Source organism: Nothobranchius furzeri, chromosome 19 (genome assembly GCF_043380555.1).
Source record: "Nothobranchius furzeri strain GRZ-AD chromosome 19, NfurGRZ-RIMD1, whole genome shotgun sequence".
Taxonomy (NCBI): domain Eukaryota; kingdom Metazoa; phylum Chordata; class Actinopteri; order Cyprinodontiformes; family Nothobranchiidae; genus Nothobranchius; species Nothobranchius furzeri.
The window spans coordinates 6,876,277-7,015,227 of NC_091759.1; the positions used below are offsets into that span (position 1 = coordinate 6,876,277).

The 138,951-nt window shown below is 42.8% G+C and overlaps 9 protein-coding genes across 19 annotated transcripts; 5 read left to right on the forward strand and 4 right to left on the reverse strand.

Moving 5' to 3' along the window:
* The first annotated feature begins 366 nt into the window (after positions 1–366).
* ash1l (ash1 (absent, small, or homeotic)-like (Drosophila)) lies at positions 367–27,106 on the forward strand. Of its 4 annotated transcripts, none has more exons than XM_015973554.3 (27): positions 367–502; positions 1,357–1,469; positions 3,901–4,705; positions 5,398–9,763; positions 12,473–13,142; positions 13,242–13,421; positions 13,495–13,589; positions 13,848–13,921; positions 14,011–14,056; positions 14,136–14,244; positions 14,366–14,572; positions 14,662–14,808; positions 16,993–17,101; positions 17,365–17,514; positions 17,703–17,770; positions 17,904–18,070; positions 18,140–18,292; positions 18,490–18,544; positions 18,839–18,971; positions 23,186–23,455; positions 23,723–23,809; positions 23,894–23,984; positions 24,197–24,335; positions 24,437–24,609; positions 24,735–24,910; positions 25,227–25,692; positions 26,790–27,106. In XM_015973554.3, the coding sequence occupies exons 3-27, from the start codon at positions 4,109–4,111 to the stop codon at positions 26,879–26,881; spliced, it is 8,820 nt and encodes a 2,939-aa protein (XP_015829040.3). In that variant the 5' UTR covers positions 367–502; positions 1,357–1,469; positions 3,901–4,108; the 3' UTR covers positions 26,882–27,106. The 4 variants fall into 4 exon arrangements, with proteins under 4 accessions (XP_015829040.3, XP_054601067.2, XP_015829041.3 ...); XM_054745092.2 differs by having other exon boundaries at positions 385–559; XM_015973555.3 differs by having other exon boundaries at positions 385–559; positions 24,735–24,901.
* Positions 27,107–30,160: 3,054 nt separating this feature from the next.
* lrrc71 (leucine rich repeat containing 71) lies at positions 30,161–35,370 on the forward strand. 2 transcript variants are annotated; one of them, XM_054745093.2, is made up of 17 exons: positions 30,161–30,295; positions 30,613–30,645; positions 30,741–30,869; positions 31,234–31,329; positions 31,421–31,496; positions 31,591–31,665; positions 31,832–31,900; positions 31,983–32,142; positions 32,229–32,312; positions 32,679–32,753; positions 32,894–32,971; positions 33,091–33,157; positions 33,231–33,283; positions 33,362–33,385; positions 33,461–33,569; positions 33,919–34,013; positions 34,803–35,370. In XM_054745093.2, the coding sequence occupies exons 1-17, from the start codon at positions 30,286–30,288 to the stop codon at positions 34,878–34,880; spliced, it is 1,311 nt and encodes a 436-aa protein (XP_054601068.1). In that variant the 5' UTR covers positions 30,161–30,285; the 3' UTR covers positions 34,881–35,370. The 2 variants fall into 2 exon arrangements, with proteins under 2 accessions (XP_054601068.1, XP_015829035.1); XM_015973549.3 differs by having other exon boundaries at positions 33,097–33,157.
* Positions 35,371–42,673: 7,303 nt separating this feature from the next.
* On the forward strand, positions 42,674–48,804 carry LOC107394559 (histone-lysine N-methyltransferase SETDB1-A). Its single transcript, XM_015973548.3, has 11 exons — positions 42,674–42,697; positions 43,414–43,516; positions 44,142–44,319; positions 44,706–44,812; positions 44,913–45,842; positions 46,389–46,538; positions 46,912–47,107; positions 47,227–47,300; positions 48,032–48,222; positions 48,311–48,412; positions 48,490–48,804. Exons 2-11 carry the CDS (start codon positions 43,432–43,434, stop codon positions 48,511–48,513), a joined length of 2,037 nt encoding a protein of 678 aa, XP_015829034.3. The 5' UTR covers positions 42,674–42,697; positions 43,414–43,431; the 3' UTR covers positions 48,514–48,804.
* A 3,480-nt stretch (positions 48,805–52,284) lies between these two features.
* clk2a (CDC-like kinase 2a) lies at positions 52,285–61,496 on the forward strand. Of its 2 annotated transcripts, XM_015973544.3 has the most exons (13): positions 52,285–52,424; positions 53,604–53,791; positions 53,868–54,147; positions 55,102–55,192; positions 57,220–57,286; positions 58,744–58,860; positions 58,972–59,138; positions 59,348–59,442; positions 60,484–60,613; positions 60,733–60,815; positions 60,895–60,974; positions 61,053–61,143; positions 61,221–61,496. In XM_015973544.3, the coding sequence occupies exons 2-13, from the start codon at positions 53,604–53,606 to the stop codon at positions 61,407–61,409; spliced, it is 1,578 nt and encodes a 525-aa protein (XP_015829030.1). In that variant the 5' UTR covers positions 52,285–52,424; the 3' UTR covers positions 61,410–61,496. The 2 variants fall into 2 exon arrangements, with proteins under 2 accessions (XP_015829030.1, XP_015829031.1); XM_015973545.3 differs by lacking the exons at positions 52,285–52,424; positions 53,604–53,791; positions 55,102–55,192 and having other exon boundaries at positions 53,967–54,147.
* Positions 61,497–61,668: 172 nt separating this feature from the next.
* On the forward strand, positions 61,669–64,737 carry LOC129164579 (uncharacterized). Of its 2 annotated transcripts, XM_070547359.1 has the most exons (7): positions 61,669–61,807; positions 62,464–62,534; positions 63,484–63,530; positions 63,650–63,693; positions 63,769–64,073; positions 64,239–64,323; positions 64,394–64,737. In XM_070547359.1, the coding sequence occupies exons 5-7, from the start codon at positions 63,862–63,864 to the stop codon at positions 64,547–64,549; spliced, it is 453 nt and encodes a 150-aa protein (XP_070403460.1). In that variant the 5' UTR covers positions 61,669–61,807; positions 62,464–62,534; positions 63,484–63,530; positions 63,650–63,693; positions 63,769–63,861; the 3' UTR covers positions 64,550–64,737. The 2 variants fall into 2 exon arrangements, with proteins under 2 accessions (XP_070403460.1, XP_070403459.1); XM_070547358.1 differs by lacking the exon at positions 63,484–63,530 and having other exon boundaries at positions 63,531–63,693.
* A 390-nt stretch (positions 64,738–65,127) lies between these two features.
* On the reverse strand, positions 65,128–68,298 carry dnajc8 (DnaJ (Hsp40) homolog, subfamily C, member 8). Of its 2 annotated transcripts, XM_054745087.2 has the most exons (10): positions 68,160–68,298; positions 68,017–68,077; positions 66,817–66,918; positions 66,641–66,697; positions 66,495–66,561; positions 66,233–66,327; positions 66,047–66,118; positions 65,781–65,872; positions 65,628–65,703; positions 65,128–65,557 (listed from the first exon to the last, which is right to left on the reverse strand). In XM_054745087.2, coding segments are annotated over exons 1-10 (744 nt in total). In that variant the 5' UTR covers positions 68,162–68,298; the 3' UTR covers positions 65,128–65,437. The 2 variants fall into 2 exon arrangements, with proteins under 2 accessions (XP_054601062.1, XP_015829032.1); XM_015973546.3 differs by lacking the exons at positions 68,017–68,077; positions 68,160–68,298 and adding an exon at positions 67,324–67,636.
* On the reverse strand, positions 68,167–79,308 carry LOC107394555 (heterogeneous nuclear ribonucleoprotein R). 3 transcript variants are annotated; one of them, XR_011517319.1, is made up of 14 exons: positions 79,158–79,308; positions 78,403–78,563; positions 78,156–78,274; positions 77,949–78,056; positions 77,741–77,854; positions 76,202–76,378; positions 75,397–75,532; positions 75,112–75,317; positions 74,466–74,615; positions 74,260–74,381; positions 73,649–74,187; positions 71,518–71,578; positions 68,544–68,600; positions 68,167–68,303 (listed from the first exon to the last, which is right to left on the reverse strand). XR_011517319.1 is itself a non-coding variant. In XM_054745083.2 (13 exons), exons 2-12 carry the CDS (start codon positions 78,557–78,559, stop codon positions 71,544–71,546), a joined length of 1,863 nt encoding a protein of 620 aa, XP_054601058.1. In that variant the 5' UTR covers positions 78,560–78,563; positions 79,158–79,308; the 3' UTR covers positions 68,374–68,600; positions 71,518–71,543. The 3 variants fall into 3 exon arrangements, 2 of the variants coding, with proteins under 2 accessions (XP_054601058.1, XP_015829027.1); XM_054745083.2 differs by lacking the exon at positions 68,167–68,303 and having other exon boundaries at positions 68,374–68,600; XM_015973541.3 differs by lacking the exons at positions 68,167–68,303; positions 68,544–68,600; positions 71,518–71,578 and having other exon boundaries at positions 72,782–74,187.
* A 580-nt stretch (positions 79,309–79,888) lies between these two features.
* On the reverse strand, positions 79,889–82,872 carry atp5if1a (ATP synthase inhibitory factor subunit 1a). The gene is made up of 3 exons (XM_015973547.3): positions 82,479–82,872; positions 80,259–80,371; positions 79,889–80,169 (listed from the first exon to the last, which is right to left on the reverse strand). The coding sequence occupies exons 1-3, from the start codon at positions 82,683–82,685 to the stop codon at positions 80,028–80,030; spliced, it is 462 nt and encodes a 153-aa protein (XP_015829033.2). The 5' UTR covers positions 82,686–82,872; the 3' UTR covers positions 79,889–80,027.
* Positions 82,873–109,618: 26,746 nt separating this feature from the next.
* Positions 109,619–128,518, reverse strand: LOC107394554 (adhesion G protein-coupled receptor B1a). Of its 2 annotated transcripts, XM_015973539.3 has the most exons (32): positions 127,997–128,518; positions 124,766–125,604; positions 124,081–124,230; positions 123,883–123,981; positions 123,642–123,803; positions 122,712–122,876; positions 121,917–122,081; positions 121,650–121,814; positions 121,443–121,544; positions 121,244–121,350; positions 120,968–121,162; positions 120,793–120,861; positions 119,868–119,976; positions 119,344–119,487; positions 119,163–119,232; positions 118,961–119,063; positions 118,549–118,592; positions 117,446–117,572; positions 114,679–114,782; positions 114,453–114,555; positions 114,197–114,347; positions 114,037–114,106; positions 113,873–113,939; positions 113,689–113,774; positions 113,375–113,546; positions 113,186–113,281; positions 113,029–113,065; positions 112,243–112,859; positions 112,103–112,138; positions 111,894–111,998; positions 111,628–111,678; positions 109,619–111,442 (listed from the first exon to the last, which is right to left on the reverse strand). In XM_015973539.3, exons 2-32 carry the CDS (start codon positions 125,466–125,468, stop codon positions 111,245–111,247), a joined length of 4,572 nt encoding a protein of 1,523 aa, XP_015829025.3. In that variant the 5' UTR covers positions 125,469–125,604; positions 127,997–128,518; the 3' UTR covers positions 109,619–111,244. The 2 variants fall into 2 exon arrangements, with proteins under 2 accessions (XP_015829025.3, XP_015829026.3); XM_015973540.3 differs by lacking the exon at positions 111,628–111,678.
* Positions 128,519–138,951: the final 10,433 nt, after the last annotated feature.

Here is a 138,951-nt window from a genome sequence, read left to right on the forward strand (position 1 = left end):
CGCTTTGGATAAAAGCGTCTGCTAAATGAATAAACATAAATTAAAATAATGTTGTTTTTCATATTTTATTAATTCAATAATGTATTTAAACCCCCTGACACTCTTTAGTTATTGTATCGCAGTTCCCTCTTTACATTTGTTCATTCCTGTTTGTTAAAAAATAAAAAAAAGCCAGCTGGATATGAAATATGTTTCAGTATGACCTTCTTTCCAAGGAGTGACCAAACATTAGACTCTTTTAGGATTTTCTCACTTTAAAATCCTCACTATATATTTTACATGCTGCACCTTTAACGTTAAAATTGAACACATGTAACAACGGCTTTCCGTACAGCCCTCCTCTGTGGGACCGAGAATGCCCGAGCTGCACAGACACAGTAGCTGAGCAGACATGGAGGCCCGATTACCGAGAGAGGCCCGTGCTGACACATCCAGGCCTAGCTAACGGCGAGTCGCTGTGGATTTCAGAGCATCTCTGGAGATATTACGGATACCAGTTGCTGTAAGGAAGAACGATTTAAGCCGCAAGGAAGAAGAAATAGAGGGAGATCCATTTCAGGTCTCTGTTGATTCAACGCAGCCGCCATTTTGTTGACAGTTTGTGTTATTTTAATAACCTACACGGCGCTGCGTCTGCTATTTTCTATCACGGGCGTATAAAGGGGCTCTTTTTTTCTGAAATCTGTGTCCGTGTGGATGCGGTTGTGGTTTTGCGTTTGAAACCGCGTTAGAACCTTTTTTTTCCCTGTTTTAGCTCACTTGCATCGCTAGCCGTCGTAGCTGAGACGTAGTAACACGAGTGCCTACGAGAATGTGACGGTGGATATGTACATCACTTTTCTGAATTGTGACAAATGTTTTCGTTTAACACAAATTTCCCTAAAGTTGTAGACATTTGCGAGATATTTCTTGCTGTAAGAAAGTTTAATTTCCTGTTCTGTTTGTCGAAATTAGCTTAAATCGTCTGCCAGAGCCATTAAATGCACGAGCTCTTATTGGAAGGTTGGTAGCAGCCAGTTAGCTAATAACCAAACCTTTCATATTGTTGTAGTTATTTTTAATAGAAAGTGAACATTTTTTTGCCTCTTAAGTATATTTAAAATCCTCGCTTCGGAGGGATGCTTTGCCCCATTTGGCGCTCCTCCTCCATCACGGCAACTTTGTTTTGTAGGCAGGCAATCAGTTTCAAATGTTGCTAGCTAGATTTATTGTCTAAACATTACAGATTTCTCGTGTGGGGCTATTTCGAAAACGTATTTCAGATGATCAGTTTCAATTGTTGCTCTTGATGTTCGGCAGCTCAGTCAAACAGAACATGACCCAGATCTGACCGCCTCGTGTGTTTTGGTATTTCAGCAGTTGGGACGATTTCAATATAAATGACAAATAATGTGGCCACAACGTTGATAAACATGAAGACAGGACACAGCCGAATAATGTGAACACCGTTTCTGGACATATTTTCAGAGGTGAGTCTAAATAATTTGTATTTAAATTTGATTGCTTGCTTTTGTTTTGTTTGCCAGTGAAGCAGATCCTCGGGCATGCTACTGTTTACGCAAAAGGAAATCTCCAAAAATTATTTGGATGAAACGGAGGAGTGCGAGTTTGTGTTTCTGGTTATGACTAAACGATGTTTTGAAATGAATTAAGGACGATCGGTTGGTCTCCCGAGAGGCAGTGTTGACTGTACAGGACACCAAATGCAGATTAAACTAATTTGGCTCAGTCGGTTAATTGCTGCGTCTCTTTTTGTGTTCTTTGCATAAGATACCGGAAATCGTGATAAATGAAACCTGAAGACACGCGCGTTGTTATTAATAAGCAATGATCAACGCCAGTGCGCAGCTGCAGAATATGCATGCAGTGCGTCTGACTGACACCTGTCACATCGTTGTTTTGTTTATCCTAGCTTGATTTTCATCATCTCACGATCCGTTGGTTTTAAATAGCAATTTAAAAAGGAGGTGGTTCAAAACAGTCGGTGGTCGGGAAGGAATTAGGGTGGTTTTTGCTTCTGGTTTGTTTAGTAAAAACCCTGGAAATGACAGGGAGCTCAATGGGGCTGACGCCAGCCCTCGTGTGGGTGCAGAGGGGGGTGGCTAGGTGGGATCGTATGGCTGTGGCCAAAGGGGAAATCAGCATTTCTCAACAACGTGTGCAAAAAGCTAGCAGGGAGGGTGGGAGCTAGAGTAGAAAAGAAATGGGAGGGGGCGCGGGAAGTTGTTTACTACGTTCAACCATGCTCTGCCTCTTTTTTTATGGTTGATCCGATCTGATTTTCCTGGTGTGCATAGGACTCTTTCATGCATCGTTCTGCTTTAATTCCTGGTTGTGAAAGAGCCACAGTAGTCACCAGGTTGACTAATCTCAGTCCTATAAACTAGCAGTGTTGTTATTGCTTAGTATTGCAGTGTGACTAGTTACGAACGTTTCGGTTGTTTTATTCTAACGGCTTTTGTAAATACGAAAGTACTTCAGCGCCAGACTGGGCAAGCCACTGATGCGAAGGAGCGATTCAGCTGGTGGCGCTTTATTCATACCAGTAAAACCAGCAGCAACTGACATGGTTTAGAAATGTTTGACAAGCTCTTTTTAAAGACTTGTGCCAGTTGGCTTTCAAAGAGTCCGGCCACTACTGGGGCATATTTTTACCGTCAGTCAGCTCATATCGCAGCAAGTGTTCTGAATGAAAGAACGAGAGCATTTGTCATCGTGTAAGCAGGATGCAGGGAATGTATTAAGTCGGGTGGGTGATGGGTGAAATGTGTTTTTGATTAAAGTTAGAGCACAGCAAATTCAGTTTGTGTGCCTTTACTGGTGGCTTCCAAGTTTGCGAAATAAGGGAGAAGGAGTACAAAAAATACACAGAAGAGAGCACAGAGATTGATGGAGTGTTAAAGAAAAGGGGGAGGCGTGATCTAAGTGTGGTATGTGTAGAAAGGGGGAGTCTTGACATTTTGAGGGGGAAAAGGAGTAATTAAAGTAAACTCTGAAAGGTGGGAGTCAGAACTTCCCTCTGTGGTTCAGCAGAATGTGTACATACCTGCAGAAGACCTTAGACATGAAATATACATTATGTTTCTCCTGCTGTGATGATTTACTAATGTGATCTGACTTTCCTGAGGCTCATTTAGATACACACTTGGTGATCTCCACTAATGTAGACTGCAAGAAAACCATTGGCACGTTGATGCTTAATCACGCACTCTCAGCTGCTGCTGTTTGAAGCTGGGAAAGGCGGACCGATGGTCTGGGTAGTCCCAGAGGACCTGATGTGCTGAGGTCACAGTTCTGAATTGCCTCCAAATGACTTCACAAAGAGAAAGCACCTGCTTGGGGGCGAATCGGCATTAAATCACTCAGTGGCTATGGGGAGCTGTAGACAGCTTCATTGAACTGGGCCGTCCTCTACGGAGCACAATTAGGAAGCTTTCTGCTGTCTGTTGCTTTGCTAAGGCAGGGTAGGAGCAGTTAGCCTCCGTCACAACCACCAGTGTGCTTGAGTGGCTGCTCATTTGGTATCCTTCCCTGTAACACCTCTAAAGAAGTGCTGTGGGATTAAGCATTGACTCAGGTCCACGTGGGGTTTGTAAATGGCAGGTGGTCGAATCCGAGGCTCTGTGTCTAATGATGCGTTTCTCAGGTAGCAGAGCCTTAGCTGTGCAAGTGGGTCGTGTATTAATGTAGGCTGTGGGAAAGGCTCGCTGTAAAAAGTAACAGAGACGAGACAAAGGTCAGTCTCTAACCGACTTGATGATTGAAGGATTTTCCCTGTTTCAGCTTTACACCAATTTATTTTAATGATTCTCAAAACGTTATAATCTGTGTTGGTTTGACTAATGTGGAATTTGTTTCTACCCTCCCTTTTCTGCTTTCTTCGTGTCTCCACACGTATAGCTGAAGGACGGAGAAAGAGGGCTGGACAGCTGAGAACAGAGAGGAGCTGCTTCAGAACAAGGAGGGCTTCACTTTCCCCGTTATCCCCTCTCCCTTTTCCTCCCCCTTCATCCCTATCCCACCCCTAAACATAAAAAACTCTACCTGAAATCCACTTCCTCCTTCCCCCCCCCCCCAAAAAAACGCTCCAGAATCCCCTAAAGTTTTGATGGATCCGAAGGTTCAGGGGAGAGTTGCAACTCCACCCCCACTTCTCTCTTGTGCGCCCACCGGGGAGCGAGAGAAGGAGGGAGGGGGTGGAAAGAAGGAAGAAGAGGATGAAAAGAACCGGGACAGAGAAAAGGAGGGAGCTGCTGCCGCCCCTGCTAGCGGAGGTGGGCCAGGAGGTGCCGGAGGTGACCAATTTCAGTTTTCCATCAACGAAAGCAGTTTGTCTGAAGGCAACGTCAAGCTGAAGATCGGCCTTCAAGCAAAACGCATGAAGAAACCCCCAAAGATCTTGGAGAATTATGTGTGCCGACCAGCCTTTAAAGCCACTGTGAGGCACACCGCTCGTGGAGGAGGGGCTAATGCTCGTGGAAACCGTGCAGGGGCTACGGTTGACGGTCCACGCGGTCCGAACCAGGCTCCTTCACAAGGCCGGGAAAAGGAGAGGGAGAAGAGTCCGAGTGTGAACAAACCACCAGCCACATCTTCATCTGCTAATTCCGCTAAAACTCCTTCACCTCCTTGTGCTGCTCCATCACCTAGCATAGCTAAAACCCCTCCCCCCTCCCAGGTAAATGGGACTGCCCCAGCAAAAAGGGTAAGGACGAAGAGCTTTCTCCGTGTTTTAATTTTAAAGTTTGTTTATTTTGTTTAGATTCCCGTTTTCACAGAAGCTAACCATCAGTTTTGACCAGCAGCATGTTGGCTAAATTGTCATTTTTGCCTGCAAACCTCCATTCATCTTTCGTTCTCCAGTTAAATATATTCAGTCATCGGCGAGGGAGGGGTCCACTACAAAGCTGCCCCAGTAATTACTGTGTTAGTGCACAAATAAAGGGCAGGCATAAATTGTTCTTTAGCTTTCTTTGTTTTCTCTTTTGGCCTGCCTCTATTTATCACGCATGGCCCTCTCCAGTCTCCTCTGTCTGTGTCGTCTATCCTCTGCCTGGCCATGTCCTCTCCACCCCCCCATCCCTGCATGACCCCTCTTACTAGCTCTCCCTCTCTGTCCCCAATCTGACCTCGTCTAAAACTCCTCTCCCCCTTCCTGTGATTGCTCGTGCAGCAGTGGCAGCAGGTTGAAAGTTTTATCAATGAACTGAAATTCACGTGAAAGTACAAACCTTGGCTTTTGATTTGTTGTTCGGTTTTATTTGTATGTTTAATCGATGCAGAATTTCTTTATTTTTCTTTGACAAATAGCTTGTTTCAGTCATTACCTTCCATAAGAGCTAAAAAAATCAAATCCTTTTTATTTGTTAATCACTTCATTATTATTTTCTTCCACAGGGCCAACCAAAGATGGATTGCAAGCCTGATTCAAAGTCTGATTCAAAATCAGCAACTACCGCATCTGAGAGACCCCTTAACCTTCACCGCCCCCCACCAGACAGCAAGACTCATTCCTCTGGGAAGAAAACACCAACTCCCCAAACCAACCCACGGATATCTTCCCCATCTTCTTCGCCACTACCTGCGTCAAAAGAACCAATTTTCGATGGCGCTAAACCTCCTCAGTACTCTTTAAGCACAGAAGGTCAGAAAGACCAGGACAAGAGTGTCCAGAGTTGGGGGGCGCCCACGGTAACTGAGAAATTAGCACAGCTTATAGCAACTTGCCCTCCATCGAAGACCCCTAAGCCAACGAAACCCATGAAAACGGATCCTGTTCCTCCTCCTGCGAGCTCGGGCTTCATGGCTCCTACAGCCAAGCAACGCGACCGAGCTATGGCCAACAGGAACACATATTCAAGAATGTTGCACCTTTCTCCTCCACCTCCTGTGTCAAGACCACCTGGTCGTCCTTACGGTTCTAGGAACAAAGAGAGCGTTTGCGAAAATGTGTCCGCCCTGATGCAAGTAAGGAAGGAGGACTCGGATTGTGTTGGAAAGGCTATTATTAGCAGCAGCCCTGCATTCACTTACAACTGTCTGGCAGCGTTGTCAAAGGAGAGCAACGCTGAGAACAGCGGTGGTGTTCTTTCTAAGACACAGTCATGTCCTGCTCACGGCTCGCCACACACCACATCTTCATCGTCTTGCCCCGTTTCGTCGTCCTCCACCGTCTCGGCTGATCAGAGGACGGTTGGTGCAGGGAGTCACCGGGGCTCTCCCGTTCCCTCACAAGGACACCACGCTCCAGACCCCCAAGCTCTGGCTGAGGAAAGTGGTGCCGGTAAGAAGGTGCAAGACGAAAACCCCAGAGATTTAAGCAAGTGCCCTCCTTCAGCAGGAACAGGAAAATCAGAGGGGAGAGACAAGGGAGCAAGTCATCAATCGCAGCGCCTCGAGAGGGTGGGGGGCTCTAGTCCCAGTAAACCCAGCCCCAGCAGAGATGGCAGTAAACCCAGTCGAAGCAGCAGTCCTCCTGCGCCTGTTAGACAGCGGGCCCCTTCTTCGTGTGAGCCAGATGATGATGATGACGACGATGACGACGATGAAGAAGACCCACACACACCTCTAAGAGATGATTCTCCTGATTCATCCCTAGACTCACCTGATGAGCAGGACAGTAAACCCCTTAAAAAGCGTCGAGGAAAGAAACCACGCTGGTCCCATGTTATGAGCACAACGCAGAGTCAACGATTTCATCAGGACAGCCTCTTCAATGAAAGCAAAACCAGCCCGGCTTCACCAGCAGGATTACAGATGCCATTGCCACCTGTTAAAAGACCTGTAGGTAGGCCACCAAATCCTAATAAGGTTAGACCAAATCCTCTGCCTCAAAGCTCTGTGTCGCAGCTTTTCCCTCTTCAGCCTAGGAAAAGAGGGAGGCCAAAGTCTAAAATGCCCAGACTCGATGCCCCAGCTCCTGGGAACTCCTCTAATAAGCTGGTCTCCTCTAAGGTCTTTTCATCTTTGTTGAAGTCCAAGGAAGAGCAGGACCCACCTGTTCTTCACCCAGAGGTGGACTTGGACCCTCCTAAGCCCATGCCTCGAAAACGTGGCCGCCCCAAGCGCCTTCCTCCCACTCTACCGCAGGAAGGTCAGCCTCCTACACTAGCTCCCGAAGAAGAAGACATGGGAGACAAACACTTTCACAGCAAAGGAAATGGACAGCTTATCATGAAAACTATTATTGGCAAGCTCAATAAGATGAAAAGTGTGAAGCGTAAGCGAATTTTGAGTCAAATCCTCTTGGGTCCAAGAACCGAAGAAACTCCTAAAAGCAGCGCCAGTGGAGTGGCGAGTTCTGTGGAGTCCACAACTCGGTCTTTATCCTCTCTAGCTGCTTCCTTTGGGGGGAAATTAGGGCCACAAATTAATGTCAGTAAAAAGGGAACGATATACATGGGTAAGAGAAGAGGCCGTAAACCAAAAGCCACAGCCAGTTTCTTGGGTACATCATCATCACCAGAGCCCTTTCTGTCTCCAAACACCACCTCTCCTCTTCATCACTATCAGTCCCAGCAGCATCAGCTTTCGTCTGAGGTCTTTCCTTCTCCCTCCCTCTCCCAGTCCAGTGGGGGCCACAGTCCGATCAGTGATGCCAGCTTTGTGGAGCCTGGCTCTGTGCACTTTTCAGGGCTCTCTCACTATTCTAGTTCTCATCACAGGCACAACGCCTTCTCCTTCCCTCCCCCGACCTTTTCCGCCCCTAATAAAGTCCTAGGCTCTGCTTCGTTGTCTATGGCCAGGGCAGCATCCCAGAAAAAGTCGTCTTACCGTGGGTACCCGCTCCATCACCATCATTACCGGCAGCACTATCATTATCATAAGCTCTCGCCTCCCAGGCCGCGCCATCCCACCTCCCCTGCTCCTCTCAGTGAGCTGAAAGAAGCCACTCCATCACCGGTCAGTGAGTCGCACAGTGAGGAGACGGTTCCCAGCGACAGTGGCATAGGAACGGACAATAACAGCACATCTGACCGTGGAGAGAAAGCTGGAGGCACTGGTGGCTTAGGTGGAATGGGGATGCCAACTGGAATGGGCAGTGGATTGCTAATGCCAGGTGTCATGAGTTCTGCAATGGCTCCAGGAATGGGCCTTAATTCCAGAGGCAGACGTCGGCATGCTCCTCTGCTCATGGAACATCCCTCTGCTTCTCCGTCACCCCATCGGACAAGGGTGTCGCCTGACCCCCGGAGACCTCACCCGGCGGCTCCAGCTTCGTCCTTATTGGGCCACAAGGAGAAACACAAGCACAAGTGTAAACGCCGCGGCCATGGATGCCCCAGCTACGACAAGTTAAAGAGACAGAAGAGGAAACGAAAGAAGAAGTACTTGCAGATGCGGTCTAGACGGCTTGACCCCGACTTTCTGGCCGAACTTGATGAAATAATAGTGATGCTGAGTGAAATACGAATATCGCACCACGCCACGGGGCATCGGCTTGGTGGTGGAATAGCGATAGCACCGGGAACAAGTAGAATGCCAGGGCTTGGGAACAGAGCTAGCAGTGGAATGGGGGGTTCGAGTGGTCCTCCTCCTCATCACTATGTTCACAGGGACCTCCTGCCTACAATTTTCAGGGTTAATTTTGGCAGGTTTTACTCTCATCCCGCATATTCCTGCGACCCATTGCACTATGTTCGTAAACCAGACATAAAGAAGAAACGTGGACGGCCTCCTAAACTGAGAGAGTCCATGTCTGAGGTCCCTTTTGTACCTGGACTTGGATTCCCACTCTCGAGTGGAGGATTCTACCACCCATCCTATGGAGTTCCTTACTCGTCTGGGCCTCTGGGATTGGGATACTACAGAGGCTATCCTCCAGCAAGCGCCCTGTATCCTCACCCACACCATCAGTCCCCTCACTCAGCCCCATCTCACCACTCTCACCACTCACCGTCTTTCCCTCCACCTCCTCCCGCGTCGTACATGCATCACCACCATCCCTCACATCTTCTGCTAAATCCCTCAAAATTTCACAAGAAAAAGCATAAGCTACTCAGGCAGGAGTACCTAGGAGGAGGAAGGTCCCCCGTCCTGTTCCCACCAATGTCCTCTGAGCTTTCTTTCAACTGGCACCATAAACACAAGCACAGGCACAAGCACAGAGACCGCTGCTCTGAGGAAGACAGGGAGGAAGCAGCAAGGAGTGGATCAGGAAGCCGGGCTGGTGGAGGAGTTTCTGACAAAGGAGCTTCAAGTAAAGGAGTCGGTTTGGGAATGGCGGAGTCGTTACAGAGGTGCCGCTTTGGAAGAGACGCCCCCAGCACTGCTGCCAGCAAGCAAACTGCTACCACCTCTGCCAACTCGCCGTCTTCTTCCTCATCCTCATCTGCAGAAAGATACAAGCGCAAAGAGAGCTCTCTGTCCTGCCTAGGGCCTTCTAGGCTTACACTGGACAGCAGCTCAAAGGGCCATCATCCAGTTGCATCCTGGTTCAGGATGAGTGGTTCTGAAGCTGACTACTCTCAGCTTTCACGGAGTCATGTGGCCCCTGGCCAGAGCTCGTTCTCAGATGGAAGAGCGGGAGATCCGAGAGGCTGTTCAGACAGCGAGGACGAGGAACCTCTCACTCCTACGGAGGAAGTGGAAACTCACAAATCTCCAAATCTTACAAATCTCTTCGCCTCGGCGCTCACCCGTACATCACTGAAGGGCGGCAGAGGCAGAAAAGGCGCGGCGGTCCCAGAGAGCTCTAACTTCACTCACATGGATCAGCCAACGAGGAAGGACCGCTCTGCATCAGCAGAGAGGAGAGAGTTGGGTAAGTTCTACCAGAGTGCCGTCTGAACGTCGAACACTTTTAGATCAGTAAATGTTACTGAACCAGTTGTGTATCGTACGTTTTCCTCCGTAAACGTTATGATGCAGCTGTGTTATGAATTCTTTGTTTGGCTAATATTTAAGCTAACTGTGGCCAAGGTATCTGCGGGTCCTTAAAAAGTCTTAAAAAGTCCTAAATTTACTTTTCCAAATTTAAGGCCTTGAAAATCCTTAAAAATGACAAATAATCCTTAAATACAGTTTCCAAATGTCTTAAATTACCAAAGACCCAATAAACTAGATTAGTATATTTCTGACATTTTCGTGAATTTCTAGTTAGTGTTCAGCATTTTTTGTGTGTGATGTTGGCAAAAGCGGAACCGTACACATTCAGTTGGTTGTGAGAGGGGGCCATTTTTAGATGAGCACATTAGCTGGTTAAGCTAGTGGGAGCTTGCGCCATGGAGAAGTGCAAGTTTAATGGTAACTGGATGGCTAATCCCACGTTCGCGTGGTTAATGTTCACGTGGTTAGCACCGGTTCCAGGCAATAGCTGGAAATTATAGCTTAAATAAAATTTAAAAAAATTGCTTAAATTTGGTCAAAGTGGTCTTAAAAAAGGTCTTAAAAAGTCTTAAATTTGGCTCCCTTAAACCTGCAGATACCCTGTGTGGTACAGATTGAGCATGAACTCCTAGCTTGTGAATTTAGCTGCGTTTTTTTCTCCTAACACTGCCATACGGCGCAGCAAGTGGGCTCTAAAGCGTCGTTTGATCTCCACACATGGACACACGTGTGTTGGGAGATGGTGCTGTGGTTAGCACTGGAACCATTCATACCTCAGTTGTGGCTACAACAAACAATGCTGATGATTAACAAGTTCCGCCTCCGTTTAGTTTGTCCTCCATCTGAAAATAAAACCGATAGCAAAAGCAGGAAAAAAAGGAAAGATGCAGCAACATATTCTCTTCCTGTACGCTCAGACATTTGGGAACTCTTACTAACGTTTCCCGTCTTGGCAGAGAGGCTTGTGTGATTACTTTAAGTGACTTTTCTCTGAGGTTAGAGGGCCACAGTTGATGCAGCATTTTTGCCGTGTCTCATCTTACCAGAGGGGTGGAATGTTTTTGTTAGTGTGGTATATTTAGGTCTTCTCCTTCAAAAGCCCACAATGTGAGGCCCAGTTTTATCCAGCAGTGTGCCGCCCAGCACCTGGACCCAGTTAATGTTGCTGATGTAAGACTCTGCAGCAGTCTGGCTTCATCTGCGCGACTCTGTTAGGGAATAAGTGATGCTTTGTACGTGAGCAATCGTAAAATGGGCATTAATGAGAATAGTCAAACATTTGTGTCGATTGGTTGTAAAAAGGTCTCGTTAAAGCAATGTGCTGCAGTTCAAATCAGGCAAAGTAATCCTGGATTACAGCACAAGACTCGGGGTCGAGCGGCGGCCACGGGCGGCAAGGTGACGGCGGAGAGTGAGGAAATGCTGGCACATGAGCCCAGCAGGAAGTGACAGAAACGGATACGTTGACGCTGACAGAGGAGAAAGTCGATCCTGACGTGGGGGAAAGAGAAGTGTTGTTGCCTTGTTGTTTGCAACATATCGGAAGGGAATAAAAATCTGTTGCACAGTTTGAATTTTGAGACGTAGCTGTCATCTTTGAGCCACTGCTTTGGAGCCACCGTTTAAAACAAAGCCTTGTTGAGCGTGCCATTGAACACATTTGGTTTTTATCGTAAAATGTTGTTTTGTTCTCATTTACATGTTGCATTGTGTAGAAACAAAGCAGTAAAATATTTATGTAGGCGGAGACTAAACCTGTTACTGCAGCTCTGTTATCGCTAGACTGTAATCGGCTCTATTTGGCTGAGAGGTTTTACTTCTTATATTAGCAGGTAAAATCATGGAAGAGGGTTTTTTTTTTACCAGTATTGTTATTTATTATTATGTATTCTGTCAGATTATGATAAAACGGTTTATTTTTTAAATAACCCACCCAGAGTCGGAACCTTTTAAACATTTTGGTAAATTTCACCCGCCTCACCACCTAAATTCTGAAAGCCGCTGAATTTTTACCTTCAGTTGTGATTTCTTTTCTTTTTAAGGAGTTCTCTGACCTGAATGCAGTTTGAAGCTTAACCTGCATCAGTAATTGTCTGAATTGCTTAAGGCATCACTTTATTTTGTTACTCATCAGCCCGGCGGTGCGTTTCCTTTTTGTTCCGATGCATGTGGAGCACTGAAGTGATTGCAGGAGGGTTGGGCTAAGTTTACGGTGCATATTTGTCACCTCGTCAGATTTCCGTCACTACCAAAGCAACAGGTGATAATTGGCACAAGGCACATGATTAATCAGTTAATGACGTGTTGCGTCTGTAAAAGGAGCTTTTGACCCCATTGTGGATATCTAATGATCCCTTTGCAATTTCCTGTTGGCTTAGGAAATGGTGTTCCGACTTTTTATTAACTTAAAATTCGTTTAAATGTGGGGCTTTAGTTTAAAAGTGCTGCGTACGTGTAAACTTTGGATTGAAAATGTACCAAATGATGACATTTTCAGGATAAAGAGGCACTAGATGAAGCACAAGATTTAAAGAAAGATTATTTATCATCGAGTATAAATGATAAAAGAGGGATAAAGCATTTTTCTAGAATGTTCTGCCCTTTTTTAATATTTAGATCTAATTTGATTGTTTCGTTCCTTCAGGGTCATCAGGTATTCAGACGAGAGGTGTCACCCTCCCGATGTCCGACGGATTCGAAGGATCTTTGCACCGTCGGCAGCTGCACCACCACCCACCGTCTCTGTTTCACTCCCACGGCTCTCCTTCTTCCTCCTGCCTCACTCCCTCTCAGGACTTTTGCCTGGACTCCTTGTCCCACCACTCCCATCGGGGACAGCCATCCAAACACCGTCTGCATCACGTCAACAAAATCCTGCGTGCCAAAAAGCTGCAGAGGCAGGCTCGCACAGGAAACAACATGGTGAAGAAGAGGGGCCCAGGACGTCCCAGGAAATACCCCCTCCCATCGCCGCCGCCCTCCCCGCCCCCTGCTGTTGAGCTGAATCAGATCCGGCACAGGGATGACGGCGGAGAGCGGCTAGTGGGACGAAGAGGGTTAGGTGGCGACACGGTCAAGGCTGCTATTGAGACGGTAGTCCAGTGCCAGCGTCGAAAAGGTCAAAAGAGGAAGCTCTGTGAGGATGAAGAAGAGGAGGAGGAGAAGGAGGTCGAGGAGGAGGAGGAGGAGGAGGAGGGAGACACTGAGGAGCAGTTGTCTGACAGAGAGGAGAACCAGGGTAACCCGGCAGCGAGGTCCAGAACGGGGACAATCCGAAGCTGGCCTACAGAGGAAGAACATCAGCACTTTCAGAGGTCAGCAACACTTTTACTTTACTTTAGCTCTTCTAGTCCTTTCCCAGCTTGCCCCTGAGTCCAGCTGATACATAAAACCTACCTGTGGTTTTATTTTAGCTCAGTGGAAAGCAAGCCAGTCGGTCCAGGTTCTCCAGAACCCCCAAGGCCCGACACCAAGGAACAAGCTGCAGCTGCGCCCATGCCCATAACCAACCAGCGGGAGAAGAGAGCAGCCAGGCCTCCTAAGAAGAAGTTTCAGAAAGCAGGACTTTACTCTGATGTGTACAAGACTGCAGAGTGAGTCCTACAGACACATAAATACCATCCGGGTTTCTAGAACTGTTCTAACGCTCCTTCTCCTGCTCTGCAGCCCCCGCAGCCAGCTTCTGCAGCTAAAGAAGGAGAAGCTGGAGTACATACCAGGGGAGCATGAATACGGGCTGTTTCCTGCTCCCATACATGTTGGTGAGTGTGAATGTTAAAGATCTGTAGTTTTTTTTTTTAATAGTTTTAGACGTTTATGAATTGTAAAGTTTTTATTTAAGTCAGCCATTTTTCTTTATGTTGAGGTGAGACATGCCGGTGCGCAGAAAGATTAAACACAATCCAGATGTAGGAAAGTTCTCTACATGTAGATGTAGTTGTGATTTTCATGTTTTTTTAATGTATTTATTTTTAAATCATTTAAACTTATAAAAAGTTTGATCTGCTGTGTTTTTACAGGGAAGTACCTGAGACAGAAACGCATAGATTTCCAGTTGCCTTACGACATCTTATGGTTGTGGAAACACGATCAGGTAGTCAAGATTATCGAACCTTTCTTTTAATTTTAACGTTGTCGTTTTGGTTGATTTATTAAAGTTAGTATTTATTTTTCCCCTCTTAGCTTCACAAGAGACCTGACGTCCCTCTTTATAAAAAGATCCGATCAAGTGAGTACCTAACGGGTCTTCATTTGCAGAAACGGAAATGAAGGTGTGAAAACAGTATTTTCCTGTTTGTGCGTCACAGATGTGTACGTAGACGTGAAGCCGCTCTCCGGTTATGAAACGACTACCTGCAGCTGTAGACGTCCCGAGAGCGTGGCTGAGAAAGGCTGCCTGGACGACTGTCTGAACAGGTAACTAACCCTTTGTGCTGGTCTGTTATTAGCAGATGTATTTTGATCATCAGCAGCCTTGGTTTAGTCGTCGATGTTAAAAATATCAGTCTGATGTGACCTTTTTATGTAAATGTCCCAGGATGAGCTTTGCTGAGTGCTCTCCCAGTACCTGCCCGTGCGTTGATAAGTGTGACAACCAGCACATCCAGAGGCACGAGTGGGTCCAGTGTCTGGAGCGATTTCGAGCTGAAGGAAAGGGCTGGGGCATCCGCACCAAGGAGTCTCTCCGCTCTGGACAGTTCATCATCGAATACCTGGGAGAAGTGGTCAGCGAGCAGGAGTTCAGGTGATTTTCTTTCCCCCGTATTGTGTTTATTTTAGAATTGAAAGCTTGTGGTTTTAATCTCCCTCTGCTTTGTATCGGTTCTGTTTCAGGAACCGAATGATGCAGCAGTACTTCTCCCACAGCGGCCACTACTGTCTGAACCTGGACAGCGGGATGGTGATCGACAGCTACCGAATGGGCAACGAGGCACGCTTCATAAACCACAGCTGCGAGCCCAACTGTGAGATGCAGAAGTGGTGGGTGTCATGCTAGCTTGTGGTTTAAGGTGGTTTGGGCTTGCAATCACTGAAGAAACATTCCCAGTTGTGGACAAAAACAGGAGCCGTGGCCTCAGGATGTTACGGATAACCAGTTCTGCCACATCTGTTTTTATCTACAGAGCGGTTTTCTTAGCATCACAGTTTAATCGCCAGTTTGTGTTTAAAAGCTAGTTAGCCTGATTAGTTACCAGGGTGCTTCCAAAGTAGTTCCAGCTTCATATTTGAACTTTTATGTTTTCTAAATTACTTCAATCCCGGCTTTCCACCAGATGCGTAATTTAAGCATCACAAACGTCCATAAAGCACAAACCGCATCTAATAGTCACCGTTCTAGTCGATGGGTGTGTTTTCTCCAGCTGCGAAGCGGTGCTTCTTGGATGTGTCGCTCCACTGAAAAACAGAACAGAAGCCACAGACCTTTTGGATGCATGTTTCTCCTTGCTAGTTATTGCGTGAACTGCCAAATTCACTTGTGATCTTGCTGAAACATCTTGTCTGAAACGCTCCAGGTGGAAAGCCCGAGTAACACCTAACATTATCAAACTGGACCACTTTACCCATTGTTCTGTTTTCTCGCACGACTGATGAGTCGGTTAAACCTTTTTGCTGTTTGTTTTTTCTCTTCTGCAAGAAACAGATAAGTTACTTTTAACACCTCCAAAAGTCCCTCTGTGCCATTTTCACAAGTTACAGAATTTTATTTAGGATGCCAATTCTGAGCAAATATTTATGCTTTTATGCAAATCAGTAAGATCTCATGAGATTAGCTAAAGCTGAAAGCTAAAGTTATTTAAGTAGCTACACTGTAAACGAGCTTTATTTCCTCCCCTAGTTTGGATAGCGCTCCAGATGGCTTTCCAGGGAAATGAGACGTCTCTACCTGGAAACCCCAGCCCTCCTAATGTGTTAGTGTTGTGGTAATCTGATGAGGTTACCTCGGATCTCGCCTCTGCTCCCTGAGCTAAATGGCTTTAAGTTGCTTGCGCCCTGTCAAAACAGCTCATTGGATTTCCAAGAGTGTTGTTCACAGCGCGCCTGAATTACCCGCATTTGGAGATTCGTCCGGGCAGACCTCGCTTTCTGGATTTGATTGTGACCTCCAGCAGTTCTCTGCTCCAACAAGGACCAATACATAATCTAGGGCAGCAGGCTGTGTGTGTGTGTGTGTGTTGTAGTAATTTTGAATGGCTCAGCCGAGAAAGAATAAAAAAAATCCTCCCACAAAGACTGATGAGTCATTCATCTTGTCACAGAAGAGAGATTGTGTGCACCATGGCCTTAGATACAGGGAAAGTGCTTGAAAACAAAGTGCTGAACCAGCGTTTTGCCCCTGTAGAAGGAATAAATTATCAAATAGAACGGAGAGCTTTCTTCTTAGAAGAATAGTGAAAAGCTGAGATGCTGTTTTATTTGTGAAGAAGGGAAAACATGAAGAAATACTTTTGGTTTCCGTTAACTCATTCACTGCCAGCGTTTTTCACCGTTTTTACTGTTTTTTTTAAGAGTCACAGAATGTTGTGCGCTAGCATGATGTTGACGCCAAAACAGCCAAAACAAAGAGGAGACTCGCCTCTTACATCAGGAAGAATCCGTGTGTTTCGAGCGTTATCCGTTCTTTCATAATCCGTTGTCGAATTGTGATCGGCAGACGCTTTTCCGGTTCGTGCCTCACTTTTTTTTACAGGAACGGTCCAAAACGATCTCCAAACACATGGATGTGTTGCTTCCTGATCATGTGATCTGTGATGTATACGGATGAAGATCGGCTTCAGGGCTGAGATGTTTGTTCTCTCAGCGCGGGGGCTCGTTCCGACGCTCAAACAGTAAAAAATGCAAATGACGACTTCAGTCGTCATTGGCAGTGAATGAGTTAATAATTGAAATTAGAGACCTGGACTTGACTTACATACACTCTCAATTATTACAACATAATAAAGCAAATAAGAAATGAGGAAAAATTGAATAATTTTCAACATTCTTAGTTTAAGTTTGAATACTGATCAGAATGTTTTTCTTACAAAAGGGCCAGAAGTTCTGTTCTTCGTAAATCTTTATATAGGAAATGCTTAAACCAATCAGCCAAACCTCTAACAACAAAACAACAGGTCCAAAGTTATTTGTGATTTTCTTTTAAAACCTCCTTTTGCTTCTGTTTTGCAGGTCGGTGAACGGGGTGTACCGGATCGGCCTCTTTGCTCTGAAGGACATCAGCAGCGGCACTGAGCTCACCTACGATTACAACTTTCATTCCTTCAACACGGAGGAGCAGGTGAGGACCAAACCTGTTTCTGTCACACAGAAGGTGCTGCTGTGCTCCACTTTCTGTTGATCAACACTTAAAATACTTTTTTATTTATTTATTATTTTTAATTTAAAAAGGATCCCAGTAGACTTTTAATGAAATAGCGTGAAGCACAACGGCACCAAATAATTCCAATCAACTTCCTCTGAATGTCAACACTTGTAATTTCTGGACCTAAACACTGATCATCTGAGTTCTGTTGGTTTGGTCTTGTTTCCTTTACTCTGCAGCAAGTGTGCAAGTGCGGCTCAGAGAGCTGCCGGGGCATCATCGGAGGGAAGAGTCAGCGCATTAACGGTCTGCCTGGAAAGACGGGAGGGACTCGGCGGTTGGGTCGGCTCAAGGAAAAAAGGAAGTCAAAACACCAGCTTAAAAAGAGAGTGAGTCATTCGTGTAAATAAAGGCAGCGAGAGGTTCGAGTCACCTGTTACAGCTGGATTAGACGATGGTTTATAGTCAAGTTTAAAGAGAAAATCAGGATATTACTTGATTGATGTTTCTGATTTTTTTAGAGGATTTTTTTGGGGGGGGGGTAACTTGATTTTAATGCAAATTATTTCAAATTTAGGAGGAGGAGTCAAGTGACAGCAGCAAGTTTTATCCACATCTCATGAAGCCCATGTCCAACAGAGAGAGGTAAATACACACGAGAGGAAAGAAATCTGTTTAATGCTCATGGTAATGACTCCTGTCATCAAATCCAGCTAAGCCTTTCGAGCAAAAAGTGGTGAAACATCTTTAAAAGATCAAAATTTTCTGCCGTCATCAGAAACTTTGTGCTAAAGCACCGAGTTTTCCTTCTACGGAACTGGGAGAAGATGAGGGAGAAGCAGGAGCTGCAGAAGAGAGAGGGCGAACGAGAGCGCGACGCCGGCAGCCTCTCCATGTATGCCCGCTGGGGAGGAGTCATCAGAGATGATGGCAACATCAAGTCAGGTGAGTCTGCAGGTAACGAGTCATAAAAAACACTTTTTTCTAGTGTCTTAACTCTCTCTCTTTCACCAGACGTGTTCCTGACACAGTTTTCAGCTCTGCAGACGTCACGCTCGGTACGCACACGGAGACTCGCAGCCGCCGAGGAAAACACGGAAGTCACACGCACTGCACGCCTCGCGCACATCTTCAAGGAGATTTGTGACATGATCACCAGCTACAAGGGTTAGTGGCGTGACTCACCGGTTCCTCGGAGAGTAAATAGTCCATCTTTGAGGTTTGATGGGTTAGAACCATGAAAAAAAGGGATTTAATCGACTCTGACAAGAAGAAAAGTACTTTTTCATTGAAACGATCTTTATTCTGATCTATTTTAGCTTTTAAAACAGATGTGTGAGTGTCAGCGTGTCATCTTGTTTCAGACTCATCTGGTCAGATCCTGGCTGCTCCGTTGGTGAACCTCCCATCCAGGAAGAGGTTAGAGCACAACTCCTCATTTTTTGTTTCTGTTTCCCAAACAGCAGTGCTACTTTATCTAGTGTTTGTGTACAACACCCACACAGAGTAACAGTTTTATCTTCCACCACACATTTGAGCCGTGACGGCCCGCATTTATGTTAATCAGCTTGAATCAAAACAAAAACAGCTCTCTGTGTTCTTCTAAAAACACAGATTTGGTTCATCGTTGCTTTTGCTTTAATCTCATAATAACTCTTGCGTTAATAGACCACACCGAAGCTGAATAATGCTGTTGTGTTGGTGCATCAACAGGAATAGTCAGTACTACGAGAAGGTGTCCGACCCTTTAGACCTGAGCACCATCGAGAAGCAGATCCTCACCGGACATTACAAGACCGTGGAAGCGTTCGACACCGATATGCTCAAAGTGTTTCGCAACGCAGAGGTAAGGGATGCACTCAGTTGCTGCTAGTAGTATTCTTTTGTTGTTGTTTTTTTGTTTATTGTTACATGCTGCTTTTGCAAGTTTCATTCATAAAATAAAAATATGAATCTCTTTAAGCTTGGTTTATGCTTGACACATTCACTTTCCGCGCGGTGATGCGGCTCGCGGCTGGAACGCGCTTCACAACTCGCAGCGTTTATGGTTCACGCGGCTCGTCTCTGCGGTGAGCCAATATTCTCCCAAACTGTAGGGGGCAGCATGGAGCTCTACGGCATGCATCCAACACTACACCATAGTAGAAGTAGAAATGACTGTTTACAACATGGTATTTCAGCATTTTTAACAGCGTCCTCGTCTTTTCCGACAGTGCGAGCTATTTCTCTCCAAGAATTATTAACAACATGTTGATCACGGTGATCTCTGAGAGCTGAATCATATAAATGTCTGCATTTACGAACCTCTGCCATACTAGTTCTTGCCGGTCCGCCATGTTTTTCCGCATCCGACCGTCCGCGTGGTTAGAAATTTTCCTAGGTGCACGTTGCGGAAATTTTGGGCCGTGCGGAGACGCGGTGGAGGGGCGTGGTTGTTAAAATGACGCAATTTTGCCGTGCGGACCTCGCGGACGCGTCAAGCATAAACCAACCTTAACTAATGATCATTTTGATAATTGACTAGTCACCAGTCAATCTGGCGTTTAGTCTAGTAATCAGATCATGTGTAAACTCTTGCTAATCGTGCTAGCATGTAGCTGCTCTAATATAAGCAGAGATGTGGCATCAACGAGTCATCTCCATGTCGTGTTTTTGTTCTGCTCAGCAACAAAACCAGGTGATTTCAATCAGCACAGTGAACGAACTTGGTTCAGTTGCTGAGCAGAACCAAAACGACATGGAGATGACTTGTTGGTGCCACAATTTCCCGTCCCTGAATATAAGCAGTCTGGACGTTTGCTTGCTGGGGTGTGCATGCTGTTGCCTCGGTAAAAAACAATGGCACACCCAGAAGATTTAAAACCTAATGAAATGAAAGGTTAGGGCGTCACTAGGGCTGAACGATTTTAGGAAAAGATTCAACTGGGATTCTTCTAGAAGAAATTGGGATTTCAGTTCAGTTGACGATTTTTTTCAAATGAAGGTTAAACAGATTATTCACATTATGATATATAATAATATAGTTATACCATAAAACATTCAAAGCTATCATTATTTTATCTCCTGTTATCTTTTTAATCTTTGTTTTATTTTTAATGTGCAGCAACTTGTGATTTTTATCTAGGTAGGCGTTTTATATAAACATGTTCTTCTGCTTGTTCTTTAATGTAGCAAGGAGGAAAACTGAAGGTAAAAACGGCTTTCAAATATATTTAATAACAAAAATGCACCCAGAGGTTTCCCTGCATTATTTACCAAGGCGGGATGCCTGGAGGTTTTTCTGTGCTGTCTGTTTTCTCGTTAAACACCGCTCACACCAAACTCTGACATGTTGCTTGTTTAAAAAAAATCATGCGTCATCAGAAAGATTCAAACCATTTTTTAAAAAACAAGAAGTGCGCGACTGCACACTTAAGCTGACGGAGAAGTACAAATCAGCCTCTAGTGTTATTGTGGCGAGTCCCGTTCCGCTGCTGGAGAGGTCTCTGTTCCTCATTCACTCACGGTGCTGAGAGGCACAAACGGCCACAGCCATTATTATTATAATTAGAGTTACGTAAGGAAATAAAAAACGGGGAAAATAACCAAAATGTGCTTCTCAACAATTGGGCTCAGCTCTGGTACCCCCCTCCCCTCCTCGGCGCTTGCTGCTGCCACCTCAACACACAAGGAAACCCAGAATGTCTACAAGTTGATGCAACAGATCCTGGGTCAGTCAGGAGCACTACAAATAAACCGCAGCTTTGACGATCACGTTATCGCCTCGTCTGAAGTCGCACTTTCGGTCCACAAACGATAGATCCTTCAGCCCTAGGCGACCCACTAAATTGGTCCACGTGGGAACTCGAGAAGCGTTTAGCCTTAAAAAAAAAATAAAACCAGTGCCAAACATGTCTAGAGACGGAAACGGAGCAGACTGAACGTCTCGCTGAAAAGGTCTGACGATATAAAACGTTAATACACCTGTGACTGAGGAAATTACAGGAAACATGAGTTTAGAGGTGGTGACTGCACGGAGAAGTGGAGGGCAAATTTGTCTCTACGTCTCTGCTGTCCTGGTGGAAGATTGCTTCATAACGCTAACACGCCGGCAGAGAAATATAAAAGGAAAACACCTCTGTCTAGTGTTGTCAAAAAAATTGATACCTAGATATAAATCGATGCTAAAAGTGGTATCTAAATTAGATATTCCATCCCTGTGGTATCGGTATGATGGACTATTATACACAGCCTTCTTCAAGTACACCGACACGCACGACAGCCAGATGCCGTAAAGCAGCCTCCGCCTCCCAGACAAACAGAAGAAGAAGACGCCGCATGGCTACATTGCAATTTCCCACGCGAGTTGTCTCCGATCCAAGTTTTGTCTGCCAAATAAATAAACAAAAACATAAACAGCGAATTTGGGAGGCGCTTCACAGCCCAACTTAATTAACATACCAAGTCCGACACGTAGTTGTATATTCACGCTTATGTGCTTAAAGGAAACTCCCGTTTATTGCAACCCGGACTTAATTTCTAGCATGCAGTACGTTTGTTTACTCACGCTGACAACTTTGGTGCTACTTGGATTCCCCGGGGTATTTAGATCCATCGGCGAATCGCCATCAGTGTTTATCCATATAACGGGTACGGACGGGCACCCATGGTGCAGCCTCGAAATAAGACATTATCTGCACCAAAACATCTTCATGTCGAAAGGTTTTCTTAGGAATCATTAACGTGATTCCCCTGTTCGTTTGGAGCGGGTCTGGGATTTCTAGGCGTGAACAGACTAGCCGCGGCTAATCTAACCGGCGCTTTTAATGACGTCACTGCCGTGCGCCAATCTGTTTTTATTAAGATTACCGGTAGATGTACCTTTGTCCTACTGTGGAGAAATTTGTTTTCTCCCTTTATTGACCAACAGAGTTGTTCAAAAGTACAGAACAAAACATATGGCATTACATCTTATGACAAAAATGCACCTTAAGCAGAGTTTAAGCAGCAAAACATCACTCTGCAAATAGTGTATATATAGTGAGACAATTCATGATTTAAAGTGTTAACTTTCGCCAGTTTTTGTATGCACGTTTTAAAAAATGCCGATACTTGAAAGGTTTAAGCACTTTACACACTTAATTCTTAACATTTAATTTTTGCAATATAAACTGAGAAATGTTATTTTTTGAATAAACTTGTTTAATAAATTGGTGTTTTCAAATAGTATCAAAATCGAGTATCGAGTTTTTTCCCCCAGTATCGAATCGAGTTTGAAATGTTAGTATCGTGACAACTCTAATACTGTCAGTACAGAGGTACCTGTTTTCTGGTACCATCAATACGTGTGTGAGCTCAAACTTGCTGACGGAGAAGTATAAACTAGACTTAAGGAGTGTGATCCCCCTGTAGTTCCCCCTGGCATCCTCCCCCACCATCAAAGCCAACTTACCACTAGGTAGTCGTCAGCTGACCGCTCCGCCCCCGTCTTCGTCCCAGTGTCCAAGACATGGATCAGATGAGAGGACCATGGAGATTAGTAATATTAGAAATATAAAAATAAACAACGGTGGGTCAGAATCTGTCAATCCCTTCTGCATAATTTCAGATTTTCAGCGCCCGCTTACCGTAAACACTAATCACAATGACTGTTGGGGGTAGCGCCGTTCCTCCTGCCTGACACAAATGCTCCTCCCAAATGGATTTATCTTCTCGCCTGCTCATCCTCCTCTACACACACTCCATAGGTCCCTTATGATTTACATCTGCATAGCCTTTCTGGTTAAACAAGTGCCACTTGAAAAGCCTTTGGGGTGATTTATTCTTCCACTCAAAGGATGTTGAAGTGGATAAAATTGAATCACTTTTTCTCAACAAGTCTCTTTTTGTTCGTTTGAAAAAGAAAAGTGAGAAGGATGTGAGTTATTATCAACCGATGGGAGCCTTGACAGCTTTTTCAGGAATATTCGGTCAGTTTTTGATACATTTCTCTGTCGCTGACCTTTGTCTTGCAAGAGCACGCGTCACTAACTTTTTTTTATAAATTAATTTTTTAAAGCATAATTTCTGCTCTCTCAACAGAAATATTACGGTAAGAAGTCGTCTGTGGGCAGGGACGTCTGCCGGCTGCGTAAAGCTTACTACAGCGCTCGCCACGAAGCTGCGGTCCAGATCGATGAGATTGTGGGTGAGACGGTCAGCGAAGCGGACAGCTCTGACTCGCAGGAGCGCGACCTTCACCACCACCACGGAGGGGGGCCGGGCTCTCACGACAAGGACGACGACGTCATCCGTTGCATCTGTGGAATGTACAAAGACGAAGGCCTGATGATCCAGTGTGAAAAGTGCTTGGTGTGTAGCTGCTGTGGTAGCTTCAGTAAAAATAATCGGAAAAAATATTTATGATGCTTTATTCTGGTGGGTTTTACCGGCTTTAGTGGTCATTTTTCCTGCCCCCTTACCTAGAAGTTTCTTAATTAGATTTTCCAAGGAGACTGAGACGTTGGTTCTTTGTGATTGTTTCTAATTTTTAGATATTAAGAAGATTTGTAATGTTGGAGCAGATGATCCCACTGGCCTGTAACCTGTCATGAATATTAATAATTGTTTTGATTGTAGGTGTGGCAGCACTGTGACTGCATGCGGCTGGAGACCGAAGTGGAGCACTATCTGTGTGAGCAGTGTGACCCTCGGCCTGTAGACAGGGTAGGTGTATTCTTTTGAAAAATGACTGTTGTGTAGATCCAGTTTACCACTTTCTTCTCATTTTCCATGTTGTCGCCACTGCAGGAAGTTCCCATGATACCCCAGCCCAGCTATGCACAGGCAGGCTCCATCTACTACATCTGTCTACTTAGAGACGACCTGCTGCTACACCAAGGTATGCAAAAAAAAACAAGTATGAGGTCATAGCACCTTAAAACGTCCAGTTTCTGTTAAGACACTCAGCTTCCTGACCATCTTTATGTTGGTTTAACTGCTGTCTTAGTGGTTTAAGTCGGTCTTAACTCACCTTTCTGTTAAGGTTGGTTTATCCTGGTCAGGCTAGGTTCTTGCAGAAGTAACCTGTGTGTGTGTGTGTGGGGCTCACAGGTGCTTGTGTGTATCTGATGAGAGACAGCAGACGCTCACCTGAAGGCCAGCCCGTTAGGCAGTCTTACCGCCTGCTTCCTCACGTCAACAGAGACAAACTCGACATCTTCCGAATTGAGAAACTTTGGAAGAATGAGAAGTAAGTTTGAACGTTGTAACGTCCCTCATGAAGGAGACCTATTTGGGGGACGAATCCATCTGATTTTTATCTTTTCTTCTTCTTTTTTTTTTTTTTTAAAGGGGTGAGCGGTTTGTTTTTGGTCATCACTACTTCCGTCCTCATGAGACGCACCACTCTCCATCCCGGCGTTTCTACCAGAACGAGTTGTTCCGCATGCCCCTGTATGAGATCATCCCTCTGGAGGCGGTGGTGGCAACGTGCTGCGTCCTCGATCTTTACACTTACTGCAAAGGTGAAAGGAAGCTGCTGCTTGTTTGATTCTCTCCTCAAAGCGGAGAATGCTTGTAACGACGTACCTGCAGCAGGAGTGCTGTCGGAGTTAAGATTCCATCGTTTAAACGCGTATTCTTCCTGCAGGCCGGCCGAAGGGTGTGAAGGAGCAGGACGTGTACATCTGTGATTACCGCTTGGACAAGTCAGCCCACCTGTTCTACAAGATCCACCGGAACCGCTACCCAGTCTGCACCAAGCCATATGCCTTCAACCACTTCCCAAAGCGCCTGACGCCGAAAAGAGACTTCTCGGTGAGAAAAGTGGGTTCCAGACGGAGCGGGCTGATCTCCTGGTGTCTGCTTCTCCTTTAACACAAACAGAAACAACCAAACAACAGCTCTTGATCATTTTCACGCCGTTTATGTAGCCTGAAACAAATGAGAAGAACCGCACATCCTCATTTATTGGTTTCTTTTTACCTGAAGGGACAATACAATGAAAAACCTGGTTTGTAAAAAGTTTTATTTTTGACAGATTAAAGCTAGGCTTCAGGGTGTTTATGTGATTATCCGTTAGCTAAAGGCCCGTTAAGCCTGTCAGAAACGTAATCTGCGTGTGTTTTTGACGTTCTCACAGCCTCATTACGTTCCCGACAACTACAAGCGGAACGGCGGCCGATCAGCCTGGAAGAGCGAACGGTCCAAAGATGCATCCGGCTGCGAGGACGACGGCTCTTCCTGCGAGCGGGGCGAGGACTTCCCACCTGACGAAGAAGATGGAAGAGGAGCAGAGGAGGACTTAGACATGGAGGATCCTGAGCTTCTGTCGGCCAAACCCAAACGGGGCAGAAGAGGAGGAGACGACGAGGATGAAGATGAGGAGGAAGGACTTGTGGCAGAGGTGCGCAAGGGACTTGAGGAAAGCTCCACAGAGAGGATGGGAGAGATGCTTGAAATTCCATCATCTTCAGCCTCCTCCCCTCTACATCACCCAGCTCTGAGCAGGAGAGAGGTCCAGAGGGAACGGCTCAACAAGATCCTCCTGGATCTGCTGCACAGAACTCCCAACAAGAATGGAGAGGGAGTCGGAATGAAGCAGGGGGGTAGGTCCTAGAAGTTTCTACTGCTTTTCTGCATGAAATGGTTGGATTTATGCTGTTTGATATGTGAGTGTTAATTAAAAAGCATCGGGTTTGAGGAAAACCTTTAGAGCAGCGGCAGAAACGTGTTTGAGGCGGTTTTTGTTGATGATTCCTAAAGAGCACACGCATCAGGAAACGTGAAATCATTTTAAGTAAAAACACAAACTTGTGGAATTTGTTGAGTAGTTTGTTCCAAATCAGGGTATCCGCAGGTCCTTAAAAAGTCTTAAATTTGCTTTTCCAAATTTAAGGCCTTAAAAATCCCTAAAAACGACAAATAATCGTTAAATACAGTTTCCAAAGGTTTTAAATGACCAAAGACCCAATAAGCAAGATATTTTTATTTCTATAAAAATTTTGTGAATTTCTAGTTGGTGTTCAGCATTTTTTGTGTACGATGTTGGCGTAAGCGGAACCGTACACATTCAGTTGGTTGTGAAAGGGGGCTATTTTTAGATGAGCACATTAGCTGGTTAAGCTAGTGGGAGCTTGCGCCATGGGGAAGTGCAAGTGTAATGGTAACTGGATGGCTAATCCCACGTTCGCGACGTGGTTAGCACCGGTTCCAGGCAATAGCTGGAAATTATAGCTTAAATGAAATTTTAAAAAATTGCTTAAATTTGGTCAAAGTGGTCTTAAAAAAGTTCTTAAAAAGTCTTAAATTTGGCTCCCTTAAACCTGCAGATACCCTGAAAATAAACAGTGATGGCACTTGATTCAGATGTTTCTCTTCTTGATTTGAATTCACATTTAAAAGCACACCTACGCTGCAAAGATTGTGCAGAGAGTTGCTTTCATGTGGTTTATTTTACTACAGTCTACCCAGCGTTACAAATTATATTATTTGGTTTTCTGCATCAGAGAGCCACGTCTCTGTTTTTGTTGTTAACAGCTGGCAGTGCTGGGAAATCTCTCCCTTTTATTAAGTGTTGGCAGGATTTTCACGGACTGATTCCAGCCTCTATAAACTCCAGCTCCCCCACAATCCTGCACAACCTCGCAATTGTACTTTTACGTAAAATGACTGTGCGTTAACTTTGTGCTCTCTCTCCTTCCAGCTGTTGATGTCTCCTATCTCCTAGAGGAGGGGGCAGGGCGACGGTTACGACGAAGGACGCTTGGATTTGGAGAGTTTGTTGGCAGAAAATAAACGTTCCGACGCTCATTTCCACCACACCGCCTTTCACTGTTTTCTAAAATGAAGGGAGACGAGCATTGTTGTTCATCCTGCCGTTATGCAATGCTTCCCTGGAGGGACGGCCTATTCTAGCTGACCTCTTGAGAAGGTGGAAGGAGGTTTAGAAATGCTGCCGAGTCCCAGAAAGTTTCAGCTCTTCAGGAGTTCTGCGGGAGAGAGCTGACCCAGTCTTCTTGTTTATTTAAGCTTCATGCAACAACCATATAGGAGATGAAAGAAAAAACAACCCAGAACCCATGCACTTAAATGCATCGAACACTGCAAACATGGGTATTCCACTAGAAGGCACCAGAACTGAAACAAGCGGTACTAAATAGGGAACGGTTGCTTCTCTTGTTTGTTTAGTTTCAGTGTAAATGCAGAAACACTTGTTCTCCTTACTGGGATTTAGCTGCAATGACTTAATGTAACAGACGATGGGAGCTGGTGGAAAACGTCATAGGAGAGATGTTAGCATTTGATCAGTGATGCTGCGCTTTAGAGAGAGAGAGAGAGAGAACAACTGCACTTTTGGTACCATGGATGTTGTGAAGCTCTGTAAAGTATCTAATGAAACACACTACCACTCTCACAGTATTGGCTGCAGTCCGAAAAAAACAAGTTTAAAAAGTTCATTATTGATATTTTTCCTGTTATACTGTAGTAACTCATTTAGGAACAAAGACCTGTGGGAGGGGGTTGGTTTCCGCTTTTGTTAAGTGTCTTGTTATTATTTTTACTCACCCGTGAGGCCGACCTCTTCTCCCCTCTTTTAGACGCAACACGATTCACCAGCTAAACTAAATCAGGCCAGGATGAGGCGAGCGGCTTTAACTGTAGCGCCTTACTCAGCCTCGCGTACGTGTGTGTGAGTGTGTATGCATGTACACTTCTAGTGTGTCTGCCAGATTTTGTGAAAATATACCTTTTAAAAAAAAAATTAAGGGCTCGATGGCAATTAACAGTTTTAAGAAAACTATGGAAAACAATACCTAACATGAAATGTATCGTGACGGTCATATTTTCTTATATTCTGTGGGCTGGGCGGGGCAGCATATACTGTATATTTGATCCCTTCTTTAATTTGTGGGTGGGTTGGTTGGACTATGTCCCTGGTTGCCATGGAGAATGTTTATTATTTTTGTTTTGTTTTGTTTTATGGTGGTGTTTGATGAGATTTTGATGGTTCCCTAAATGGCTCTGCTAAAACGGGACAGGATGCAATGTCCCATTGTGATTAACTGACAGATGTGATGAGAACGAGAAAATGGGAAGCTGTACAGTGCCAAGTTATGTAAATATACACACTTTACATTGAGGAGTGTCTTCAAAAGCAATATCTTAAAATGGACTTTGTTTATTATTATTGTACTGTACAGATCTCAGTCCTAAATGTATTATTATAATAGTATGATTTCTTCCGTTTGTATTACTATAATGAAGACACTTAAGCTCCGATGGGAAATAATTTTTGTAATGTCGGAAAAGAAAAATTTCACCGTAATTGTCCTGATGACATGAAATTTAGGTTTTTGTTGCGTTTTAAGTTAATTTCAGCTTCATGTGCAAGAAGAATGTCAGACAGACACAGAAGGAAGGCATTTGGATACGACATTGGCTCAGCAACAACTTTGTCACAGAATTTTGTTAATACTTTTAGGGAGAAACGCACTCCTTGTTTTTTTTTTTTTTTTTTGTTTTTTTTTGCTGCAAAGTGTTGAACACTAAAAAAAATCAAACATGAAAATGTTGAAATATTTTTAAATGCTGACATAAACGAAAGTAAAACGGTCAGCCCAATATCATCCAATATATATAAATATATATATTTTTTGTTTATTTGTTTGTTTTATTTTTAAATAGGATTCCGTTTTGTGATAGCAGTCATTGTATGATCCTTGTACTTGTATTTGAGTGTTTTGTGTGAGCCGTTTAGTTATTTTTTTAGACAATCACAAAATAAGATGCAAGCATTGTAAAAGGCGACTGGCAGACATTTTGTGATGTGTAGTTTGTAAAAAAAAAACAACCTTCTTCCACTGGTGAAAAGTTTGTAATTATAATTCTTAAAAGTCATGAAAAATGCTGTTGGTTTTTACTTTTTGTTTTATATTTGTTTTTGTTTGTTTTTTAATAAAAAGCACTACATTCTTGTCAGAAATGAGTGTCATGTGTTGTTATTATTTATGTATATTTGCATTTTTATACATGTGCATGGATGTGCATGTGTTATTAATATACATTTGCAGAAAAGTAAGAAGAAATTACACTGTGGAAGTTTTTATAAAATGATTTTGTCTGTTTTCTTTACCACAAAGAAAGCTGCCCCCTTTGTTTGTTTGTGCCTCCTATTTGCATCCTCATGCTAAGTATTTCATCATCATAGATTTTTTATGATAGTTTTATGATTTATTTAAAAAGAAAAATGTGCCAATTAAACCATCCTTTAGTCAATGTTTTTGTTCTGTCAATTTCTTAATTTTTGTTTGACCATCAGTGTTTTTCTTGATCATTTTAAGAAGCTGATTCAGGTAGTAAGTTTTTCTTTTGAAGCGATTTTTTTCCTCTCAATGTCTTAATATTTGTTTGATCTCCAAAGTGTTTTTCTTGATCCTATTGGCACAATATCTTAATTCCATATATGACCATTAGGGTCAAAAATCCCTGCAAAATGATAAGCACATCAGACTTTCATCACTGAAGAGTGATGAGGTAAAAATGCAAAGCCAAGCTTATGAATGGCAAACGTTTTGTAACCACTTGTTACAAACCAATCAGTAAAAGCATTTTGTCCTAATGGGCTCCCGTAGAAGAAAAGATGGTGACGCTTAACTACCGGAGTCCAGGGTCTGCATCCTACGTCGGCCGAGTAGATCCTTCAAAGGATGCAGACCCTGAATTGAGACACAGCCACAGACGTTCCCGATTTTTATAAATGCAAACCCGCCAATAGTTTTCAACAACTGGGCATCATTTAATTTATTTTCAACAGCATTTCGATGGATATTTCCAAACTACACATTTTCTCATTAACATAAATGTTGAGCAAACAAAAACGTTTGAAATGAAACCCGGCTTCTTCACTTGAATAATTTTCACAAATTTAAAGACAAATTTCATAAAGTAACTGTTTTTATTAACATAATTACCGCCAACCCAAGTAACTAGTTGTAAACACCATCAAGTTTTAATTTGTAAAGGTGTTTTTGAACAGCTAAAATATCGCGATAGCTTACAAGACTGCTTAGAGCTGGTTGCCGCGGTAACGAGTTTCGCCTGGGTCACGGTGAACTAGCAAAAACAGATGTTTTTGCATACTCAAATTCGGTATTGGATTATTAACCGAATAAAATTAGTTTCATTTAAAATATACAACAATGTTTAAAGGTAAGCTTGATAAACTCCGGTTAGCAGTCGGGAACAGACAAATTAGCAGCAATTTAAACAATAACGCCAGCTACTGTCAAGATTTCATTAAATTTAAATTAGTCATTGTAGATTTGATCACATGAAATGTATTGTACTTTAGCCAAAACTTTACTCACTTAGAAACATAACTACCAACAATATACAAATTATTTATTAATTATTCTAATAAAAACAAGTAACACATTCATTTTTTAATGGTAAACTGGAAAACATAGCTACATCTGGGTTAGATGTATCTCTTGCAAACCAGACCACCGGTTTCTGTTCTTCTACAGGAGCAGCGTCAACGGACTCTGCACTGACTTTTGGTAAGCTAAACTCTAAGGCTGATTATGGTGCTTTTGTTTGTTTGTTTGTTTTTGTGACATGATTGGTTAATTCCCTAATCCCCACCATCCTTCAGATGAATATCAGTGCACAGGAAACGTGGAGACTGACTTCCCTGAGCTCTGTGCTCTTCTGGGTGTGAAAAATATCCCAGAGGTCTGCACCAAATCTTCCACCATCACCAGATCTGAAGGAGTAGATGCTGGTAAGCGTTCTGTTGAATGCATGCATGTGGAACAGTCATTACTTTTTTGGGGGAAGTAGGCCGGATATGGACTGTGAACTGGCACTCAGGTTTTTGTACTGTATTTTAAAATGGATTTCTTATTGTATTTTCATAGGATTTATTACGGTATTTTACAGGGATTTCTTAGTGTATTTTAATGGATTTATTAATGTATTTTAGTGGTCATATCTCTGTCCTATTGTGTTGCATTTTATTGGTGTACAGCGCTTTGTTTGTCCATTCTGGCCATGTGAAAGCGCTCTATAAATAAAGTTGATTTGATTTGATTACTTTTTTGCATTTTAGCTGTTATTTAATAATGAATGCGTCATTTTATTTCCAGAAGACAAACAGGATTCACCCCACTGGTCAGTGGCGCAGATAAATGTTGAGCTGGAAAATAAAAATCCTCTTAGTGCCAAAAAGATCACGATTTCTGGTAAGACCAAAATGATTCTGATCTTACCCATTATTTTGCACATGTAAACAAACAACATCTTAAAACATCGTCAAATCTGTTATGAGTTCAGGATGGAAAGTGAACGAGCGGATCTTCAGAGTGTTGCAGAAGATGCTTCCTTCCTTGAGCCAGATAGCGAGCCTTCAGTGAGTAATGAGCAGGTTGATAGAAGCAAGCCAGGTTAGCGCTGTTGCTGTTTGGTTCTTGTTTGTTTCTGTTATCTTGTCCACTGTGTGGCAGGCTTTGGCATGCAGGACTGACAGATCAGATGGTAGCCTCCCTCGCAAACACACTCCCACTGTGCTCCAGTCTCAGGTAATGCAACGCAAACCCGGAGAATTTGTTTAAGAACACTTTTGCATCATGTTCATGACATCTGGGTTGGTGGTTTAGAAGGAAAACTTGAGTTTAAGTCAGGAACAACAGAAGAACTGCTGATAAACTGATTAAAAACAACTTCTTAATTTTTGTGTCATTACAGAGTCGTGTCTCTGGAGGGAAATGTTCTTCAAGACCAGAGTTTTCACCTTCTTTTCACTGAAAGCTGTGTGTGAGTCACATCTACCGACCTTCAACCCTAACCTCTTCTTTGAATACAGACATGTCCAATTCATGTCACGTCTCTTTCCAAGCCTCACCCAACTGCACTTGCGATGCAATCGGATCGGAGATGAAGGTGCTCGTCTGATTGGTTCGGCTCTCTCCACCCCCACATCTGCTAACAAGAACCTCGTGTACCTCAATTTGGCATTCAACTGGATCGGAGATGCGGGTGCTGCGCATATTGCTCAAGTATAACCCTCAGCTGATTTTATATTCTCCCTGCATGCTCCCATCAAAGCTGCTGAGATGTTTTCCTCTTGTTTGTTTTGCTTCAGGGCCTGCGGCTGAATCGAACGCTGCTTCTTCTCTCACTTGCCAACAATATGATCGGAGACTTGGGAGCTGCTCATCTGGCTGCAGTATCTATTCTTCATTCTATTTTCTGAAATGCTCTAACCTCAGCAGGGTTGCAGAGAGCTGGTGTCTATCTTCGTTGGTCGTTATGCGACGCCCTGGACAGGTCTCCAGGTCAGCTAGGGCAGTTTAGAGTCTCAGATTAACCTTACATGCATGCTTTGGTCTGTGGGAGGAAGCTGGAGAACCTGTGCATGCATGGACAGAACAAACTAACTTGCAGAAAGCTTCTCGCTGCAAGCCAATAGTGCTACCAATTGCTCCGCCCTTCTGCCCTGCTGCAGGATCTGTTTACAATAAACACTTAGACAACAATCTATGTAAAACTTTAGTAAAGATGTTCTGTTTTAAATAGCATTATCCACTTTCAGATACTTGTGGATTTTCCCCTAACTCACGAGGAGATTGTGGAGAGGAGGAAGCTAACTCTGCAAAGAATACGTGCTGTGAGTGTGACAATAATAAGCTTTCTTCTATCATTTCAAATATTTATGTTTGTAGAACAAAATGTTGATGTGACATGCCTAATCCTAAAACTAACACTACAGATTAGTGACCTGCGACCCCTGTGGTGGATTTTTTTCAGCGTCCTCAGTCCGATTCTGTGCAATCGCCTGTGAAAGTTGTCAGTGAAATGGATCACAAAGACACATCCAGAAAACAGGTGAAATATTAACATTAAACAACTTACAACGATGAAAAACAATCCGTAGAGTAACCAAAAGAATGTAATAATGAGATGTATGAGAGTTTTAAGTAATGAAGGGATTGTGGCTTCTTGAGAAACAGAAGGAATCTTCCAGAAAAAATGAGAAAACAACTGGGAAAAAAGAAACTGCCAACACAAAAAGTAATTATTCATATTATATGTTCTGCTGTTGTTTAAATGTTTTCTCATTGCTGCTTTTTTTTAAACCTCCCAGTTGCTGACATTGAGGCAGAGGTTGGAAATCCAGGAAAACAACTTGCCAAAGAGGTACGTAAAGCGCTCTCTTGAGTTTATGACTAAAAAAGAATATTTAATTAGGGTTTTTCTTCTTCTTTTTTCCTTCAGGATCCTTCAAGATCTCTGAATGAGGTTTGACCGATGTAGTGTTTAATGGTGGAAATATTTACTCACTGATGCATCATGTTTGAACATCTGAAAATGCAGGCAGAATCAGAGGAAACAGAGCACCTCCTGCTGGACAAGTCTGTGTACAGCAAGGACGGGCAGCTTTTCCTCCCTGGACACAAGTTGCTAACTTCCCTCAACCTGTCAGGTCAGCAGCTTTAAAACAGCATGCCAGCTTCAAATCTGCCAAGATAAAATCATGTTTCTGTGGAACCTGATCTTAAAGATGCATTTTATATCGTATACAATATATATCAAATACAAGCCATTTACCATTTTAACTTTTGAATTTGAAATCCATCAATAGTTTAAGGTTTTGTTTGCACAGGTCAAATGTTGGTGTTAAAATCCTCATATGTTTTTCAAACACACATCATACAAAGTTTATTTTGTGTGTGTGTGTGTGTGTGTGTGCGTGCGTGCGTGTGTGTGTGTGTGTGTGTGTGTGTGTGTGTGTGTGTGTGTGTATGTGTGTGTGTGTGTGTGTGTGTGTGTAGGAAACAGAATAACAGAGAAGTCACTTCCTCTGTTTCTGAATATGCTGGAGATGCAGGAGGAAAAGGGAAGAAGCCTGTTACGCCTGCGTTTACAGGTGCATTTCTCTTCCATTTAAAGAGCAAGTCACCCCCTACAAGAAACTTACTTCACTCCCACTTCATGTTTGAAAAATGCAACAAATGCTGTTGCCTGGCAGACCGAGAGGGCGGAGCCGCTAACAAATACACACACACACAGACTCACAATGACATTGTGACATCATAATGTATCAGCTGACATCATAGTGTACCTCTTAGCCAGTAGCGGTAGCAGATCTAAATTCAAATACAGTGCAGAATTTTTCCCTGACGAAGGCACAACACTGACGGTTTTAGGCGGAATAAATTTGAACTAAGACCCACTGAAGTGTCAAATTATTGAATACACATGTCTACAGCACAATTAGACACTCGTTTATATAGTTTGTCAGCAAAAAAAAGCTGATTTGGGGGTGACTTGCTCTTTAAGCAGCTGAAATTTTGTTTGCATGTAAAAACTACATAATTTAACATAGAACAGTTTACATTTAAGTTTCAAAATAGGATAAGTTTTTAGAAAATGTGATTAAAAATATTTAAAAAAAAATTTTAAAAAAGGAAAGAAAAATTGCAGTTTTTGAACTTTTTGTTATTTTTTAATGTAGAAATATTTGTTCATTGTTTAGTTGTGCTTTACTACTTAATTAGTTAGTAATTATATTCTTCATTAAAAGAAAAAAAACTTTTTGTCTTCTAACCTGGACACCAAAAAGCAACAAATAAACTCAAAATAATCCCATGAGAGTTAATCTTTGGTATAAAATTATTGTATTTTTTTATTTATTTATTTATTTTGTTACACACAGAGAAACCTCTTCCCTGAAGAACACCCAACATACCTGAAGATAGAGGAGATACTGGCCCTCAGAAGCCCTCAGATCTGAAACTAAAAGTTGGATTTACGTCACCAACCAAGTTATGTCTGCAAATAAAACAGTTACATAAAACAAAACACATCAAAATTTGATGCTGAATGAAATGTTTCAAAGATATAGGACTTACCGCCACCCAGAAAATAGTTAAAACAGGATGTCTTTAATGGTATTATAATAACATGCTTAAAAACTTTATTCTGAAGGGACACCTGGCTTTTTATTCCTCTATAACTTTGATAACATTTTATTAATTTCTTCTTCTGTTATTTGTCGTTTAAGTGTGTTTGTTTTTCCATTGCGGTAGAAGGTAAATCTAGTCTGCAGTTGTTAAATCTGCTGCTGGGGGCTGGCCATATAGATTTGAGTAATAAGCTATAAATGATTTTTGTATTTCTTCCAGGTTGCATTGTGTCTTATTGGTCTGCGGATTCTTTATCTTATGTATAAATCTGTCAGCCTGTTGCTTTCATGCTTTTCCAAATAAACGACCACATCATCGGTTTGCCTCTGAGAACTGCCTTGGCAGCATCCCCTAACACACTAGGTGAAACATCTCCATTGTCATTGTGGTTCATACATTTTTTAAATTCCTGTTCTACACATTTATGGAATTGAGTTTGATTAAGAAGACTGGAACTGAGTCTCCATAGAGTCTCTTCACGGTTAATTTCCAAATGTGATTTCAAATAAACCCCAGCACTTTTTATTTTGAATGGAGCAGGCTAAAATAAGGACAAACACGTAGTACCAGATTTCAGACACTAGAGGGCAGCAACTCACCAGAATGTTCTACTTTCTGCCAACAGAGGTCGCAAACTCTGCATTCTGCTTTGTCTTAGCCCTTAAAGAGCAAGTCAATCCCAAATCAACTATTTTTTTCTGATAAACTGTATAAATGCGTGTCTAATCGTGCTGCAGACACGTGTAGTCAATAGTTTGGCACTTCAGTGCATCTTAGTTAAAATTTAAAATTTCTGCCTGAAACTGTCAGTGTTGTGCCTTTGTCAGGTAAAAACTCTTCATTTTATTTTAATTTAAATCTGCCACCGCTATTGGCTAAGAGGTATGCTATGATGTAAACTGGTACATTATGATGTCACAATGTCGTGAGCATGTGTATTTTTTAGTGGCTCCACCCTCTCGGTCTGCTAGGCAACAGCATTTGTTGCATTTTTCAAACATGAAGTGGGAGTGAAGTACGCTTCTTGTAAGGGGTGACTTGCTCTTTAAGCTAGCTGCTATTGGAAGGGTGATCTCAGCATCAGCCAATCATGAAGATCTTAAATATACGCCCACCAATGGTGGGCACCCCTGTGGCTGTAAGTGGAGCGACTCCACTGTTTGCCTCCGTTATCTCTTCAAGCCAAGCTTAAGAGCTTTCATTAAAGAACAATTATCCAAGAGCATTAATCTACTCATTAGCCATGTCCAGCGACATCAGGACTTGACCGGCCTGCCAGATGGGCTGCATCTCCAGCGGCGACCTGCACGCCAAATGTGAGGTCTGTCTCGGGGCTCATCACGCTGGCCTGGCCTGGCCTTGACCCCCCAGGCCTCGTGCCCGTTTTGTGCCGCTCTGCCCATGGCTGAAAAGATCTGCCGGGTTGAGTACTTCACTGCCGCAGACTAGGAATTTCCGGTGGCTGACACGTACTCGCTGGACAAGGCCTTAAGCCTGGTTTATGCTTCTCCATCAGCTCCGCAAGGGACAGACACGCACGTTTTGACGGAAGCGTTTTGCTCTTTTACTTCTCCGTCTCCTGGAGAGTGTTGCAAAGCAATTGCCCGGCAGGACAACAGAGGGCGTAGCGCTGTTCTGTGGTATCCTGTCATGTATCGGTCCACGATAGTGTGTTTATATTGTGTTTTTTGTGTATATAAGAGACTTTTAACACGGACATATTTCTCTCTCATTCTCCCACCTCTTCATGCGCTCCCCACCTCTAAACCCACGTTTCCTGTCATTTGCGTCCACAAATAAAACGCTTGCTGCGCATCTTTTCACTCCTCCAGTCACGGGGGAATTAAACGTTCATATTTTTAGAATTTTTTCGCGAGGCATTCTTCAAGCTTCTCCGTGTCTGCCGCTAGTTAAACTCGGCTCTCTTTGCAATGGCGGCGCTGTAAACAACGGCATCCTGACCAATCACAAGCTTGCATAATCCGTCTCGTTCGACGGATGTTTAAAAAAGTGGGCTCGACTCCGTACGTACTTGCGTGCCTGCCGGAGCCCTACGCAAGGACGGATAATGGAGTTGCGTGTCTCCGCACTGAAGCAGATGGAGAAGCACAAATCAGGCTTTACAGTTTTTCAACGTTGGCCAGGCTCGCCGGCTAGCTCCAACCGACTGGACGATGACATCAAACGTGAGGAGTATGCCGAGGCTGGCTGCCATAGCCCTTCTTCCCTCCTGGACAACACGGAGGTTGACAAGCCTCCCTCAGCATGTTCCTCTGCTCCTTCTCGCTGCTCCCTGCCAGCAGTTAGAGCACTGCTCCAGGAGCTACCGCTACCAACACTATCTATAGTGGGGATGGTGTGCTGCTGACCTCTACTCAGGACGCTGTGGATCGGTGGGCAGAATACTTCGAAGACCGCCTCAATCCCACTGACACGTCTTCCAGTGAGGAAGCAGAGTCTGGGGACTTTGGGTTGGCCTCTCAAATCTCTGGTGCTGAGGTCACTGAGGTGGTTAAAAAGCTCCTCTGTGGCAAGGCTCCAGGGGTGGATGAGATCCGCCCGGAGTTCCTTAAGGCTCTGGATGTTGTGGGACTGTGTTGGCTCTGCAATATCACGTGGACATCGGGGGCAGTCCCACTGGACTGGCAGACCGGGGTGGTGGTCCCCTTATTTAAAAAGGGGGACCGCAGGGTGTGTTCCAACTACAGGGGGATCACACTCCTGAGCCTTCCTGGTAAGGTCTATTCAGGGGTTCTGGAGAGGAGGGCCCATCGGATTGTTTAACCTCAGATTCAGGAGGAGCAATGTGGTTTTTGTCCTGGCTGTGGAACACTGGACCAGCTCTATACCCTTAGGGGGATCCTGGAAGGTGCGTGGGTATTTGCCCAACCAGTCTACATGTGTTTTGTGGATTTGGAGAAGGCGTTTGACTGTGTCCCTCGGGGGGCCCTGTGGGGGGGTACTCCGGGAGTATGGGGTACCAGGCTCTCTGATACGGGCTATTAGGTCCCTGTATGAACGGTGTCAGAGCTTGGTCCGCATTGCCGGCGGTAAGTCGGGCCCGTTCCCAGTGAGAGTTGGACTCCTCCAAGGCTGCCCTTTGTCACCGATTCTGTTCTAAACCTTTATGGACAGGTTTTCTTGGTGCAGCCAAGGTGTGGAGAGCATCCATTTTGGTGGCCTGAGGATCAAGTCTCTGCTTTTTTGCAGATGATGTGGTCCTGTTGGCTTAAAGGTTTCCAACAGTATGTTAAATGCAGCACACGTCAGGGGAAGACTGGACAAATGCTCTGGCTCGGTACCAAGATGCATTTAAAGCCCTCTCCCTCCCCCTCTTGGCTCAGCAGACCACCACATCATCCTGCTAGCCCCTGCTTACACCCCAGTCATCAAGAGGATTAAAAAGGTGACCAAAAGCATCCAGCAGTGGACAGCGGAAAGTATTCTCACCCTACAAGGATGTTTTGAGGCCACTGACTAGGTCAGCCTTCTTTCTTCCTCTGATGACATCAACAATCAAGTCGACACAGTATCATCATACATCTCCTTCTGTGTAGACAGCATCATCCCCTCAAAAAAAGTCACCATCTACCCCAACAACAAACCTTGGATCACCAAGGAGCTAAAAGAAATCCTTAACAAAAAAAAAAGAGGATTTTCTTTACCGGTTCTGCACAGGATAAGAAAGAAGTCAATAGGGAGGTCAAGAGGGCCATTAAAGCTGCTAAACTGAAATATAAAAACAATGTGGAAAAAAAAAACTTCGCTCAGCCTGGCAGGGGCTCAAAACCATGGCTGCTGCGAATACTGTGGTCACTGCCTCCAGAACCATCCAGGTGGAGGGAGGCAACCCCACCTCCCTCCCTGACGACCTCAGCGCTTTCTACACCAGGTTTGAGACAGACAATATCACCCAGCTTGAGGAGTCCAGATCCTCACTCAAACCTGGCAGCTCTGCACTCACCTTCCAGACCGAGGACGTGGTGAGAGCCCTCAGGAGGACCAGGGAGAGGAGCTCACCCGGCCCTGACATCAGTAGTAGAGTTCTGAGGCACTGTGCAGAGCAGCTATGTGTTCCAGACTCTATTTCAACACTCGCTTGACAGTCACATCGTCCCCCAGCTGTGGAAACACTCCACAGTTACCCCTGTCCCAAAAAGAAGCAACCCAAAGTCTCCTAACGATCTTCGTCCTGTAGCGCTAACCTCCTTGGTGATGAAGGCCATGGAGAAGGTAATAAAAGAGCACATTGTGAGAGCAACTGAGCCCCTGATGGATCCACCCCAGTTTGCTTATCGTGCACACAGATAATGCAAAAATCTTCATTCTGGACTCCATCCACAAACATCTGGAGCTCCCTGACTCCTTCGCCAGAATTCTGTTTGTTGACTTTTCATCAGCATTCAACACTCTGCAGCCTCACACCCTGGCTACTAAACTTTCCTCCCAATTTCATTTAGATGACCAGTTAACCCTGTGGATACTGGACTTTTTAACCAACAGGACTCAGAAAGTTCGGGTCAACAACTGTCTCTCCGGTCTCCGTTCCACCTCCACCGGCTCCCCCCAGGGCTGTGTGCTCTCCCCCCTGCTCTACATCCTCTACACCGACGACTGCAGATCCACACATCCCAACTGTCACCTGGTGAAATACGCTGATGATACAGTCCTCCTATCACTGCTGTCAGGCTCCTCGCAACACCACGGACCTGCTCTTCAGGAGTTTGTAGAATGGTGTGACAGCTCCAAACTTGAACTGAATGTGAGCAAAACCAAAGACATGGTGGTGACCTTCTGCAGGAGGCAGAGGGATCCGGCTGCTTCAGTAACCACCATTATCCACGAGAACCCAGTGGAGGTAGTGGAGGAGTACAAGTATCTGGGAACCACCTTTGACAACCTCCTGAAATTCTCTGCTAACACAGAAGAGATTCTCAGAAAGTGCCATCAACGGTTGTATCTCCTTAGGAAGCTCAACTCCTTTGGAGTCAGCTCCTCAGTCATGATGACTTTTTACTGTGCCTTCCTGGAAAGCATCATGACCTTCTCCATCACTTGCTGGTTCTACTCCCTTAGCCTCCAGGAACAGACTGCAGCACACTGCATCAGTGTGTTCCAAAATCGTTGGCCTGCCTGTCGGAACTCTTGCTCAGGTTTTCTATCAACAAGCCCTGAGACAGGCAGCCAAAATCCTCCACAACCCCTCTCACATTCTTCACGCCGCATTTCAGTGGCTCCCCTCTGGGCGACACCTACGCTGCATTTCCTGCAAGACTGAGAGGAGGAGAGCCACCTTTGTCCCCAAAGCCATTCTGCTCTTTAACTCAAGCAGATAAGATAATACCATCCCCCGATAAACCCTCTCCCTGGGCTCTCCATATATTTAACTTTTATACAGATGACACTTTAGTCACTTTATTCACCTACTTAGTGTTTTTTGCATATTTTTCTGTTTTATCCATCTTCTTGCTGCTTTATTACGTCCTTATTGCCTATTTATTCAATGTTCGTATGTCCAACATCATGCTGTTCTGCTGTTATTTTTTTTTTTAATTGCCCCTCTGGGATAAATAAAGTTTTTCTGATTCTGATTCTGATTATTTGCTGTGGGGGAAGACGTCATGGACGCAAAATATTTTTATATAATTTTTAATGGGCTACATGCAAGCCTTTTGGCCAAAATAAACGTAACAATAGGCTATTTATTTGACCGTTTATGACTCCTCATCTAATAAGCAGCAAACTCACGACAGCAGTGTGGTAGACCAAAAATTGTCGCGCTCAGACGTGTAAAATTTGTTAAAACATGTAACAGAAAATTCCCTTAAAATCCATTCAGATATATTTTTACATGTCAACATTTACATGTATTATAGTTTTTTTGACAAGTAGTTGCGTGCATCCAGTAAATATTAGTCTATATATTTCCCTTTTCTGACCACCAGGGGAGCTCAACAGGCACGTGGAGGCGTGTTTTGTACGGGGCGTGGTTTGTAGGGGCTGCAGCTAGGTAATATTGATCTGATGTCTGCAGCCAGATGCTTGTGGAGAAAAGGAGTAAAGGGGAGTCCCTGCGCTGCAGCGGACTTCCGTTTACAAAGCTTTAGTTGAAATAGTTCAGATTAGGGTTTGGTTGGATTTTTTCCCCCAAATGTTTATCCCTTAAACATTAAATTAGATTACTTTGTGTTGAAATTCAGAAATGTGTTTGAGTTAATTATAATTTTCAGTGAGAACAGTTGCTTTGATTATAAGTGATTTAATAATAATAATAATAATAATAATAATACATTTTATTTCAAAGCGCCTTTCAGGACACCCAAGGTCACTTTACAGAAAACACGTAATAAAATACAATAAAACAATAATAAAACCCAAACAAGAAAAAACAAAGAGATTTAATCACTCTTCTCTTGTATGTATATGTGTAACAATTTGGAGTTTTTAAATTTGTTTTAGATAAAGACAACATTGTTTATATTTTAATTAGACTGGAGTTATTTTGTCCCTTTTTGGATTGGTAAGACTTTTTAAACGCGCGATTTAATATTTTTGATAGCCTACACAGCATTCAGCAAAATGCTCTAAAACGTGTACAGTGACTAAAAAACACTCGTCTAATGCTCACATGGAGATCTGTAATTTAAATTACCTGAAAAAGTGTTTTGCAATTACATTTTTAAATAGAGCAGTTTTTTATCCACCGAGTAAATATTTATTAATTATAAATAAATTATATTTAGGATATTGATTTGATCGAAGGTGTAGACATACTAATAAACAGAGGGGGCGCCCGCGCGCCATTCTGTGAGTGTTTGTGTACGGCGAAGAAGCCGTAGAAGAAGTAACAGAACCAGAAGGTAAGATGCGTTTATTGTCGAACAAGCCAAAATACTGTTTGAGAAATGTATTAGAAGCAGCGAGAAAGTATACATTTTAATAATAGACACACAAAATAGTTTAATTACAAAACGAAACTATAATAAGTTACACTTTTATCCAAATGTCCTATAAATGCGTAGCCTAGAAACAAACGGTTGAAGTAGCGAAAGATTCCGCTTTACAGGATGTTATAACATCTCAGACTGGTCAGGAAAGATACTACGAACACGTAAGATCGTATTTTCGCGCCATTTATGTGATCGGACGCTGCAAAACGCGTTTACGCGTGTTGTACAGCACGTTAAATAAAACGAGCCGAAGCTTCGCCATGCAGCTGCTGAAGCTGCTCACATCAGAAATCCACGGTGGAGTGGTTAGTGATACGTTTGGGCTGATTTGTGCCGTGTGTGTGTGTTCTCTGGTCTGTTGAGACCAATATAGAACCTGTTGACCTTATTTCTAAGCGGTGTGTGTGGAGAAAACCAGCTGCAAGGACACAACGAATGCGGGAATGATGAATGCGGCCATGTACAGGGATATCCTGGACATGAAGGACCTCAGACTGGGCTGAAGGTTTACAGTCCAACATGACAATGACCATAAGCACACAGCTAAAATAACAAAGGAGTGGCTTCACGGTAACTCTTTGACTGTTCTTGAATGGCCTAGTCTGACTTAAACCCAATCGAGCGTCTCTGGAGAGACCTAAAAATGGCTGTCCACCAACGTTCACCAGACAACTGGAGAGGACCCCCAAATCCAGGTGTATGAAACTCGTTGCATCTATACCAAGAAGACTCACTAAGCTCGGAAAGATGCTTTTACTAAATCCTGTGCAATGGATCTGAATACTTAGGACCATGTGATATTTCAGTTTGTCTTGTTTAATTAAACTGCAGAAATTCAGTATGTGGTGGTGTCGTGTTTACACTAATGAGGAATAAAAGGAATTTAATTGATTTTAGAAAATGGGTGCAATATAACAAAGAGTGAAAAATTGACAGGGGTCTGAATACTTTCTGCAGATACTGTATAGCCTTGCCACAACTGATTCCAGTCGTGGGGCGGAATCTACAGTTGGTTTCAAACTGTCAATGTGACATACTCACTGCTACGAATGTCAGTCAGCGTGACAGTCCGCCATAAGCTGTCAAAGAAGTCTGTTCTTGACTCACCCAAATCTAAATAGTTAAAAGTTAATGTCAAAGCTCTTCCAAATGAGCTGCCGCCGCCATCTTAGCTGTTCCGTTCCGTTGCATCATCACGTCGTCCACCAAACCAAAACAATCATTTTGTTTTTGTTACTGTTTGTCTAGATTTCGAGGCTAGAATAAATCTGTAGGACTATATAAAGATTATTTCCTGTTTATGTCAGCCATGGCTGTTATTGGGTTTTCTAGGTGGTGAAAGCAACCTAAAACACACGTTTGCTGTGAATCAGAAGTGTGTGTGAGACTTTTTTCATTACTTGTGTTTTAGAAGCAGGACGATTTGGAGATGAGAATGATGGAGCTTCAGAAGCCTGGATCAAGGACAGAAAACAATAGGAATGCTACATCGGATGAGGAAAATGGTGAAGATGGTATGGTCATGTTGGCTTCATTTTGAGATGTTTTAAGTTAAAAACAAGAAGTGCAGAAGAACAACTTTAAAACAAGCACTAATTATGATGTTAATCTTTCTTCATGGTGCTGAGTAACTCTTCCCATGAGCTTGGCTTCAGGCGGTTTCTCTTTTTTTGAGATGATTTTCCTGCTTTGGATAATATTCCCACAGATTAAGTCGGGAACTACGGCCGTACAGAATGATTTAATGCAACACTAGTTGCGATCCCTCCATTGGAAATTGAATATTTTTGGATTTTTACTTATATGATTCTGATTGGTACAATTTTTCTAAGACATTGTTAGGGGGTCCTGTTCATTGATGATGCTAAATAATTCAGTCCAGTTAGTTTATTATCCCTCTTGGGGAAATCTGGAGCACAACGACAGCAGTCAGAGTGAACAACACAGCACAGTCTACACATTCAACATCAACACCATAATGCCATTCGTAAAGTCAATCTACCTGAAATAAATCCCATAAAAATAAAAATGGTTAAGAACAGTAAAATACTACACAGAGCAAGATGAGGCCATCTCGAAGTGTGTACTGCAGATAATTCACCTCCAATGTGTCCTGTTGGGAAATCTTGGTTGTTGCAGTGACTATGGAGGAAGATGAGGTGGAGATGAGCTACAAGGAGCTCCAAATGTGGATCAGAGACCAGGTGGAGAAGTCCTGTTTGGCGTCTTTTGGGGGGAGAGAGTACTACTATAGTCAGCTACAGTCTCTGTTGAAAAGGAAGATAACACAAACAGAAAAACTTGTATCCCTCTGCAAGTAAGTGCTGTCAGTCTCTTATTGCTAGTCCTGTTTGGAATTGAGAGCTTTTTTTTTTATTATTATAACAATTTTCCCTTAGCCTTAATTATTCTCATGACAAAATATTTCCCCTGAATCCTGGAGTTCTGGTACTCGACTGTAGGAGTGGTAGTAATTAGGCCGTGTGTGTGAGTACTTCAGGGACATTTAAAATATCAGCAGCTCATGACTTTCAGTGAGGAATAGCCTCCGTATGATGCATGTATTGTTCTTCCGAAGCATCCCGTCATCTCTACAGAGACCCGCTTTCACTGGTCACTGAAACTTTGTTTGGATTGTGACTTTGTGACTTTTGTGTGTGTTCATCCTTTTAGTTTAATCTGCTTTCGTTGAAATATTTTCAGATCTGTGTCAGCGTTTGAACAATCTGTAAAGGAACTGTACTCCATGCTGGGATTGGAGTACATCGGATACGACTTTAATTCTGGCTGTAGTGATGCTCCAATTTCCAGTAATGAAAAAACTATTTCCTTTTTATTTAATCGCTCGTCTGATTGTCCCTGTTTTTCATAACTTGTAACCCATGTTTTATTTTTGTTTTTACCTTTTAGAGGATGCACTGCCAGATTGGTTCAGTTCTAAAGCCACAAGCGACCATGATGCTAAGGGATCTATTATTGTTACAATGAAAGAAGTCAAGGTGGTTTTGACTAAGCTCAGTGCAGCTGAGATCAAAGCTGACCTCCATCCAGAACCGCCTCAGATTGACGGCAATGAATGTGAATCTTTAAGCAGTGCTGAGTCTGAAATGTGTTGGGAACCAGAACCTGACTCAAGTGGCTCGGACATTTCAGATTTTACTAAATCAGCTAAAAGAAGGAAGATGGATCTAAGCAGGACATTGGTGAAATCTCGCCAAACTTCTCGAGGAACTAGAAGACAAGCTGTTATAAGTGAAACAGAAACGTCAAGTTCAGATGGGACAAGCCGCGGCGCTGAAAACGAGACAATGGAAACAGCATTGGAAGCAACTGCAGCTACTAATGCTAAATGCAACGTTTCAGAAGCCAGCAAATCAAAAACGCCGCAAGCTAACAAAACGAAAACAGCAGAGTTCAACAAAGTGAATACAACAATACAAGCTGACAAAAAATTAGGAGATGAGTCTAGGAAATCTGAAACATCACAAGCTGACAAGACAAGAGATGAGTCTAGGAAATTGAAGGTGCAACAAGCTAACAAGACAAAGATCGAGTCCACCAAATCAAAAAAATCTCAAGCTGACAAGACAACAGATGAGTCTAGGAAACCAGAAACATCACAAGCTGACAAGACAAAGATCGAGTCCACCAAATCAAAAACATCACAAGCTGACAAGACAAAGATCGAGTCCACCAAATCAAAAACATCACAAGCTGACAAGACAACAGATGAGTCTAGGAAATCGAAAACGCAACAAGCTAACAAAATAACCTCCCAAGATAAAGCCAATTCAGAAAGCCATGCAGTAAAACCTTCCACATCGTCTGCAAACATTAATGGTAAGAGTCTCGAACTTAAAGCTCTCTTTCACTGAGAAACTGTGTAATACTTGTTCTTTTTGATGCATGGTCAGTAATTCTGAATGTACGTTTGCTGAACCTGAAAAATGTCTTCAACCCCCATCCAGCCGCAGAAAGAAAACTGACAAGAAAACGATTCGGTCGGTTAATTCACCTCCATTGTGTCCTCTTGGGAAATCTTGGTTGTTGCATTTTGCACATGGAAAATGAGCTTTTATTGCCTCACACCTAGACCTGTGACCGTGGAAGGCTGTTGATTTAGTAACCAGGAGAGAGCAGAGCACGTGTTGGCTGGTAGAAGCTAACTGTTAGCAATAACAACGTAGTGGAACACGTTCAGGCATGTGTTGTGTTGTGTTGGTGGAGATGTGACATTTGTTACTCAGGAAAGAGAAGTGAATGAAGGCAGTGGAGGTGGAATGAGACATTTAAACGTTAACTACTTAGATTATTCTAATGTGTAAGACACCTAACCTTAAACAAATGTAATAATTAACATTTTTTGTGCTTTTTTTCCACTGATAGGGGGGGATTCTGTGAGCCAGAAATCTTCTACGACTACCAGCAATCCTCCAAACGTTCCTCTAGAAAAGATCACTGTAAACATGAAAGTCGTGGCGAGAAGGAAGGCATTGAGTTGGCATGCAGGAAAAGTTACCGAAATAATTACAAAAGGTAAAATGTTAAAACAGAGAACCGGACATGAGTTGCTGGCAGGATTCATCTTCAAATGTACATTTCCTGTTGCTACCAGAGCCTATCTAGAGGCCAACTGAAGGAGAATACGCCTCCTCGTGAATGTGCGTACGTCACGGCACGCACTCTCACAAGTGCAGCATGAGTTTAAAACGGGCCAAAAATAACGTTAAAATACATGAGCTCGTGCCAAAAAGTACTAGACTTAATCATATGGTTAGGAGACTAAAAAAAACTCGGTATAGATTTTAAAAAAACTTTTATTTTAACAAAAATATGACAATGCAGTTTAAGTAAAAGGCCAGGATCGTAAAATCCTTTTGGTAGAACCTTTCTTTTTGTTTATTCTTAGAAGACGGCCGCGTGAAATACAAAGTTGCTTTTGAAGAGAAGGGGAGGGCCCTCGTCTCTGGCCACCATATTGCCTTGGCCCACCAGCCAAAAGTGAGTTATCTGTCCACTGGTGCTCGAGTGGTGATCGAGACTGAAGACGGTGAGTTCATGCCTGGTATTGTAGCAGAGGTCCCCGGCAGGAAGAACCACATGAGGTTTGTTTGTGTTTCTAATTTACGATTAATGTAATTTTTTGGGTTGTTTTAGATTAACACGTTACCCAGCTTACATGGACTCAAGAGAAAGCTTCTTGTTATTTCTTCCTTTCTTCTAGATTCATGGTGTTTACTGATGATCACACACCTGTCTACATTGCCCTACCTAAAATTCGTCTGGTGTGCCAACCTTGTAAGTTTAAATGTCTTTAATTTAATCAATAATCTTCTCTGACGGGGTTGCGTGGTGCAACAGTTGGTATGTTGTAGGCTTGAATCCTGGCTGCAGCCTTTCTGCTCAGAGTGGGTATGTTCTACTATGCATGCATTGGTTTTCTCTTGGTGTTCCGGTTTCCTTCCGCAGACCAAAAACATGCATGTCAGGTTAGTTGGAGACTAAATTGTCCCTAGGTGTGTGGGAATGAGTGAGTGAGTGAATGGTTGTTTGTCTGTGTGTGTCCTCGTTATGGACTGGTGACCTGTCCGGGGTGTCCCTCGTTAGACACCAGCTCTCTGAGACCCTACTGAGGAATATGCAGTTAAAATAAGGAGGAATATTTTCTGTATAGTAAGGAATAATAATGTAAAATGTTTTTTTCTAGAATTAGTTTGAATTCTGTAAATTAAAAATACTCAAAAACAAGGATATTCAAATCTTTATTGGGTTAAAGATGTGCTGCCAAGATTAGTCGATTAGTTTTTGGTAGCTGACGACCAAAATCATTGACCACAAATTTAATAATCAAAAGTTTTAAAGAGCAAGTCACCCCCAAATTAACTTTTGACTTTTGTATATTCAAAGCGTAGCTTATTGAATGACAAGAAAAACATCTGCACCATTGAGAGAGATGTGAATAATGTTAAAAATCATTTCAAAGTGAGTGGAAGACTTTCCGGTCATCTTTCCACATTTTTCTGCGACAGTGGCGGACCCTTTGGATGACATTCCCGATAACAACCACAGGGAGTTCATGCGGGACTACCTGCGTCAGTGGCCCTTCCCAGCTCAGACCCATTACAGAGTTGGACAGAAGATGAGGGCACTATATAATGGTACTCAAGAGAAGGTTGAAGTTTTGCAAGTTGACTGCAGCTTGATTGAAGTCATTTTTGAGGTCAGTATCATGTCATTTGCTTTAGTTATTTGTTATTTTTTAGTGTTAGTTTTGTCCGGCTGAGCAGTTTCTATGTTGTTTTGCTCAGGTGGATCAACATAAGGAGTGGCTCTACCGAGGCTCAATACGCTTGGAACAGATGCTCGAAATGTATGAGGAAATGGGGGCGAAAAAGAGTGATGAGAAAAAGGTTTGAATGTTTTTCATTTAATGGTAAATAATCATTTTCTAGTGATTGCTAATGCCCAGTTTTCCTTTATTTTTCAGAACAATGGGACGGTGAAGAAATGAGCCAGTCATCTTTCTTTCTTTTTTTTAGTTCCAAGGGGAAATAAAGGTTTCCTGTTGAAAGTATTGGATTTTGTGATCAGAGGGAATATTTTTGTAACTATTTCTTAGCAGTGCCAGTTATCATTGCACCTTATTTCTTTGACCAAAAACCAACCAGAACATTCCCTTTGAACCAGCTTGGATCCAGTTAATGTGCTGTTAAATGTTTATGTTTTTACATATTTAGCAAACAAAAGCTGAAAGGTCCTCCTCATTGTGCCTGAGAAGTATTTGATTAAAATGTATTTTTTACAGGTTTTTTTTTGTTGTTGTTGTTGCGCTTTTGTGCAATTCTTAGAAAATATGTTTTTTTTTTGTGTTTGCCTTTTTGTCCAAAACCACACATTATTTTGAAAAATGAATGTGAACCATTTGAACGCCACAAGAGACTCGCATCTCATCTGTTGACGTTATATCAACAAAGTTTCAAATGTTAATTTTGGATGTATTTGGGTTTATCATTATCCTTCTAGAAGGTGAAGGTTCTCAGTCATCCAGGTCATGGTAATCTAAAGGGGTTCGAATAAAGGCAACTGGACTTCATTGGTTTGTTCAAGAGGTTCTCATCTGAAAAGCTTTGCCAATTCTGACTAGAATATGGGAGTGTCAAGCTTATTAAGTTTATCAAGTTTATAAGCTTGACCCTCCCATATTCCAGTCAGGACTGACCAAGCTTATCGAATGAGAAAGACTTGAAGAAACCAAAGAAGTCCAGTTGCCTTCATTAGGACCCTTTTGGATTCCTTTCTAGAAGTCCGTCCATCTATTGTTCTGGGGTAGGGCATGGAGCTTGTGTCTCCAGTGAGGGACACCTTGGACAGATCTTCAGTCTACAACAAGGACACACGGAGACGAAGAGCATGACAAATGGTCATGTACTCATCTTGCATTTATATGTCTGGGAGGAAGTCCACTGATGTATGGCAAGAACATGCTAACTTCACTCCAAAAGCCTTTGAATGGGATTTGGACTGGCGACCTTGCTGCTAAGTGACAGTGCTATAAACTTCACCACCATGCAGCCCTTATGTAGATCATTCTTGAAATACAAGACTGCAGCACTTGGGTCAGCTGCCATGCTGTTTTATAAGTGCTTTATAAATAAACTTGATGATGATGATGAAATACAAGACTTTAAATTTTGTACTGGTAAATAAACTTAGGCCAATAACAAGTGTTTATACTACTGATGTGAACTCTGGGCAAATGCACAGCTGGACATATTGAATACACCCAATAAATGACTGAGCTCCGCTGTTTGTTATTCCCTGTACTCTCACACTGCCTTCGTTGACCAGGTCTTTCACCTGGTGAAATAAAAGAATAACACATTACTGGTCATTTGTCGATGCTTCTAAGAAGGACTGCTAATATGAGCTTGATTGAGAATAAGGATTCTAATTTCATTAAGCCAACTTATAAAAAGAGCCTTGATTTACATTTCTATGTATCTTTGGAAAAAGTACCTTTCAAGAAAATCAGCATTCATAGAATAATTCCTGGTGGATGTACACACCATTCTAGACACACGCATTCATTCCCATGGAACCATGAAAACATAATCAATGGAATTATTTGTAATTAAACCCAAAGTAAATGTGTTTTAATCCTGCTACGAGGTCCCAAGACCCAACATTGTCTTTGCAAAGAACCATGACATTCATAAACAATCTCATCCCCCATGCTAACTTATGTTGCACTTCCGGGTATGGATGAATCCTTCCAGTTAAGGCTGAAAAACGTGAAAAGTGTGTTGCTGCATTTTGCATAACAAAGATATTTTTTGATCTGCAGTTGACATTTTACATTTTTCAAAATGGGGGTTCTGTGGAAAGGCAAATATTAAATATCTTATCGGCTGTAGAAAGTTCTTTGAACAGCCTGTTTGAATGCCTTAAAACCAGATGAAAAAAAATATTTTTGTACTTTGTATAAGCACAAATATTTTGTGGTTAAATGGAAAAATAATGACATTTTAGACAAAAGTACTACAGTATATTGCTCCACAGCAATTATAATGTGGTATATAATTTCAATAACTATCCATTTTCAGCTGCTTATCCAGAGTAGGGTCGCGGGGGTGCAGCAGCCTAAACCGAGAGGCCCAAACTTCCCTCTCCTCTGCCACTTGGGCCAGCGCCTCCTGGGGAATCCCAAGGTGTCCCTACGCCAGCTGAGAGACATATGGCTCTCTCTCACTAGCATCGGCTCCACTGCGCCTGGACTGGGTTGGAATTGTTCCCGCGTGCAACCGGATGTCTTTTCAGCCCTCTTCCCGAAGCGGTCTTCCTGGAGCCGAACAGGGCTGAATACAGCCACTGCTGACTGATTGGCCTGCTCAAAATTAAGTGTACCATTAGGGGAGCCTCCAAATGGCAGATAGAATCAGCCCGTGGGGGCTTACATGCACAATTCATTATTCTGGATGCTGTGGAGTTAACGCCGTTTTACTCATTGCTTTGAGGAGGTGCGCGCGCACACACACACACACACACACACACACACACACACACACACACACACACACACACACACACACACAAACACACACAGTGCTGCCAGACAGCAAAGCAGGATGCAAAAGTAATCAGAATATACAAAAGCAAGACTGCTCAGGCCGCCTTTGTTTAATAATGGAGACACCACAGACTTCTTCGCACTCTTTTGCCCTGCACACGTGCACAGAGACGCGCTCATGACATCACAGGACACAGACTGCCCATGTGCTCATATACATCTGCATTCCTAAGGCGGTGTGGAACGAACACAGCCAGGTTTGGGTAGGCAGAGTGGAGTGGAGCCTCTGCTAGTGTGTAAGTGGCAATAGTCCCTGAAGCGTGTCCTGGGTTTTCTCTTGGGTCTCCTCCTAGTTGGAAGTGGGAGGCGTCCAGGAGGCATCCTAACCAGATGCCGGAGCCACCTCAACTGGTTCCTCTCAACATGGAAGAGCACCGGGTCAACTCCGAGCACCTCCCAGATGACTGAGCTTCTCATCATAACTCTAAGGGAGAGCCTGCAGAGAAAACTAATTTTGGTCACTTGTATCCGCAATCCCGTTCTTTTGATCTCTTCCCAAAGCTTGTGACTATAGCTGAGGGTAGGAACGTAGATAAACCGACAAATTGAGAGCTTTGCCTTCCACCTCAGCTCTCTCTTCACCACAGACCGATACAGCGCCTGCATCACTGCAGACGCAGCACGAATCCACCCATCTATCTCATGTTCCATTTTTCTCTCGTGAATTCAGTAACTATATTTAGTGAAATTTATAGTGGTGTAAAATTTTGCAAGGACTATATTTTTTGAGATTTGAGTCATTTTTAAGTCAACATACATAAGTCAAACTAGCAAGTAGGTACTCTGTATAGTCACAGCATGTCTTTTTCTCTAGACTGAGGCTCATCAAGTTGCTTACCACTAGGAAGATGATAAATGGACTTCTGTTTTTCACAGAAAGAGACTTAGAATATCCAAACCATCCCTCAAAGTGCTAATATATATATATATATATATATATATATATATATATATATATATATATATATATATCTGAACAGAAAATGGTATTTATCAGTACAAGAAAAGGCATTTTATTTATCAGTACAAGAAAGGGCATTTTGACAAGGAGGAATTGCTTTTTTTTTTCAATTAAATGTTTCAACTGCTTGCCATACACCTTGCTCCAGGAATGGTACTGCGTTACAGCGCAAGGAGGCGTTACAGCAACACACACTAGTTTGTACCAGAACTTAGACGGTGGATGGAACCGGAGGGCTAAAGGGTCTGACGATTTAGCAACTAGATAGTAGATACACCCAACTGCCACCACGGATTTTTTATGGGATAAACGAACAGGCCTCGCTGCTAAAACGGTGACTATATTCGTTTTTGAATTTCGGGACGCTGTTTTTGCACTGGTTATGCCGCGGTTCTCACGACAGCTAGCATTAGTTGCCGCGGACCTGACGAACGTAGCTAAGATGGCGGTCAAATTATTTACATTAGCTCTCTGCTAGCGCTGTAAGCTAACCGCTGCCCGCTCGCTAAGTAGCCAGTTTTAACATAATAAAATGTATGTTTCGCGTTTTATGTGTTTCCATGTTGCAGCTGTCCAGAGTGTTATTGTTTATTTTCATGATGCTTAGTCAAATTAATTAAGTTAACAGCAATTTTAGCGAGATATTTAATCATTTTACATGGTCTTGGATTTAGCGAACGTTATTTAAGGAGTTGTCGTTTGCACTTATTGTTAACGTAGCGTCTTCGTTATGCTTTGTGTGCTTTAATTTGATTTATGTGTCGAAGCACACACATTGTAGGGATGTGACATTCCACAAAAATCTCGCTCCAACTTGACGTAGCTGCTATTTTCTCTTTCTGTACCAAGGCTAGCTGGTTTGTCTCGAAACACGAGACGATGCTCGTTATTTTCTCTTCTAGTCTTACTGATTATTTTATGTTGCTATATTTTTAGAGGTCACTCTTCACAACATTAGGTTCAGAGTGACCATTCGGTCTTGAATTTGGGATACTTTTCTTAGTGTTTGATAAACTTTCTGCTAAGTCCCATAAAAATACACATTTTCAGGCCTTTGAGTTCAAATTAATTTGGATTAAAAGGATTGTCACTTCTATGCAAAGCAATGCGAGCTAGTTATTTTTAAACAATTTTACAGATCCCTTTCTTAAAATAAAGCTCAGTTCAATAGGAACTGCCTTTTGCTAGAATAACAATGAAAACGTAACTTCTCCATTAGCCTCTATTCAAAAACAGACAGAATAAAACTGCATTTTTACACTAGTAGATCTCATCATGACAGCTAGCAGTTTGCTTGTTCGTTGGTATTCCAAACTTACAGTAATGTAGAATAATCATTTTGAAGCTTGAGGTAATTTTACGATTTCTGAAATATTTATTTGTGAGATTTTTCATGTTTTCTACCGATGTCCTCTGATAAAACAGCTGACTTTCATTACTTGGCTAAATGTATTGCCAACCTCAAGGTTTTGATTTCAACTCTGATTGATTTGCCTTTCCAACAATCCACTAGATGCCTCACAACAGACGGTACTCATCGTCTGATAGAGACAGTCGCAGCAGCTACCCAGATCGCTACAGAGACAGAGGACGAAGATATCGGCACAGACGATCACCTACGAACTCCTCCAGTAGTGACAGAGACCGCGACAGAAGGGGGCGAGGGCACAGACAGGAACAAAGCTACATGCGCTCAAGGAGGTACGTCTGCATGTGATGTTACATTTATAATGAGATTAACACAGTTTACTGTTTAACATGAATTCCTTGTGTTTAGTCGCAGCTATGACAATCGCTCAACAGAACATCGACCTTTTGATCGACGGTACTACGAGGGATACAGACGGTTGGATCAGAGCCAAGATCGCGACAGAGACAGGGAGCCACATGGAGCAGCCGAGAGCTACTGCCCACGAGACTTCTCCCCGAACATGTACGACTACAGGCGTGGCCGCGAGAGGGAGCGCGAACGGGACGATTCATATCGGCGGAAAGGCAGCAGGCGTAAGCACAAACGAAGGCGGCGTAGAACCAGGTCCTATAGCGCTTCCTCCTCGGTGAGTAGAGCCAGGTCCAATATTGTTCTGTACCTCTTTTTTTTTCTATTTCCGCCTCTAGTTTCCACCTCTACCTCTTTCAGTCTGTCTTTCACTAACCGTTTTCCCTTGCAGCCCGTGGACTCGGTAAGTAGTGAATTCTTTATGATTTGTTTTATTTCTCTCAGTATGTTTTTATTTGTTTTGCTAAACACTGTTATTGTTTTTGGTAGAACATTTTTATTTTTTTAAAACCCTTTTTGTATATTAGTGAAGGAAAATGAAAATTTGAACTTTGTTCACGTCCACGGTGAAATCCCTGATGTAACGTTAAAAATGTTAAATTAGATCCCAGTTTTGAGTTTAAATGAAGTTTGCATTAGAAAAATAAAAATGTTCTCCCCAACTCCATACAAAATGTAGGTTTAATTAGAATTTGGATGATTTACCATGTAAAAGGGCTGGTTTTATAGGTGTTTGTTTAAATGTGGAGTGTGATTATGCACACCTGTAAATTACTCTAATCATGATTTAGTCTTGAGTTTTATCTGGCATAGATTATTTAGAAATATTTCCTGCTGGAGCTGCTATGATCCAGTCATTTTTTATTTTGTTTAATCTGAAATTAGCCTGATGCATTAGTTTTACCACTGGTTTAACTGGTTTTTGCGTTGATTAATGGAAAAGCCAGTTGCCTCTTTGTTTTTGAGCAGCTGTGGTTATAAATTGAAGGGGGGAAAGAAGATGTGATCTTTGACTTGTTCCCTTGCACTATATCCCTATCGTTATATATTTCCTTCACGTGGTGTCATGCGTGAATCGCCACGTGACCACGAAACCCACCTACAACCACAACACCACCCTCCTCCTCCCTCCTCATCTACCTGTGCCACCTGATGCCGTGGCTGCTACTGAAACCCCTGTCCCCTCTGGTCGTGTTCTGACCTGCTGATGGCGGTTTGGGTGTGAATACAGCGGAGCACCAGCCGGACGCGGGCACTGAGTGTGAGGGACGACGAGGAAGGGCACCTGATCTGTCGGAGTGGGGACGTCCTGCAAGAGAGATGTACTCACTGCCACTACTCTATCGTAACCCTTCTCCATATGAGTATAATCATAGAGCATTTACATGACATGGGATTGTCTGATGATGATGATGATGATGCCTTGCTAGAATGCTCTTCGCTCTAGCTGAAGTAGCTGGGTGGATTGCAAAAGGAGTGTTGATGAATTTGAGAGAAACTTTAGATAAATTCTGCCTTTTTGTTCTACGATTTTAACTCTGTGGAGCATTTCTTTTGTGTTTCACAGGTTTATTTGACTTCACAAAACGTAGAATCCAGTTTTTAGCTGTTTGTTTTCTTGTGCTGTAGCCTAAAAGTCAGTTACAGTTTATATAGCTGTAACTCAAGTTAGCTGTTTCCCACAACCAATGTTTTAGGGATTCTAGTTAACTTACACACACTTAAGTAGTCAATTCTGAATTGTACAATTATAACATGTACATTTTTAACTTAAATTTAAAGGCCAAGTTCACTTTTTTAACTTATTTTAGGAATTGATCTGTCACTTTAAAACAAACACGCAGGTTAATCATGAAAAGATCCGTTTCCTGCATCAGCCACTAATAGGAATGGGAAAACTCAGATTAGCAAAGGCAGTCAGCTCTACACACTGAAAATTAGCATTCATGAACTTGCCCAATTTAGCTCGTGACGGGGAAGGCTGTTGTTGATTTATTGTTCTGAAGAGACCAGAGCACATCTCGGCTGGTAGAAGCTAACTGTTAGCATTAGCAGCTCCACCACACAGAACTCCTCCAGGCTTGTGTTATTTGTGGAGATAAATCATCAGCGAGATGTCCGACTTTTAGGAAATACGACTCTTAAGTCTTGCCATTTCTTCTGCTCGCCTTTAATCTGGTTGACATCTGCTTCCTGAAACTAAACTGCAACATTTTTTTTCCACAGAGGTCGACTCACGAGACATTAGTTTATAGCCTGGCCAGCCAGACTCGTCCTGTTTAATTCTGCACAGAGAAAGGGTCTGGGAACGCTCCTATACAAATAACCTCACCCCGTGAGAATTCTAACCGAGCCAATCAGTGCTGAGTATCGTACGTCACACACCACAACGCCGAGTTTGTCGAACATGGCGACTGAACCGGAATTTGCTGCGGCTCTTTCCTTTGTTCTAAATGACTTGGACACGTCTTTAAAACAACATGTAGAAGCGCCAAAAGCCTTTCTTCTAAAGAAAAATGATTGCGCTGTCACCAGACGCCATTTTTGACTACAGTTAAAAAAACTACAGCGTCGCTGATGTCACACACAGCGACGCTCAGTTTCTCAGAAACAACGAAGACAGCGGTGGAGTTTGCTGCAGCTCTTTCATCTGTTCTAAATGACTTGAATGTCTTTAAAATAACAACATGTAGGAGCACTAAAAGAATTTCTTCTAAAAAAAAAAAAATGTTTACGCCGTTGCCAGACATCTTTTATTACTACAGCTAAAAAAAACTACAGCGTTACGCGGTACAGTCAGCATTTCAGTCTTTTTTTCTGATTGGTTATTTTTGAGCTGGCTAGTCCCGCCCCTCTTGTGCCTCTCTGCCTGTGAGTTACCAGACTCTTTCTCTGTGCAGAATTAAACAGAGGACGAGTCTGGCAGGCCAGGCTATTTAATTTACACCAGAGACCGCTGCAAATGTGTAGAAAAAGATGAGTGAACTTGGTCTTTAACTTTTCCTGAGTTAAACAGTTTTAAAAATGCTAATCCGTATCAACCGTGCCATCTGTTTGTTAGCCATCTATTTATTTAGATAAAGACAACACAGCTACAGATTAGTCATAAAATGAGGTGTTTTATAATTGCCCCCTTATGTTTTAATTAGAAGTTGCATTCACTTATCTTAGACTTTGTTTTTTTTAACCTGGCACAGTCAATAGGGAGCTTTTTATTTTAAGTGATGGGTGTTAGCAAAGATTCGCCTATCTGCTGTTTTTTCCTGCTTGAGTCCACATATCTAATGCTCCTTTTTTCTTCTTCTTCCACTTCCCTGTCTTTTCCTTTTCTGTTTTTGTTGTGTTGCAGATGAAATCGTCAGCACTTTGGGGGAAGGCACCTTCGGGAGGGTGATGCGGTGCATTGACCATCGCAGGTGTGCATCAGTTCAAATAATAACAAATTAAAAAAAGCTAAGGATGCTCTGATCCGATCACATGATTTTCGGACAATCATAATAGTGTAGAACAGAAACAATTTTACCTTGTAAAACAACAAGCAAGACCTTTTAACTTCATCCTGATATACATAAAGACAATGGCGTAGTGTTAGTTTTAACAAGTTCCACTGCATCAGTGTTCGTTGTTGCGTGGGCGACACCATGACGTCGCACAATTTCCAGCTAGTGGGGATTCAGACACTGTTAACATGTAGCTGTTAGCTAGCAGGCCAATACAGCTCTAACGTGTCGCCTTAGCGAAAATATCTGCATTTTGGATTCTTTAAATCTGGACAACAAAGGCAGAGTAACGTTTGTTTGTTTGTTTATTTATTTATTTATGTAGCACCAATTCACAGCGAGAGTTGTCCCTACAGCGTCTTGTCGTGTTCATACCGGGCGTTTCACTTGGTGGAAAAGACCGATCTGCCTTCAACACTACAAATCTTATACGCTTCCTTAGAAACAAAGTTCCTTTGGCTTTTCCCGTCGAGGGGTAATCTCTTTTTTTTTTTTATTATTATTTTTTGTAAAACAATTTATTTTTTGATAAGTTTAAATATGCAAAAAGCCTATTTAAGTAGATTTAAGTTTTCAATATTATTTCCTTGACCACATCAAATTCTTTTAGTATTTTTTTGCTACTTGTTGGTGAAAAGTTGGAGTTTATTTAAGTGATCTCAGCTTTTTCTTTATGGATGCACCCATACCAGAGACCAACATTTGTCTTATACTGCGTTTGTGTTCTTGTCCTGGTACTTATCATCCATTTGAAAGCCAAAAACCAAAGTAGCATTTGGCTTTTTTCCCATTTTCTTCCTGTTGTACTGACCCCATATTGAACTATGACTTGGATCAAGCACTCATGTTGTACTCTTACCAAAACATATGGTGGCGGTGCATATCTGCTAGTGGTGTGTACTGGGAAGAATCTGGCGACAGTATTTATCACAATACAGGAAGATGATGCGATATAATCACGATAATAAAAGCCAGGTGTTGATTGCAGTTTTTAAGACAAAATTTAACTGGAAAACTCAGGCAAGACATTCCCAAGGTAAATCCAATGTTATCTTGATATCTTGTGCCATTGGAATGAAGATGGCAAGAAAATGATGCCACCTAGTGGATGGAGTTTGAATTGCACCACTAAAGAAACAAAATGAACGTTTGCATGTAAATTCTCACTAACAATCCGTACACTGCTTTTAAAAATCAATTCAGTATATTCGTGAGTAATATTGCGATATTTCAGTGCATAAATATAATATTACTCCCCTAATCTCTGATAATTTATATTTTTTAAAAGTTTTTTTAGGGTGTAAAAGTGGTGCTTTTACCATTCCTCACATCCAGCTGCACTCGTTGAGATTTTTCCGTGTTTATGTTTATAGGGGAGGAGCTCATGTTGCTTTGAAAATTATCAAGAATGTTGAGAAATACAAGGAAGCAGCTCGACTGGAGATCAACGTACTGGAGAAGATAAATGAGAAGGATCCGGATAACAAGTTGTGAGTTCAGACTGTTCTGTGATGGGAAGCATTTTTTAGCATTCCCTTAACCTGGTCACACCAGTACTCTGTCATACAAATACTACACAGTTACATCTTTTTGTGTTGCAGCTTGTGCGTTCAGATGTACGACTGGTTCGACTACCACGGCCACATGTGTATCTCCTTTGAGCTGCTGGCTCTCAGCACCTTTGACTTTCTGAAGGAGAACAACTATCTTCCCTACTCGATCGGTCAGGTCAGGCACATGGCCTACCAGATCTGCCTAGCTGTGAAATGTAAGCTACGTTTACCTCAGAAGACCCTCACAAATAAAAAGATCCAATGAGAAGCAGAGCTTATTGTGTTAGGGGTAAATCTGGCTGCATTCTTACTCTGTCTACTGTTAGGACATGAGTTATTATCAGATGTTTTGTATTTGCAGCATGAAGTTGAATTAGTTTAAAATGTGACCTTAAATGAGCTCTTTGATGATTTTTTTCTGTAGTTCTTCATGACAATAAGCTGACACACACAGACCTGAAGCCAGAAAATATCCTGTTTGTCAACTCGGACTTCACAATGACCTACAATGTAGAGAAGGTAAGAGACGTGTCCCAAACCAAGTCTTTGTCCCCGCGTGAACATGATACACCTTTAGCTTTGACTCTGGCGTTGTTTCGGTAAGCTCCTGGAGCGTCCTTCCATTTCCATTCAGTTTCGCATTCGTTTTTCACCAAGATCTTGTTTGATGGGGAAATCTGACAACTGTGCGAAGCCTTCTCCAGCAAAGATTCCCCGTGGACCCCTCCCAATGTCTTAAAATATCCCTGCGTCACGAGGGAAGGAAACATCCATTAATCCATCCACCTGGTAGTCAGCTGACCTCATCGTCGGGGGTCATAACGCTGCTGAACCTAGACCTGACCTACTGCAGCAACCCCAGATCATAGACTGCCCCCACAGGCTTGTAGGCATGATGGATTCATTACTTCATTCATCAGACCACCGGACCATCTACCAGACGCCAGCCTCGATGCTCACATCTCGGAGGTTTTCTCACGGCTGTTCCCGTTGCACTGTGCACATGGAACACGTGGCATCTGTTATTTTTCTTCCATTGGTTTTAAGATGATCACGATTATTCAGTTTTTTTTAAACGTATGGTTTCCTGCAGCTCTTCTTGGTTTTAATGATTCAGTGGATGTTTCTTCACCCATTTGTAGTCGTTTCTGTTTTTTCCTTACATGCTTTTTCTGCTTGGTGATCCGACCCTTCTAAAGCAGACTTGCATCAATTCATTGGTTCAATAATGCAAAGATTATCCAATAGGAGGCTCCTATCTACTGGTAGTGTATTTATTTTTTGCTCCCTGTTGTATCCACGTTCGACCTCAAGAGGGAACTGAAAGGGTTTCTCTTTCACCTTATGAAGCCACGTTGACAGAATCTTTGGTTTATGCTTTGTTTGTAATCTAAATCGACGTGTGGTCTAAACTTGAGTGTGTATATATGTTTTCCTTTTAGAGGTGACTTGTCTGCTGATTACATGATGTAATCATATTTATCATGAAACCAGTCAGAAGGAAGTAATTTGCAGCTTTATTGGTTCTGTAATGTAGTTCATTGGTTCCCAAACTTGCAGAAACGGGAGGAGCGGACGGTAAAAAGCACAGCAGTTCGAGTCGTGGACTTTGGAAGTGCCACTTTTGACCACGAGCATCACAGCACCATCGTGTCCACGCGGCATTACCGCGCCCCGGAGGTCATACTAGGTGAGCCGACTTTGAGCCTAGTTGAGTTTTCTGATTACTTTAAAAAACAAAGAAGTCACTTAGAAATGAAGCCAAACAAGCAGTTTTTAAGCTCTAACATTAACAAACGTGTTCTTTAGAACTGGGCTGGAGTCACCCGTGTGACGTCTGGAGTATTGGCTGTATCCTGTTTGAGTACTACTTAGGCTTCACGTTGTTTCAGGTAAACAACTCTGACTGAAACGTTTAAAACGGATCAAAATATCCACTGATGTTTTATCGTATCGTTTTTGTTTGTTTAGACTCATGACAACAGGGAACATCTGGCCATGATGGAGAGAATCCTGGGTCCAGTGCCCTCTAGGATGATCCGTAAGACCAGGCAAGAAGGAACAAACATGAACGTTTTAAACTTCATAGAAAAGATTTAGTTCTTACTTTGGTCACTTTAAACACTCAGGAAGCAGAAGTATTTCCATCGTGGCCGTCTGGATTGGGACGAGACCTCGTCGTCGGGGAAATATGTCAGAGAAAACTGTAAACCGTTACGAGTAAGTGGGAGGAAATAAACTAGCATTTGAAGCTCTGTGTTTATACTTAACTGACCTTTTTTGTTGTTTTCCATCAGCGGTACCTGCTGTCAGAGGCAGAGGATCACCATCAGTTTTTTGATCTAATCGAGGGCATGTTGGAGTACGAACCCACCAAGAGATTAGCGCTGGCCGACTCCCTCAAGCACCCTTTTTTTGAGAACATGGGTCACGGTGAGGGAGGCGGCAGCAAGACCTGGGAGGGCAATCGAGACATCAGCCGGTGACCCATAAACACGAAAGACTGAACCCCGCGGAGATCGAGTCCTTTCCATGTGAAGCAGCTGAACTGTCAAATAAACTCGGACTTTGTAGGTGTTTTTTATTTCAACTCTTTCTAAAAGCATGGAGGTCTCCGAGCCCTGCTCCCCCGAGACCCGCCTCTACAGTCACATGAGAAAGACCAGAATAAACGTAACGAGTCACAGCGTGAAAGAAAAAAACGCTTGGATGGAAGGTCGCTTTACCCAAAGTAGCCCTCCATGCAGCTCCTGTCTTCCTTTTGACTCGTGAACTCCTTCTCTCTCCATCTCCCTAAAGAAAAGGAACACTTCTAAAGTCACTAAGTCCACCTCCCCTCCCACGTGGAGCTGAAATCTTCCAGATCTGAAGTCCCAACAAAAGGGTAAAAATCAGACGGAGCTGTAAATGAACTTCTCTCCGGGGTAGTTTTAGTTCTAAACATATTCTCTCGTCAACAATCAGTCTTGCATCTTTTCTCCGAAGCTGCAAGTGTCTTCAGAATAGACATATCACCATTTATTTTTATTTATGTCTCTATGTCCGTAAGGAATTTTCCCTCCATGGTGAACCGCCCCGGTTAGGTTAGCGGGTCGCTCTCATCCACCAGTGAGCCGACTGGGAAACACTCCACTCACTGGTCTCCCCGTAGCCCGACTTACTGACAGATGTTTGTGTTTTCTAAGTGTGAGTGTGTGTTGATGTGCATAAGTTGGGTTACACGTTAGTCCTGGGATTATTCTACATGTAAACAAACCTAAACTGCCTTTTTTTCTTCTTCCCACGTTTGACACAAGCCTCTATGGAGGTGAAGCACACTGCTCCTGTTGGTGTTATTTATAGGTCACGTTTCCCAGCATTGTTTTTTTTTTTTTTGTATGAAACTAAAGCATTTAAATCTGTATATATGTATTATTGTGTAGAATTAAAATACTCTTTGCCAAAGGTTAACTGCTTTCCATAGCATTTTGACCTCTGCTTATTTAATGGTGTCATTTCTACCGGAAACTAATTTCTACTTTATCCCCTTCCGTCGTCCAGAGGCAGAAAACCACGGACGATCTGCTACGACAGATGTCCATCTGCACCGTCACGAGCTTTCCCATCTGTTGGTAACGTTTCAGTGTCCTGCTGCTTTTATTAACCTCATTCCTCATTAGTTAAAAGGATTCTGCCAAAGACTCTACTTGGTGCCAAAATCAGAGAGAATTTTAAGATTAGAGAGCGCCAGAAACAAAGAGGTTGATTTATTTGCTTCAAATAGACAAAGGTAACTAGGAATGATGCTGATGTGTGTTTGTAAATCATAAAGTTAAATTAAATGTAAAGTTTATGATAATTGTGCGGTAATAATAGATTATTGTTGTTTTTCTGTGGTAGATTCCAAAGGATGTGTGAAAAGTCTGCACAGACAAAAGCACTATTTTCTTAATGAATGAATAGATTAATGAGTCATTCAGCTTTGCGCTGTAGGAGCTTAACGTCTCGAGTCAATGGAAAGACTCGTCTTTGGCAAGGCAAAGGAACCCTCCCTGCGTCACGTCTGCACCTTTGAGTCTTTCCACGCACCATCTGTCTGGCTTCCTCTGACACAGTTTTGATAATCTCATTTGCATGTGATTGTAGATAGCTACGCTGCAAAAAATGATTTCCAAGATGGTAAAAAATACTTTAATTTAGACATTTTGTCTTATTTTTTAGTACAAAAAATTATCTGTAGAAACAGCTCTACTTAAAATAAGGCAAATATTAAATATAATATTTTCCTAAATCTAACAGAATAATTGGCTAGTTTTAAGAATTCTAGCCAGTGGCACTTGTCAGATTTTTCTACTCAAAAGAAAAATTGATTATATTTCAAGTAGTGCTGTTTTTATTTATTTCTTCAGATAAGATTTTTTTTTCTTTTTACACAAAAAAAAAACAATAAAAATGTCTAAAACAAGGCTTTTTTACTTTCTTCAAAATCCGTGTTTACTGATCAAGATGCTAGTATTCTGAGCTAAATTCCTTATAACAGTTTATTCACCTGCTGAATGTAAACCCTTTTTACCTGCACAGATTTGTTTAGCGACACGTAACGAGATAACTGTCTTCTGCGTCTCCAGGTAATTCTATTTGAAGACCAGCAAGGTCATTAGTTAAGTCTCTATAAGAGCAGGCAGAGACATTTGTAGAAAGAGAAGGAGCGCTAGAGATGCATGGAACTGACGGCGTGCTTTTACAGGAGTAACCAGGAGCTGAGCTGATTGGGTCACATCTCCCTCACAGGTAAGTCCTTGTTAAAGAAAATTAAAATGCATTTTCACAGCAAATTACTAAGCATCTGTATTTGATAATTTTCAGGTTGCCGCAGCTTTATTTGTGCGCTGAGACTCGACACGGCCGTGTAATCCCACATTTTAAATCGGGGAAACATCCACGCACCTCATACTCGGGATGGATTCCTTCATGTCGCTGGGTGCTCCTCTGAAGCAGTTCACCAGCTGCGTATCTGGAACTAAACCTCCCACCAAGAGGAGTGCGTCGGGCCGCAGATGCAGCTTTACACGCAGGAAGAGCATCAGCAGGAGGAGAAGCCTTCCCTCCAGCAGCCAGAAAGTCCCAGACTCCTGGCTCAGAGCGTATCAGGATGAACTTAAGAGGGAGAGGTATAGTTAAAAATCAGTTTTTAGTATTTCAGATCCTTTTCATGAATGTAATGACTGACTCTTGGCCAGACAGGTTTGGATTAGTTAAGATCAGGCTGTTTGTCACATGAATAAGCTGCTCGCCCATGTGCTACGCCTAATGTTGTTCTGTGCTGTTTGCCAAAGGAAACGTCAGCAAGCCTTATTAGCCAAGAAGAATGCAGAAAGGACAGTGAGGACACATTTCAGGAGCCACCACTGCCTTCCAAGGGTGAGTAAACGGGTAAAGAGTGTGACATTTTGTTAGTTGTCATGTCATAATCTGTGTTTTCTGCCTGCAGCACACCACAGCTGGCAGGAAACCAGCACCAGCGAAGGAGGATTCTTTCTTTGGAGCCTTTCAGGGCCTCAGCCTAGATGGGCTGATGGGAAGCGGAGCTGGAGGCGCCGCCGTCTCTACTACTGCTTCAGCTGGAGATCAGTGCAAAGTCATGTGAAGTGCAATGTTTAAGGACCTTCCGGATCCTGAAGGAATGTCCTCACAAAGATGACCAGATGAAGATATGAACTGAAAACTGATGTTTAAATACTTGGAATTTTTTTAATAATCTGTATACACCGTTTTGCCAATGAAGCACTTTTTTTGTAGGGGTGGGATGAAAATAAAAGAATTAGCAACACTTTACTGACTCGTGCTCTAAATAGTTTAATTGAATTGCTTAGAATTTAACCCTCAGGCTCAAAATAAGTTTTGATAAAAGGACGATCAACTAAGTACTTCAGCGGTACTTCTGATTTAAAAAATGCTCATGACATATGTGGAGTAACCAGGTAGGTAGGTTTTAACGTTGCAAATCTGCAACGCCGGCCTCCAGACGGTTAATACAAGCAAAAATATTTTTACACATCTGAGATGACATGGATGCCACGCTGGCATCCGAAAAACTAAACCTGGGGTTTTCCTACCTCCAAGACTTTTTGATTTGTCACCCATGTACAGATTAGTAAATGAAACTAAAACCTTTATTCATCTGCTGAATTTTCAAAGAAGTTACAGAAATTTTACACTCAGGTCTGTAGATCGTGGCAAACTAAACTGGTAAAGACCAAGCTTTATTAAGTTAAAGAAAAGCAAATACACTCATTTCTCATCAGTGAAGATGCATCAACTCCTTACACAACAGAGGTATGACCGCTGGCTTCAACTCACAAATATGTACATTAGAAAATGAAGTACAAAACAACAGTTTGTCAGAAGTAACTTGCCGTACTTGTATCCAGGTGAAAGTTACACATGGGACTACAGAACACAAGGTGACAATACACAGAAGATGCATTTTTACTTTAACAAGATTCATTTTCTTCTACAACTCAGTCTTCCACCGTCACTCCCGCTGTTCCATCTTAACTTTAGGGGGCTTGAGAAATGACCTGCTCTTTTTCTCTTTGCTCTTCCCTTTAGACTGGAAGGTTCTCCAACTGTCCACCCGCCCATCTCTCGATTCCTGCAAAATGTCAAACATTTAAAAAATGCCAGCTTGTATGCATGAGCTAAACTGTCGGACAAGGTCCCACCTCAAAATTTTTCTGCCATTCTCTGTCCCGCTTAGCCTTCTCAGCAGTCTCAATTTCTTCTTCTCTTGCCCTTTTTCTGTTTAGGAAAATAACATTTAATATTAAAGAGGCGTTCAGAAACACAAAAACAGCTGCCTGCAACAACCAGGTTACCTTTCATGCATGTCCTTTGCTTCCCTTTCCTTCCTCTTGATTTCCAGCTCTGCAAAAAGCTTCATGGTCTGTTTGTATACGGCTTGTCTGAACTTAAACAAAAGAAGAAAAAAAAAGAAAATCAAGGCTTCTTTTAAACACTGAATTATTTTCCAATATGCACATATTTTATTTTTAATTATTAAATGTTTCATTTATATATATATAAAAAATTACAAAATATTGCAATTATTGACACCTTCACTAGGTTAATTCAACAGACTTACCACTTCAGGGTCATCCTCCTCCACATCCTGTGACTTCCCATCCTTTTTCAGTTGTTTTTTTTTCTGCTTTACCTGTTATTGAAACAATGCACAAATTTACCAGACTGATTAATGTTGAGTGGGGGAAGAAGGAGGCAAAAGTTAGCTTTTTTTTTCTGGAGGTAGGTCAACATGGAACCCACTAACCATATGCTCGACATACTCTTTTCCTGCTTGAATCACATCAACAGCTCGTTTCTTCTGCTCTGGCTCCAAAAGCAGTTTGTATGATTTATCCACAACTGGAAAACAATTAAGTTACTGCACTGCGATGACCCGCAAAATATCGAAAGCTGCTGTATTTGCAACCTCAATAAGTGAAATTTGTACAAATAAAAACAAGACAATCCAATGTGAAAATAAAAATACAACTAATTGTACAAAATTTAAAAACCTACTTATTTTTTACCTTCAAAAGCCTTCTGTGCTCGGTCAGGATCATCCTGATTTTTGTCTGGATGGACTAAAATGGACAGCTGAGGAGAGGATTAAAGACGTAGGCTATATGCAATAAAAATGTTTTTGCATAAACTAAAGATGAAAATGTGTTCTTACTGCACGAAATCTTTTCTTCAGTTCATCATCTGTTGCTTCTGGATCGATCTGCAACACCTAAAATGTAGAATAAATAAATAAAAATCCTTTAGTTTTATTTACATTGGATGGATCATCAATGAATGGATGAATATATATACATAAAAAAATGAAACATTTGTGATCCAGTATGTTACCTCAAAAGGGTTGAGATTAAAGTAGGAAGATCCAGGTCTGAGCAGCCTGTCAATCTGTTGTTTAGAAGTTAACACAGAGTCTCTCTTCTCAATCTGCTTTACCTGTTGTGATAAAACAGAATCCCATGAAAACAAATCCAACGCTGCATTCCCATTAGTTTTTCCTCAGTGAGTGTAATGTTTATGGAAAATTAAAGGATGCTAACGCTAACAAGAATGACACACGCTGAATGAATTTACAAACACCCGGGTGAAGAATTTGTAGGTTTATAGGAAATGTTGAAGCGACTTTAATCAACTTTACACACGACTATGGGATAGGTTTCGACTACCTGGCTGTTTCCACACAAAAATAACGTAGCTACAAAACATCTCCAACAATGTTAGCATCTTGTTAGCCGAAGGCCTCGTATGCAGTGTACATGAGAAGCTATGGTTTAATACCAGAAACTATTCCATTACATCCGAAACTGTGAAATTCATCAAATAGTAGGAATTATGTTGTACCTCCGTGTAAAAGTTTTGAAATAATTCATCCGACACATTTTGAGAGGAGGGCTCTCCCGGTTCTCCCCCGGCGGCTGCCATCTTCACCCGGGTTTACGTGTGACGCAGCGTGTCATGTGACCGTGTGTTCCCAAACGGAACGTCCTTCCTCACTTTGAATGCTTTCTTTACGTTTTACTGAACTGCCGTATTTAAAGAAATTGCAGATTTTCGGTAAACAATATTATCAAATAAATTGCGCTCTCAGAGCAAACAAAATGCAGCTGCTGCCAAACGACTCACATTTTCACGACCAGCTACATGCAGCCTAGCTACATAGCATAGCTAAAACCTAGCAGCTATTGAATGATGCTGAAAACGAAACTGGCTTCATCATAACAGGCACCTGGCCATGTTGGACGTTATTCATTTATCTCCAGTCATGTTAAAAGCAGTTCATTTACAGACTCAAATTGCTGTTGCTCAGGCTCTGAGGCTTGCAATCCCCCTTTTAAAATTTCTGGAAGCATCAGTGAGTCTGAGGAGATCTAAAATACTTAGTTTAATACTTAGTTTAGCAGCCTTTCCACCTATATGACTGAGGGCACTATTCTTTAAAAAAAGACTTGAAAGGAAATACCACATGGTCCATATCAATATTAAATAAATTTGCACAAACCAAGACATTTATTTGAGTATTTGCAATTTCTGTACAAGAAATCTGTTGAGGAAGATGAATCTGAAGGTGTAGTGCGGCACATCCTCCTTTTCAGCCCTAAATGAGAACATTTGTAATAATCAACAAGTTGGTGTGACATTTACATTAATTTACAACAAAAGGTTTTGCTATTTCTCACATTCGACCTTCAATCGACTGCAGGGAGGACAGCAATCCAGCTGGCAGAACCTCCTGGACTTTGGTGTGGGCGAGTCCATTCTGAAGTGTCTGAAATCCTGCAGCGGTTCTGCTTTGCACCCTTTGCAATTACTGTGACCTGGAACTTAAAAAGAAAATGTCCACAGACAGACATGCCAAAAAAAAAAAAATCTGGCAAAGGTTCTCAATTTAAGCTCAAACCCAACAAATGTTCAGAAAGATGGATACTAATGCCTTTAATAGTTATTACATCTGTATTTACAATAAAGCTTATTCATAAAAACAGTAAACCTGACATCCAAGGATTTAATTCCGCTAAATAGCATGATGTCTTTCTGAGCATTAGTTGGTAGTGAAACCTTACCAATCAGTCCCTTCCATTTCTGTGAACTCAGTCACATGGGCGCGAGCAGCTTACTGCCTGGTGACAAGAGGCAACATATAGACACATTTCTGAAATGAAAAGTTGTTTAAGGACACTAGAGTATCTCAAATAGCTTTAGTTTGGTTCCTATGGCCCAGTTGTACCTGTGAAGTTATGCAGCCCTCACACTGCCATCTAGTGGTTTCAAAAGCTAAAAGTCTATTCTATTAATTCTTTTCACTTAATTGTGCAGAAACGTGATGGGCATCTTATTCATTTTAAATAAAATGAATAACAAGGGCCTAATACACATTTTATGTTGCAAAAAAAAAACAACACACACACCAGATGTGTTAAAGAGCTGCTTTAGCTACAAAACATCCTTGACACTTTGGCTCAATTAAAAACCCGCACTGTCTGTTTTTCCACCTCTGCCCCCTGGTTCACATCTAACCTCAGAACATTAAAAGGTGAAGGACGCCAGCTGGAGCGCCTCTACAAGAGAACGAGCTTCTCTATACACAAAGACCTGTACATCGCCCACCTAGCCCGTTATAAGGATTCTATTTCTCATACCAAATCAGATTACTACTCCAATCTCATCAACTATAACAATGGAAACTCCAAAACTCTTTTTTCAATCCTCCATAACATTTTCCACTCTCCCTCCATACTCCCCCCTCACCTCTAGTCCACTGACACCTGCAATAGCCTTCTTTCCTTTTTAACCATAAAATCACCCAAATTCACCAGTCTTAGCCCGGCTGACCCCCACGCACTTCCCCCTGACGATATCACGTTTTTTGAATCCTTCTCAGTTCCTGGTGCCTCTTATATCTCGGATTTAATATGCAAATCCAGGCCCACTACCTGTCAGCTTGACCCACTCTCATCTACCCTGGTTAAATCATGCCCCTCATCCCTGTTACCCTTCATCTGCTCCATCATTCACACCTCCCTCTGGACTGGAATCGTTCCCTCAGCCTTTAAAACTGCAGCTCTAACCCAGTTTCTCAAAAAGCCCGGCTCAGACGCAACCAATTTCAATAACCTTCGTCCCATCTCCAATTTACCATTTATCTCCAAGATACTTGAAAAAGTTGTTGCTAACCAACTACACTCTCATCTATCCAGCAACTCCCTCTACGAAGTCTTCCAGTCTGGTTTCCGCCCCCACCACAGCACAGAAACGGCTCTGATCAAAATCACAAACGACCTCCTTCGAGCCGCAGACTCTGGCCAGATCTCCATCCTCATCCTACTCGATCTCAGTGCAGCATTTGACACCATCTCACACACAGTTCTAATCCATAGACTATCCACCATCGGCATTTCAAAAACTCCTCTAAATTGGTTCAAATCATATCTATCTGATCGCACTCAATTTGTCCAACTGCGCACCTTCCGCTCTAACCCCAAGCCAGTTACCTCTGGAGTTCTCCAGGGCTCAGTCTTAGGTCCCCTTCTCATCATAATCTACTTACTCCCACTTGGCAATATCTTCAGGAAATTTAATATTCATTTTCACTGCTATGCCGATGACACCCAGCTCTACTTCTCTACCCAACCAAACCCCCCGCTCCCTTCATCCTCCCTTCTCAGTTGCCTCACCGAAGTCAAATCCTGGTTTTCTTCTAACTTTCCACAGCTCAACAGCAGTAAGACTGAGATCCTCCTCATTGGCACCAAGTCATCTCTAAGACCAGTTCCTCCTCACTCAGCTTCGACAACACCACACTTCTCCCCACCGCCAAAGCTAAGAGCTTGGGTGTCATCTTAGACAACATCTTATCCTTCATTCCTCATATTAACAACACAATAAAAACTGCTTACTTTCATCTTCACAATATCAATCAGCTCCGCCCCTCCCTCAGTCAGCACTCCACTGCTATTTTGGTCCACAGCCTGGTCACCAGTCGCATCGATTACTGAAATGCCCTCCTCTCCGGTTTCCCTCTAAAATCACTCAACAAGCTACAGTCAGTCCAAAATTCAGCTGCCCGGATAATCACCAAGACCTCCACTTTTGATCACATCACCCCTGTCCTGCAACAACTTCACTGGCTCCCTGTCAAATACAGAACTGACTAGAAGATACTTCTTCATGCCTTTAAAGCCATCCATAATCCCGCTCCCCCTTATCTTTCTAATCTCCTTCACATTGTCACTCCCACTCGCTCTCTCTGATCATCATCTTCAATTTCCCTGTCTGTTCCTTGCACTCGTCTCTGTACTATGGGAGCCAGAGCTTTCAGCCACTCAGCTCCAAAACTCTGGAACACTCTACCGCCTTACCTCCGCAGTATAAACTCTTTCTCAACCTTCAAGTCTCAACTCAAAACTCACATGTTCCACCTGGCTTACTCATTGTAACTGTCCTCCTTCCATCTACTCTTTTTAGTCTATTATCCATTGTACTGCTCTGACTCTACCCTTGGGAAATACTCTTAGCACTTATTTCTTGTCGTTTGTATTGCTTGCTGTTCCTTATATTTTGTCTTGTACAGTGACCTTGAGGCCTTTGAAAGGCGCTTGAAATAAAATGTATTATTATTGTTAAATAAGAAATGCAGTTTTTTTTCAGCTAGCTTTTCATAATTCACTGAATATATATATATATATATATATATATATATATATATATATATATATTTTCTGGCCAAGGTATGCAGCAGGTGTTTGCATGGGTTCATATATTTTGGGCTTACCAAATCCTTGAATGCCTGATCATGGCAGTAAAAAAAAGGAAAAAAAACAACCCAGATTTGCCTCTTAAAAATCATTTTTCATATTTTCTCTTATTTTTAACCTGTAAAATAGACTCAACCACTCTCCTAGCAAACATCAAGATGTTTCAGAGGAGAGTTTATAAAGAGAGGGGAAAAAAAAGGAAACAATGGATTATGCCTTTTATCCCCAGTGGTCACAGTAAACTACAGAAGAGGAGACAGTACTCTGTGCAAGGCTAGCTCACCCTTGAGTACCGTTCAGGTGAGTTCCTCATTCTAGTGGTGCCGCTCTCGTTTCTTCTCCACCTAGGCAGGTTGGAATAAGAGGACAGACACATCAAACAAAAAAACAACATCATGATACCAACAGGTAAAGGCTAAGTTTTTTTTTTTGGTTGTTAGGTAAAAAAAAAAAAAAATTCTGAAAGGCTGTTTTCTGCTATGTAATCCTTTTTGATGGACAGATCCTTGGTGTCTTCAAAAGGAGAAAAATTTGGTTAAGGTCGAAACAACTTTCTTTACAAAGATCAATTTCATGTAAAATGCGCTGCTCTGACCCCGGCTTTCCATTGGATGTGTAAGATGCGGTTTTCCCCAAGAGCTCTCTTCCCACTGGGAGCGTTTCGGACATGAAACCGCAGCAAAAGCGTTCCACGCAGCTGGTCATGAAAAGACCGGAGAATTGCAAGACCCCACATGTTTTCGGCAGTTTTGCAATGAGAAAACAGCAGCGTGTATTCAAAAAGGTCTGGTTTACTTTGTTTCGTTTACCTCGGCTACAGAGGTTTCACTGGTAAAAATGTACTAGTTGAGTAACTGTAAATCAACATGACTTTTATTTTGAAAGTTTCCAGATGTTTTACATAGCTTTCGTGTTTGACTTCCTGTCTTGATTGCTGAACTTGACGCATTCTGGAAACGTAACACGTAAAAATTAGAATCCAAAAGTGGAAAAGCACGCATCAACTTTAACGGTGACTACTAGCTGCATACTACGTTTCACGATTATTACGAATCCAATGGAAAGGCCAGGTGAGTGTGTCAACTTATTAGGGTTGAAGTGACAACTCACTATTTTCCAAACTTGTTCTTACTTTTAAAATTTTAGTGAAAGCTTTAATAGATGTCAGCCAATCTCCAACTACATCCACGTGAAAACAGTGTTGTGAATTTTGTATTAAATATAAAGTACACTGAGTATTTTCCTAGTGGCTGAAGACATTTACTGAAGGAGCATTAGCTCTACTGAAATGGGAACAACCTATGAGAATGGTAGCGGTCACCTTTACAGGATGAGTGTTCTTGTAAGGGGATCACAGCCATTTGGGCGAAACACTGAAGAATAAAGGGTTCAAATCCAACTCGACAAGCAGAACTCTCTAGTTCTTTAGTCTTTTGCACTGCTGACAAAATTTGACAAAAAAGATCTTCCGAATGTGACAATTGGAGGTTATGGATCAAATCAAGTAGTGAAGGACAAACACTGAATTTGAGTATTTGACAATTGACTGATGCTCAGCTGAGTTTTATTGAAACTGAACAAAACGGAAAAGTTATAAATACAAATAACATCAGAGAACAAACTGCTATGGCTCTTAAGGTCAGCCAAACCAAATTCTACCGGGCAAGTTTAATGAAAACAAGGAAGTTATGGTATCAGTTAAAAAAACAAATAAACACAATTCGTCTATCTCTAGAAATGCTATGCATACACTTCGAACAATACAAAACTTTGATTTCTTCCTTCTTGTGGATTCTTTTCTCCACCCTCGCAAAAAATGATGTATGAAGCTATAACGATATGCATTTATTTACAAGCAAATCCCTAAGCAACTACAAGAAACCACAAATTAAGGGAGTACAAGAATGGGGAGGGGGACATGGACAAAAAACTTAAGGACATATGCATTTTTTGACGTCCTCTCAGATATTTTAAAACGAATGTCCACTTTTTTTTGTTAACGTTCTTTGTTGGTTTTAAAAAAAACAGGAACAAAAAGTAACAATAAAAGCGTAAATTTTTTGCAATTTTTGTAAAGACACGTCCAAATGAGACTGTAGCAGGAAGAAATGATTCACCTCAAGGGGTACGTTCATTTCTTCAGCCAAAAACATTTCCAGCCAATCATCTTGAGCCAATTCTGCAGTGTGTCCATTTTTTCTGAGATACGTACAGATCTTTTTTTTTCACACGTGATGAAGAATAAAAAGTCAATCAAAAATTGTGGCCAATCTCCTGATTTTTTTTTTCTTTTTATTGTTGTTTTCCTCTTTTTTTGTTGTCGTTGCCAAATACCTTTTGGTGCATCTACTTCCACTGTTGCCCATAAGAATCCTGTGAAAACTCCATGGTGTCATTACTGTAACCATAGTTACCGGAATAGTCGGCCCCCTGCTGCAAGGGCTGCTGGGCGATGGGCTGGGACCCCCAGTTCTGCTGGTTGTTGGTCTGGCGGCGCTTGGAGTCGGGCTGGGTAAACACATCTGCCTTCCTCTTTCCGCCAACGTTCCCGCCACGATTACCCCTGGCACCGCGAGGACCACGGCCCCTCTGAGGTTGGAAAGGGGTTCCACGTCCTCCTCGAGCGCCACGTGGACCTCCAAGGGGTGGCCCCCTTTGTGCAAAGCCACCCCGACCTCGTGCTGTTGGAGCCCCGCGAGCCCTAGGTGGTGGAGGTCCACCCCTGCTGGGGCGAGTACCACGACTCCTCATGCTGTACACATCTTCATAGCCGTAGTAAGGGTCCTCATAGCCACCGCGGTAGTCGTGATAATCGTAGCCATAGTAATCGTCATAGTAATCGTCATAGCCATAGTAATCAGGTGGATAGGCATAGCCTCCCCGGCCACCACGACCCCTTCCTCTGCCTAGTGATGGCATGCGTGGAGGTGGGTAGTAGTAGTAGTCATCATACCTGCAGGATGAAAATTTCATGAATATGTTGTTCTGGGCAACTGACCAACCACATGTTTCCATTTAGGCTCACCCGCCACTCCTGGTGGTCTGCCGAGCTGCTTGGCGCTCTTTCCTTTTCTTGTCTGGGGGCTTTGCCAAAACAATCTCAATTACCTCACCTCCAAGCTCCTTCCCATTCATCTCATCCATAGCCTGTCAAAGAGCAAACCATCACTGTCAAGTACCGAGAAACATGACGCACTAGTATTACGCTGATTATTTCATAAAAAAACCCACCTTTACAGCAGCATCCCTATCTTCAAAATGGACAAAAGCATAGTCTTTCAACTTTTTCACCCGTTCCAGCTTCCCAAACTGGGAGAAGGTTTTCTCCAGAAGTTCTTCAGTCACAGCTGTAGCCAGCTTCCTGACAAAAAGCACTTTTACCTAAGATCACAGAAAACAATTTAGTCTTTTATTTAGGAACATAAGAAAATATCGAAACAGCAATATATTGCTATATTATTTCCTGCAATATTACATCGATATTCAAAAGCCGTGTATGAAGTTTCTGGAAGAATTTGCATGCAAACATTTGTTTACTTTCTTTTCTTTTGGTGCAATTCAAATGCTGACCACTAGCCAGCAGCAGTGTGCAATGGGTTTTGTTGCCACCTCTGAAATTTAAATCCCTCTACTATGGTTCAGATACCTCATGTTAAACATGTTACGTATCAGTTTGGACTGTTTATTGAATTTTCCTACAATAAATTCAATCTAAAAAACTTGCTAATAATGTCTGGCCGAATGTATCACAATACATCGTATTGTCTACCCTGTATTGTGATTCGTATCGTATCGCCAGATTTTCATCGATACACATCCCTATTTTTAACGCTGGGAGCTGGGGAATGATTTTCTGAAGAAAACATGGACTACTGACCTTGGCCATGACTTCTGGGTCTGGTTCAGCAACAGGGTCAGCCCACTCCACTGTCACAGGGTTGCCCCACACTTTGACCTTCCCACTCATTAGGCGGCGACGTGCCTGTGCTGCAGACTTGTGATCCTCGTACTCCAGAAAACAGAAACCGCGGTTTTTCTTCTTGTCATCTGGCTGGTGATACAGTATCACATCCTGCAGACCCTCTGTGGGGTGAAAAAAAACAAGCCTTCCAGTATTGTCAAGATTGGTTTGATAAAATCTATAACTGCACTCAAAACAAACCTGTCACTTTCCCAAAGTCCTCCAGTATACTTTCCCGTGTCTTGTTCTTGGGAATGGATCCAACAAACAAGCGATTGTTTGCAACAGATATACAAACTCCCAAGTACTTGCCAGGGCGAATTTCATGGTTATCACACTGAAAACAAATAAGAAAGGTAAAAAAAATTTCACACAACAGACACGGAATTTCTTATAAAACACAATTATCCATCTTTTGCTATGGGCTTACATGTATCTTTAATAAAGTGAACTAGCTACTATCTTAAAGGGGAACTAGGCAGTTTTGCTGGCTTTTAGCACCCCCCAGTGTTCGTTTGTCGAACCGAAAGCAAAACCTATTTCCTCGCTGTGCATTTGTCTTTTTAACACCTTAATCGAAATGTTGAAATGTCTCCTCATCCTTCATTAGTGTCTACAGGAGTGACTCATCACTAAACTTAACAAATCGGCTGTGTTCATGATCTAAAACATGCAGGAAATGTGCTGGAACCAGACTGCAGTGCCAGGTATTTCAGCTACATTTTTTAAAATCCCAACAGAGCAGCCCACGAATCAGAAGTTGAAAGTGGAATATTTTGGTCACAATAGGAGCTGAGTGGCCTTTCATTAATTCAATTCAATAATACTTTATTAACCCCAGAGGGAAATTAGAGCCTGTAAAAGGTCATTTTAGCACATACTGGCTCATGAAAATTATTTTAAAACTACGAAAAAGTTGCAAAGTATCCCTTTATATAAATGTTCTTGTGTTATTAGGAACTGAAATTTGACTAGTGTTTTTTTTGTATTATAGAGTAAGACTTACTAGCTTCACAGCCTTTTGTGCGTCATCTTTATTGCAGTATGTGATGAAAGCATAACCTCTGTTCTGACCAGACAGGGGGTCCATCATTAACCTGAGGTCCCAGATGGCACCAGCAGACTCAAACAGAGGCACAAGCTCATCTTCATAAAGATCCCTGGGGATTTTCCCAACAAACACCTGAATAAAACAAAAGAAACAAACACACCATCAATGATATCAGCATCTAACTGAGTGAAAATTAGAAACAAAGTGTTTTTAAGTAGTGGATTGGTGTAGTCAACTAAAAGTCCAAGTCCAACCTAATAGTCCATTTCCAGAAATCACTAGATTAACAATTTGGGCACATTTTCAAATGTCTTTCATATTTTAGTTATAATTAAGATCAAAGCTCTGCTGCATTTTGGTCACCATGTATGAACAGAGTTTGCAGAAAATTTCATCACTTTATATATATATATATATTAGGGCTAGGGGTAAACGATTATTTTTAAAACGATTATTCTGACGATTATTTTATCGAATAGTCGACTATTCTAATGACTATTTAGAAAATTAATCTAATGATTATTTTTCTATTGCACAATTAACAAAAACCAGAAAATCTCAAATAAATTCCTCAAAAAGAATTGATAAATTCTTACTGTAAGAGAATAAACACTACAGGCCTTCCATTTTGTATAACACTGTGTTTATTGTGTTGGTTGGTTATGTTCTGATGACGTGTAGAACTTGGGAGTGCAGGCTGCTGCCTGAGAGGTGGTAGAAGATGGAGTGTCTCCATGCTGCTTTGTTTTGGTCACTTATGTGCGTGAGGCGAGTGGTCTTACGGGTTAAACCAAACTCAGGTGATATTTTACACTAAACCGAAAACCCACAACACTCTAAATGTAATAAAAGGGAGATCTACACCACAAAAAATATGAACTCTAAACCAAAACGTAACAGCTTATCCCAACGCAAGAAGCTGTTAGCGAAGATGCTAACAGTAGCTTTACCAACATTAAGTTCAAGTTACCAAGTTTAAATAAACCAAAAACACCCAGCAGCAAACAGACCAGCATGGAGGAGAGACTGCTACCACCAAAACAGCTCTCCTCATGTCTGAAAGAAGCTCCTTAATGAAGGGAGAAGCGCTCCCGGTGATTTTCTACATCTGCGATAGACACGAAGCAGCGCATCTGACCCCGGAAGTTGTTGTCCGTTGCCGGGAGACGAAGGGGCAAAACAGGAAAATAATCTAGTAGTGGACGGACGTTGTTCCGGGTCTTCGGTATTTGGCGGAGATGTTAGTGAAGGCGGAGAAGAGGGCGAACTAGAGGAAGAACAGGCAGATTCCTCCTCTATTTACAAACTCCTGGGGATGCAAAAAGTGGGCGCGGTGCGTCGACTTCCGGATCTGACGTCGACAAATTTTTAGAATCGAGCCGTCGACTTCGTCGAGGCTTCGCTACAGCCCTAATATATATATATATATATATATATATATATATATATATATATATATATATATATATATATATATATATGAAGCACTCCTACCTCAGTTCCAATCCCTGGTTGTGAGCCTGTGTATACGTCCTCAGGTGGAGGGCCTCCATATTTTCTCTGCCCTGTAGTCACGTCCAGAGTGTATCCTGTCCTCTCCAACAGAGACTTAAAACAAAAAACAATAACTAAACATTAGTTTCAGATCTAACTTTAAAGCTCACTTTTAACATTTCATACAAATGTGCATAAAATAATTCACCTTTATTTTGGACTCATCTGGACCCTTGGTGGACTCTTGTACCTTGCTTCCTTGTTTTTCCCTCTGTCTGTATGTTTTCATGACTCCACAAAGGAACGCACTTTTATTCTACAAAAAAATTATATAAATACAAATGAAACATAAAGCACTTTGGATACAATCACAGCTTCAGACAAATATTAAAATGTTACCTATAAACATGAATACCTGCACATGAGATAGGTCACTCTCTTTGAATTGCTGCAGCACCGTGAGCGCTCCCTCTTCATTGAACTCTCGCAGAGCATCAATGGCCCTTTCGTCCAAGTCAACATAAGCCACCAAGCCTACAGTAAATTTTATATACATATGTAAAAACACATACACACACACACATATAAAACAAAATGTCAAACAATTTGGAGACATATATATATATTTTAATTTAGCAGCTCATTTTGGAGCGATTACTGACCTGTCTGGAAGATGTTATCTAGACTTTCAGCGACTTTCTGAGGCAGCCCAGCATCAAGTAGTGTTTGGTAGTTTTCTGTGTGTGTTATTGACACATCCATTGGCTCTTCTTCCTCCTTTAATGGAGCAGAACTCCCATTCACCTCAGCAGCAGCCATTCCTCTGCAATATAGCAATCAAGAGAGACATGTCTTTTGATTAATCTGCATTTGCGTAATTATTTTACTTATAAAATCTAGAGATCATATAATAATTTGCGTTTTCAGCCTGTAGCAAACAAAAAATACTCTCACTTCATAGATTTCTTGCTTTTTGATCGCAACTGCTGACATTTGCTAATTCAATTAATTAAAATTGTTGTATATGCTATTAAATGAAGGATGAGATATAATATATATATATATATATATATACACGTTTACATAAAAAATAGCCAGGTTTTCAAAAAGAAACAACAGATAGCTACAGCCCCGCCTCCTTCGCATGCAGCCCGCTAACTAGCCAGATAAATACGTTTAATTCTGATATTTACATGCACGTTTTAAAAGAAAACGAACTCAATTAAAACTTAACAGAAGATTTAATGACTATATTTCAAAGCAAGATGGGGATTTCAAAATGTGCCTTTTCAAGTAGCAGCGATAGTTAGCCAAAAAGCTAACTATCGAAGCTTACGCGCAGGCCTCGCGGTGCCGACAAACGCCTCTCACATATCAAACACATAAAAGGTCCAAACTGATAGTTAGCAAAACTTACCAGCCTGATTCAGGAAGCCAATTACACCGTGGTTTAGCGCGCGAAATTATTAATTTTATTAACGAACGAAAATGCCCAAACAAAGTGTACTTATATCTCTACCACGAGACAATTTTTCCAGACACCAACGGTCTCGTCGTCGGCTCGCCCGAACAACGCAACCGCTCAGCAAATATCGCGAGACCAGAACGAGAAATCATTGAAGGGGGTTTCATGAGAATCATGGCTGCCGTGGTTTCTGTTTCGCAGATACGAACAAAAATAAAACGAAAAACTACGTATTAGCAGGCAATACTTGCGGTGAAGTTGTGATCCCGACTTCTTATATTCATTTCGCAGCATAACGAATCAATTTTGTGATTTCATGAGTATTTTCTGGTCCATTTGTATTTTGTCTGTTTAATTGAATTATCCTCGTTTTGTTGTACTTTTACACTAAAAAACAAAACATGCAGTGTGACTGCAACAGGTAATTTTACTTCTACTTAAAATGCACGATATCTGTATGCAGATAGTTATTTTCTCAAATTTTAAACTGATGTTCAAGATTCTGTTGAAAGTATGGAAAACATACGTTCACAACACTGATGATGGAAAAGAATGCTTCCTTTTTATCCAACTGCTGAAAAGGGATTTTGATTATCTTGGAAGAAACAAATGCACATGTTTTGAACACCAAGCCAAATGTTTAAAAATCCAAAGCGAATTAAATGCATATTTTGACAATGTAGGAAGATTAATCACTTTATTATTTCAGCATGATGAGTCAGAAGGACCTTTCATGACTAAGACCTGCAGAAAGTACAAGTGATAACGACATGTTCACAAGCGGTTCTACTCAGGAAAGAATTGACAGTTGGCCTCTCCCCCTTAATCGTCGTGCGTGAGCTTTCTGATTTTGCCCTTGTGGCGGTCGATCTCCTTCTGTAGGCGTTCAATCTCCTTTTTGTGGTGCTCGATCTCTTCTGAATGATGCTTCCTTAGTGCCTCCAACTGCTCCCGTTCCTTCTGCCTGCAAACAAATGCAACACAGAGACGGTCAAGAAAACACAATACAATGAAAGTAGTAGTACAGTATTATCACTATGCCTGGCATCTCACCGGAAGTACAGCTCCTCCTCTGCTGCTTCTCGCTTTCCAAAGGCACCTCCTGCTGACCTCACATAGCCTCCACCACCACCACCTTTCCCTGCTCCCTTTCCCAATTCACCAAGCTGGAAAAAAACAATATTTTTATGTGATTGTAAATCTCACACTAGGAATGTGCTTTATTTTAACACTTTCGGTTATGCATCACATATCAAAATGTTTAATTAATCTAAGTTATGAGAATCCTCAAAATACCACCTGAAGTTCTTTGATATGAAGTAGGGCTGGACGATATGGAAAAAATGCCCATCACCACAATATTTTTCATATCAGCCAATACTGACCAAACTATTTTTGGCAATTTCTATTACCCTGTATTATTAGGGGAAATCTGAAGCATGCATTTCACACTAGCCGGTTCGGGTGCTAAAACAGATTAGTGATATTCTCAGACTTTGTTCGAACATGCATTTTATATCATTTAGAGTGCACCTTACATTTATCGGATGACTTTAAATAGCCTGTATATGTCAACACATTTGACACCGATGCAAGTTGCATTTTTCTCCATTTTTCTTCTTTTTTTCAGGACAGTAATTTTTTTATCTCAATTTTTCAGTGGTTACCTGATGTAAACATTAGCCATCAGCTTGTCCAGCTGCAACTTTTTAAAAATTCTTCCTTTGCATTTTTCCTTTGTCCTAATTTTATTGCAATATAATTAAAAATATATGTTCATCATTTTTGTGAAGTGCCTTGTGATTTCTATCTTGAGGCGCTATATGAAAAAAATGGTTTATTCTTCTACTGTGCTGTCTGTGTGGCTCTTTTCCAGCCTCATGATTGGTTCAACACAGAGCAACTCTAGAATTAAGCTATGTGAAAGGCTAATAAAAAAAAAGTATATAAACTTTTCATTTATTGAACTTTTAATCTGCCCCTTATATATGTATGTAGTTAATGAATTACCATCCAGCCCTAATATAAAGCATAGCAATCTACTTTAATGCATTCTAACCAGTTTTTAATACTTATTCAGTATGCTTATGGATATGTGTGTGTGTGTGCGTGCGTGGGTATACATGTATATATATTTGTGTGTGTAAATGAACATGTGTGTGGGTATACATGTTCTTATGTGTTTTTAGGTATTTTATTCTCATTTATTGTGGTTGTTGTCTGTTTTAGAGAGCGAACATCTACCGAAGACAAATTCCTTGTAAATGTAATTTTACTTGGCCAATAAATCTGAAATCTGAATCTTAACTGGACAGGATGAACAAAATGACTAAGATGATAAGGAGACAGGCAAACTTGCAAAGATGTGATCTGAACCTTATAAATAAGAAGAGATAATTACAAAAAAAGGATTGTCTGTTTAAACGCTGCAGTTGCTCAATATCTTTTTATATTATTATCTACTTTAGGCTTTTTTTTCGAGGTACAAGTCTAAACATGCACAAATTTAAAGCATGTTCAAACTAAATCTCTTGATAAATGACTGTCTGAAATACGGTAAGGCCTGCACGTGAATATCTGTTTATTTCCAGACATTTGCAAACACAAATGGCTATTTGTTGTTGGTTGATACATCATTTTAAAAGTGTACTGAACTGGTGTGGAGAAACAGACTAAATTTAGCAGACAAGGGCAAGCATTACTCTTTTGAATTACTATTATTGATGCCGTGTGTGTGTGTGTTTGGGGGAGGGGCAGATGCTATATGTGTCAAAGGTGGTGTGTAGGCAGCCATGCATAACATTACGGAGCAGGGCAAAAGGTCCACCGTGTCGCTAAAAATGTTGGAATAGTTTACGTAAATTTAAACATGGGTGTGAAAAAACTGTAAATGCAACAAATATTCGACTTTTATTCGAGCTGGACACGGTTAGTTGTAAGCCCTACACATTTCCTTGGTCAAGATAGTCAGTGATGAATATATATTAACGGGCAAGCTGTCAAAAATGAGCATGCACTATCAAAAAAGTCCTTAATCTTAGAAAATAAGTTTTATAGCTTTTAAAATTAATCCTGTAAATAATGTACTCTTTTTATAAATAAACGCATCCTTTTAGTTGAAGTTTGTTACTAGAAAAAACACACTGAGAGTTAAATAATGTCCAGTTAACCGCCTTTGTCCAACCATACATGTCTGAATGACGATGCTTACTTAAAAAAACAAAACAAAAACAAAAAACAAAAAGATCAAATTAAACCGATTTTCCCGCTTACCTGATCAGATCCCATTCTGATCTGAGAGGCGATGCAACTCCTCAAGTTTCCTCTCAAAAGAAGCCGTGCCATCACTTGTCTGAAACTATTAAAGCAACGAGACAGCAAAAAGACCTTCTTCTGGACCAACTGGGCCAACAACAGTAGTGGGTGAAAAAAGCGGAAATTTGAATGAAATGGGCGTGGAGACAAGTATGTGAGGGTCATGAATGTTCGGTGCTGCCATCGCACGGTTAGGAGGTGAACTGCGTTTATTTTTTAAATGAATCCGTTATTTTCAAAAATAAATAAATAATAATAATAAAAACAGGTTTTAATGAGCTTTTGCCTTTATTTTATACGCAACGTCCGTTTATTTTATTATACTTTCTTAAATCCTTTATTGAAAATGAGAATAATTATTGTGTAAATCATACAGAAATTAGAATTTTTTTTCTTTAAAGAATGGTGTCAATAAGCATTAAGTTAGTTGAAAAAAGTTGAATAAACATTTCGTTTCCAGTCACTTTCTGTGTTCTCTGTGAATAACTCGATACTGCTTGCTTGGTTGGTGATGCATTTTCTGTAGAATTAGAACAATAAACCTTAAACAACAAAAGTCAAAACTCATTTGAATTATACATTTCTTTTGGTATTTCACATTTTTTCTTTCATATTCAGCAGGCCCACTTTGCATTCTCTGAAAGACTTTGTGTAATCCTTACATAACACAACATTTTCAGAGTTTTTAAGTTGCAACATGAGTTCTCACTAATTTCTGAGGCATAATTCACATCGTGTGTCTTATTTTGAAAATCTTCCTGTGGGGAACTCCTTTCACTTCCAGCTTACCTGCTGTGTTTTCAGTGAAAGACTTGTAATTTTGAGGCTGCATTTCCCTACAATTAACCTCAATTACTGTGTGCAGGCAGGAAACTTTTAGTTGATCGTTTAAAACATCAAACCAATGGAATTGAGCACATTTATTCCCATAATGGATGCAAGCTGTGTCAGTTTTTATTTATGTTACATATTTTTCTGTTTCCTACTCTGAACTGGGCTGCACCAACATCTTGCAATTACTTTTCTCAGGTTCAGCTGAAAATGATCAACCCTTTCACATTTTCAGCAAACATTTTTGATTTGGTGGATTAAATTTCTTTTAATCATATGGATATTTTTCCAAATCTAAGAAATATAAGGGGAGGAAACATGTTTTTGCTGTTAATGTAATCAATTAAGGCTTCTGTTTGATGCCTATGAGCCACTCTCAGCACTACAAAGGGAAGCTTTGCACATTGGAGGTGGGTGTTCAGTGCAGATGACTCATACTGGAGTTCCATTGATGAAGATCACCCCAAAGTCCGACAATGCTCAACCCTGCGTGGTGCAGGATGAGATCACCAGCCCTGACAGTCTCACTTCATCGTCTGAATGCTGCAGAGGTGAGGGTCAGTCAACGAGTGCTAGCGTGGGGGCTTCTGTGATGACGTGTTGAAATGTGTCAAGCTATTAAGTGCAGCAATGATGTGGAAGTGCTTGCTGCTTCATGCCTTTGTGCAGCATCCGTTTGCTGTTGAGAAAAACACAAAGAAGGAAGATATGAACTACCTAGATCATGCAGAAAAAATCCTGATAAAATACTTGCGTTGTTTATTTAACTTTGAATGTAGTTTCATTACTGAAGGACATATTCTTGGTGATGCCTGTTTGTTTTCTCAGCTGTAACATTTAAAAAAGCCCAAATGAGGTAGTAACATCCGTACAACAACTGGTGGCAGTGTGCCCTCACACAAACCGAGAGCACCCACCATCATCTGCAGTGGATATTAATAATAATAATAATAATAATAATAATAATAATAATAATAATAACAATAATAATAATATTATTATTATTATTATTTAAAAGCGCCTTTCTGGTCACTCAAGGACACTGTACAGAATAAAAACACAAATCATTCAGTAAGTAAACATATGTAAACAAACAAGGCACTCTAAAATTCAAAGCTGATATGGGGTTATGAAGAGGTGAGTTTTGAGTTGTTTTTTGAATTCTGTGAATGAGTTAATGTTCTTGATGAGAGGGGGAAGGGAGTTCCAGAGTTTGGGAGCGGTGCAGCTGAAGGCTCTACTCCCCATGGTGCTGAGACGAAAGGAGGGCACAGAGAGAGAGATGAATGGAGGAGGAGGACCTGAGGGAACAGGACGAGGTGACGATGTGAACGAGATCTGTGAGGTAGTGAGGGGCGAGGTTATGGATGGCCTTGAAGGTGAGAAGGAGAATCTTGTAGTTGATCCTGGTGTGCACTGGTGGCCATTGGAGTTGTTTGAGGATGGGGTGATGTGATGAGAGATGGGAGTTTTAGTAATGATGCGTGCTGCTGCATTCTGAACCAACTGGAGCTTACGGAGGGTTTTCTGAGGGAGGCCTGAGAGAAGAGAGTTGCAATAATCGATACGTGATGTAACCAGACTATGGACAAGAGTAGAAGTAGAGTGGACATCTAGGGAGGGGCGAAGACGATTAATGTTACGAAGATGGAAATAAGCTGACCGTGTGATGCTATTGATATGAGATTGGAAGGATAGTGTGCTGTCTAGGATGACACCCAGACTCTTGACCTGGGGAGAGGGGGAAACTGAAGTATTATCAACAGTGAGAGAGAAACTGTCAAAGTTTGAGAGGGTGTTCTTGGTACCAACCAAAAGAAGTTCTGTTTTGTCTGTATTTAATTTCAGGAAGTTCGAACTGAACCAGGATTTTATGGCAGGTGATGAGGGAGGAGGGAGGAAGTGCAGAATTTGGCTTACTGGACAAATAGAGCTGGGTGTCATCCGCGAAGCAGTGAAAATGAATATTGAATCTGCAGAAGATATTGCCAAGGGGAAGGATGTATATAATGAAAAGGAGGGGCCCCAGGACAGAGCCCTGGGGCACACCAGAAGAGAGAGAAGAGGGCTGTGAGCGGGAGGATTTGATAGTAATGAACTGAGTGCGACCTGATAGGTAGGACTGAAACCACTGAAGTGGGATGTTAGCAATGCCGATGGAAGATAACCTATGGAGGAGAATGGAATGAGATATTGTGTCAAAGTCCGCACTCAGATCAAGGAGGGCCATGATGGATAGTAGACCGGAATCAGCAGCAATGAGGAGATCGTTAGTTATTTTGAGGAGGGCTGTTTCTGTGCTGTGAAGTGGGCGGAAACCGGACTGGAAGGGTTCATAGAAGGAGTTTAGTGTCAGATGAGTGTGGAGCTGGGTAGCGACTATTTTTTCTAAAACTTTGGAGACAAAGGGTAGGTTGGAGATGGGGCAGAGATTAGTAAAAATGTTAGGATCCGAACCAGGTTTCATAAGTATTGGAGTAACTGCAGCAGTTTTGAAGATAGAGGGAACAATACCGGAGGAAAGGGATGCATGTATGAGAGCGGAGACGAGAGGGAGCAGGGAGGGGAGGCAGGATTTAACCAAGGCCGTGGGAAGGGGGTCGAGAAGGCAGGTTGAAGGCTTTGACTTGTGGATGATATCTGATATCTCAGAATCAGTGGGTAGTTGGAAAATGGAAAATAACTGTGTTGGTTCGGGAGGATCATATGGGGAGGTAGGGGGGATGCTTTGGTTGATTGCACGGTGAAATATTATTATTTTTTCATTGAAGAACAGAAGAAGGGCATTACAGGTAGCAGTAGAGCACATGTGTGGGGGCAGAGTATCACATAGCCGGTGAATTTTATTGATAATGGAGTACAATGACTTAGTGTTGCCTTGATTGGAGTTGATTAGACAGGAGTAATACTGTTGTTTGGTTTGTATAATTAAGTCCTTATACTGAGTCATATGATTTTTATATAGTTCTTTGTGAATGGTGAGACCAGTTTTTCTGTAGAGGCGTTCAAGCTGCCTGGATTTGGTTTTCAGCGTCCGGAGTTGAGGGGAAAACCAGGGAGCAGACTGACAGAAAGTAACAGAACGGGTTTTAACTGGAGCAAGGGAGTTTAAAATGTGAGCTAACTGGTCATTGTAGAGAGCAGCCAGGTCATCAGGAGAGGAGAGATTGTCCGGTAGCTGAATATTATCAACATAGGAGGATAAAGTGTCGATATTGATGTCCTTTATATTCCTAAAAGATATATTGATATATTATATATATATTGAGTAAACTTAACATCATATGTTCATTAGTTATAATTTAAATGCGTCTAGAAATCCTACAATAATATTTTTTTTTACAAACAATAGAAGAAAATATAAAATTCTTCATAAAAATTGACCTTTATGTTTGCAATTTCAACCAAAGCAACACATAAAGAGACTTAAATGCCTGACAGTCTCACGAAATAAATACTTTTAGGCTTGTTGCAGCTCATTGTGGTATTACAAAATCAAACGTTGCATATTTATTTATTTTAAATTAAGAGTGAAAGGTTTGCTGCTTACAAATAAGGAAATGCAGCCATGCATAAGCAATTTTGTCTGCAGAGGTTGTCAAATCTGCTCCATTTTTGAAAAGCACATGAAAAATTGGGGTACTTATACAGATGCATTCATGTGATTTTAACCTGCTTATGTTTTAACATGAAATCACAAACCGAGCGCATGCCAAACAGTATCTGAGTTCAACAAAAGCATCTAGGTGTAACTTTAAATGCTGTCTTTTGTGCAGCTTTCATTTTCTGAGCATGATCATATATGGACTTCCTGCCCACTGCGCGCAAAGCAGCCTATAAAAGCTTTCAGAGCTTCTCACCTCAGTGGTACTGCAACAGGAAACCGTTTCCAGCCAACAGTGCTAACCTGAACAAAGACGGCGTAAGGTCACACAGATAAGACATGGCACAAGGCTGCTTAATGAACTGTTTGGCTTCATAACCCGTGCCTGCAAGGGCATTCATTTAAATTGCTTCTTTTCATGGTTTCAGTGTTGCAATGTACCGAGAGTTCACATTTCGCTACATGACTCCATTAACAGACCTTTTTTTAGCTTGAAGCTTTTTCAGATTTGGATGCTGTGCGTTAGTTTGTACATCAATATTTTCATGAAAAACAATCAGGAATGTACACACGGCTGCGGGGAGAAAATGTGTTTTTCTGTATGTTTTAACACACATCAAAAACAACGTGATGCTGCAAATCTGGAATGGGTTAAATCCCTCATTCAAAAAGGGACGGTTCAGTTGGTATAACTGCCACAAATAAGCCTGCTTTTAAACATTAGGGCTCTTTAAACTGTGATTTAATTGAGATTTCCATGACATCATTATGTCTCCAATGACTCATGGAAGTTTCACCATTCTTTGTAGTTGTTAGATCTCATTTGTGTTGTGCTTCTTTCCTGACAATAAAAGACCTATATTTAAGTGATTAAGTTTATATAGTTGCACAGCGGTGTGTTTCAGACAGGCGTGTGTGTCGTGACATTTGGAAAAAGGACAAACCCTGCTTGGTTCTTTTAGCATCTCAGCGTCTCGCTTTTCTTTTCTGCGCCTTCACCTTCTCCATTTTCTCAGGGTTTGCTGGAGCTGAAACACATTGTTGTTAATAGCCCTCACGAGATGCCTGGATGCTGCCACTGTTGCCATGGCGACCATCGGGCTGGATAAAAGGGGGTCTGGATTCTTTGTGTCCTCTACATGCAAGGTCTTTTGTTGGAGTCAGAATGGCAAATATCACCTGCTGGACTCACTGGAAGCTTCACAAAGAGGTGGAATTTCGCAAACGGACCGAAGCGTGCGAGTTGCACTCCGATAATCATGTGGGTTATTGTGAGAAACACCGGCAATTTGTCAAGCCACACACTTTTATTGTTGCAGGAATCACAAACACTTGCATTAAACTGAAAAGTGTTTTAGAATGGCACTGGTGAGAAAAACCAGAAAACAGTTTGAATTCATTCTTCTGCCATATTTGCAGCTATGTGTGACTGCAGCGTATTTCGTTGCATGTTAGCCTAAATATGGACAAGTGGGGCAGTACAGGGAGGTGGAGTGTACAGACGGCTCTCCCTTGCCCTGACTCCAACATGCCTCCATCTAAAGATGATAGATTATCCTGAGTTATGTCTGTAGTTATGCTGCTATAGGCTTAGACTGCTAGAGGATACACTGACCACTTTTCACACTCTACTGCTTTCTTCTACAATCTGCTCTTTAACTGTATTATTTTCAGCAATTTCATGCTGTTAACTTTATTTTCTCTGTAAGTGTTTTTCTCCCCAGAAGAAGCTACAACGACGTTCTGCAGAGCTGTGGTGGCCTCATGGAGGGGGCCATCGACTAGCACACTGCTGCTAACCACTAAAACATTCTCCCTCTCCTGATAATAACTTTATGCTTTCCTTGACGTTGGATGTGCTACTACTAGTTTATCCGTTTAATTATAGATCCACTAGGATAAATACAATAAAGTTTATCTCTCACCAAATAGAATATTTACTAAGAAATCACAATGTAACTATAGACACATTACTTGTCTTTGTGTGTGCGTGTGTGTGTGCGTGTGTGCGTGTGCGTGCGTGCGTGCGTGCGTGTGTGTGTGTGTGTGTGTGTGTGTGTGTGTGTGTGTGCTCTATCTTCTCGATCCCCAGTGAGTCGTAGAGGATGGCTGCTTATACTGAGCCAGGATTCTCTGGAGGTTTCTTCTTGTTAAAAGGGAGTTTTCCTCTCCACTGTCGCTTTATGCTTGCTTAGTATGAGGATTGCTGTAAAGTCACTGACACTAGTCAGTGACTTGATGCAATTTGCTGGGTTCCTTATATAGGAAACATTATTTCTGATTGGCTTAAAGAACTGACCTGAATTGGAATTTTTATTATGTGAAGTGCCTTGAGACGACTCTTGTCGTGATTTGGCGCTATATAAATAAACTTGAATAAAAACTTGAATATTTCAGCAGTTTAACTACACCCTAGCATAGACAAAGCATAGAGACAATAAAACTACTACACAGTCAGAAAACACTAAATGTTTGGTAGAGAATAGAAGTTTTCACTTTATATTAAACTCAAGCAGTTTGGTAAATGTTCAAATTCCACAATAAATTTATTCAATCGTTAACAAGTTTTATTCAGAACGAACAACTTAGGACTCATTAAATTCATATAAAGGGACACACTGTTATAATAGCTCTATGGTTAATAAAATATGTTCATGAAGTTATTTGCAGTAAATCCCTCTCACATGAAACTATTTCAGCTGTTTTATTCTTCACATTTTCACTACCTGCCAGAATCAGCCATTTCAGGGCTCTGTCACTTTGAACTGTTTGGTTTCAAGCTTGAGCTGGCCACACCTACCCCTCCCTTGTTCAGGCTGCTATAAGCTGAGGAGCTCCGATATCCGGGAGGGGCTCAGATTAGAGACACTGTTCCCCTAGCAGCAGCTCTCTCCTGCACATGAGAGGTGGTTCTATTCTAATTTCCCCTTTTGTGACATCACAAATGAGGTCTTTTCAAAATGGCATTTTTAGGCACAAAATTCCCAATAAAACCAAACACTGACAGGAAACAGGTGGCAGTAGAGACCCACAGGACCACTCAAAGAGATGGAAAGGGTGAGTTTTGCATAATATGCCCTCTTAATTCATCTTTAGGTTTCATCTGTCTGTGAAAAGTTAATTGCATTTTTAAATTGCTTTTATATAATTGCATGACACTTATTTTCTTTTAAAGTCTCTAAAATTAAAATTAAACTTTTATTGTTATTTAGAAAGAAATAAAACATTCTCTTATATAGCGCCTCTCAAGATAAAAATCTCGAGGAGCTTCACAAGAACAAAAATTAAAAAAAATAAACAGAAGTAATACAAAATGCGCATTTCCGGTGAAGATGGTTGGCTAGAAGACGTGTTTTCACTGTGCTCCCGCTCCCACCTGTATTTTTTACAGTGTTATGCGCGATACTGTCTATATTTTTATCTAAAATATTGACTGAGAGTTATAGGAATACGCAACAGCCATAATTACGCTTTTTGGATGACAAGTAATGTCGAAACAGACGAAGATACAGACTCGAAAGACGACGGCCGCCATGATGAACAACAGTGCTAGCCAAACGGACATGCTAGTAGCAATGGGCGACCAGCCCTCGCCCCCGGTGGACACCGCAGCTCTCATCCGTGAGGTGACTAATAGCATCAGTGAGGTAATTGATCAAAAACTGTCTACACTGTCCGGGACGCTGGAGAAAATTTCGTGCTCGCTGGAAAGTGTCTCCAAGCGCGTCACGGAGGCAGAGCAGAGAATCTCTGATGTGGAAGATGGGGTGAATGACCTCGCGGGAAGACTGGTTGAAGCTGAGGGGAAGATTAAGATCATGGCAAAAAGCTTGGATGACTTAGAGAACCGCAGCAGGCACGACAACATCCGCATTATTAATCTGAAAGAAGGCGCGGAGGGTGAGAGTCCTGCTCAGTTTTTTGAAACCTGGCTACCTGCTACACTTGGGCTGGGCAACAGCTCCACGGGTAAAGCCCGCATTAAAATTGATAGTGCACACCGGGGCCTCGGCCCGCGGGGTACTCGCCCCAGGCCGGTGATTATTAAGCTCCATAACTCCAGAGACAAACAGCGGATCATGGCAGCAGCGAGAGCGGCGCCAGAACTTCACTACGAGGGACAGCGGATCTTTATACACCAGGACTTTTCCTACGCGATCCGTGAGAAACGACGGGGATTTAATGCTTCTTGTCGTGCGTTAATTGACAAGGGCATTCGCTTCAGAATGCGCTACCCAGCGACGCTCGTGTTGAATCATAATGGCACTGAGCATAAGTTTGATTCGCCTAAAGATGCACAAAGTTTCATCAATGCACTGGATTAAAAGACAACTGATACTTGTCCTGTACAAACTGTGGCACTGTTGGATTTAACTTGGAACATGGCATGGATTCAGCATGCCGCAGGATGCGTAAGTCCAATATGTTTAATGCAGCCTGAGGGAAGAGAGACAGTTTAAAGGGAAAATAGAGGTTTGTTCGTCTTTTGTTCCTAAAATGGCTTTAGGGCCAATATCTAGTATAAAGTATTAATTGTTTACTCAGTCTTCAGTTTTTCTCTTTTTTTTTTTTCACAACTGACAGTAACCTGATCTTATTCAGGTTTGGGAAGCGGGGGTGGGGTTCTGTTTTGTTTTTCCCCCCGTGGAGTGAAACTTCTTTTGGCTACACTGGTCTTGTAATACCACCCAGTGGGTGGCTCTTTCGTTCTTGATTTCCTTTTGTGTGTGTGTGTGTGTGTGTGTGTGTGTGTTTGTTTTGTGATATTTTGACGTCTATCCTAATTCTTATATTCGTATGCAATTTGTTGTGTGTGTGAAGGTTTCCTTGCCATTCGTTTTCGATGGTTTTGTTCATGTCAGCACGGCCAGTCCAGGTCATGGGTTAAATCTTTTACAGTGTGTTTATTATGATGGTTATTTCTGTTTGCTTTGGGTTGACGATTTTTGTCCAATGACTGACATCTTATACAGTGAGTAACATTAAAATTATGACTCTCAATGTCAAGGGAATTAACCATGTTATTAAGAGACGCAAAATAGTTTCCTCACTCAAAAAAGATAGAGTGCAGATTGCATTACTGCAAGAGACCCACCTCACAGATTCTGAACACTTAAAACTCAAGCGTGATTGGGTGGGACAAATTTATTTTTCTTCTTTCAACTCTAAAAGTAGAGGGGTTGCAATATTGATCCATAAAAATCTACCGTTCACTCTAAATGCTATTGTAAGGGATCCGGACGGACGATTTATTCTGATAACTGGGCTGTTATATGGGGAACAAATTCTATTGGGAAGTGTTTATGCACCAAATACTTTTGATAGATCGTTTTACTCAAACTTTCTGGCGAAAACTTCCTCTGTGTGTCCAAGTCACGTAATAATTGGTGGGGATTTCAACTGCGGTTTGAATCCTGAAACTGATTATAATCCACCAAAATGTCAACCGCCTTCAAAGATGGCAAAGGCTACAATGGACGTCTGCTCAGATCTTGGTCTTTTTGATGCCTGGAGAGCTTGTAATCCGCATGTGAAGGACTTTACATTTTACTCACGCCCCCATTTTTCTTTTTCCAGAATTGATTACATGTTTGTTTCTAGATCTGCCCTTGACAGAACTCGGGGTTGTTTGATCAACACATGCACTCTCTCAGACCACTCATCAGTCTCAATAGAGTTCTTACCACCTTATTATGATCCTTTGTCTAGACACTGGCGGCTAAATCCAGCTCTCCTTAGTGACCCTGAATTTGTTAAATACTTAGAAGATCAGTGGGAACTTTTTCTCTCTACAAATGACTCACCAGGGGTTAGTGCTTCTACTCTATGGGAGGCAGGTAAGGCATTTCTCAGGGGCTCTATTATCTCTTTCACCTCAGCGAAAAAGAAGAGCAACTTAGCCAAACAATTAGTACTTGAACGCGATATTACTAATTTGGAGAGAGAGTTTAAGAAATCCTCGTCTGTTTCTGTGCTTAAAAAATTGGATGCAGTTAGATCAGCCCTGGACCAACTACTAACTCAGAAAGCAGAAACTGCAATGTTTTATGCAAAGCATAGATTATTTGAATCGGGCAACAAACCTGGACGCTTACTTGCCCGACTTGCCCAGGGGAAAAAGGGCTCTTATGCAATACCCTCTCTAAAAGATAAGAATGGTGTTTTACAATTTGAGACTAAGTACATCAGCAAAATAATGAAAGAGTTCTATCAGGACTTATATTCACCTGAGTGTCAAAATACTACAGACGTTAGGAAACCGTTTCTTGATAAAGTTAATCTTCCTGTACTATCAGAGGAAAGTCGATTAGATCTTTGCAGTCCTATTAGGACGCAGGAGGTTTTAGATGCAATCAAATCCTTACAGAGTGGAAAAGCTCCAGGCCCTGATGGGTTTGGGCCAGAGTTTTATAAAAAAATGGCCAAACACATGGTGGGTCCTTTATTGAACATGTATATAGAATCTCTTGAAAGGGGCACACTCCCACCCACCTTAAACCTTGCCCATATATCCCTGATTTTAAAGAAGGATAAACCTGCAGATCTGTGTACATCTTACAGACCTATAAGTTTACTCGGTGTAGATTGCAAGATTTGGTCCAAAATTTTATCTAGACGATTGGAGGAGGTTCTGCCAGTTCTGATAAAGCCTGACCAAACGGGTTTTGTCAAAAATAGATACTCCCGCTCCAATGTACGTCGACTCATAAATATTGTGCAGTTCTCTCAGAACACTAACTATAGGGCTCTTGCAATTTCATTGGATGCTGAAAAAGCATTTGATCGGGTGGAATGGGAGTATCTATTTGATGTTTTGGAAAGATTTGGGTTGGGATCTGAGTTTGTCAAGTGGGTCAAACTGTTGTATGAGGCCCCAGCTGCAAGGGTACTGGTTAACGGCTCGGTTTCAGATGCTTTCCCACTGGGTAGAGGAACGCGTCAGGGATGCCCCCTTTCTCCCTTGCTGTTTGCACTAGCATTGGAGCCGCTGGCAGAGGCTGTAAGAATTGACCCTAAGATCTGTGGGGTAACCTTGTTAAATACTGAATACAGAATTTCCCTTTACGCGGATGACGTGTTGCTCTTTCTCACTAAGCCAGAAACCTCTATTCCTGCACTGACACATATCATTAATCAATTTGGCCTTTTTTCAGGGTACAAAATAAATTATGATAAATCTGAAGCTTTGCCACTGGGTGATGGGGGGAGGTGGGACATTCCTCCTAATTTTCCTTTCAGGTGGTCAACCACAGGTTTTACATATTTAGGTATCAGGGTGTCCGCAGATACAACTGAGCTGTGCAAGTTGAACTTTAAGCCTATTGTGGCTTCAATTAAAAATGACCTCAATAGGTGGTTTGATCTCCCCCTGTCTTGGATGGGTAGAATAAGTTTAATCAAAATGAATGTTTTACCCAGAATATTATATCCCATACAAATGTTGCCTCTCAGGATCAACAGGAAAACATTCTCAGAGATTGAGGGATATCTTTCTAAATTTATATGGCATGGGAAGAAATCTAGACTTAAGATACAGATTTTACAACTACCTACAGATGAGGGGGGGCAGGCACTTCCTAACTTCTTATATTATTACTGGGCTTGCCATGCACAAATAATTTCAGGGTGGTTACACTCCTTTTTGTACCCAGATGAGCCACTAGTGGATACTTGGTGCTGTGACCCTCTATCGCCTCTTAGTCTCTTATCTATTGATCTGGCTGACCTTCCTCTTGGTGTCAGAAATAATTTTATTTTGATGTCTACACTTAAGGTTTGGCATAATATTGCTGCCCACGTCGGAAGAAGAGGTTTTTCTAGTGCACTGCAGCCTCTAATTAGGAATAAAGCTTTCCCCCCAGGTATTGGCATTAGTATATTTGATGTTTGGCACTCTAAAAATATAAGATTTATTTGCGATCTGTTTGATAGGGGTAGTTTTATGGCCTTTAATCAAATTCAAATTAAGTATAATTTACCACATAAACACTTTTTTGGGTTCCTACAAGTAAGACATTTTGTAAATTCCCTTAAATTTCCAGCCAATCAGCCAGTTTTAAATCCTATTGAAAGCTTTCTTCTTAAATTTAATGAGGAAATAATCACAAAAAAGAAATTTATCTCTCTTTGTTATGGGAAATTATTGTCTTTGAATTCTGTGACCACTGATAAGGCCAGGGTTCGGTGGGAGACCGACCTCAAGGTTCAGCTTAGTACAGAAGCATGGTCCAAAACTTTTAGATCTGCCAAGAAATTGTTTTCCTGTAACAGACTCCAGGAAAGCCATTACAGAATTTTACATAGACTCCAGCGAACGCCAGAGTTTCTAAATAAAATTCATCCTCAGATTTCTCCTCTTTGTGTAAAGTGCAATACGGGTGTGGGGACATATTATCATTGCATATGGCAATGTCCTTTAATTTTTAGATTTTGGGAAAATATTGCTATAGAGCTTCGCTCCATATTTCATCAAATGATCCCACTGAACCCTGTGCTGTTCGTTCTGGGTCTGTCTATAGAAGGGCTCTCTCTGTCTTCTGTACAGATGCTCTTGTTAGGTAAACTTTTACATTTAGCAAGGCGATGTGTATTGTTTCAATGGATTCGGATACAGCCTCCCACTGTTACACAATGGTACAGAGAAATGTTTAAGGTGATGCCAATGGAGCGCCTCAGTGCCGTCATAAAGGGCAATTGTAATGCATTTTGTAGGACATGGCAGCCGTTGCTTGATCACTTACCTCGTGACCTTGCTGTGTTATTACATAAAGGGGGGTCACATTTTGCTTTTAAACATCATGATTAATGTCTGCATCCCCCCCCCCCCCCGTTACTTTCGCTTGACTTCAAATGTGAAACGCTGTACGTATTTTGACCCAGACATATATATATTTGTAACTCATGTACCTGTATTTGTTTTTCCTTTTCTTATTTGTATCTGGCTGTGCTGATTTGTAGTTATTTGTGTTGTTCTAAAAACTTAATAAATCATTGTTTAAAAAAAAAACAAAATGAGAAAAATATAAAAGTGTGATTTAAAATATAAGGAAAGGGAGAGAGAAAATGAATAAGAAAGAGGGAAATCAGTGGATCACGGAAAGGTGGAATAAGTTGAAAGAGCAGAAAAGGAGAGAGTGGTGATGAAGGTCACACCAAAGCCCGAACAAGTGAGTTTTCAGCTGCCTTTAAAAGGAGACCACTGAGTCCACTGATCTCAGGCTCAAGGGGAGAGAGTTCCAGAGTCTGGGGGCCACAGCAGCAAATGATCTGTCACCTTTGGTCTTTAGCCTGGTGCTGCACAACCAGTAGGCTTTGGTCACTGGACCTCAGGGACCTGCTGGGTGTGTAGGGACTGAGAAGATAACCATGATGGTGCTTGTCCATGTTAGGCCCTGAAGACCAGAACCAGGATCTTGAAATGAACCCTGAAGTTGACTTGAAGCCAGTGAAGCTGGAGGAGAAGCGGGGTGATGTGGGTGTGTTTGGAGGACTTGATCAGAAGCCGAGCACAGGCATTCTGAACCACCTGTAGACGGTTCAGGGAGGTTTTGTGAAAATATAGTTACAGTAGACTAAGCGTGAGGAGATGAAGGTGTGGAGAACTGTCTCAGGTTCAGAGCGGGACAGAATGGGACTCAGCTTAGCAACGTTCCTGAGATGAAAGAAGGAAGAGCCAACTGGCATGAGAATCCAGGGCGAGAGTTGGGCCAAAGGTCACACCAAACCATAGGTTCTATTACGAACCTTATGAACTGCTGCAGTATGTACCTCCTATTGCAATTTAGAAAAACTCCAGCCTTCCTGGTATAGATAAGTGAAGGGTAGGTGTGTGTAGCCACTGAGACCTGAACAGTCTTAGTGAAGATTTGAGTTTGGCATCGGCCTGTTTTTACTTTCATTTTCTGGCGTCACATGTCATCGTACTTGGACAATGATGTGGAGCTGAATGAACAACTGTGAGGCACATAACATTTTTTTTATTTACCAGCAGCACACTGAGGAGAATATAGTAATCCATCATTAAGACAAGGTACAAAAATAGAGTCAAATTGTTTTGTAGCCAGCACCAATCAGCCATAAGCCTGAGGGGTTCTTCCTGTTCCCTTTTGCTGCGTTCTGAGCATGCAACGGGCATCCGACGGATGGAATTACACATTCAGGTGGATAGACCCTCCCTTGTCTTTTTTTGGAAAATGTTTTATTAACTGAGATAATACTATAGTACAGTTACTATCTACTATAGTTACTGGTACAGTTACCTGGACTGAATTTAACATGTTTGAATTAATTCTTAGTGTAAATCTTTTCTCTGAGATCTTTTTTCTTCTGAACTGACACCAACTAAACATAAAATGAGTGCGTGAATTTTGTTTGTGCAGATTTGCATAGAGGTTACAAAGCTGGTGTCTCTCTTTGTGAAACTACAAGCTAGGTCCTGAGTGAAGCTAATGCTTAGCTGCATCAGAAGAATCAGAGGTGGGTTGGGTAGCTGGTAAAATACATTTTGGTCATTGTCCAAACAAGGTCTGAAGGAGTTTTTTTAATTACCCTTTCTTTATCGCTTCTATGGGCTTAATTAAAGGTAGGATTTGGAAAAAATAATTAAAAGGTCAAACCCCCTTTCTTCTGTCTCCTGTCCGAAGTGAAATTGATGTCTGTCACAGAAGGAAATGGATGATGTTTCGCAAAACATCGAATTAATTGGTTGTAATCGGTGTGACGATAAAACATATCAAGCTTGGCAAAAAAGGCTCCAGAAAACAACATCCAATCAAACTAATGTAGTTCTGTTGCTGATGAGAAGGGGCAAACAGTTTTCTGTGTGCTTAGTCTAGTTACCTGTAATGGTAATGAACTGGGCTGCGCAGTGGTGCAGTGGTTAGAGCTGTTGCCTTGCAGCAAGAAGGTCCTGGGTTTGCTTCCCGGCCTGGGATCTTTCTGCATGGAGACACTCTTCCGTTGTCGGACAGTCTTGTGAAGAGAAAGCTCAGGGTTGTCCATCATTTTCTTGATTCTCTGGAGAATCCTTCTTTGCATTATCTCCTCCAGTGGTTCCACAGTCGTCCCCAGAACAGAACCAGCCTTTTTTATTAGGCTGTTGAGCCTTTTCAGGTCCCTGCTTCTGATGCTACTACCCCAACAGACGATGGCTGAAGAGATTACACTCTCAACAACAGACTTGTAGAAGATCTGCAGCATCTTGCTACAGACATTGAAGGACCTAAGTGTCCTCAAGAAGTGCAGTCTGCTGTGTCCCTACTTGTAAACGGCTTCGCTGTTCTTTCTCCAGTCCAGTCTGTTGTCCAGGTGAACTCCAAGGTATTTGTATTCCTCAACCACCTCCACTTCTTCTCCCACAATGGAAACAGTGTTGGACTCCACCCTGTTTCTTCTGAAGTCTAAAATCTTCTCCTTTGTTTTGTTCACGTTCAAGGTCAGATGATTGTTTCCACACCATGCCACAAAGCGCTCCACCAGCTCTCTGTACTCAGCTTCCTGTCCATCTCTGATACACCCGACAACTGCAGAGTCATCTGAGTATTTCTGTAGATGACAGGTCTCTGATTTGTACTTGAAGTCTGAGGTGTACATGGTGAAAAGGAATTGTAAGAGTACAGCCCCCTGTGGTGCTCCAATGTTACTGATTGCCTGGTTTGATGTGCAGTTCTTCATCCTCACAAACGGTGGTCTGTTTGTCAGGTAGTCTTTAATCCAGGCGATAGTTGAGGCCCCCACCTGTGTCTTCTGGAGTTTCTGGCAAAGTACATCAGTCTGGATTGTGTTAAATGCACTGGAGAAATCAAAGAACATGACCCTGACAGTGCTGCCTGCTTTGTCCAGATGACAGTGGGTTGGTTGAAGCAGCTGGATGATGGCATCTGCAACTCCAACTCGGTGGCGATAAGCAAACTGCAGTGGGTCTTGATGTGTCCTAGTTTGCTTATTCAGGTGGGCCAATAGGAGTCTCTTCAGGACCTCCATGATGTGGGATGTCAGGGCAACCGGTCTGTAGTCGTCACTGACTGATGCAGGATGTCTTCCACAGGACTGGGACCTTCTCCTGGGCCAAGTTGAGGTTGAAGAGGTGCTGCAGAATCCCACAGAGCTGCTCTGCACAGGCCTTCAGTACCCTGGGGCTGACACCATCTGGACCTGCAGCCTTGTTCCTGTTCAGTCTCTCCAGCTGCCTCTTCACCTGACGTCTAGAGACAGAAAGGTGGGAGGGGGAGGTAACTGGGGCAGCAGCATCTCCCGACTTGGTTGAAGACAGATTTATAGAACCAGAAGAGTCCATGACTGTTAGAGGAAAAAAAAGAGCTGGCGTGTGACAGGAAAATGTTGGATCAGAGGAGGATGGGATGTCTGATTGGCTGGGGACCGGCGAGGAGGATGCTGGGTTTGTTCCTGAACTGAAACTAAAGCACAATGCAGAAACAGACAAACATAAAAATAAAGGTACTGAACTGTGATTCTGTGACCACTTGACCAAAACTGACCAGACTTCCTATTAAGACTTCAGGGAATTGATCGACTCGTGTTAAAAAAGGAATCATGCATCACCTTCAAGGATAAATAGCTGGTGGGTTCTGCTAACTCGTGGCAACAGAATTACCCGTTCTCTTTCTTTCCTTACTGATTTTCCTTTATTTTCAACTTTTTGGCCTTGCTATAGACTCTGTTCAGGTGATTCTATTGTAAAAAATGTCATTTTGAATTACATGACTACTAATATCAAAGATTGTCATTAGCTTCCATCAGTCCAGTCTGCCCATGGGGTTAGTATAGCATATGAACCAAGTAAAAACCGCAGGAAACCACTCTCAAGAGTGTCGGCATCTAGTTATGATGCACAAGCTCAGCTGTAACCTACCACAACTGGCTTCCTGCCATTCTGAGGTAAAAGATCTTCACAAGAGGGAGGGCAATTTGCTTTATATCTTCTAATCAGAATGAAAAGTACAAGGAAATAAGGTATGTGCCAAAAAGAAAGAGAAATATTATATTAATAGTTCTTTAGAGATCTTGAGACTCATTCATATAACATATGTTTCCTTTTCTCTGAGAATTTTGTGATTACCTTAAGGTAGTTTTAAAGGGAAACAATATACAAAACTTTGCACCCTTTTGTGCTGCCATGTGGAACAAACAAAAAACACTAAACATCCACCCATGTTCTGTCTGTTTTTTGGTTTTGAAACTTATGTGCCTAAAACAATGCAGTTCAAAAAGTCCCCCAATGTGATGTCACAATTAGGAAAATTAGCATAGAACCCTGTCTTCCCATCCATCCATCCATCCATCCATCCATCCATCCATCCATCTATAGTCCTTTGATCAGTGGATGGGTGGATCGATGGATCCATCCATCCATCGATCCACCCATCCGTCCATCCGTCCGACCGACCGACCGACCGACCGACCGACCGACTGACTGACTGACTGACTGACTGACTGACTGACTGACTGACTGACTGACTGACTAACTAACTAACTAACTAACTAACTAACTAACTACCCACCTTAAGCCTAAAATCTAACCCTCACTCTAAAACCCCAACTCTCACCCTAAAGTCTGTGGATCTAATGCGTGATTGCATTAGTCTCTATCGGTATATGACTGGTCCCCTACCCATTTTAGGCCTTAAAATCTAACCCTCACCCTAAAGTCCTACCTCTAACCCTAAAGTTCGTGGGTCTAATGCATTAGTCTCTATCTGTATGTTACTAGTCCCCTACCCATCTTAAGCCTAAAGTCTAACCCTCACCCTAAGATTCCAGCTCTAATCATAAGATCCTTGGGTCTAATGCGTAATTACATGAGACTTTACCGGTATGTTTACTAGTCTCCTACCCTCTCTACACTTAACATTTAACCCTCATCTTAAAACAGTTTTTTTAGAAAGGTATTTGGCACCACACTAGAAACCATTCCCTTTCAGATCTCACTTCTTTTCCTCTCCCCTTCCCTCTCTCTCACACACTTTGGATTGGGAATTGGGTGAGCCATGGTCAGCCGACTTCGGCTCGGATGTGGTTGACATTACACCACGACACCACATCTGGTATCTGGTTCGGACCGGTTTTTGTTCCACCCTAGTTTTCTTCTCTATTCCTCTTTGTTTTTTCTAATCTGTTCTTCTTCTCAATTTTCCTTTATTCTGTCCTTTAATTTTTTCCTACTCTGCTGTTTTACACTTTATTGAAAACAAATCAACAATTGGGGAGGAGTTCTAGAGTGACACGCGACGGCCCGTGCATTGCCAGTGACTCCCTATTCAAACTGTTTTGGTTAATTTACCAATTCAGGGGGAACTCACTGAGATTTATCTACTCCATCTAACTAACTAACTAACTAACTAACTAACTAACTAACTAACTAACTAACTAACTAACTAACTAACTAACTAACTAACTAACTAACTAACTAACTAACTAACTAACTAACTTCGTATGAAAGTCAAGAAAATTAATCAACAATGATGCCAATTTTCGGTGACCTCAGTAATCATGAACTACTAATTAGAATAACAAATAACACTGATCGAATCAAATCAACCTTTATTTATAAAGCACCTTACAGGCATGAAACATGTCACCAAAGTGCTGTACAATCAAATAAAATCAGATATGATCAGCAGGGACAACTAAAAACCAACAATATACACATAACAGAATATGAGCATGTGAAAATAACAGCAACAACTAACCCACAGAGTTAAAAGACACATCATCAAAGTTTGTCTTTAACCTTATTTTAAAAACCTCTACTGATGGGAGAGTCGAACGGTTAAGGGAAGAGCATTGCATTGTCTCGGACCTGCTACTGAGAACACCCTATCCCCGCTTGACCTCAGTCGCGCTCTGGGAACCGAGAGCAGCAATTGGTTCACAGAACGGAGTGCCCGACCAGGAACGCGTGGTTGCAACACCTCTGACAAATAGGCAGGGGCCATCCCATTTATTGACTTGAACACCATTAAAAGAAGTTTAAAATAAAAGTAAGTCACAGATGACTTCCAGGAGATGACTTTGACTATAGGGACTGCATGATGACGAAGCACTGCTGTAAGCCGTGGCTTCAAGGCTCAAAGACATGACACAGTAACCCCCAAACTCGCCACTTAGGCCCTGTCCACACGTAGCCGGGGATCTGCCAAAACGTAGATATTTTTCTACGTTTTGGCCTGTCATCCACACGAAAATGGAGTTTTTTAAAAACTCCGGCCAAAGTGAAGATCTGCGTTTTCTCCGTTTTGGGTGTCTGCGTGTGGACAGACAAAACCGGAGTTTTAAGGTCCGCAACGTCACTTTCCGCGACAAAAAAATGCTGACATCACGTGTGCGACCTGTGTTTACACTAGCCGACAGCATGGATGCCCTCAGAGCTGCGCTCGCTTTATCAATTGTCCAAGCGCATTTTGCTTGTTTGTTTTTGCAAGCGGAATTACTGCTCCTTGCGGAAGACCACAGACGAAGGAATAGGTTAAGAACGGGGGAAGTACTGCCGCCAACAGGTCTGGCATGTCCTTAACAACGTATTTATCCGGGTACGTGTGGACGTTATTGGTGTGGATGCAAGTTTTTGGAGGGGCGGATATTCGTTAAAAAAAACCCGGCTACGTGTGGACTAGGCCTTACTGTCATCAGAGTGACATGTTTCAAATGTTATACAGTAAACGTGATGGATTACAGCGGTGCTGTTACCATTCACTTGCAGAAATGCCCATTTCAATTCACGCAGAAGTTAAATATTTAAATTCCATTTTGAAAGAACTTTACAAAAGATTATTTTTACGTAAGAACAACAGAACACTAAAACAAGTTTTCCCCCTTGAAAATTTCACATGATTGAAAACTTTGGTAGAGGATGCTATTTTTACCGTTTCCACGTCTGCACAACAACATGTCTCCAACGGTATGCAGATACGGAGCGGACGAGCAGGTGGTGCTCATCTGATTTGCTGCACATGTGTAGATGGGCTGCAAGGGTAGTAATTACCTAGATAATCCAACAGCTCCATTGCAAAAAGGTTTATGTGATTACAAAATCATCTCAGGGTCTAACCAATGATCTCTCACCTGTCAATGTTTCAAGAATGACAGGATGACAATAAAGCCATCATTTATGGTTTTCATTGCTGTCCTCTTTGCCTTTTTCTTCCTCTTCTTGTTCCCACTGCAGCTCAATGATGGCTGAGAAGAAGATGCAGGGTTCTGCTTATCCATTAAGGCTGTTTTTCTCATAATAGCATTTTTTTTGCCAGCCTCTGTTATGGGTTACTCCTCCTGATTGTTGTAATGCGTGTTTTTCTTTCTCTGTGTAGGTTGGCTGTGGCTCTTCCTGCTGTTCCTGCCCCTCTTTGGAGCATCGGGGAATGCCGCAGCTGACTGCAATTTCCTGATTGCCACACCATGTATTTAAGCAGCTGCTTCCTGTGCATGGTGTGGCGTTGTTGTGAAGAGTTTCTGGTGTCTAGAGCATAGCTTTGTTTCGAGTCTGTGGTAGTTTTGTTTTGTATTACCCGTGAAGTCCTTTTCCCACGTATGTGGTGACTTTTTGTTATTAAAAGTAATCAGTATCGGATCTGGTCATCCTGTCTCCTGCATTTGGGTTTATTCCTGTGTACCCTCGCGTGACATTACAACGCCACCATGACCAACCCAGCAGGAGGAATACCAGCTGCCAACGTTCCCTTACCTGGGTCAGATGAGGACGCGGCAAGTGGAGGTGAACTTGCTGTATTGGCTCGGGAGTTACGCGGCTGCCTGTCCGGAATGCAACAACTCCATGGACGCCTCTCTAGGCTGGAGCAGGCTCCCACTCCGCAGGCTCCCACTCCGCCTCGTCAGGTCCGCCTGGGTTCCCCCGAGCTCTTCAATGGCACGGCTGTGGACTGCCGGCCGTTCCTCGCCTCCTGCAGGCTGCATTTTGACTTTAACCCCGGTGAGTTCCCCTCTGAAGAAAGCAAAGTAGCCTTCGCCATGAGCTTTTTAACTGGACAAGCTAAGAGGTGGGGCCTGGCGGAATGGGACCGAGGCTCGGACCTCCGCCGCTCTTTTCGGGAATTCTCTCGCCAGCTGCTCATGGTGTTCGATCCATCCACTCCTCACCGAACTGCTGCTGCTGACTTACTCTGCCTTAGGCAGGGCGGACGTAGCGTCTCTGCCTATGCAGTGGAGTTCCGTACCTTGGCAGCTAACACTCGCTGGCCGGAAGAGGCGCAGATCGACGTCTTCCTTCGAGGTCTCTCCAGCACTCTGAAGGACGAGCTGGCTGCACGGGAGGTTCCAGAGGATCTGGAGGAGCTAATCGAGCTGGCTACCCGCATCGATCGTCGGAGGATGGAGCGAAGCAGAGAGGAACGCCGTCTACCGGATTTTAACCACGCACCCCTCAGGGCCTTGTCACAGCCTCCCGTCGCTCGTGAGGCTCCGTCTCCTGTGGAACCCATGCAGCTGGGAGTGGGACGGCTCCCCGCGTCTGAACGACGGAGACGGATGAGGGAGGGGCTGTGTCTGTACTGTGCTCGTCCCGGTCACCAGGTGCGTCACTGTCCGGGAAACGGGGGGGCTCACTAGCGGGGGGGGCACCTAGTGAGTCGGTTTTCATCTTCCTCCCCACCCTCTCGACCCCCCGTCAGTGTGCTGGTGACCTATGGCCAGATGCAGAATGCTTATGAGACTTTGATTGACTCTGGTTCAGATGGTGATCTGATATCCCAGGAGGTGGTAAGCGCGCTTTTTATTCCAGTAATACCCTTATCCCCTGCCTTGCTCATCCGTGCCATAAACGGTTCCATCATCCACAGAGTAACAGCACGCACGGTTCCTATTAAGGTAACTGTTTCTGGAAACCATTCTGAACTTATGGATTTTTATGTAGTGGATTCCCTGAGGCCTCCGGTTATTTTAGGTTTTCCTTGGTTGTGTAAACATTCTCCTCACATTGACTGGTGTTCAGGCCGTGTGCTCTCCTGGAGCTCTTTCTGTTTGCTGAACTGTTTAACGGCTGCTGCTACACGCTCCTCTGTCTCTAACCCTCCTGTTGAACCTCCAGACTTAAGTTCGGTGCCCCCCGAGTATGCAGACTTGGCCGCTGTGTTTTGCAAGGTGCGAGCCAAGGCCCTGCCCCCTCATCGTCCTTATGACTGCGCCATTGACCTCCTGCCTGGAACGCAGCCTCCTAAGGGCCACATCTACCCCCTCGCCATCCCTGAGCGTGCGGCCATGGAGGAGTACCTACAGGAGAGCCTGCAGGCTGGGATCATTCGCCCTTCCTCATCGCCAGCTGGGGCGGGATTCTTCTTTGTGGGCAAGCGGGATGGGGGCTTACGGCCCTGCATTGACTACAGAGGGCTGAATGCTATTACAGTCCGGAACACTTACCCTTTGCCTCTGTTACAGTCTGCTTTTGATCTTCTCAGGGGGGCTCAGATCTTCACAAAGCTGGACCTGCGGAGCGCTTACCATTTGGTTCGTATCCGTGAGGGAGATGAGTGGAAGACTGCTTTCAATACTCCCAATGGCCATTTTGAGTATTTGGTCATGCCGTTTGGTCTCACCAATGCGCCCGGAGTTTTCCAATGCCTCATAAATGACGTTCTCAGGGAGATGATCAACAAATTTGTGTTTGTTTATTTGGATGATATCTTGATATTTTCCCCAGACCGAGACACTCATGTGCAGCACGTCAGAGCCGTATTGCAGCGTCTTCTCGAGAACCAGCTGTTCTGCAAGGCGGAGAAATGTGAGTTCCACACAACACAAACCAAGTTCCTTGGGCATGTGGTTTCTCCTGGTTCAGTGCAGATGGACGAGGCTAAGGTACAAGCTGTTCTCAATTGGCCTGTCCCCGCGGATCGTAAGCAACTCCAGCGCTTCTTGGGGTTTGCTAACTTCTACAGACGTTTCATCAAAGGGTTCAGTGGCGTGGCTGCACCTCTCCATAAACTCACCTCAGCTCAGGTACGTTTTGTCTGGGACGTTGGAGCCAATAGGGCTTTTACTGAGCTTAAAAGACGTTTCTCTACGGCTCCTATCCTGACACAGCCTGACCCCTCCAAATAGTTTATTGTGGAGGTCGATGCGTCTGAGTCTGGGGTGGGGGCCGTGTTGTCACAGAGAGCGTCTGATAACAAAGTTCATCCCTGCGCGTATTTCTCCTGCAAGCTCAATCCTGCAGAGAGAAACTACGACATAGGGAACAGAGAATTGCTAGCTGTTAAGCTAGCCCTTGATGAATGGCGCCACTGGCTGGAGGGTGCAAGACAGCCTTTTCTGGTGTGGACAGACCACAAGAACCTAGAGTACATTCGCACGGCTAAGCGACTTAATCCACGCCAAGCCCGGTGGGCTCTGTTTTTTGACCGTTTCAACTTCACCCTCTCTTATCGCCCTGGCAGCAAAAACATCAAACCTGACGCCTTGTCCCGACAATATCAGCAGGACTGCAGGTCGACAGAGGTCCCGGGTACCACCACCATCGTTCCTCCTGTCCTGGTACTTGGGGCTAACCGCTGGGCCTTGGAACGTAGGGTCAAGTCTGCAGTTTCAGGCACGGTCCCAATCCCTGATGGATGCCCCCTAACTGCTTGTTTGTACCTTCGAGTCTACGCCCCGCGGTGCTGAAGTGGGGGCACTCGTCACGCCTGGCTTGCCATCCCGAGATGACAAGGACCGCCTTCCTGGTGGCTCAGCGTTTCTGGTGGCCCACCATGTCCTCTGACATACGAGCTTTCGTCTCCTCGTGCCCTGTGTGTGCCAGTGCTAAAGTGCCCAGAACCCCTGCTGCAGGTCTCCTACAGCCTTTACCTATCCCCTCAAGACCATGGTCCCACATAGCCATGGACTTCATCACGGGTCTGCCCCGTTCAAGAGGTAACACTGTCATTCTGACTATCGTGGACAGGTTTTCGAAGTTGGTTCATGCTGTGCCCCTACAGAAACTGCCTTCGGCAAAACAACTGGCCGAGATAGTGGCACGACATGTGTTTCGACTGCACGGGCTTCCTGAGAACATTACCTCTGATCGGGGTCCACAGTTCGTGGCAGCATTCTGGAGGGAATTCTGCAAGCTCCTCGGGATAACGGTCAGTTTAAGTTCTGGTTTCCATCCTCAGACCAACGGGCAAGTGGAGCGGTTTAATCAGGACTTGGAGACCATCCTACGAGCTATGTGCTCTAAGAACCCCCCGACCTGGTCCTCACAGCTCCCTTGGGCAGAATATTCCCATAATTCTCTTGTGAACTCTACCGGTTTCTCCCCTTTTCAGGCTGCCTATGGTTATCAGCCCCCACTTTTCCCCCATCAGGAGAGGTCTGCATCGGCCTCCGGCCCCGCCGCGTTTGTACGATGCTGTCGGCGCACTTGGGTGGATTACCGCTCTCGTCTGGTCCAGAATCAGGAACGGTTCACCGCAGTGGCGAACCGTCGGAGATCAGCCGCACCCGACTACAAGGTGGGAGACAAGGTTTGGCTTGCCTCGACAGATGTGCCATTGAAAGGGGGTTTGAGAAAGCTCCTTCCTCGGTACATCGGCCCCTATTCAGTGTCCAGGGTCATCAACCCGGTGGCGGTCAGGTTGGACCTTCCTCGCTCCCTGCGGATCCACCCTGTTTTCCACGTGAGCAAGCTTAAGCCCTTTGTGACTAGCCCCTTGCATCCGCCCACTGCGGCTCCGCCTGCTCCTCGCCTTGTGGAAGGTGGCCCGGTCTTCAAGGTGAACAAGCTCCTGGCCTCTCGGAGGGTGGGTCGAAGCATCCAGTACCTGGTGGATTGGGAGGGTTACGGCCCGGCGGACCGCCAGTGGGTCCCCTAACGCCACGTCCTGTGCCGTGACCTGATCACCCGTTTTCACCGGGACAACCCTGATCAGCCTCGTCGTCCGTCTGGAAGCCAGACCTTGTGAGGGGGGTTATGTTATGGGTTACTCCTCCTGATTGTTGTAATGCGTGTTTTTCTTTCTCTGTGTAGGTTGGCTGTGGCTCTTCCTGCTGTTCCTGCCCCTCTTTGGAGCATCGGGGAATGCCGCAGCTGACTGCAATTTCCTGATTGCCACACCATGTATTTAAGCAGCTGCTTCCTGTGCATGGTGTGGCGTTGTTGTGAAGAGTTTCTGGTGTCTAGAGCATAGCTTTGTTTCGAGTCTGTGGTAGTTTTGTTTTGTATTACCCGTGAAGTCCTTTTCCCACGTATGTGGTGACTTTTTGTTATTAAAAGTAATCAGTATCGGATCTGGTCATCCTGTCTCCTGCATTTGGGTTTATTCCTGTGTACCCTCGCGTGACAGCCTCTGGGGCGCCGGAGCATATTTATCCTTGCAGAACAGCATCACTACATACTTAGCTTGTTGTGCTGATAGATTTCTGAGGACAAACATAAGGTAAAGCAAAAAACCCAAAAATGAACGATTATTCCAAACAGATCAGCGAAAATCTGATCCCGCATTTACATTTTTTATTTTTGCCCTCAAGTTACTCTTCGGGAGTTGGAAGCACTTCTTTTTTTTCTCACATCTTGATCATTACACCTGATGTTTCCATGGCGACAGCCCGCAATTAAGAGATGGATTTATTCTCGCTGTTTTCCAGCGAGGTGCTAATTGAAACTGGATTTCGTATCAGACGAAGGGTGAGATGGGATGTGTGTGTTTAAGATTTCATTTTTTAGGCACAAAAAGGTGGAAATTTTATGCATCTGCCTGTAATTAGTCTGACTTTAAAGGCACAGCCAATTAGCTGTTTTCTCATAAAGTAAAATATGAGGAAATAATAGATTTTTTAAATGTATCAGTCATTTATATAAAGATTCACCACAAATCCTGAAAAATGCATGACATTTACCCAAACATACCAGAACTGTCCCCTTTTAAACCTCCCTGTTCATTTTTCGGCCATTCTGTTCTGTTCTTTTCCTCTCCGATTGCATCACAGCTCGTAAAAGCTGCAAAAACTCCCTCCAACATTAGTTCCCTGCATCATCTTCACCATCATCATTAGCAGGCTGCACAGATATTCACAGCGATGCCTTGTGCTGAGAGAATAAATTAGCACAAAATGTTCAAAAAAAAAAAAAAAAAAAGCAGAGCCCAGAAGAAAATGGCGCTCTCTATGTAATAAGGCAGTGAAGCAACAACCATTTGCGCTGTGGCTCGCCTGCTCTCCAGGTGACCTCAGAAATGAGCAGCGCTGCACAAATGGATCATGTAAATCTCATTTTTTTCATGCATTGCAGCAAAATTGTGGTTCAAATTAAAACAAAGAAAAAAACGGATTAAATGGAGAACAGAAAGCAGGAAGGCGATATTGAACCTGAAGTAACGGCCCGGCTATATTTAAATCGGTTTCTGTCGAATTTTGTTTTCTCATTAATCAACTTGACGGCTTCTTTTTGTTTCTGATTTGCTCTGCTAAGATGGAAATAGAACACTTTTATCATCTAAGTGATTCCTTTTGAATGTACCTTCAAATCCCATCTATATTTAGGTAAGTGAGCCTGAAGCCTTCATGTGGTTCAAAATGTCTGTTCACTTATCCATCCTTTCTTTTTTTAGCTTTTACACTCTTAAAAGGTAAACCTGAGTCAAGTTGCCGGTTTGACTCTAAAAAACAATCAATTCGATGTTTTTTTTTTGAGTGCATAAAAGATCAAAGACATCAAATGTTATGTAATATAGATTTGTTTTATTAAAAAGAAGTCACATTCATTTTTGTGCTGTGAAAACTGTACATGAACACGGGTTAAACGGGACATAAAAAACATGAAAATACAGTCAGGGTTTTCAATACCAGTAACTCAAGGGGGGGTTTTTGGGTCAGGGTGAAGGGAACAGGTGGGCTACAGTAACACGCCGTTACAGAAGACATGAGGTTCTATTACCTGTCGCCTTTCAGCTCAGAGTAATAACAAATATCCTGAAGCACATAGGAGATAACTGTAGGCTATCATTCACTCTATTTAATGTGTTATAGAAGTACAATTGTCTACTGATCACAGAGAGCTCCAAATATGGAGTGTTCTGCAAACAAATCTCTAACGAATAAATTCCTTCCTACAGATTTGCTATAAATATTCTCATAAAGCATCTATGTGCTCTGTAAATATATGGAAGATGGTATAAAAGTTTTGAAATCTCAGTAGGAAAAAAAACTCGTAATATCTGTCTTGCTTGAGCATCAAGCGCCCATCATATTGCACTATTTCACACTGATGGCAGAAAAACACTAACGTGTTGAAGTTTCGAGGACCCGGAGCCTCCGCTCAGTCCAAGAGTCCTGCAAGGCTGAGAAACAAAACGGGCGATGATGAAAGGCCTCCTTTTTTAAAATCCACATGTACGACATGGAAGAGCCTGCACCTCGTGCCAGTGCCAGCCAGCGTTTCCCAGAGTGCACTGAGTCCGTGATCATCCTGGTGCTGGTGTTGGTTCACTAAGCCGCCGTCTCCATCACCACTCCACATGTTTGTCCCGATGCAGTCCACATGGGCTCGCAACACGTGACGGATGCTTTTGTTTGCGGTGCATTTTGTTGGTAAACATGTACGTAAAACAGTAAACACGGAGTCTGACAGTAATGAAATAAGTAGAAAACCAAAATTCAGTATTTTATGTTTAGCAGGAACAGTAATTATTAAAGAAAATAAGAACTATGGTGATAAAATTGGCGAGAAGCATCATGGTAACGTCTTCTTTTCTGCTCTGACTCAAAATAAAGCAAAAATGATGCACAAAAACTAAAAGTGTGCCCAATCTACCACAGGAGCATGAAACTAGTCCCTTTTTTCTCATTCGCCTTGTCTTTGTTTTGGAAGGTAACGTAGCTGAAACATCAGCCAGAAGTTCTGGGCTGCTCCTCCTGAGAAGCAGGGAGGACGCAGCAGTTCAGTGTCACTTATTTTCCTCCAAAGTTGCTTTGAAGGAGCAAAAGAAGCACGGACACGTCGAGCACATCTTCTGAAACCCACGCTGCAGGGTTCAGGAATCTCCCAGTGAAGCATGAATGGAGCCACAGACAGTCCCGGTCCATGGACGCCACGGATCGCTCCATTAACCCTTTCTGACCTTTCAGAGTCCACACAGAGAAGCTACATTAAACATCTCCAGCACTCCCACTCTCATTCCCTCTCTCCCTTTCTTGCTCTGGTTGAGGGTTTGAAGACAATGATTCTGGGACCTACTCTCCACCCTTTTTTGGTTTCTCTACCCTCTCCGTTGAAGGATGCTATTCCCAAACCAAAAGAGGTGACTGAGGTGAAATCAGGTGGCTTCAGCAGCCTCCTTCCTCCTCCTCAGACCTCTGTTTGCAGGTCGATAATGTCCTGCCCCACCAAGGGGATGGTGGTGCTTGTCTTCTCCCACTCCACAGAGTGAAGCTCCAGAGGCGAGGAGGCTAGGGGCTCCAGATCTTTCCGCACCCATGCAGGGGGTGACTGGGGTATTCCCCGGACTCCTTCCCATGGTCTCTCCATTGGAGCCTGCTGCTTATCCTGTTGATTAAAAAAGAAAAGGCAATTTAGGACTTGTGTCACTCATCAGCATGGAGCAATTTCTGATTTAAAGAGGATGAAGGTGGTGAGAATAAGTCAGCTGTTCTGGAGGCAATAGCTAAAGGTGTGTCTCTTTTCTACGGGGAATGAACTTTGAGAGGGTGAGGTTGTAAACAAACACTCACGCTGTGGTTTGTTTTGTCACTTCCTCCAGAAGACACACTCCATCTCACAGACTGTAAGAAGGAAGAAAATACATCCTTGTTCAAATGACCTCCGGCTACTGACAATCATAGCTCGCAACACTATGTTGCACTTCGATTTTAAGGTCATTTTTACTTCTTTCTTTCAGATTTTTTTCATATTTTTGCCTCTTTTTTTTAAATCATCTCCTGAAAATGAGTGTCAGTGGGAACAGATGATGAGCCCCTTTTCACGACGGAGTGTTTACCTTGCTGTCAGAAGCAGGAGACTCTCTGTCTTTCTCGACGTGATGCATCTTCCTGTTGAGGTCCTGGAACATGTTCTGGTGGCGTTTCTTGGTGTGCATTATTTTCTGCAGGAGGAATAAAAGCGTTCCTCGGTCAGTGCTTGCTGAGGTGCATGAAAGATGCATCCTTTAAAAGTTTGATCGAGGAGAGTAAAGCAAACGGTGCTCACCTCAAAGTCCAAATCGGCGTAACGAGATTTCTGTCTCTGCAAAGGAAAAAGAAGAAAACAATCGTTGTTAGATTGACGTTCGTGGTAGAAAAATCCTGAAAGAATAAAATATAGATAAATAATGGGATCTGTTTTTTTACCTCCAAGGAGCTCATGGACAGAGTGGAGATGGTCTCGCTCTTGGACATCATTGAGTTCATGGACTCGAAGGTGTTCTCCAAGCTGCTGTGGGTGATGTGAGATTCGCTGGACATGTTGTGGATGTTCTGGATCGGAGAGTCTCTCTCCGAATACGACACGCTGACCTGGTCGGGAGGGATCGACGACATCCCAAAAGCGGCCTGGGGCTCTGCGAAAGGCCCGCCGAGGTGCATGAGTCTGGCCTGTGGCAGCTGCTCTACGTTGATGTTGTATTTTGTCGGGTCATCCTTGGGCTTGGACCTCAAGGTGGATGTGGTGTTGGGCATGACGACGTAGCCGCTGCCATCAGAGAGGCTGCCTTCGGCCTGAGCCAGGGCAAGATCCGCATCCAGCTGCTGGAAGAGCTCCCCCTCGCAGACGTACACGGGTTTTCCGCAGGATGGGTCGACTCCTCCGGCCAGCCGGCTTTTCTCCCTCTTCAGGGTCAGCGTGTGGCTGGAGTACTCAGGGACAGCCTGCATGTGGCTGCCCTTGGATGGCAGGGTGTGGAAGTTGGAGCCCATGGGAAGAGGCTGCTGAGGAGGAAGCATCTTCTCTTCAGAAGAGCTCTTCATTCCTTAGAGGAAGAAAATCATAATAGAGTTAAAATGATAATAAACCACGCCGTATGGATGAATGCGTTCTGTTTTATCTTCGATCAGATGCTTGAGTGCAAATTTGAAACGCAAATGAAAAAAGAAACGGTCTAAGGCAAGAGAGGAAGGTTTCCGTAAATGGGGGCTTACCTTGTCTGCTTGAGTCTCCGTCCTTTTCATGATCAGACTGAGGATAAAAGAACAAGAAGCCTTCAGTCAGTGCACTTAATGCATGCACACATCCTTTTAAGAATAAATGCAAGAAGCACTCAAGACATTAAAAAGGCAATCAGCCAAAAAAATGTACCATATGCTGGGGGTGGCCATTGTGATGAGAACTGCCAGAGTCTCCATTTCCATCGTCTTTGCGGTCAACCACTCTGCACTTCACAGCCTCCTGAACCTAAAGGTCGATAAAGAATTCGGGAAATTATTAACCATGTTCTGGTTTACGAAACCCGATGGAAGACAACTAAATCGGTCTTTTAAACCCCACCTCTCTGCGCAGGATGCAGTGCACCATGACGATGATGAAACCCTCCAGAGAATCGAAGACGGCAAAAAGGATCTGAAAGAGGGCAGAGCGGCGGTCTGTGATGGCCAGGACAGCGGACATCCAGGTGAGAGCCAGGAGAGGCAGGACCACGCAGGAGCTCCACAGCGATGCCCTGCAGGGTGGAGGAAGCGAGAGATTAGTCAAAACTGCTGCTTGTTCAACTGTCAGGCTCAATGATCAAAGCACGAGATCAGTGAAGCTGCAACGACCGCCGATGCGGGCGATAAGCACGATACTCCAATGTGCAGACCTACCCAGCTCTTTCCTTCAGTTTCACATCGGTGATGCCGTCCTTAGAAACGAGCTTGTTGAAGACGAGAATACCAATGACCATGTTCACCTGTTTGAAGAATACAAATGTTGATTAAACGATGTAACGATGGGATTTAAGGCAGACTTTGTTCTTTGTTGAATTAAAAACAAATTCAGAATACGAACCAAAACAACAGCTGCAGCTGGGCCGACGAAGGAGTAGAGGAGCCCGCCCTCAAGAGACAGCCAGCAGCTGAGAAAGAGAAGGAATAATGATGTAAATACTCGAGTTTTCTAGAAAATTTCAAATGAAAAACAGGAAAAGATCCTAAATATACGAGTGAACGTACTAGCTGACGGTGCCGTATCCCTTAGCTTTGGTGAAACCAACAGAGATGGCCACTACCAGAGCAGGAAGGCCTGCAAGGCAGAAAAAAGGATTAAAGATTAGAAAATGAAATCACTCATTGTAAATTTTCAAAAGTGCATTGGGAAGCCTTGTCCTCTTACCCCAGCCCAAGCACAAGAAACGCTTGCGGATGATGCGGTTGCGCAGACGACCAGTGACAGCCATGTAGGACTGCCAAGCTTCAGTCAGCACCCAGCAGAAAGAGGAGAGGAAAAAGAAGTGGAGGAGAGCCGCTACGAGAGTGCACACCACCTGTGGGATCCAAGACGAAGAAGAGAAGGTGAGAACTCAGCCTCTAAGTAACCAAAGATTTGGTAAAAGTAGGAAAAAAAAATCAAAGGTTTTGGGTTGGCTTACCTTGTTGCGAGCCTGAGTTTGTCCAACAAGAATGAGGGCATTTGAGCATATGATGGAGAGGCAGAAGTTGATGAGGATAACTGAACGCTCTGAGCGAATGTACCTGGAATTTTTGAAAAGAAGAGAGAGGAGTTTAGACCTCAGCAGAAGGAAGGTACCACAGGATATTATCACATAATATTAGGGTCCAAAACGGCTGCCGGACTTCGCTCGTGGGGCGACTTACTTCCAAACGGAGACGTAGATGATGATGAGGAGCAGCAAGGTGAGAGAAGAGACCCCACAGCCGACGATGAGAGTCACGGACGGGAGCAGTTGCTTGTCCATGACCTGCAGAGGGAAGACAAGACCAACAACGCCTCTTAGCAACGATTACCAACACATAGACAGTCATGCAGAAGGCAAACCAGCAGAGAGAATCATGCACACCCCTGTTAAACACACACACACACACGCACGCACACACACACACACACGCGCACTAGGGTAGATGTGTGCTATCTGGGAAAGCAGACAGCTCCCTGAAGGCAAACAGCTGAATGGCACAATCAGGCCACAGCTCGGGCAAGGTGACCTCAAGGTGAGTGTGTCAAACAGATAAAACGGTGAACTAACGAATGGTTGCTGCGTTCATTTATAAAGATTTGAGTCGCCAAATGGCGTAAAGAGGAAGTGCGGATGTTTTTCAGTCATTTGTCTGAGCTGCAACAGCTCTCCCAGCTATGTGATGCTTCCTTCAGCCCCCTTTCCTCCTGTTTGCTCCCAATTTTGGTGCAGTCGTGCCAACCTGGCAGCTTTTTGTCGATCCCTGGAGGGGGCGGTTAACAGGTGGACTATTATCTTCTACGCATTAATCTGAGCGCTGATCTCTGACAGCAGCTTAGCACCTGCTACTGCCAGCGGTGGTGACCGCCCCATGTTTCAAACAGCCTCGGCACCAAACTTCAGGAGGCATAAACAAGGGGAGGGGGTTGTTTTACTGCCTGTCGTCCATGCTGCTCGTTCACCCCGAAGGCCGCCGGGTCAATTCTGTCCTTCGCCCACAAATCTCAGCTCCTTGAGGCTTTCACGGCACCCTTGCTGCATGGCTTACACATCTCCATAATCCACCAGCATGTGGTCGCTGGTTGTTCTGCTTGTGTGATCCTCGGCTGTGTCACACCTACTCTCCAGGATCTAACAAGGCATCGAGTTACTCTCACACCTCTGATCTTGTTGTCATCACCGCAACGTGTGAGCTGGATGACAATCATTAAGGCTCCCTCATCGAGAAATAAGGATCGGAAAGGGTGAACGGATGGGAAACCAGTGAAACATTCTGGGATAATAAAACTCGAAGATGTCAAATTAGCACTAGTTGAAGGGACTCGAATAGAAACCGCTTCGGTTTTCGTTTGATTTATCACTTTGGGACATTCCCTACATTTTAAAGGGACAGTCCTGTCTATTTAAACATGTCTTTGACCTGAGGATTTCTACGCAGGGTTAGGGTTGCTTCAAAAATCCCCATTAGAAGCTGCCTCACACAGATGGCCAACCGAGCCGTGAGTGGTCTCTTTGACATGATTTATGGAGAATATGGAGCATCACACAGTTGATGCCGTGTTCCCTTTTCTCTCGGCCTTCGTATCTGGGTCGAATCTTGTTCCCTTGGCTGCCGAGTGAAATTCAGAGCACCCTAAATATGAAGTCTGTCCTTGACCAGACCACGTGATCTCGTTTTGAGCAAGTAAAGGATGGAGAAATGTGTTCAGACGCCCTAAAGTAGTCAAAGGAATTGGGTGGAAGACATTACTAAAAAAGTGTTCACATCAAAGGAAGCATGGAGAGGCAGGAGCAAAGAAGAGAGGAACCATGATCAGTGCATGACCAGACACCTGTCTGTCTCTCATCTGTCTGCCTCTCTGGCATCTTAAATCTTTGTGCTGCCGTGGCCGAAGAAGAGGAAGGCAAAAAGAGGAGGAGGGTGGTGGTGTTGTGGGGAGCTGGGGTGTATGTAATTGAGAATTCAGAGATATTGGCAGAAGGAATGATTGGCTCAGCTGCCTTTGTGCTGTTGCAGGGGGGGTTGGGGGTGGGGTGTTTGATCGCCATGGGGAGCGATGTTGAGACAAATCAAATCTGGGATGTAAACATCAACTTAGGGAATACGCATCAAGGCTTCAGCAGCAGAAAAACACTGCAGTGCCTCACAACTCGTGTAAGCCAATTTAAATAAAACATAAAAAACCATCAGATCTCAGCAGGGTGTGTGTGTGTGTGTGTGTGTGTGTGTGTGTGTGTGTGTGTGTGTGTGTGTGTGTGTGTGTGTTTAGAGGCTGGTCAGAGGGGAATAAAAGAAACAGAAGGAGGGGGAGGGATGTGAGGTTTTAACCCTCAGGATCTCAGTTATTAAAAAAAAATTACACCAGCACTACAGATGCCGTTACCATAGCAACTGGACAACCATCAGCTTTCGAGGCTTCATAAGGAGGAAAATAATTTTTTTGTGCATGAAAAAGATAGATTATTTTTTAATCACCAACGTGCGAGCTTGTTCTGCTAATCTATCATGAAATATTTAGGATTAAAAAATGCAAGATCAGAATTTAAATGCAGATCAGAACTCAATTTGCAATAAAATTGACATGATTTGTTGTCCATTAAAGAAAAAAATCCTTCACAAAATAAAGCAATCTATTTCATGCAGAACTTCTTTTTCCTGCACCAAGCGTCAAATAAGAAACGCTCCGTCGAGAGGAAAGCTCCTAATCTGTTACTAAAAACCCGATTCATGCACACAAACGTGTTAGAAAAGCATAAACGCTGGTTGCGATTCTCCGCTCAGCGGCACCTGGACAAAGACAAAGGCGCGCAGGCAAGCAGAGCTGCTGCACAGCGCTAAAAAAACAACAACCTGCTCCTACCGCACCACATCCTCACACAGGAGACGCTTAACAGGCACGACAGAGGAGAAAAAATAAAGCCCTAGTGCGATCAGATGGATGACTTACCGAGTCCAAGTTGGTGTGTGCTAAAATGGCGAAGGTGGAGAGGCTGTCACACACGCATTTGGTTCTGAATGAATGAACGGGCACCGCTCTGCAGCTCCGAGCAGACCAAGACCCGAGGAGAGAGGAACTGCACAGGAGAAGGGAGAGGAGCAGGCAGAGAGGAGTTAGGAGAGGAGAGATCTGACTGATCTCCAATCAGAACGGGGCTATTTTAGAAACGAGTGGTGAAATGTTTTGTGTAGAAATAAAAGAACCGATTATCCAACATAAGATTCTCACACGTAGAAGTTAAATAACATAAATACACATTTTGCATCTCAGGATTCCTTTGAATATTCTCTTTGATGCATAGTTGTCTTTTAACTTTAACCTGTTTCTCTAAAAATAGAGCCACTTGGCCCCATTTGTCCACATTTAACAGGAAAAAGGACAAACTGTTCCCTGTGCAGAACCAGACGGTGGCGATCATACAGTCTGCGTGAATTATAATCATTTCTTCTGCAACAGTCTGTGATTGTGTTTTGCTGCAGCAGATGCCACAAGAGGAGCACCCTCGGGCTTATAGGCTGAACTTTATATAGGAGGTGGCACCAGCCAGCAGGTGCAGCCTGAGGAGCCTGCAGAGCAGCATGACACTTTTCTTGGATGGCATGTTTATGTATGACTGTTTAGTAATGAAGATCGGAGTGCTCTGACCTCTAACCTCCATCTTTATCCTGCCATTATTCACACCTGCTTTCCAAAACGTATCTAATTTGACTAGAGTGGGTTTTCATCTCCTACCGGTCCTGCACATGCATGCAAGTTTTAGTAAACCTTCAAATGTGTCAGGAGAGGTTGTGCTGACATGTCCAGGTAATTTTTGGAGGAGATGGGTCAACATGAAGGATTTCCTTCTGTCCCTCTTGTCATAATTGACATAACAAAGGGATGAAAAGTTGTTGCTTTGCCATTAAAGGGCCACACTGGAGCAGATGCACAACTCAAAAATGTCCAGAAACATGAAGATAAACAAGTAGCATCAAATCAACAAACATGACTGATGATCAGATGTGAAATTAAGAAGCAAAAAAACCAAACAAACAAAAAAAAAAAACACTTACGTGTCACTTTCATCCCATGAGAGGCATGTTTCATTGACTGTGCCCTGCAAAGAAGAAGTCAGATGGAGAGGGAAGTGTCAGGACTCTCTGCAGTAAGAGCAGGTACGGAACATCTCGCTACAAACGTGTGAGATGCAACAGCTTTCCCACATTTTTCATCTCCCCATCTTGTGCTGCATTCATGAAACTAAAACCAGTAATCTAATTACTGCGCCTGATTTATCATCACCGTCATCGTTTAGTGACCATTTGTTTGTGCTGCTGTGATCTTTGCCGGGCTTCAACCGGTAAAAGTCACAGGGTTGTATGAAATGTCAGGAAAATGTCAGGCTCTGTGTGCTGTGCTGCGCAAACACCCGGGGAAGGTGTGTGTGTGTGTGTGTGTGTGTGTCATAGTTTGCATAAGACTCACGTTGTGGAGATGGGGGAACTCGATCTCGACGGGCGATGACAGGAGGGTCGGGGTGGGTTTTACAATCACCGACACCACCTTAGAGTTAAGCATGGTGGTGTTACTGTTGAAGAAAAGAGTACAGTTATGTTTGGTTCTGCAAGAATGAGCGCCGCCTTGTGTCCGGAGGATTTGTTTTGAAGAAGCAGAAGAACCGCGTTACCTCTGGAGGGACATGATTGAAGCAAGGTTTCTGTAGAGGACGATTCCGGTCACAAAAGCGTCGTTGCCCTCTGAGAAAGAAAAACACCGTTACCCTTCAAGTGCAATACACATTTCCACCTCTAGATGGAGCCCTGTTAGAAAAACATCCAGATTTCTCCTTTAAGGAAGATCTAAATTACCTGACTGTTTGAGGGACAGAGCCTCCCTGGACACAGAAATCTTCTCCTCGGAGCTTCTGACCCAGTCCAGCATACCTCTCCATCCCTTCACAGGAAAGGTGAAGTTGGAGCTTGTAGATGTTGGACGTTTGTGGACGCTCAGCACTGAGAGGAAGAAAGAAGCACAAAGGTTTTTTTTTTGTTAGAGGCAGATTCAGTCCAACAAACTCCCAGAAGATGGAGTTATCGAGCGCGTGACACTTTACGTTTCACACTCAATTATTCTTACAGCATCTGACAGATTAATAAGTTCACGACAAAGCCATACGTCGGCTCTGTTCTGCCAAATAGACTTGCGAAAACGTCCCAGAGATGGAACAAGCAGCACAGCTGATGGACTTGACAATCTGTCAGAATGATAACTGATGCATTCAGCTGCTGCTTATGCGGCCTCAGATTAAGATGGATGAACTCTGCAGGAAGGACACATCATGCTGACCCCAGCAGAGAGAGAGAGAGAGAGACGGGAGGAAATGGGAGCTCACCTAAATTCTCTGTGACTTCGTAAATGTCCTGGAAGCCGCTCATTTGCACACCGATCATGTTCACAAAGTCCTCCACGAGGCGGAGGAACTCCTTCATGTTGGCGCCCATCTGGATAATGAAAAGTGTGGATTCATCTGGTTAATTTGTGCATCAAAGTGTCAAACCGATTAATCGTTTATGGCTCAGGTCTTGACAGTCTACCACTGCACAATTACAGCTTTTTAGTCTTTAATGGGAAAAATGAGAAGAAAAAGCACATTACTTGCTGCTATGCAGCCCGAGAACTACCTTACAGCCATAAATGGGCATGCTGTTGATTCTTACAGTTTTTTTTTTAAATTTTCTGTCTCATCTTCAGTGAAAGGGAGGGCTGCCTGACTTGCGTGTGTCTGACGCAGAACTGCAGCAACGTGGGCGCTAGGTGTGTGCTCGCATGCGATGTACTCTCCTCAGCGTTGCTACACAACAGCCATCGGTATGTAGGATGGCGTGGAGAGTCACAGATTGCAGAGTGGGAGGAAGTGGTTTTCCCTGATTCAGACATGCAGTGGCCTTGGTAACTCAGCCTCTCCATTTCGGCTCGTACGTGTAACTTTTTTTTTTTTGGAGCTTGTATTTCTTGGGAAGCTTGATGAGTTTAGCAGGAACATTAACAACGTCATTAGAGTGTGGAGGAAAATTTAACAACAGGTGGTCCGAAAACACTGTCTAAGCAATGAAACAGTGAAAAAAACTGCACTTCTAATTTAGATTATCTCTCATTTTGATGTTGAAAAGATCCAAAACTCATTTAGCTGCACTTCTTTTAGTTCGGGTGATTTTCTCCTTGCCTTTTTTTTTCATAACCAAAACTTCATCCCAAAAAAAAAAAAAAAGTTTGGTCCTCCCCTCTCCTTTCCAATCTCACACCCTCTTATCACTCACCAGTTGTGCCTCTTCCCATTTGTCGCGATGTTCCTCCTTCAGTAAGTTGCTGATGGTCTGGACGTAGTTCTACAAATCATTAAATATAGCAGGCAAAGGTGTGAGAAGACGAGGTGCTGTCTTTGACTCAAAAGCCTTTTCTCATTTTGAAGTGAAAGCTCGAAGTCGGGCTTACCTCCACATCAGCGTTGCTCAGCCTCAGCCTGGTGGCCTTGTACAGTTCGGTGGTGTTCCTCAGGGTTTCCATGACAGCCAAGAGGTCGCCGCTGTATTTAGCCTGTTCATCAGAAGAGAATCTCAGGCGGGAAATCACTTCGGCAACGCCATCAATGCTTTGCCCCATCTGCGCTTTGGAGATGTAGTCCCTTGACTGCAAAACACAAAGACGACTGTTTAATTTAAACTTTTAACCAGTAAGAAATTGAGCACCAGATTATTATTTTTTACTCACCAGCATCTGAATGTTCTCGTAGTTCTTCGAGACACACTGGATGTAAGTTGGGTTCTCCCAGGAGGCGAGCCCAATAGCATCAAGGGTGCAGCGGCGCAGAATCAGGCCTGTTGAAGAAGAAAAGTGGACACTTCCTGTTAGCATGGATGATGCAATTGTTGAATATGCAGGGGTAGTAACACCCGGGGTGTCTCTGTACCTGAGGCATCAGCGGGGCAGGTGACAGCAGCGACGTCTCCAGCAGGAGTCCTCTTCCACACAACATCTCCAGTATTCTGCTCAGGGCAGATCTCATGGGGCTCTGAGGGGTTAAAGTAATAAAACGTGATGTGATGAGTTTCTTCTGTTAGCTTTTCTACCCCGGGGTGGTGAGGTTTCAGTCATTTATTGAGTTGGAGCCACTGACCAGGACATCTTTTCTCATTGCAGCGCTTCTGCTCTTTGGTTTCACCGGGGCAAGTTTCTCCTCCAAAGAAAGGCCCTTCACACACTCTCTGTCTCTGCTGGACGCCTCCACCACACGTCCTACTGCAGCTGCCCCAGGTGCTCCATGAATGCCAGGTTCCATTAACTACAAACAGAATAAGCAACGTTAACGCTGCACCTTTAACTTTTCTTTCACCTGAATAGACAAACGGAATAAAGTACATTTAAATATATATATATATTTTACCAGGACAGTCTTTCAGAAAGCAGCTTGCTGACTCCTTCCAGCTGCCGTGGCACTCAGAGCCACCGTAGGAAGGCCCGTTGCACTCCCTTGTTCTCTGCCTGGTTCCGTTGGAGCAGGAGGCAGAGCAGGCAGTCCAGGTGGACCACTCATTCCAGGATCCGTCCACTAGAGGGCAGCAGATGAACAAGTACACAAGAGAGTCAGAAGCAGAACCAGTGAGGACACTTTGCATAACCTACTTGGTGAAATGCAAAGTTTAAAGTCCACTAAGGTGTTTAATTTGGCTCAACTGAAACCCTAACCCTACAATAATCCTTTCAATGTTGACTTGGCATCTTCTTTCTGTCAGACATCAACACATGTGGTAAACACTGACTCCTGCTGGTAGTAAAATGCAAATGCACTAAAGCAATAGGATAAAAATAAATAAAACTCTTTACATAAAAGCACTGTCGTGTTAATGACGACAGCTACTTCTGCTGAGGACAGAGTGACAATGAAACTGTGTGGCTGTGACTACAAAGTCAAACATTTTATACACAAGAGTGGGAGGCACAATAAGAGAAAACTTCTTCAGAGTGACCATGAGCGCGGCGTGAGTCACGCGGTGCTGTTAGAAAGCAGCTGACTAATACCCACACACGAGCTTATTCTGATGAGTCGGACGTAATTGCAACCTGCCACTGCCTTTGTGACGACGGTGACACAATCAGGTTATTTAATTATAAATGAATCCCTTTGATGAACGGGTGAAAAGTGCACATTTTTTTCATGCAACCGGTTGGTTGGACTCACCTGGGCAGACAGCGATGTTGCAGAACTTAGTTTGCTTTGTTGGGCCGCGGCAAGGTTCCCCTCCGTTCTGGGGCTGCCTGCACGTGCGCGTGCGTGCACGATAACCGCGACCGCATGTGGAGGAGCACAAGCTCCAGGGGGTCCATTCATCCCAAGCGCCGTCCACTTCACAAACACAAAGGGTGATGGTTTTAGTTAAACAGTGTCAGGCTTCTGTCTTGTTCTTGTTAGAGAAAACATAAAAATTTGTGGCACTTTTAGAGAAATTTGAGCTATTTTACAATCAAAAGAAGCCATTTTTCCCCCATTCAGTTCAAATCTCAGCATGCAAATGTTCTTATTGTCAACTTTTTATGTATGCCTGCTGCTGAATGAAAATAATAGGGATGTAAGAAAATATTGATATGGCAATATATCGTGATATTTTCTCCAACAATATTATATCGATATTCAAAAGCCGTGTATCTGAAATATCGATATGGCAATATATCGTGATATTTTTTCCTGCGATTATTACATTGATATTCAAAAGCCGTGTATCTAATTCTTGAAAGAATTTACATGCAAACTTTTGTGTATTTTCTTTTCGTTTTGTGCAATTCAATCGCCACCCGCTAGTTGGCAGCAGTGTGCAACGGGTTTTGTTTCCACCATTGAACTGTAAACCCCTCCATCATGGTTCAGATACCTCATGTTAAACATGTTATGTATCAGTTTGGACTGTTTAGTGAACATTCTTACAATAAATTCAGTAAAAAAATTGCTTGTAACGTCTGACTGAATGTATCGCAATATATCGCGATATTTCGTATCGTCTCCCCTGTATCGTGATATGTATCGTATCGCCAGAATGTTAAAAATACACATCCCTGGAAAATAAACTATTAGTGGCTCTATTGTGCAGCACGTGTTAGAGGTTCACACACTCACCAGGGCAGACAGCTGTGTTGTTGCACGGCCGGTTCTCTCTCAGGGGGCCGGTGCATTGGGTGCTGAAGGAAGAAGTGGCACAGAGGCGGGTACGACTCTGCCAGCCCTCTCCACATGTGACTGAGCATGCACTCCAGGCAGCCCACTCGTCTGTCTTTGCATCTGTTAACAGATTAATAAACAAGTCAGAGAGGTGTTCATTTGTTTTCAATTAGAGCTGTAGTCACAGGTGTTGTCTCACCTGTTTGAGGGGCAACAGCTCCGAGGTTTGACTCATCAGTGCCGTCTCTCTTCAGACCAACAATGGCACGCAGACCCTGGCTCCTGATACGCTCTTTGCCTGGGAGAATTTGAAAATTGCACAATTATTCCATTAAAGCTGTGCCGCCTGCAGCCCTGTTTCTAAATTAACGACCTAATTAAAGGTGGGGAGGCTTACCGATGCAGGGCTGGGGGTTGCAAGCGCGTCCCTCCTCCACTGTTCCCGCGCACACGTCGTCCTCGGGCTGGCAGGTTCGGCTGCGCACCTGGACTCCGCCGCCGCACTCCTGGCTGCACACAGACCAGCGGCCCCAACCGGCCCAGCCCTCTGCACAAAGACAGTTATTATTGTGGCTTACTGATAGAGTATTTATACTTCAAGAACATGAGTAACATTTTCTTTAACAGCATGCCTTTCTTTGATTTGAAGTTGTTTGCTTTTGTGTACTCTCCGTGTGAGGCTGGCTGGCACGTTGCTATGACTACCACAAGTGCTTCGATCGCTACTGCCAGCTGACTGTGAGGTCTTTGTGTTCTGTTCTGCCTCCCCCCAGATCTGACACACAAACACGGTGCTGTCTGCTTTGCTTCGGTCCAAACAAAATGGAGAAGTGAGGTTCAGGAGGTGATGCCACTTTAGGCCAAACACCCCCATCAACTGTGATTTACTCCTCATTACTTTGTGAGGGTGCCGTGCACATCTACCTGCCCTGCAGACATGGATCATTACCTAGAGCTGCTCTCAGGACACACTCTGTGTGGTAACAACCTGCAGAGTCTGGGAGCTTGGACAACACGAAGCGTGTGCTCTACTAAATGAGGTTACAAAATACTCAAAAACTTTTTGTTCTACTTTGACTTACTGATAATCTCAGCATCACGTCCGTTGTCTTTGGGAACTGAGGAGCATTTCTCAACGTAGACACCGCCCCTGTAGCAGCTTCCTGGCTTCCTCTTTGGTGCTTCCCAACACTGACAAGGGGTGTTCATGATGCCACAGGGATAGTCGTGGGTGCTGCTTGACAGGCATTTCTCCAGCCACTGGCACAACATCTGGCAGGCAGGCATGCTTGGGTTCCTCTTCCCCACAACCAGAAACTCAGCCTTGAACTCGCTGACACCATGCTCCTCTTCCACGGTCTCCAGAGCGTTTGTTGGGGCCACTTTGCGAATCTGCAGGAACTGCTTGCTGGACTCCAGATAAGTAACAGTGGTGGAAGCGTCACACAGCCTGACGACCTCGTCGAAGCTCTCCATGCCCAGGTAGGTGCGAGAGGTTTCGATGAAGGAGTCGAACTGGAAGGTTCTGATGTGACGGGGCACGCAGGAGTCGGTGGGCTTGGTGATTTTCATGTAGACGGTGTAGCGGCGAGGATCGGGATTCTGGAGGGTCCAGGAGCATGGGGACGAAGGCAGGGTGGTCGTGGAGGAGAACACACCAAAGAAGCGACTCTGCTCCAGGGTGGCGCAGGTGGCGGAGGCTGGGCCAGAGGGGGTGCAGGAGGTCAAACCGAAGAGGAGCAGAACGAGGGCCGCACAGGGGCCAGTGTGAGCTGACCACGCCATCGGGTCGGCTTGGATAGTTGATTCTTTGTTTTCTTTGTTGCAAGTTACTGCACTTGTTTCAGATCTCAGATTATCTTCAAAACCCCTCTGTAGTTATTTTTTGTTTTAATAAATCATGTTGGTCACAAAGAGGGATCTGTGGGAAAGTAAAATAAAACAAAGTACAAATCTGTTAGAGTTACAGGATACAAGTGGGACTTTCTTCACCAAATACCGCGAGTTCTTCCCTCCTTGTGTTTATGAGATGAATCTTAATTAGACCCATCGTTGAACTAAAGCAGCAGTGATCAGCCGCAGATCTGAATCTCAACGCTTTAGGGTATGTTCACTGATCAAAAAGGCCCCGTTCCCCGGGAAATAATTGCTGTGGCAGAGCAATTACAGTCCTTCACAGCAAGCTGGCATCTCCAAGCTTTTGCTCTTTCCTCCCACACACCTAGCTGTGTGCGTCAGTCTGACGTCCATGCAAGCTTCACCAGTAGCAACACAGACGCTTGGTAGTGCCATTATTTGTGCAATGCACTCCTCTTTATTAGGCGGTAAACAGGAAAATTTGTTCATCTGTGTCCATGGTGAGAAGGGGGGGTTACTTATCCTGCAGCGGCATGCATTAGGTTGCTTTGGGAACGCTTTTTGCATTAAATACGAGGGCAGAAACAAAAATTATGTCAAACGTATTTTTCATTTGAAGGTGCATGCAAACCAATGCATGCATAATTGCCACTGTGCAGAGGGGATTTGTGCACTCATCTTTCTTTATATTATATATATTTCTGGGCAACTAATCATGCAAATATGTTTAGTTTAAATCACAAAAATGCCTCCTACATTGTGCAGACCCCTTTTGTATCAAGTGAAGCTGTTTAAATGTTTGCATACATCAAAATGGAGAAACTTCTAGCAGCACAAGCAAAGATGTTGCTCAGCAACAATCAGAATCATTTTGCAGAACAACCTGTTGAATCTGATGTGTGATCAGGAATTAGATAGAACCCTCAGGTTGTGCAGTAATATATCGTGTCGGTGCAGACTTATAACTGCACAACTGATGTGTCACTGGGAGAAGCACCTGCACTTTTCATGCAGAGAACTCATGATTATGTTCCACGCTTCCCTCCCTTCCTCTCTCCCCTCCCCTCGTCTCTCTGAGCATTGCAGCAAAGACCTCTGCTTTGTGTCAGCGCCTGTCTCTCTCACAACCCTCAACAACCGGAAGCTCCATGAATGGGCATCTGATGAGGAATGACGTGAAAGGAAAAGTCCAGCTGTGGCAGGAGAACTCTTTCTCTCCACTGTGTCTCACATCCCTCCCCCCAACCTGCCTGCCCCCATGTCCATTTGCTATCATCAACAACATTTCTCTTTCTTTTTTTCCTTTGCACATCGAGCAGCTGAAAGAGCAATAGTTTGTTGTTATGGAGACAAGACTTATTTTCTGCAGATTAGTGTGAAACACACAAACGCTCTGTGTTAGCCATCTGTGCCCATGTCCTCTATTTATGCTGAACTGCACAGATTTGTAGGAGCTTGTCTCAACATCTCAGTAAAGTTTACAGAGCTCATCGTATACGCAGAAGCAAGTAAGCAAATAAGGAATGTGCAGGTGCTTGCAGAGATGTGACAGCGTCACTGGCTGGTGATGAATGCGTGCAGCTGCTTAAGTCAAAAGATTAATGAAGCAACCTGGAGTGCAGATGTTTAGATGATCTTCACATCATTTAAGTTAATTACGTATTTTTTTGCAAATGTAACTGACTCAAGGAAACATATAAATAAGAAGGGTTATGAGACATTTTGGGTCTTATTCTGTCCTTGCAAGCATTTGACTTGTGCAAAATTGAGAAATGCATTTTGTGTAGCCGCTGCAGACCTTTTCCATTTGCTGTGCCCAGAGCTACAACTTCCACACACGTGCAAGAAACTAGACCTCTCTAAGGTTTTGCTGCCAATCTGTTCCAAAGAAAATCTGCAAAACAAGACAGATCATAGCAGCTGCCACAAAAGGGAAATTTAAAACATTTGTTCAACTGTTCATCTTTTGCTTTTTGTTTGGAAGTTGGTTAAAATGTTGACTAAAGCAAATATTATTTCTTTAAACTTTAAGATTTTTGCATTGCATGTTCATTTTGTTCCACAAGCATGATATTTAGACAAAAAAAGCACAACAAAAAGTTTTTGCAGCTTTTGTAAAACTTTTTGTTGCTTATGTGTTAGTAGTAACAGCAAACTCAAGCCTTTATGTGGTTCAATAACTTTCAAATGACTCCAGAAAAGAGAGAAAAACAGGAGGAGGATGGAAAGGCAGGAGCTGAAATGAAGGAAAGCAGCAAAGGCGTCTGGTATGAACGTCTCAGAGGAATACAGGAAAGCTGAGAGAGTTTCAGCACCGCGGACAGCGACAAGTTACTGCAACTCATCAAATAAGCTGAAAACGAACTCGAAAACAAGCAAAGATCACTTCTAGGGTTCACATTTCACTCTCACCAAACAGAGAAGCCACCCAGGAGGGAAATAAAAGTTCGTCTCACCTTGAAAAGTCTTCTTTGACGTCTTGTCAGTGGCTCTCTGACCGCGTGTCTCGGACCAGGACTCGACGGCAGCAGCTGCTGAGTTTGTCTCAAACTCTGACTCGACTCAAAGTCTTCAGATCTGCGCTCTGGCCAAAAACTTTCGCAGTGATGCGAAAGGATGCGCCAGATCCAAACCCGCGACCCCCGACAAAAGGAGACGGTCGGGTCGATCCCAAGTTTCAGTGCAGTCCACTCTCACAAGCAAAGAAATAATAATGCGACTCTAACCAAACTCCAAAGAGTTTACTACCAACTTTGTTTGGCTGCTATTTCCAGAGGAAACTGGCTTATAGCGGAGGGACAAATCGATGAAATCGGAGCTCCAGCAGAAAGTCCGTGAAAGAACCAAAGGAAAGGCTTTTCTCTCTAAGCTCCAGAAGAAATGTTGGTACTTCTACTCCCGGCTTCGGAGTCTTCTTGCTTGTGATCTTTTTGCACTGCAAGTGGGTCCAGTCTGAGTGTGGCTCGTGGCCTCCTCTCGGTGGTATTTATCCAACCCCGCCCCCCCCAGATTCAAGTCGGAGTCGGTGCGTGGACGGAGTACCGGAGTGAATGAGCCAGCGCCAAGACGCGAGGGGCGGGGGGGATGGAGAGCGTGTGTGCGGAGGAGACGCGTTTGTGTGAGCGCGCGCGTGCCCGTGGAAGTGTGAGAGAGCAAGTGTGTCAGCGCAGTGAGGGAGGGCGGAGAGGGATCGGTGCAGGGAGACAAACGATTACGAGCAGCAAACTACGCAGATATGAACGCACAGCCAAAAGGTACCGGAAAGAGGATCAGTGGTGTGTGAGCAGAGAGGAGGATGGTCACGGTAGTGATGCGACACTCTCCAAGGACAATAAAACATCAATAAAGACACCTTTTTGTTCTTTAAGCGTGCTTAGATTCATTTTAGACATGCGCTGTATTTTTACAAGCTTTTATTTAAATATATCATTATTGTTTATTAATCTGTGCAGAAACAAGTGAACCACTTAAAAGTGTTGATGAGAAGCAGACAGGTAATGCTTGTCTGTCCTTTTGTCCATCCCAGAAACACACACTGTCATACACACAAACACGTGCACACAGGAACAGCCGTCTCTCCCTCCCTCCTTCCCCTTTCAGGCTCTCTCTGGTTCCTCTCTCAGGGGATTGTGGGCGGATCTGGGTAGTTCTCGAAGTGTGAGCAGGGATAACCTGACGTGGGTGTCTGACTGTTGGTGCAATAAGTTCTCTAGCAAAGCTCCAAAAGTGAGACAAAAAAAACCGAGTGAGTGACCAGTGAGCATGAGTCAGGAAGTGTTAAACATGGCTTAAACTGCAGCTCATCACGTGGTGTTCCTTTTTTGGTTTCCAATATTGTTCCTGAGTTTACTCAGGAGTTGTAGGAGTGAGGAGTCAGTGTTTGGGGGGGGGGGGGGGGGGGAATCCATGACTCAGTTCACTTAATTTCCTTTTAGGTCCATTCAAAGACAACTGGGACTGCTTTAATCACATGGCAGGGCTGGTTGAAGGCATTTGGGGGCCCAAGGGGAAATGAAATTGGAGCCCCCAGCCACCCTGAGCACTCAAATAAACCACAGCACACACGGTTGAGGTTCGCCCAAACTTTATATGAATAAAATGTTTTCAGGACATTGCAGATTCTCTTTACATATCTTGTATAATACACATTCTCAGAAACAAATGCTTGGTCACCCCGCAGCCTTTTTCGACGCTTAGGGTGTGAGAATGTGTTGAATACTAATGTTGGTAATGTTTATATTTGAACACTGGCTAGGAACTCACCATCATCCCATAAAAACAGGAATATTGAAAAGTGCAGACAAACAAGTTTACACAGTTTGTCTTTATTTCATAACCAGTCTTCGTCTGGAGGCCCCAAGCTGGCCGGTGGGCCTCTAGACAATAGTCTTGTTGCAACAGGCCTGTCTTCAGGTGAGTAGAAGGTAAATAGGTTGATTATGTTCAAATTTTAATCTCAAATATATATTGAACTAATCTGCTGTGTATGGTTCTGATGTGATAAAATGGTTTGAAATGTCGACTAATATGATTTTTAATATTTTATCTTTTATAAACCATTTAAAGGCTCAAATTTATCCCATAAACCTGCATCTCAACCGATTCATCACATTTCAGTTCCTATATTTTATGAGACATGTGCTGATCTTAAGCACTAAACCATACTTTTTAGAAAGGGGGTGGGTGGGGAGTGTTAAAAAGTATGGTTTTATTTTATTTTCATAATGATTGTTCTATTATACCACATATTAAATGATGGCAAATGGCCTGTATTTGTATAGCACCTTCTAGGGTTCTACAACCCCCAAGGGTCTTCATCACACATTCACCCATGCACACACACATTCACACACAAATGTAATGTGCATTGCATCAAATTAATGAAAAATACAAATAATTTCAAAACCCTAACCCATTTAAAAACTGCTTTTATTTTTTTTCCTATTTTTTAATCATATCTTGAAAGAAAAAAAGGAATAAATTTCTATTTTAATATTTTATATCACAAAACCAGTTTTTGCTAAAGATTTTTCTAATTCAAACTAGCTTCCCACTCTGACCGTGTCCTCCAGTTCTCTGGAAAGCCACATCTCCCTGCTGAGCTTCTCGTAATCACATTTCAGAGTTGGGGGAGCACCTGCGGTAAAATTGTGTTTGTTGTTTGGACTGATGTCAGCGAAGCAGGCCCATGACGTCTGTATCCTGAGCAAAAACAACAGAAACCTGTTTTTTTTTCTCCACACACATGCGTACGAGTGAAATGTGTCACCGCAAAACAAACTCCTGTACATCGCTGCACAATAAAACAGATTACTACGCACTCAGGGGCCGTTTGTCACACTCTGTGATTTGTTCCCACACAAGTCTGTTGTGTCATATACCGTAGATTACAGCTGTTAAAACCCATCATTCATACTGTAATTACAATCTTCTCCAGCTAACTCTAACCTTGTTACTGATCTGCTTTTAAGTGATAGATAAACACGTGGTTTGTTACTGAAGGGGATTTTTTGAGAAACTTTTATTGCTCGCCTTATAAGAATAATTGATTCAATAAATCTAATGATTTTTCACTTTTTTTCAAATTAGAGTCGAGAACATCTCCGTGGATGATCCCGAATGATGCCCAGCTGAGAAATCGAAAAATCAACCAGCGGGTGAGAGGTTGAGAAGGGTTAGGTAAATGTTCAACTGCTTCCCTCCATCTTTATCGGGACAGCGGGCACAAATAACCTGAGAAATAATGAGGTTAACGGAAAAACAGCTGATGGATAAACACCAGGCAAAAACAAAACAAGTAGATGGCGTCTGCGTTTGCCCTTACAAAAAGTTATCAAACCCCTTGTCCATCAAGCAGAGCGGCTAATCAGCTGTTTGTATGATTATGTGAACAAAAACCTCATTAAAGACTTTCCTTTTGCAAACAAAAAGCCTGAAATGTTGCACTTTTAGACGTGAACTTGGTTCTGGCTAGCTGCTGCTCATTTGCGAAGGAGGCGTGGGCTGCTGCAGGCACAGTTATATAAACAAATGCCCATATAAGACAGCATGAGTGAGAAAAAGTTTGAGGAATCACCACTAGACCTGCAGGCCTCATGCCTCCGCACTCTTTTCCAGGACAGCCCTCTCAGTGCTCATGTATTTTGGAGGCAGCCCAGCAAAGCACTTCACTGTCACGTTCAAACAGAAGCAAATCCCCAATCTACATGCATATAGAAATCCCACTCACAGGATGTAGATTTCACACTCTTTACAGTAAAGTGAGTGTCTGTTTTTCAGATTATTGCTTTGACTTTAAGAATAAGAGGTGTAACCCTCTTCAATTGAGTGATTTCTGCATCCTTTTTCTTTTTGGGCTCATAATTTCTGCAAAAGTCCGGCTACAATTCATCATAATGAAGATTATTTCCTCAGATTTATCTTCCATCTGCGGCGAGGATTGTAGCTATGGCATCACGTGAACCCTAGATGGCGCTGTTTTCAGATTCAGCTGCAGGCAGTGCCATGCAGTGCAACACTCAGATCTGAGCAACACATAAAGCAATTCTGATTCTGTTATGAAAATTGCAAATAAATAATAAAGACGACGTTTTGCACACTGAAGAAAACCACTCTGCAGAGATGGTTGCTTTCAGAATTTTAATTTACATAAATGCTGCAGATTTTTGCTCAATTTTGAAAAAAAGTGTTTCTGCTGCATGTGCTTGAAAGCTCATATGGCTGTTTCCCCTGCAGTTTGTGAATAATGGGTCTTATCTATGACGATTTCATACTTGATTTGAATTAATCAATCCACAGAGTCCCTCTGCATTCAACAGGTGCTTGCAAAATGAAACTGACTGAGATTCTGCAAAGTTTCATTGTCACTGGTCGATTCAGAGCACGAGGAGACAAGCGGATATTTTAATGTATTAAACATTATTGACATGAATCTGTTTGCAGTTTTCTGTCACTACAAGTCTTTTCGTTTTCTTCAGCACAGAGATAAAGTAGGGCAGGCACAGCCACAAAGAAAACAGAGTTGGAGCCGGTCCAAAGCCAATTACGACGTCTGTGTCTGCAAATGACTGCTCACAAACCACTCTGCTAAGTGGGTTTGTGTCTTCCTGACTGTACAATGAAGATAAACTGCAGCACTTCATCCTTTCTCAAACGCACCTGAGTCACGTGAAAAATAATAACAATAATAATTATTAAAAAAACAAGTCACATCTAGGATAAAAGCTGTTGAATAAAATTCGACCAATTGAAAGAGGAGATGGGTGATAATCAGGCAGTTTCTTAAATCCTTAATAATGGAGCTGGTGATAAAAATAAGACATGAAATTTGAAACGGCATTGCGTCGTGTTAATAAAAACACCCTTTAATAATTTAATGATTCCTGATTAATGTCCTAATGAAACAATAAAGTGCATAATTTTGATAAACATGTGGTTTTTGCACCAATGAAAAAGAAGTTTCAGCAGTTTTAGCATGCATACACTGGAAAAAAAGAAATTTAACAAGTTAAATCAGCCGATTCAAACATGTTGCTTAAATGTAAAGTGCAGTATACATTGTTATCATTAAAGTAAAAGTATATTACTCTTCACATTTGAGCAACTAGGTTTAGTGGAACCAGCTGACATAAACTGGTTGAGTAAATTCAACATTTCCTTTTTTAAAGTGTAATTTTTTGTTTTGCTTTTTGAGTTTTATGAATACGCACGGACATATCAAAGGATCATCTTCAAAACGAATGAGTAAAAATGTATATATATATTTTTTTTCAGTGGAAGGACCACCTTAAAACAATTATCTGAACTTTCTACTCCACCATATTTTCTAAAAAATGTAAAAAGTAAAATTCCATTTAGTTGCATTACTTCCAACCCCCACCCCGTGGTCCAATGGAGGCGACTCCCTTGTCCACGACTGACTGCAGTTGCAAAGGTAAAAGTACTTTAATTTGTGTTTTGACCCCTCCCCTCAGTACAAGAACACTTCTATACATACAACACATATTCAAATGTTAGTTAAATACTTTTACTTCTTTATTTACAGTACATTTGAAAAAGCATACTTTAATACTTTCCTTAAAGAGTAAGTCACCCCCCAAGTCCATGTTTCTGTTTTGCTGAAAAACTGTATAATCTGGGGCAGCTCCTGGATTTCTGGGACTTGGAGCTCCTTCCATCTCCTACACATCTTTGGGGGGCAGATCTGTGGTCCCTCACACTCTCTACTGGACGCGCCTATAGAGAAACCTTACTTATACAAGCGCATGCACACACACAGGTGCTCACATGGTGCTCTCATAAGTATTTACTTGGGCACGTTCAACACACGTCTTAAGGCTGTGGTTGGCACTAAATGCACTGTGATTTATTATCGTGTGATTGTTCAGTTAAACAATGTTTATTTTATATTTCCTCATCAGGTTGACGCAGTGATAGCTTGCTCCTGTTGTATTGTTGTGTGTCCCTTTTCTGCAGGTCTAGAAGCAAACTCTTGTTCATCACCCCCCCCCCCCCCAATAAAGTTTTAAGTATCAGGCAGAGGCTTTGATGCTCCACCTGAGAGTAAATCTGTAAGGCTTGTCACCAGCATTCAGACATTAATTCTGTTTGCTTCACAGCCAGACAGGACACGGGGAAAAAACTATATAAACGAGTGTCTAACAGTGCTGTAGACATGTGTATTAATTATTTTGGCATCCTATTTAAAATCTAAATATTCTAAAATGTCACAGTGTCGCCCTCTGCAGATGAAAAGTCTGTACTACAATTGATTTTGAACCACCCATTGTGATTGGCTCAGAAAGCATTTGTGAAATTAGCAGGTGTCATGATGTGGTCGAGTCTTTTGACCCACGACATGCAGAATCACGAAAGAGACAAGGTGAGTAAAAATAATATATAATTTATTGAGGTTGATGAGGCTGGGGAGACGTCAGGAGGGGGACGGTTCTGGCAGCGTTCTGAGATAGAGAACAGGAATGAGAAATGTAATGCAAACGGGGAAGGTGCGATCGAATAGAGGCTTATGGATTCCAGTAAGGTAGTGGAGCGCGGAGAGGAGGGCGTGTCAGGTCTGAGTGGTAGCTGGTGGAGGAGGCTGGGAGCTGAGCACCGGTTCCAAGAGTGGGCAGGTGAGCGCAGGAGTGCAGGCGGCCAAGAGAAGCGGTGTGGCTGGTGGACAGGAGATCCAGAGGCTCCTTGTAGTAACAGGTGAGAGTGCAGGTTGAAGAGCTGGTAACAGGCAGATGATGAGAGTACCTGGGCGGGAGAATGGAGGAACGGGACAGATGATGACGAGGCTTAAAACAGGCAGAACGGGATGCAGAATAATCTGAAACAGGTCTAGAGCTGTAGTAAACTACCCAATGTGAGTAATCATCCAGCACTGGTGAATTGTCACACCGCTCCTTAAATCCCCTGCGAGCTGATGAGGGAATTCGCAGCAGCTGCTCTCCGGGCGCACCCACCTGCAAACAGGAAAACTCAGAGCGGTTAGCTACACCCATTGTGACAGCAGGTAGTTCTGACGTGGCTGTCTTGGCCACGCCTCCGTCTGAATCAGAACTGGTTGCCTTGGCAACTCATGAGCCGATAAAAATGATACAGCTTCTGTCTGTCACTGCCCCTAGCTTTCACAAGGCGAATGTCGGAGGTACATTCGTTTTCCAAACCCTCGTAATGAAGTAAAAATGGAATCAAACATGTTTGATACATGAGATACGTTTACTGATATTAATCATCAACAATGTTGGTATTAATTAAAAAAGATGGAAACGTGACTAACTTTGTGCCATCATTTCGTATGCTAGGGCTTCTGACATTCCCTATCTGTTTCTTTCCTGAGCCGAATCCCAGACACCGTCCCTCATGTGTGGTTGGGCTCTCAGTAATAGATTCGATATTACTGGAGGAGCAAGCTGCCCTCTCCCTTCAGGCCAAGATAAGAGCCCTGCTGAAAGAGGACAAGAAAGCAGAGCAGGAAGAGAGGATGTCCAACTGTAATAGCCTGCTCTTACATGTGTAGATAACTGATAATGCAACGTGTGAAGATACGACCAACCTGTATAGTTTATTTTTCCTAAAGTGGGAACACATTTACAAGGAAAACCCTTTAAATGAAAAGAGAAGTTACTCTTGAACCAGCCACAGGCTTTTTTCCTTTTCTTACTGTTTTTGCTCTAAGCTGTTTTCTTGTTAATACGTTTAAAGCTAATTTACAAGACAGGAGGAGGCTCCGCTGGCAGCGAGGAGACTTGTGTAAAAATACATTTGCTCATTTTCCCTTGTAATTCACCCCCAGATAAGTCCTTATACTGACAGCAGACTATCAGTGAGTTAACTTGCTGCTGCACACACAGCTATAGCTTTGCTGTATATCTGTCAGGGACACCTGTTCCTGTCCAGGTGATAAAAAGCAGTGCAGAAAAAGGAGCTTTGTTGTTTTTTGGTTGTGCTCCATTACATAATGTTTTGCAGGCATCAATTTGATTTGGTTACCTCCACTGTGAGTCGTGTGGTCATTAGAGAAAAACACATTAGGTGAAACAGCCAGACAACACCAAGTCATTGTATATGATGGACGATTAAGGTTAAAGGGAGGATTGTTTGCTTGTTTTGCTGCTAAAAGAGCAATTTTGCCCTTTTTTAAACAAAGACTTGCACAAAACTGTTGTGTTTCTCTAGAAGTTTGATTAAAAAGACAAAAGGGATAGTATTATCATTTATGATCATATACGCAGAACAGGAAAGACTAATATGGCAAAATTTTTGCATACATGTTCAATATCCTTTGGGTCAAGACTCGAGACTTGCTTGTCTCATAACTTGACTATAGACTTTCCTATCATGACTCAGAACTTGCATGAACTTGACTTGACTTGTATGTTTTATACCTTGACTTCAAACATGCTCATCTTATAATCTAAATTGAAGTGTGACCTGCATGTCCAATGTCTTGACTCGAGACTTGCTTGTCTCATAACTTGATTATAGACTTTTCTATCTTCAAGCTTGGATGTCCTACGACTTGACTTGAGCTTTTCATATCTTAGAACTTGACTTGACTTGCATATCCTCTAACTTGACTCAAGATTTGCCTGTCTGTTAACTTGACTTGAGAATTTGTTATCTTCTAACTACACTCGAAACTTGCATATCTTAGAACTTGACTTGACTCGAAACTTGCATGTCTTAGAACTTGACTTGACTCGAAACTTGCATGTCTTAGAACTTGACTTGACTCGAAACTGGCATGTCTTAGAGCTTGACTTCACTTGCATGTCTTATGACTTGACTTGAAACATGCTTAACTTAGAACTTTCTTTGATCTGAGACTTAAGTGGAAAGACTAGAAACTTATCTGTGACTTTCAGAACACTGACTTAGACCCACACCTCTGCCAGAAAACATAAAAAAACTTTTTTAACCCAAACTTGGACTTTTTATTATCTAATGACAATCAGATGTACACACTAGCTGATTAGCAAGACTTCAAATTGTGTCTAGTTGACTATAAGACCCCCAAATCTTCACCACTAAACTATACTAAATGTTTTTGACTTACTTATTTCTATAAGATGCTATTGTGTAAACTGATGTGTCAAGTGGTACACCCTTTTATGGCAAGCCATTTATGTATTTATTTAGTGTGTACCAGAGAGTTTTCAGACAGTGCACACTCAGCACAAATACAGAGTTCAGTCCTTGTAGTCAATATCCCACTGAGCTCACCAGTCGGTCATAAACTCTGTTGCAGTCCCAATTTCCCTTTGCTGCTTGCAGCTTTTGGGCATCCAGGACAGCAGCACAATTGTATTGGTGATCAATTTGGTCACTGAGATGAAAGAAGGAAACACAGTTTCCTTCTTGACTTAAGACGGGAAATAGATTATTTTACCCCAACATCCCACAAAACAATTAATTCTCATCCTTTTAGCGGTTTGTGGTCAGACTGAGGTCAGTGGTCCATTCTGCGTCATGCTGATAGGAGAAATACGTGACTTGGGAAGATGAAAACATCCGGTGTGGTCTAGAGGAGGGTTTCCTGCTGTTTATCACTTTCAGCGACAACAACAGTGAGTGAAGAGGACAAACAGAACTGTTGTTAGTCATCATCAGTGTTCATGAAAGGGCCTAGATTCATTAGGCGCTGATAGGGCAGGTGGTGAGAACTGAATTAATACAAGACAGAAGAAGAGAGAGAGAGAGAGAGAGAGAGAGAGAGAGAGAGAGAGAGAGAGAGAGAGAGAGAGAGAGAGAGAGAGAGAGAGAGAGAGAGAGAGAGAGATCAGTGGGCATGTTGTGGGGTGACTCACCGTAGTTTCACAGCACTGAGTGCCAGAGGAAGGCCTCTCCTGAGCAGGTTCTCTCTGAGAGGAGCAGCTCAGCTGCAGGAAACGCATACATGGTGTTACCTGTTGATGAGTAGTGCGGTGAGTCCCTGAACAAGCAGCGAGAGAGAGCAGAGAAAATCTGCAGAAAGCAGAGCTGTCCTTGGTGCTGATGGCTTTCTAGTTGAGTTAATGAAAGGGTGACATCAGTCTTTAAAAAACAACTTGACATTGAAAGATTTTTTCTTTTATTTTATATACTGAGGAAAAAAATCAGGAAAAGAATATATTTTAAAAGTCTAGTTTTTTTGTTACTTCCTGTCATTCCTACAACTTTGGTATTCCTTGTAGTTTTTGCTTACGTTAATATTTATCAACCAATCAATGGATCCTCCCTCTTGGCCCTTATTTTCTTTGGGTTGATTTATTCACTAAAGAGGCATCATGCATCTTAAAGGCCTGACCTTTTCCGTATTTTTCTTGCCTTTTTCAAACGAGTATTTATGGATTTTCCTTTCCACTGAAGAATTTTTGAACCCATTTTGTAAAGATCACTCTTGTCTGCCTGAATGAGCCATTTAAAGGTCTGTTTGTATCATAAAAATGTTCTGGTGCAAGCTGAACAAGACAAAAAAATGAAAAAAAAAAAAAAAAAACAGAGAAGATTAAAAAATGGGAAAATGTTACCAACAGATGAAAATTAAATGTTGAGTAGCTGATAACTGGTTGCTTCCACAAATTTAAACTCAAAGAGAGTGAATTTGACTGAACTGAACATTCAAAATAAATGAAATAGAAAGAAAAGCTATAATAGACACAGAACTAATATTTCCAACACTCATAATTTGATTTTAACACAACTCTGAAGTAAAAAAATAAACACAGTTTTCCATTTTTTTTACTCAGGAGAGTAAATTTAGTCTATTTTTATGTGGGTATAAATAAAGTGCAACCAGCCAAATATAATCACAGAAGGTTTCTATGTGAAACACGAATAGAATGACACGGAAACTGGCAACGCATCTTGTGTTTTGGCTGTCTCCACAAAGACAAACACCAAGAAAAGAAGTGATATCACAGTT

Coding starts and splice junctions, on each gene's coding strand:
- ash1l (XM_015973554.3), top strand. CDS start 4,109: ATGGATCCGAAGGTTCAGGGGAGAGTTGCAACTCCACCCCCACTTCTC. Junction 18,545..18,838: donor AACCTCCCATCCAGGAAGAG/GTTAGAGCACAA, acceptor GTGCATCAACAG/GAATAGTCAGTACTACGAGA. Junction 24,336..24,436: donor AAACTTTGGAAGAATGAGAA/GTAAGTTTGAAC, acceptor TTTTTTTTAAAG/GGGTGAGCGGTTTGTTTTTG.
- lrrc71 (XM_054745093.2), top strand. Junction 31,666..31,831: donor CCACTGTGCTCCAGTCTCAG/GTAATGCAACGC, acceptor GTGTCATTACAG/AGTCGTGTCTCTGGAGGGAA. Junction 32,313..32,678: donor GAGCTGCTCATCTGGCTGCA/GTATCTATTCTT, acceptor ATCCACTTTCAG/ATACTTGTGGATTTTCCCCT.
- LOC107394559 (XM_015973548.3), top strand. CDS start 43,432: ATGAGAATGATGGAGCTTCAGAAGCCTGGATCAAGGACAGAAAACAAT. Junction 46,539..46,911: donor TACCGAAATAATTACAAAAG/GTAAAATGTTAA, acceptor GTTTATTCTTAG/AAGACGGCCGCGTGAAATAC. Junction 48,223..48,310: donor TGATTGAAGTCATTTTTGAG/GTCAGTATCATG, acceptor TGTTTTGCTCAG/GTGGATCAACATAAGGAGTG.
- clk2a (XM_015973544.3), top strand. CDS start 53,604: ATGCCTCACAACAGACGGTACTCATCGTCTGATAGAGACAGTCGCAGC. Junction 54,148..55,101: donor CCTATAGCGCTTCCTCCTCG/GTGAGTAGAGCC, acceptor GTGTGAATACAG/CGGAGCACCAGCCGGACGCG. Junction 61,144..61,220: donor AAAACTGTAAACCGTTACGA/GTAAGTGGGAGG, acceptor GTTTTCCATCAG/CGGTACCTGCTGTCAGAGGC.
- LOC129164579 (XM_070547359.1), top strand. CDS start 63,862: ATGGATTCCTTCATGTCGCTGGGTGCTCCTCTGAAGCAGTTCACCAGC. Junction 64,074..64,238: donor GATGAACTTAAGAGGGAGAG/GTATAGTTAAAA, acceptor TGTTTGCCAAAG/GAAACGTCAGCAAGCCTTAT. Junction 64,324..64,393: donor GCCACCACTGCCTTCCAAGG/GTGAGTAAACGG, acceptor TTCTGCCTGCAG/CACACCACAGCTGGCAGGAA.
- dnajc8 (XM_015973546.3), bottom strand. CDS start 67,404: ATGGCAGCCGCCGGGGGAGAACCGGGAGAGCCCTCCTCTCAAAATGTG. Junction 66,919..67,323: donor TTCAAAACTTTTACACGGAG/GTACAACATAAT, acceptor TTATCACAACAG/GTAAAGCAGATTGAGAAGAG. Junction 66,119..66,232: donor AAGAGTATGTCGAGCATATG/GTTAGTGGGTTC, acceptor TTTCAATAACAG/GTAAAGCAGAAAAAAAAACA.
- LOC107394555 (XM_015973541.3), bottom strand. CDS start 78,559: ATGGCTGCTGCTGAGGTGAATGGGAGTTCTGCTCCATTAAAGGAGGAA. Junction 74,616..75,111: donor ACCCAGAAGTCATGGCCAAG/GTCAGTAGTCCA, acceptor CTGTGATCTTAG/GTAAAAGTGCTTTTTGTCAG. Junction 74,382..74,465: donor ATAGGGATGCTGCTGTAAAG/GTGGGTTTTTTT, acceptor GCTCTTTGACAG/GCTATGGATGAGATGAATGG.
- atp5if1a (XM_015973547.3), bottom strand. CDS start 82,685: ATGACCCTCACATACTTGTCTCCACGCCCATTTCATTCAAATTTCCGC. Junction 80,372..82,478: donor TCAGAATGGGATCTGATCAG/GTAAGCGGGAAA, acceptor GTTTTTTTCCAG/CTTGGTGAATTGGGAAAGGG. Junction 80,170..80,258: donor GAGGAGGAGCTGTACTTCCG/GTGAGATGCCAG, acceptor ATTTGTTTGCAG/GCAGAAGGAACGGGAGCAGT.
- LOC107394554 (XM_015973539.3), bottom strand. CDS start 125,468: ATGGCGTGGTCAGCTCACACTGGCCCCTGTGCGGCCCTCGTTCTGCTC. Junction 120,862..120,967: donor TGAGCAACGCTGATGTGGAG/GTAAGCCCGACT, acceptor AATGATTTGTAG/AACTACGTCCAGACCATCAG. Junction 112,860..113,028: donor CGGAGACTCAAGCAGACAAG/GTAAGCCCCCAT, acceptor TCTTCCTCTAAG/GAATGAAGAGCTCTTCTGAA.